Below are 129,780 nucleotides of genomic sequence, written 5' to 3'. Positions count from 1 at the left end.
CACCACCACAAAGTATTAGAGTCTTTTTGTTAGATATATACTAAGCTATTTTCAAGAAAATGAGAATGTAGCCCTTGCTGTCCTGGACTCACCTTGTAGACCAGGCTGGCCTCGAACTTTTAATTTTTATTTTGTTTTTTAAATTGGTTTTTCATGACAGGGTTTCCCTGTTACACAGAGCCCTGGCTGTCCTGGACTCTCTTTGTAGACCAGGCTGGTCTCGAATCACAGAGATCACCCGCCTCTGCCTTCTGAATGTGGGATTAAAGGCGTGTGCCACCACACTCACTTTTTTAGAGTGAAAAGTAGAACTTAATTTATATTTGCAAATGAGTAAAATTTTATACCCAAGACTTGAGGCCACTACTGTGGATGACCTTTGGAGTATCCAGCCAAACACTTTGTACTCCTATTTCCGTACTCCTCAGTAACAGGAACTTTTAGAGCATGCTGGGGGTGGGAGTGCACCCCTTTAACCCTAGCATTTAGTTTGAGGCAACATTGTCTCAGAAAAAGAAAACTTTAGAACATAATAAATTATAAAAGATCAATTCATTTCTCTATAGAGCTTTTTTATTTTTAAGTGTATATTTTAGCTGGTAGTGCACAACACTTAAGGAGGCAGGGCTAGTCAGGCTCTGTAGATCAGCCTGGTCTATAAAAAAGAAATTTCCGGAACTACATAGATAAACCCCATCTTTAAAAATATGTATTTATATATTAAGTGTATGGGTGTTTGCCTGCATGTATGTATGTGTGACACGTGTCTGGAGTGCCTGGGGAGGGCAGAAGTCAGATTCTCTGGAGCTGAGTTGTGACAGTTGTGAGAGCCAGCAGGGGAGTGCTGGGAATCGAATCCTGGCTATCGGTAAGAGCAGCAAGTGCTTTTAACCACTGAGCCCTTCTCCAGCACCCTTTTTATCTTGAGACAGGCTCTAGGTATGTGGCCCTAGCTGGTTTAGAACTCTATTAGACCAAGCTGGCCTTGAACTAGCTAGCAGCAGTCCTGGCTCCTAAACGCTGGCGTCATAGCTCTGTACAGCTGCTCTGACTGAGAAATTGTGGCTGTTAATAGTTGGGGTTAACAGCTGTCATGGTTTTCTGTTGTGTCTTGGTTTTGATTGTGAATGGGTTTCACTATCCCTGGCTGCTTGGAACGCCCTGTGTAAACCAGTGACAGAGATCCACCTGCCTCTGCCTCTTGAGTGTGTGCACCAAACCAGTCAACTTTCCTTGTTTATATAGAGAAAAGAAAGATCTAAAGTCAGTACTGCCTCCAATGTTACCTAAGATATCCTGTATCAACTAATGATGGTGTCTTATTTATTTGTTTATTTATTTATTTATTTTGGGTTTTTGAGACAGGGTTTCTCTGTGTAGCCTTGGCCATCCTGGACTCACTTTGTAGACCAGGCTGGCCTCGAACTCAAAGACAGCGATCTGCCTGCCTCGCCCCCCCCCCCCCCCCGAGTGCTGGGGTTAAAGGCGGACGCCCGGCTATTTATTTATTTTCAAGAAAGCATCTCTAGCTGAACTCAAGAACCTTCTGACTTTGCAGAATGATTCTTGGAACACTTGCTTTGATATTCTAGGGCAGACCTATCACTTGTCTTCATAAAGTCATCAGTTGTTTTAAAGAAATCTGGGTTAATTTTTGGCTGTGCTCTTGAGGGTGATGATTCTTGGTTGAGCAAACCGTGAAGGCTTGCTATATAGTAGGGTAAAAGGAACTTCTAGTGGGCATCTTCCACTAGCCAGAAACTACTAGGTAGTCGGCCTCCGAGCTGACATTTCACTAAAAGCCTACAGTATTGTTCCCATTCTGGGGATTACAGCCCAGGCCTCTACTACCCTGAGCACATGTTGCCACCACTGAGCTACATACCCAACAACCCCAAGTCCACACCTAAGGCCAAGTAGTGTCTTGGTACCTGGTGTGTATATAATATAAATGATTTTTACCTTAGTGATACCAATGAGTTCTTCCCTCATTTTGTAGTGTTTGAAGTAAAAAAAAAAAGAAAGAAAGAAAGAAAAAGTGTGCCTTCTGAAGTGATGAAAGCTTTACAATTATTCCAGGAAACCCAAAAGTGCTACCCTGGCAGTTTTCAGTGGGTTATGCTTGATTGCTATTTGTTGCCCAATTGTAACCAGATTCTGTATGTAATTTCATCAGAACCTCTCTTTGGTCTTTAAACATATTACCCAGACACCTTGTTTATTCATTGAAGGAAAAGCTCTGTCTTGTTTCAACTTTGCATCTGCACCATCACACCACAGAACCTACCTCCATGTTGCTCCGTGGAAATGCTGAGTACAGAAAAGACCTGTATCCAGGCACATGCCTTTAATCCCAGCACTCGGGAGACAGAGGCAGGCGAATCACTGAGTTCGAGACCAGCCTGGTCTACAAAGTGAGTCCAGGACAGCCAAGGCTACACAGAGAAACCTTGTCTCGGAAAATAAATAAAAATTAAAAAGCCCGTGTGTGCTCTGCTCATCGATGGCTTACATAGCTAACAGTTTCTTAACCATGAATTTCCCTATCTAGTGGATAGAAACGCAGGACTCCAAACTATGAAACTAGAACTCTTTACTGATACTGCTAATGCAGTTTTAATAATTCCTACTAGATGTGATGGTGTATGCCTTTAATTCCAGGGACAGAGGCAGGGTGATCTCAGTTTGAGGCCAGTGTTCTCTAAAAATTTTAGCAAGTTCCAGGGCTACACAGAAATTCTGTTTGAGGGGTTGTTAGTAATTAGTAAAACTTTTTAAAAAAGATTTATCTATACAATATTCTGCCGGCATGTATGCCTGCAGGCCAGAAGAGGGCACCAGATCTCATTATAGATGGTTGTGAACCACCATATGGTTTCTGGGAATTGAACTCAGGACCTCTGGAAGAACAGCCACTGCTTTTGATCACCAAGCCATCTCTCCAGTCCCCAGTAAGTAGAAATTGTAATTGGTTGGAACAGTACAGAAATTAAAAGGATAACAAGGGAATACTGATAACTTGATAAATTACATTGATGAAGTGACATAATCCTAGAAAGACAGTTTAACTCAAGAAGCAGGAAGAAATTTGGTGACACACCCTTAATCCCACTATTTAGGAAGTAGAAACAAGAAGATCAAGGGTTAAAAGGTTATCTCAGCTATACAAGTTCAAGGCCAGCTGTCCTAGACTCACTATGTAGACCAGGCAGGCTTCAAACTCAGAGATCCACCTGCCTGTGCCTCTAGAGTACCTGGGTTAAAGGCATGTGCCACCATGCCCAGCACAAACCAAACCAAACCAAAACCTTTTAGTCAGTTTTCTTTCTGTACATTTGCAATAATCAAAAACTGAAATTAAAAAAGTGACTCAGATTTGATAGCCTATGACCATATAGAGGGGAAGGAGGTCCCCCTTGGTCTTAGGCCTAGGGGAGGGCAATAGGGTGAAAGCGGGAGGGAGGGAGGAACGGGAGGATACAAGTGATAGCATAACAATTGAGTTGTAATCTGAATAAATTTTTAAAAATGATTCAGGGGCTGGAGAGATGGCTCTGGTTAAGAGCACTGGATGCTCTTCCAGAGAACCTGGGTTCAATTTCCAGCACCCACATGGCAGCTCACAACTGTAACAGTTCCAGGGGATTTGACACCCTCACACAGACAGACATGAAAGCAAAGCACCAATACACATAAGAGATAAAAAATAATTTAATAGCACTTAGCTTTTCCTGCCATATTGGTGTGTGTGTTCGTCTGTGTAAGCATATGTGCACGTGGATGCCATGGAGAGGCCAGAAGAAAATACCAGATTTGGAGCTGGATTACAGGTAGTTATAAAAACCAGGTATAGGTTTTGGGAACCAAACTCTGGGATTCTGCAAGAACAGTAACCTCTGAGCGGTCCCTCCAGCCAGGAACAGAACTTGTAAAACATGTTTGAAAGGCTGCCTCCTAGGACATCTCTGGAGCTCATAGGTCTTACATTTTAATGTTTATGTCTAAGATAAAATAATTCTGTATCTCTTGGGGAAGAGATGTGTTATTGTAGATAAAGCAAAGGACCACACAGACACTTCCAGCAGCACTCAAAGAGAGCTAGAATGATCTAGAGAGAAGTAATTTGTGTTCACAGAAACTTAAAAAAAAAAGATTTGTTTTAAGGTCCAACATGGCAGCACATGCCATTTATCTCAGTGCTGGGGAGGCAGAGGCAGGTAGATCACTGTGAGTTTGAGGCCAGCCTGGTCTACAAAGTGAGTCCAGGGCAGCCAAGGCTACACAGAGAAACCCTATCTTGAAAAACCAAAACAAAACAAAACAAAAAACTATAAATAAATAAACAAGTACAAACTACCTAATGCAGAGCCGGGCGTGGTGGCGCACGCCTTTAATCCCAGCACTCAGGAGGCAGAGGCAGGCGGATCGCTGTGAGTTCGAGGCCAGCCTGGTCTACAAAGTGAGTCCAGGATTGCCAAGGCTACACAGAGAAACCCTGTCTCGAAAAACCAAAAAAAAAAAAAAAAAAAAAAAAAAACCTAATGCATACTGGATGACAGTATTGTTCAAGTAGCAGTGTGTCCCCATTTCATACCCAAATTCAGTGGAAGCCACTTACGATTTCTTCAGCTGACTTCTTTGTAGATGCTGAAAATCTGATATTTATATAGGCAAAATAGAGCTCAGCACATGCTCACCACACACAAAGGCCCTGGGTTCTGTCTCCAGCACCACAATAAAGTGAAATGAAATTAATATGAATTATAAGGGATTCAGAATAATGTAAGCTTCAAGAGGGAGAAAAGGGGTCTGGCAGTATAGGTCAGTGGAAGGGCAGATGTCTGTCGGCTTTGGTCAAAGAAGCACCTTTCTACAGTGGGCACTGGTAATGAGGCAACTCATATAACCGGTCAGAATACAACAATCAGGAACTGTGGAGTGCTCGAGGGCGCAGCCTCCTCTAGACTTGTATGCCTGTATCGCTCCCTTCGAGGGTTAGCAAATGTTGTGGAAGAGAGGCTAGAAAGAAGTTAAAAGCTGGCGAGTAGAGTGAAGTGCTGTGAAACTGTCTGCCGAGCATGCTGTGGCCACGATACTCCTGGACACACCACAGCAGTTGCTGTTGTTAGCTGCACAAGACGGAGTCCATCAACACCTAGACATGGAGGTGGGCGAGGATTCATGAAGTCCCAACCCTCTCTGACAGAGGGAGAGACATTTTCTTCAGGGATGTAACAACTGGTGGTGCAGCTGTGCTTCTGTAAATAACATCTTACTCAGGCTTCTATAGGCAATCTCAAAGCAAGTGACTGCGAACAGAGTGGGGGCGGGGGGGAAGGGCAGGAAGGAGACTCAACAGAAAGAGGAAGGAGCTCGAGGCCAGCCTGGTCTACAAAGTAAATCCAGGACAGCCAAGGCTACACAGAGAAACCCTGTCTCAAAAAAAATCAAAAATAAAGGAAGGAAGGAAGGAAGGAAGGAAGGAAGGAAGAAAAGAGAAAGGGATCAGCAGGAGTGGCAGGGGACAAAAAGGTAATGGCAGTGAATATAGTGTGTGTGTATGAATGACAATGTCAGTGAAACATAGGTATAATCAATATATGCGAATAAACCGTAAATTCACCCCACCTTCTAGGTTTATACACAAGTTAGGCTCCTACCAGGTGATACAGAAATGTCATTAGTTATCATGACCAAGTCAATATTTCCTGAGAGGAAGGAGAAACTCCTCTATCAGAATAAAAATTTAAAACCTGCTTCCTGGGGCTGGAGAGACGGCGCAAAGGTTAAAAAGCACTGGCTGCCCTTCCAGAGGTCCTGAGTTCAATTTCCAGCAACCACATGATGGCTCACAACCATCTATAATGTGATCTGATGCCTTCTTCTGGCAGCCAGGTACACATGCAGGTAGAACATTTTATACATAATAAATCCAAAAAAAGAAGAAAAAAAAAAAAAACAAAAACAAAAACAAAGAAAGAAAGAAAAGACAACTTGCTGCTTGCCGGGCGGGGTGGCCCATGCTTTTAATGCCAGCACTTGGGAGATAGAGACAGGCAGAGGTCTGGGTTCTTCGCCAGCCTGGTCTTATGTAGTGAGCTAAGTCAGGTATGGCTGCACAGTGAGACTGTCTGAAGCAACATGTGCATACTCAGACATGAACAGAGACAATTTAAAATGGAAGAGGCGCATGGAGGGACACTAGTCCGCAGTTCATCACTCTCCCTGAAACTCAGCTATGCACAGTGGAACTTTTCAGCACGAACAAGTCTCATTACAGCAGCTGCAGCAGAACAGGGGCAAAGAGGAAGACAACACAGAAGTTATGTCCCTGCAAAGACTTCGAATGCCCCCCCTCTAGACTTTATGGAGTTATTATGTATACAGTACTCTGCCTGCATGTGTGGCTGGACACCAGATCTCATTATGGATGGTTGTAAGCCACCATGTGGTTGCTGGGAATTGAACTCAGAGCCTTTGGAAGAGCAGCCAGTGCTCTTAACCTCTGAGCCATCTCTCCAGCCCCCTCACTTTAGACTTTCAACTTGTTAAAAAGTCCTTGAAGCCGGGCGTGGTGGCGCGTGCCTTTAATCCCAGCACTCGGGAGGCAGAGGCAGGCGGATCGCTGTGAGTTCGAGGCCAGCCTGGTCTACAAAGTGAGTCCAGGATGGCCAAGGTTACACAGAGAAACCCTGTCTCGAAAAACCAAAAAAAAAAAAAAAAAAAAAAAAAAAAAAGTCCTTGAACAGGAAAAACAACAATCCCCAGGCTTGCTCTCCTCAGACTCATAAGCCCCGTTGTTTGGAGGCTTTCTAACCATACTGGGCCACCTCTGGGGTTCAGTGCACAGCTGCCCACAGGGAACGGGGACTGGGTAAGACCTTCCTATCTGGATGACGAGGTCTAGATAAGGAATGGTGGTGGCCGGTCCTCCAATGATCACGAGCCACCTCAGCTGTGCCACCTGACAAGCGCCTAAACTGTGTGTAAAAGTGGAAGGTGGAGTTATTTTTATGATAACATTAATCATACATAATATTTCATTAGCATTTATGTATGTATGAAACTGACCCAAGATCCCCAGGGGAGAATTAATTCCCACACTATAATGAAATGTCTCACATCGGTCACAAAGCATTTGTTCAGTCCATTTCTTGGTTTGAAATAATATGCTTGTTTATTAAATAGCTAGAAAGGATTTCTTATCTTTAAAACAACTAGGTGGTGGTGGTGGGAACAGAAAATCCCACATAGATGGCCCTTACTCTTCCAAACAGGGTCTATATGCAGCCCACCCACCTCATGCAGTCCTCAAGCTCCTTATGTAGCCCAGGTTAGCCCAGAACTCAAACTCCTTGAGTCCAACCAAGATGTGTGATTACGGAAACCAGGACTGACTGCCACTGTCTTTTTGTTTGGGGCAAGATGTCGTTGAGCCCAGGCTAGCTCTGAAGCCAGGGATAACTTGAACAGATCCTCTTGCACGCCAGCTCCCCAGTGTTGAGAGCGCCCAACTCCCTTCGTACCCTAACTTCCATACTTCTTAGACCTTTTTTTTTTGTGTGTTGTTTTTTAAATTTTATGTATGAACACCCTATCTACATGCGCACCTACTTGCCAGAAGAAGGAATCAAATCCCAACATAGATGGTCGTGAGTTACCCTGTGGTTGCTGGGCCATTTCTCCAGCCCCACTTCTTGGACCGTTGACAAGATTTGCTTGCTATCCATCTAGGCAGAACTGTAATGCCATATGTCATCAGCAGATGTCGCAGCCCTAATATGTGACAAAGCCAAGCTGCAAAATTAGCCAAAGGGCAGCCATTGAGTACCTGGTGTATACTCGCTAAGTATATGCCAGGGGCTTCGGGTTAACATTCTCACATCACAGGATTAAACTCATCAGTCATATACCGTTCATGGAACAACGACCCAGCTCGTGGAGCAAAGTTATACCAGGAAGCGGTGAGAAAGTGGGGAGGCGAGACCTCCACACAGCCCTGCCAGCAGAGGGCACGGCGTCCCTCCCGCAGAGGGCCCAGCCACAAAGCTGCTGCTGCGCACTGCGGCCAGGACAGGCTCTTCACCACGGGGTGCAATGGTGGAGAGAGGGTAGAGCCACAGCAGGGGCGCACACGGTTGGGGCGGCCACGCCGCCAGCAATCCTGAAGGAACTTCTGGAAGGGAGAAGCCTGGGAAACAACAGAGCGGATGCACGGGTGCGCGATCCTACAGCCAGAGGATAACACCGAACCTCGCCTTCCTGGGCCAACACCGCGCCCAGGTCTGCGCGCGCAGGCTGCACCTGCCCGCGCACTCGGGCCGCCACGTGCTGTGGCCCCGCCCCGCTCCCCACGCGCCCCCGCCCCCCATTCGGCTCCGCTCCGCTCCGCTAGGCAGCGCTGGGCTCCTGGCGGCGGAGGACTAGCGGCGTCTCCCCTCCCTCCGCTCCGCGCCCCCTCCCTCTTGCTCTCCTCGGGCGGGCGGGGCCGCATCCGCGCACCGTGGGCTCGCGCCCCGCCTTTGTCTCCCGCGCCCGCCGCCGCCGGCTCCCAGAGCCGCTTTGTGCGGCGCTGCCGCGGCTCAGCATGGACGTGACGGTGTCGCAGCTCGTCGAGCTGTTCCTGCAGAGCCCGCTGGTGACTTGGGTGAGCGCGCCCTTCCTCCACTCCGTGCGGCGCCGGGGACCCGGAGGCTCCGTGTCGGATGGGCGCCCCGCGGCTTCCCACTCGGGAGCGCGCACCTGTTCCCGGCGGCCGTGGCGGGAGGGTGGGCGGCGGTGGGGTTTTACCCTCCAGAAGCCCAGGGACCCGCGGTGGGGGGCGTCGAGTGGAAACTCGGATCAGCGTGCTGGGCGCGCTGCTTTCCAGTGGATCTGAGACGTGAGAAATTTGTTGAAAAGTCTCCTTTATTTATTTATTTTATTTATTTATTTTTTATTTTCTTCGCACTCTGGGACACAGGAGAAAAGTAGCCAGAAGTTTTCCTCCTGCCCGGCGTCTGTTGCCTGGCGGGGGAAGGGACAGCGGCTCGGGAAGGGTGGGCCTGCTGCCTGGGAAGAGTTCCGAGGTGGTGGGTGACCTCACTGGCCCACCTGTCCGTCCCCCCCCCAACCCCCACTCTGCCCCCTTTCCCGTCCCCCGCCCTCCCCGCTTCAGACGGACGAGCCTTTGCTTCCCCGCAGGTGAAAACTTTCGGCCCATTTGGAACCGGTCACCAGGATAACTTGACTCTGTACATGGACTTAGCAGACGGCATCTTTTTGAACCAAATCATGTTGCAAATGTAAGTTGCCTCTTCAGAGAGGGTATTTTAGGAAACCTAAAAATTGTAGAGTGAAAGCTGGGTGACCTGGGAGGGTTACCCTGCAGGTGGGCCGTTGGACTCTTCCTAACAGCTTATTCAGTGAAGGCAATTTGGAAATTGACTCATTGGCAAACCCAAAGGGACTTGAGGGTAGTCTGAGCATTAACATCAAAAGTCCCCCCCTCTTTTTTTTCTTTTTGGAGGGACACAAAAATGTAAAAGAGGGTCTGATTACAGGAAATGTCGGGTGAGTCTGGAGCATTACAGTGTGGCTAAAGTTTCACTGTGGCTTGGGAACTGAGCTTCTGAGTGGGGCAGATGGCAGTCACTGAACCTCCTTGTGTGAATTGGGTTTAGAAGTCTCCTTTAGAAGGCACACGGGCAGCCATGCTGTGTTTGGACCTCTCAGCCTTAAACAGCGGTTAGTAGATACTACTTGCTGGCTGTGTCTTCTGACCACATCCGTTGCTGATTTCTTCAGAGCCTGGGTTTATCTGACATCTTACCGCCATGTAGGTGTGGGCTCCTACCCCCCCTACATTGTGTGTTTTAACTTAGAAGCTTCAGGGACCGTATCGGAAGTGAGAGGCAGTATGAGTCGCAGGCACTTGGAACAAGATTAAGCACCTTGGTGTGCACTGTGGACCAGCCTTTACGTTTACCCTCTCACCTAGGACTCATGGAGGTGTCAAAGTGACTATTTCATTAGCTAATGAAAAACAGTTCCCATTTGTAGCTGGGGTCTGGTAGGGCATAGCTTCCCAAGTGGATGGCTCCATTTGTTTGCGGAGGACATCGGATTCACAGTGGTGGAACCCCCTCCCCCTTTTTTTTTTCACATTTTGAAAAAATTCTCCCAATTTCAAGTCTTCAGCATTTGACCCGATAAAGAGATAACATCTGCTGTTGGCTTTGGCGGCACTTCTCAAAGGAGTCTAAGGAGAATGAGTTTTTTTCTGGGGCTCCCTCGAGGCAGCCTTGGGCTCTGTCAGACCCCAAGAATGGTTGGATTCCATTGGTATAGGGACCATACAGCCTGTGCCTATAGAGCCTGAGGCTGTTTAATTAAAAAAACACAGCAGTGTCCTCCAGTTATTCACTTAGCTACACCCGGACACAGGGAGAACAAAAGCCCAGGCACCTAGATTCCCTTTCTTCCTTGACCTTTGGAATTCCCGAAGCCTTTACCACTTGCTTGTAAATCAGGGAAGCCTGTTGGACCTTCCTGAGAAATGCCAACTCATCATTTGTTTGCGGTTTGGCCCTGGCCAAGTTCTGTTGAAAGGTCAGCTGCGCCACCCCCCCCCCCCCCCCCCCCCCCCCCGCCGGTACAGATTGTAGCATTATTTTTTCCCTCTGATAAGTAAGTGTGATCATTCTGGAAGAAGGACCTGTGCACTAATCCTGGGGCAGCCACAGAGACAATGAGAGGCTTTCCTGTACCAGGAAAGAGAGGCAGGAGTGGGCACAGGACCTGCCAATCATAATTTTCTGCTTCTAGGGAACCATAACTTGGCACTAGGTAACAGGACTCAGAATGTGTTTGCCTCCGGGAGTGGGTGGGGCTTGACTGCCAAGGGGACTGGCTCCCTGGAGTGTATTTTCCCAAACTCCAGGCTGTGACTTAACATGCACCCATTCTACTCTTTGTAAAAGTAACCTCAATAAAATACAAACAGGAGCTCCTGTAGTTTTCTGGTCTTTACCTGTAGCATCCAGGGTCCTGGGTTCCATACTTGCCACCTCAAAAAGGTAGTTAACTAAAAGATCCTTGGATGATACGTGGTGGTGCACAGCTATAACCTAACACTTGGAAGGTGGAGACTCGTGAGATCAAGGCCAGTCTCGGTTACATAGCAAGTTCAAGGTCTGTCCTGGCTATATGAGACCTCATTGCAAAATACAAAAAAAACAAAAAAAGAACCCTGATCAGTGTTGAGCATCGCAAGTGGTCAGACTAGGCTTGAACCTAAGACCAACCTCCTACTAGCAGTGTGACACTGGGACTGTTGCTAAGAGGCCTCAGTTTTCAATGAAAAGTGGCAAGTTCTGCCCTAAGGGATGGTCCTGCGGAGCGAATGAGATAACGTGCTACCACCTGGGTCAGTGCTAGCTGGGAATGGATGTTGGGGACACAGAGTGCTTGGTTTCTTCAGTCTATTTAAAAATAAAGTGTGTGTGTGTGCGCACGCACGTGTGGACTCGGGGTAGCTTGCAAAAGTTGGTTCTCCTACCACGATGTGGTTCCTGGAGATGGAACTCAGACTTGGTGGCAAAGTGCCTTGACTTGCTCAGCCGCCGTCTCCAGCCCCTTTGCATTGCACTTGCCTCTGTGCTCAGCTCTAAACAACCACATGATTCTCAGCCCTGGCCTTTTCCTGAGTCCAGGTGACTCAGCTGGGCCTTAGTCTCCCTTCTGTCCAGTGGAGCAGTGTTAGCCCTAGGGTCAGGTGAGTGGTCTGTGGATGTTACCTCTCTGTGGCTGGGTGCTTGGAGAAGGCTGCTGTGCTATTTGGAGATGGCAGAGCAGTATGGCTGACTGGGTTGCAGAGGGCTGAGACAAGAGGCCGTTACCTAATACTTCTGAGCATTCTGGGGGTGGGGTGGGCTGGCTGTGGTCATGTGACCGCACCTGGCCATTGTCTACTGCAACCCTAGAAGGCCTGGTAGTAGTAGTAGTCTCTTGGCCCCGCCTCACTGACATCAGGCTCACCTGGAGGCAGGAAAGCCCTAGGGGCGGGCTCAGCTTTCAAGGGAGGCCCAGGGCTAGGATTCTTGAAGGAGAGAGTCCAGGAGGGTTCTGGGCCCAAATGTGAGGAGAAACTGCAGAAAGCCTTGCTGGCTTCAGGCAGCGCTAGCTTGACTTCCTGGTGTGACAAGGGCATAGGATTTTGTAGGGGAGGGGGAGGACTGAGCAAGATGATGCATCTTAGTGTCCGGATGTCACTAGTGTGGTCTGAGGCTGCAGGGCTGGGTCACGTGTGTGGCTGTATGCTCATGGTGGTGTGCATCTGAGAGGAGCCTCAGTAGCCTAAAGGTTCTGCCTACTGACTTCTGCCCTTGCTAGGATGGTGGCGAATTCACCCCAGTTTGTTGCTTATTCAAACTCTTGTGACCCCTTTTCCAGCACTGCTGGGGGGCATTGGGTGGGTAGAAAGCAGATTTGCCTTTCTTCAGCAGTGCTGAAACTCGGTTTATTTTCTAATAAGCGCTCTTTACCCCCGAGAGCCTTAGTTAACTGAGGGATACTAATGATCCCTCTAATTAGTCTAATTAGTCATATAACTATTGTCAGGGTTCTTTTCTAGTGTTCCCTCAATTAGCTGTTTCTCCCAGAACAAATGCAGATACGGTGTATCCCAGGTCCTGGGTGTATGCAGGGCCTTTGCAAGGGAAGGGCTGCCAGTGGTGCCTACTGTTGCTTTGGGTTCCTGGTACTCCTGAAGGGCCCCCCACAATGTAGATGAACTCTGTGGAGGCCCCAGGTCTGGCTCTGTTGGCAAAATGGTTGCCTTGAATTCTCAAAGCCAGTCAGTCCTGGTAGGAAATAGAGGCAGGAGGATTAGAAGTTCAAGGCCATCCTTGGTTATTTAATAAATTTGGGGCAGCCTGGGCTACATAAAGCCATGTCTCAAAGAAAAGAAATCCAGGATTAGAATAACAGTGAAACAGTTGGGCATCCAACTAGTTATTTCAAAGGTTGAGGCAGGTGGATTATAGATTGAAAGCCAGCCTGGCCCACATAATAAGAATCTTATCTGAAGTAAAGGGGCAGGGGTTAAGGATGTAGTGAGTTCTTACAAGCTTGTGTACAGCCAGATTCATGTGTTAAGCGTTGGTCCTGTGAAACGGCTGCTCATCCCTTAATGCCCTCCTTATTTGTCATGCTAGGAAGGCTTCTGGCTAACATGCCTTTACAGTGGAGACACAGAATGCTGCCTCCTTCCCGAGTCACGTCAGTGCTGAAAGAGCCCTAACACGTATAGGTTATGTATATACCGTTTCACCAGACTCCACCATGATGTGGAGTCAGTGAGGAGTGTTGTCACCTGACCTAGCTGTTTGAGGGGCTGTAGAGGGCGACTATATGAAGTCAGGGGCTGTTTGAGCACACGTGGGAAAGGTTCAGATGCTTAGGACACTGTATATGTCAAATATTTACTCAAAGATTGACCGTTACGCAGTCACAAAAGAGCCTTGTGCTTCCAGCGACATTTGAAATGATTCAAGGTGTGTGGGTTTTCTCCTTCTATTTCTCCGTCTCCTGTTAATGTGGCTTTGAACATGCCAGCGCCCTGAGATTAATTCCAGCGGCTCCTCACCAGCCCCGAGGAGGCTCTGCCCGCATCACAGGGCCTCTGACAGATGAAACCGGGATGCAGGGCCTTTGAGTTCCCAGACGTTATCCTCTTGGTGCCTTGGGACCTCGGGAGGAAGGAAGGCCTTTGCTGTGAGAAGCAAAGCTCCCTTTCGCTCTCTCTGCTTGGCAGACATTTCCCACACTGAGGATTTGGGGGGACTGTCCTGCATGTAGATGAGCCAAGCTGTAAATCGTTTGAGCTGACATCTAGTTCCTTTACACAAGTTTTGCCTGGGGTTGGAGAATGAGTGACACTCGGGGGTGGCTTTTTTCGTGGGGTGTGATAGTATACCAGTCATACCCTACACTAGGATGTCAGGGTGTTAAGATACCAAGGCATCCCTGGAGTGTAAGTGATGAGCAACCAAAGTCCAGATGGCAAGGAGACCTGTGCTGAGTGAACCATGATTCTCTTTTTTGTTTGTTTGTTGTTTTGTTTTGTTTTTTGTTTTTTCAAGACAGAGTTTCTTTGTGTAGCCCTGACTGTCCTGGACTCGATTTGTAGACCAGGCTGACCTCGAACTCAACATCAATCCGTCTGCCTCTGCCTCTTGAGTGCTGGGATTGAAGGTGTGCGCCACCACGCCCAGCGTGAACCATGATTCTTAAGGTCACAAAACGTGCCACAGCCCTTGTTCTGTATTTTCATTTCCTTTTTTTTTTAAAAGATCTATTTATTTTTATGTACATGGATATTTTGACTACATGTATGTTTACACATCAGAAAAAGGATATCCCATGAGACTACAGTTGCAGGTGGTTGTGAGCTGCCAGGTAGGTGCTGGGGATGGAACCCAGGACTTCGAGAAGAGCAGCCAGTGCTCTGAGTGGCTGAGCCATCTCTCCAGACCCACCCAAATTTTCTTGGTATTTCACTTAAAAAAAAATTTTATTCCGATATATCCCAACTGTTATCTCCTCACTTGTATCTTCCCATCCCCCAACCCCACTTTTTTTTTTCTTCTCTTTTCTTTCTTTTTTTTCCCCCCCTTGGCTTTTTAATCCCAAAATACAGTTTTGGATAAGTTACTGGTTTTTATATATCTGTTTGTCAGTTTTCACAGCGTAGACACTTGGATGTCCCTTGTGCTCCCAACAGTGGGAAATGGAACGGTATTGAAGGGGCTACATTTGGCAGGGGCCTGGGTGAGGCAGCAGAGACGATGGGCTGGTTACAGTTCTGGTACCACTGTGGGCAGACTTAGGAGTTGAACTAGGGTATCACAGCTTTGTGGTCACCAAGGGAGTAACTTGGCCGGCAAAACTGAACACTGGTCCTCTCCTGGGGAATGAGGCATAGTGAATGCCTGAGGTGTGAATTTAACTTTGTTTCTTATTCTAGAGACCCCAGACCCAGCAATCAGCGTATCCATAAGCATGTCAACAATGACGTGAACTTGCGCATCCAGAACCTGAGTGTCCTGGTAAGAAACATCAAGAGCTACTACCAGGTGAGGCTGCTCTGCTGGGCTAGGGGTTCCTACCACAGGTGTGCAAACAGGTCCCTCAAGTGGGTGGGTGTTCAGGGGTTCCTGCAAGAAGCCAGAGTGACTGGTAGCTGTCTTCTGACCCTCATTGCTTCTGCATTAGCCCTGCTGTGGGGTGTCAGTCGGGGGAGGGGAGGGGCTTGCACTATAGATAGGTGTATTCCAAATGCTATGAGGGCCACAGGGTTCTGCTTCACAGCCTGTTCTCTGTGGGTCACTTGGACACACCCAGGAAGGGGCAAATGGTCCATGCCTCTGGCTCAGTGGCTCTTGTGCAGGAGCCACTCAAGAGCGGAGGGGCCACAGGGGCCAAGAATGGAACTGTGTGCCTCTCAGCCAGCAGGAACCTGGGTTTGATCAGATGTGCATCAGGGTGGCTGACGCTCTGAGAGTGCTCGTGAGCCCTGTGTGGTCATCATTGGTGGGAAATGGGCTGCAGCTGGGGACCTCGGGGCCCCTGGCTTTTGAGTTTTTGCTGAGCAGAAGCCTTCTGCCATAGGATCTTGACATTCCAGGTGAAACCACAGCTACTTTGAACATTGTAGTTCGAGAACCATTGTCTGTGCCAGGGTTTCACTAGACCTGTGGCCAGTCTCTGTGTTTTCAGCCTCTTGGTCTGTAACTGAGCCCTGGTGCTGGAAAGCAGGGGCCTTTGCATATGTGCTGTGGTCTCTGCTGACCTGAGGAGCCTCTGTTAGCGGAGGCTCCCCTCTGCCTCTGATGCTGACATGAGTCAGCTGAGACTACCGGCTGAGGTCTGTGACTTGGGCCTGCGCTGGGCCCAGGTCCTGCCAAGGGCTGTGGGTGTTGCAAGTCATTGGCTTCTCTGCAATCTGGATTTGAAATGGGTTGGGAGAGGGAAGAAGTGAATAATGTCTTGGGTTTTCTGTTGTGATTGTGTCTGTGAGCAGTGCGGTGTACACAGACTGTAAAAGCACACACCTGTACACGTGCACCCCCATGAGTGTGAACACACATACACATGCAAGCGTACCACATATACCCATCATGCATAGAACAGAAAGAATGGGGCTGGGGAGTAGCTCATTTGGTAAAATTCTTGATGAGCCTTGCGTGGTGGCGCATGACTTTAATCCCAGCACTTGGGAGGCAGAGGCAAGGGAATTGCTGTGAGTTCGAGGCCAGCCTGGTCTACAAAGTTAGTCCAGAACAACCAAGGCTACACAGAGAAACCTTGTCTCGAAAAACCAAAACAAGCAAACAAGCAAACAAAAAACTTGATGTGCAAGTGTGAAGACTGAGTTTGATCCCCACATTCCATGCTTTACAAAATCCAGCCATGGTGGTGTGCACTTGTAATCCCAGCAGTGGGGCAGCAGAGATGGGAGGGACCTGAGGATTCACTGGCCAGCCAGCCTAGCCTAATTGGTAAGCCTCAGACCCCAGAGTGCGGCCCCATTTCAACTAACTGGATAGCTACTGAGGAGCAACACTTGAAGGTGACCTTTGGCCCCTATATGCACATGCGCGCGCGCGCACACACACACACACACACACACACACACACGAGTATTCAGAGCATGGTTATGGCTTTGTGAGGTCTGAGCATAGCTTCCAGAGACTGCCAGCCACCCCATCTCTTTAGTTGCAGGAAGAGGCCGGGGGCTCGTGGAGATGCCTGAGAGCCTCAGTAGAGTTGGCTCTAGGCAACAAGGTGGGTTCATTCTCTGGGCCAAGGGGAGCTACGCTTTGGGTCGGGTGCGCTTTGAACAGCAGCATTTCACATAGCGCCTCTTCATGTCAGCTGATCCGAGGCAGTGGTGCTCTCTGTGAGGGGAGGCCTGGGGCCTGCACTGGCTGACAGGTGCCATTTGTAACAAGAAGGTGTTCTGCTGTGTGTGCCAGAGGAAACAGGTGGTGCTAGGCATTCAAGAGACAAGGCCCCTTCCCCTCACTCTGTGGAGTGAGGTAGAGAAGACTTTAGAGGTGATGCCAGCGGAGTGGAATTCTCTCAGTGACTTGAGTTTCCAAGTTTGTGGAGTCACAGGGAAGGTGAGGAGAGGACAGAGTCAGGGTAGAGCCAGACTTGGAGGTTTAAGAGTTCTATCCCAGCCAGGTGGCAGTGGCGTATACCTTTAATCCCAGCACTGAAGGACAGCCAGGGCTACACAGAGAAACCCTGTCTCGAAAAAACAACAACCAAATAAAGGTTCAAGAGTAACATAGTTTACTGGGAAGGCGGCCTGTGTCTCAAAGTTGATGTGAGTTATAGCTGAGCAGGACATGAGTGTGAGAGAACCAAAGTCGGAACTCAGGATCTCGAAAGACAAAGTGGTGTGGCTGGGAGGTGACACCTCCAACAGGACAGGGGCAGGGTGTAACTTCTCCAAGGAGTCAAGAGTTCTCAGAAGTGGTGAGGTTTCTATGGTGCTCCAAGGGTCTTAAAGACCTCACTGCAGCTCTAGGTACGTGAAGACACTTTGTGTGGGTCCAGCCTGCCCAGCACGTCTTCTGCCATTGGTGATTAGCAACTGTGAGGGGCTTGGTCTGGCCTGTATGAAAGGCCTCAACATTCACACTGAGATAGTGTGTGACTGAGAGGTGGTTGCTGCAGAGTTCCAGATGGGAAACTGTCACACAGACGAAGAGCTGGGTGACCCAGAAGGACTTGGAGGTGGGAAAGGGGACCCCGTGTTCTTGTCCTATCCCACTCACTCGCTTAGCTCTTTGAGAGTCTGTCAAGCTCCAGCTAAGCAAAGCCTACTGTGAGCTATGGAGTCACTGTCCTCTGGTCCTGTCAGTCTGGAAAGAGCTAGTGAGATGTGTGTGTGTGAGTGGCTGGCACACTACCTGTGCACAGTGTTTTGCGTATCCTTTCTTGCTGATATATGGGGAACAGAAATTCAATTCTCATGTTAGAAGAATACTAGGTCTGTATAAACAGCTTGAAAAACAAGGACCCTGAAGGCAGGCAACGTGGCTGCCCTCCACCAGGGACAATCGCCCATCATGTATAGGGTTTCCTCCCTGTTGTTGGGTGAATGGGTTTTGTTTTGTGCCATTGTGGGCATGCCGTAAGTATAATTGCACATCCTGCCATTTTCCTCTCTAACATAGCACTATAGCTTGTTTTGTGAAGAGGGTATTCAATGGGCATTTTTCCCGAGGAACCACTGCCCCGCTTCCCTGTTGGAAACTCGCCCAGCGAGTGGGATGAAATGACGTGTATGCCATTCCCAGCCAGGCACAGTGGCACACGCCTGTGATCTCAGGGCTAGCTAGGGAGATGGAAGCAGGGAGAGTAGAGAGCTGGGGGCCAGCTTGGACTGTACAGCACAGGATAGCATAATGAGACTGTCTTACAAAACCAGTCAAGAAGCAACTCTTGCACCTTCCTTGTCTGGGGTGGCCAGGAGGGGTCACCTCAGGAGCTGGGGGAAGGGGTGCTTATTTTTGGAAAATACCTTTAAAAAGTATTTTTACATGTATGGGTGTCTTGCCTCCCATCACATGCATAACTGGTGCCTCAGAGGCCATGAAGTGACATTACAGAGAGTTGTGAGTGGCTGTTTTGGTGCTGGGCCCCAAACTGGGGTCTTCTGCAAGAGCAGCGCGTGCTCTTAATGGCTATGGTAGCTCTGCAGCCCCCAAGCTCCATTTCTTCAAAGTGCAGGCCTCAACCATGCTAGGCAGTGAGCTGAGCTACATTTTCTGCTTTGTGTGACCTTTAACCTCTGTAAGTGGTAGGTGCCAAGCCAGCCAGCTCTTCTTTGGCACTTGCGGTAGATAAGCATGTGACAGCTGCGGTAAATGAGAAGTGTCTTGAGAACGTGAACAGTTTGAAGAATGAAACTTTTTTTTCCCTAAGGTAGTATGTGTGCATGTGTACCATGGTGCTTGTGGGTAGGTCAGAGGTCAACTTGTGAGAGCCAGTTCTCGCCTCCCGCCACGGGGGAAATTGGTCGCAATGGCTGTTACCCATGGGGCCATCTTGCTGGTTGGAATGAAACTCTTGCTCAAAAGTAAGATTAGAATCAGGCAGGTTAGTACATAGCGGTAATCACGGCACTTGGGAGCAAGCATTGGACCATCCTTGGCTACATAGACAGTTCAGGGGCAGCCTGAGCTACATGAGACTTGGTCTTTAAAAAAAAATACAAAAAGAATAGAAGGCAATAGATACTCAGCGTTGTTGGTATCAGCAACATATTCCTCTTGCTCAGCTCTGCACTGTCTGTGTGGCTCGAGAAGTGCAAAGTCCTGTTTCCTTAGCTGGCTGAGGGTAGAGAAATTCAGGCACATGCAGAACTTGCTTCATGAATAACACATTACATTGGCTTTGCAGAGAAATTACCTTCCCCACTGCTGACTTGAAAGACTGAAAAGGATGCCTGCCTTCTTGGTTGGCCAGCTCGCATCTCCAGCTGAGGAAATTAAAGATAATGTTTTTGATCCCGAAAATGTTTCCTTACTCCAGGTTAGGAAATGTAAAAGGAATTTGGTTCACCCACCATTCTCTGCCTGGAGATGCCCAGTGTCACCATTTTGGTACTTGAGTGTGCTCTCTTTGTCTGTGTGGTTCATAATTCCCAGTGTTCGTATGCAACCTGTTTGTGCCCCCCCCCTCTTATGGTGGAGTGAGTGTTCCCTTGCCATCAAGTGTTCATTTGTATGAATATCAGCGTCTGAGTGATTGTTTTATGTTGCTGTGCTGTCATCGGCACTTCTGAACTGTGTAGGGCCACACTGAGCACACATGGCATATATAGATGTTTCAGCAAATAAGTTTTTCATTTCCTCGGGGTAAATTCTTGGCAGGGAGTTGGTGGGTCAAAGGGCATGAATACTTTGGGGGGGTGTTCACTCCTTATTGCTACAAGTGCTCTATTTGTAGGTCTTGTCCTTTTTTCTGGTGAATGGCCTCTTTGTGCCTGCCTTTCACCACTGTGGCTGCCGCCCTGTTTGAAAGATGCAGCCTTCTGTGCCGCTGCGGAGCGCTGGAGATGTCTGTGGCGCTACCCCAAGCCCAGAGCTCTGGGTGTATGTTTGTTTGCTTGCTCACTTTGCAAAAGCTGGCGCCTCTCAAACGCTAGGCAGACACTGCCCCTGAGCTACACCCTGTGCCTGAGATGGTCCCTGCCAGTCTATCTGGGTGGACTCCCTCTCTAGCGTGGAGCCCATTGGAGGCAGTTGGGGATGGTGAGGGAGGGGAGAGATCTTGGGGTCCCCGGCAGCAGGGCCAGGCTCTGTCCCATGTAGTCAGTCGGTGGAGCCCTTTGTTTCCCCGTGGTGGGCTTTGGTGTGAATGCTGGCGATTAGCTTAAAGTTCAAGAGCATCTGGGGAAATGAGTGGTGGAGGACAGCAGTCTGTCTGCATGGGCCCCTCCTTTCCTCTTCCTGCCCCCTGTTCCCCACGGGTGTGTGCAGAGTGATGAAATGTAAGACAGGAAGTCCTGGTGGCCCCGAGGTGGGTGTGGCTGGGTGCCCAGGGTAGGGCGGGGGCGATGATGGTTCTTGGCTTCTCTGCTGTGCTTCTCCTGTGCCTCAAGGCTGTTGTCCATACCTGAGATCCTATGGGAGGGAGATCAGTTCAGCTTTCATTGCAGCTTGTTACAGAACAGGATCCGGTGTCTCCGAATACAGGCCTAGGAAAGATGAGGACCCTGACTGATGGGGTGGAGCTTAGCCTGGGCCTGAGACAGGGTTTCTCTGTGTGGCCTTGCCTGTCCTGGACTCACTCTGTAGACCAGGCTGGCCTCAAACTCACAACAGTCCCAAATGCTGGGATTAAAGGCATGCGCTACCACACCCAGTTTATGTCTTAAGGCAGCCAGACTAGTGAAGGGGTGTCCTGGGAGACACCTGAAAGGTAGACGTGAAGCGGGCTGGACATTGGGGATTTGGGGTGAGAGTGGGTGTGGGTGTGGGGTCCCTGGAGTTGAAGCACTTGGCACCATTTAAACATGACTTCGTCTTGATGGATCTGAGTATCTTAGGTGCTTTTTATTTTACTCAAGATCAAACCCAGGGCTTCATGCTAGGCAGGCACTCTACCACTGAGTTGTGCGCACACGCGCGTGCAATCACACACACACAGAACTTTTAAAAGGAAAAGGATACAGCTTTTTTTCTCTATTTTAGAAAGGAAAAGAACTGAGGTGAAACTCTGGCACCCGTGTGGAGAATGAATGATGGGCAGGCCCTGGCAGGGAGCAGAGGTGGGGACTGGTCATGTGGCCTACCCGGAGACCAGAACAAAAGACAAGGTGATTTTTCGGGACTGGGCAGTAGACCCGCCAGCCAGAGGAGACGCGCAGGTCTCTGGTTGGTGGTCACCTCTGGCCTCTGTGCTTGTGTGTGATGAGGAGCCTAAGTGAGGAGCAGGCCAACTCGGGTTTAGGACATGTCAGGCCTGGGGTCCACACAGCAGCTCTGCTGGGAGTCACAGGATGCTAAGGTGACTCCCAAGGTCACGTGCCTAGTGTAGCCAACCAAGTGGCAATAGCCCAGGTTCAGAGTGCAGGAGGAATAAGCGGGCCTCCCCAGTGTGAAGACACAGCAGAAAGCAAAGGAGAGGAATGGTCGGCAGAGAGCAGAATTCCTAGGGACTGAGGCAGCGCACACGCAGCCTTGTGAACCTCCTCAGCTGTGGGCTGTGGAAAGTAGCTTGCTTCACAACAAAGCTAGGATCCAACCGTAGGGGGATCTGTCCCATACCAGCCTTGGGGACAAGGGGGGGGGGGTAAGGGGGTGGCGAGCTAACTGCTGGAGGCAGCAGCATTCAAAGCCATTTTCTACATTTGACTCCCTGTTCAGGTGTTTTCTCTCCCTGGCCTGGTCCCTGTTTCCTCTTTTGAGCTCTGTTGTTGGCTAGGGGTGGAGGTTATGGGGCTCTGGCCCTGGTGACTTGCCACATTCCCGCACCTCTGGGCATGTGAGGTTACCTGTTGAATTTGATTTCCATCCTCTCCCCCTCCCCCCCATCGTCCCCCTTCTCTTTTCCTCACCTTGTTGTCAGTTCAGCTGTTGTCAAGGCAAATTGTATGCAGGAATGTGGGGACAAGCTCAAAGTGGAATCAAAAGGCTGAGGAAGAGCAGGAGGAAGCTCCGCCTTCTTCCCTTGGGACCAAGGCTTGGCCACCCTCTTTTTCCTTAGGGCTACAACCTCAAGAGTAGGAAGGTGTTGGACCCATTTTACAAATTAAGAAACTGAGACTTATGAAGGAGGATGTTTTTCCTTACTTGTTGGCTGCCTAAAGGAACTTCTTTCTTGAAGCCAAGGGCATTGCTTCCCAGAGTGCCATGAAAGGGCTGCCCTTGTGTCAGCCTGGAGCCCCAGAAGCAGGGACTGCTTTGCTTGGGACACCTCTGAAACCAGCATTTCCAAGGTTGGGCAGAGGGAGCAGCTGGCTGCTCCTCGCCCCCCCCATCCCCCACCCCCCAGCAGCAGGAAGTCAAGATGCAGGGCTAATTGCAGCTGGTGGGAGGGGTGAAAGGTGGGTCTGATGTAATTAGCAGGGTTGGTATTCTGCCAGGGGCATTGGAGGCTTATACAAGTTAGAGTGGCTTGACTGAACATGAGCACATGTGTGTGTTAATATGAATGAGTATGCACATGTCTGTCTACATGCATATGAGTACTGTGTGCAGGTGTAAACATGTGCATGTGCCTGTGCCTCTGTGTGTGTGTGTGTGTGTGTGTGTGTGTGTGTGTGTGTGTGTGTGTACACACCCACGAGTCTGGGCTGTTCCTGTGGGCTCCTCTTGGTCTTCGAGTCCAGATCTTGAATCACTCAGTACCCCTGGACCTGTGTGCTAGCCACTGGCTTTCTGGTCCCAGATGTGGAGAATGCCACCAGCGCTGTGGCTGATCTTGCCTTGGTCTGTACTGTCCACCCTAGTGCTCAGGTGCTCAGGACTGAGTCTCCAAGGTTCAGCCCAGAGACCCAAGCATCTCGTTCCTCTGCCCAGCCTTCCTGTCCAGGATGGCTAATGCACTCTTTCATCACATCAAGGTGTGGTTTTCCACGTGGCTCAGTCTTACCAGGACTTGTGTTTGTGAGTCCCTCCTTTGTGGCGGGTGCCCAGCCAGGAGTCACGGAAGCTGGAGTCATCCCCAATGGCTGGGCAAGAGGTCTGAATTGATGCTGCTCACAGAATTACAGCTAACACCACACACGCTACACCTTCGAACGCCAGGAGCCCCCGAGCCTCTGGTCCACAGTGCTCGTTGGTCAGCGCGTAGCGAGTGGTGCTGGGTGCTCAGGGTTACGTGAGAACCAAGCCAGGCTGGGGTGAATGACAGTTTAGCAACTTGCTTGGTGGTGGTATCCCACACAGGAGCAAGAGGTGGGGAGAGGCAGCAGTGTCTCTTGTAATTGGATGAAGGAAATGGAATTCTCAAAAAGTCAAAGTGAGGAGAGGGGTTCTCCTGTTCCCTTGAGGTGGTTGTCAGCGCCGAGGCTAGCGTATTCGATGTTGCAGCTGCTTTATCAGATGGAGTCTGACAAGAACTTGCCCAGGCAAGCTTGGCTGCTCCTAAAGCTTGCTGCACAGCCAGGCTAATAACAGTTTTTGCTGTTTAACTGTTTCCTTTGGAAAGACAGATTTTTTTTTTTTTTTTTTTTTTCCCTTTTCCTCTGTGACTTTGCCAAGGCGTTCAGACCCTGGCTTTTCCCAGATAATTGTCTTCTGATGTTTCTTGTGATCATAAGAGGAGCCAGGATTATAGAGGCAATGGACAGGCCATGCCCCACCCCAGATTCTGAGCTTATTGATGATAGTTTGGGGTGTAGATATTTCGGGGCGGTAATTAGATGCTGTGGTGGTGCGACTACTGCAGGGACCTAGTGGCTGGAGGGCAAGTTTTCAGATTACAGATGGTTGGCGGCACTATGGATGTTGAGGTGCTCTGAGAGCCAGCAGCCCCCTGGTGTTCTCATGAACTGCGCCTCTCTCTGGCTGGAGAGCACTGGATGGTAGTCTTTCTAGGTACTGGGAGGCTGGGAAAGTGAAGCCAGCAGCTGAGGGACAAGATGAAAAGTGTGAGGGCAGGCAGGAGGGAGAGTTCCATTACGGCATCAGATTGGGCCTTCAACTTGTATTTTGTGTGTAGGCACTCAGCTTGTATTTGGGTGTGACCCCGTACCTAGCATCTTTTAGCCTTTTGTGCTATCGAGAGGCTTAACAAAATGTCCTGAATGTGTAGGCGTCTGTGAGCCACAACTGCCATATCTCCCAGGCCAGGCTGACTTTGAGAAGGGTGGGGTGGGGTGAGGGGCAGGGGGCCGTGCAGGGGGAGGACGTAGGAGTCAGGAGGCACAAGTCCATATGGAAGAGTAAAGTAACCACAGACCTGCAGAAGCCGAGGCTGAGTCCCCTCCTGTCTGAAAAGACGGAGGTTGACATTGCCTGCTGCTGAGGAGGGATGGTGGCAGGAGGGTTAAAAGAAAGGGCGCAGCACCGGGGTCATGCTACATCGAGGACCTGATCAGTGGGTGGCTGGGCTGCTGATAGTCTGAGAGGTGGTTGGCAGGCAGCCTCCTGGCTGCACTTCATCTCTTATGGAGTGGATCAAAGGACCTTGGAGGGCAGTCTGCTCTGACTCATACGGATTAGCAGTGTGCATGCATGTGTGTGCATGTCTTGCCCAGCAGGCCCTTTTCCTCTCTGATCGGCCTATCTTATGCTTTCTGGGTATGCACAGAGTGCCGGCCGAGTGGTTTCCACACTTTAACAATGGAGGAAGCTGCCCAGTTTTGCCCGACACTATCAACGAAACCCCAGAAACAGGCACCAAGTCCTTCTGTGTTAGTTTCTCACTGAACCCGAATGGAAAAGCCTTCCATACGTGTTAATGACATGAGCAATATAAGCGGCCGCTTGATGAAGTAAATAATTCAGAGAAAATAATTTCATTCATGGAACTGGAAGGGCGCCTGGCTCTGGGCCTGCACAGGGGTCCTTGCTCTAGTCTACAAAGAGCCTTAAAAGCTCCTGACCTGTGTTGAATACTTACACAGGGCAGGGGCTTGCATCCTGACTGCCCAGAGGTAACTGACAGCGCTGAGGGGCTGGGGGTCAGAGTCTCACTCTGGGGCCCCTGCTGTTTTCTCTCTGGCCTGTAGGCTTTTCATGTCCTGTTTGCTTTGTTGATGGATATGCCACATGTCATATGTACTAAGAGCCTAGAGCCCTGGGAGGTAAAAATTAGATTGATTGTTTTTAACTTCGTCTAGCCAGCTTGGCTCCCCTGAGCCTTCTAAGATTTACGCTTATGAATGACCTTAAGCTTTTTTTTTTTTTTTCCTTTTTTAAAGTTTTTTTTAGGCCGCCCCTTGCTTCAGGTCAGTGAAGTCTAGAAAGCTGCCCCAGAACTCTTGAGGCCATTTTGGCACTTCGTCTAAGTTGGTCTTATAGCCCGCCTTGATTTGGGAAGATAAAATTCTTTCCATGAATTTTTATGGCTGGAGCTTGTAGAGTTGTGTTTTTCAGATGGAAATGGACCAAGTCATGGATGTGGGTGTCCTGAGTTTGAGGTGTCAGAGGGCAGATGGTTTCTGGTGCTTCTGGCCTTGCTCTCTGTCCCTTATGTGATAGAATGTCCGTACTCTCCTTGGAGCCACCTTGGTGCTGAGGTGTGGGTCACCCAAAGGAGTTAGCGCTGCTCCCACCTGCAGCTTTCTCTCCTCTCCTCCTGCCCTCACTTTGTTTCTTACTTGGGGAGGGAACATTTGCTCAGGTTGCCTCTGGCTTGGGCAGCACCTGAGAAGGCCTCTGGAAATGCTTTCCCTATCTGTCTAACAGGAAGCAGCTAGATTTGCCCGTCCTCCTGGCTCAGTCTCTGTGGAGTTCCCTATTGCCAGGGCAGCCATGGGAGTCCCTGCTGTACTCTGAACCTTTTCCTTTCCTGTCCAGTGTGGATAGATAGCTTCTGGCCTCAGCTCCCTGGGTTTGGCCAGTTCAGAGACAGAGGGGTCCTTTACTGGATCCTGCTGCCCAGCTAGTGTCTGGTGAGCAGGGCTGGTTTTTTTATGGCCACCTCCTGCCCACGTCCCTCCTGCCCACGGCTGCTTCCCTTGGCCTCCTCTGGAAGGCCCACACAGGCTCCTAAGCCAGCTAATGGTTTTTGTTATCACCGTCATCTCACATCCCAGCTCCCACTTGCTGCCTCCGTGTCCCAAGGGCAGGAACTCTGGTGCCAGCTGCCGCCCTCTTTGCTTGCTGTGGCTCTGCTTGGATTTTATGACTGATACTTTCCTAAAAGTTGATGAGCTGCTCCAGCAGCCTTCCCACCCCAGCTCAGGAGCCCAGAGCCAGCTGAGAGGTCTGAAGGCAAGTGGAGGTGGACCGAGGTGGTTCCACTTTTGTCTGTGTTGAAACTCAGAGCCTCATTGTCAGCAGAAGTTCAAGAAGTGGGCTATGGGGGTTTCTCAAGGCAGAGCCACTTGACAGGCCTTTGGATCTCCTTCTAAACTTGCTTGGATGTTTTGTTTTAACTGAAAGTAATTAGGAATGTGACCAGTGAAGCTTCTCCTGCCTCTTTCTGCTGTGACTCACTGAGTTTTCTGCTAGGCTCCATCCTGGGGGCGGAGGTCCAGGTCAGGCCCCCTGTCCTTTGTGTTCATAGTCTTCCCTACTTTCAGAGTTAACGGTTGGTATTTGTGGGGCTGTGGGAGGAAGAGACAATCTGATAATGCCAAGGTTTATAGGTCTTCTAAGTCCCTGGGTCTGTTTGAACTTCTCCTAGGTCCAGTGTCTGGAAGGCAGAGCTGCATCACCAGGTACTAGGTTGGTGGGAACAGCATCCACCGAGAGTGGTCATCGAGTGGCCCAAGGAGGGGGCTGGCACCTTAGGCGGCTCCACAGCTCAGAGTCAGGAGGTGGAGGGTGAAGTTAAGAAGTTAAGTTGAAATCCCGTGCATGTTCAGGCTCAAGAGTCAGAGGCTGTGAGGGGAAATGAGGCGGAGCCAGAGCTTTAAAAAGAGAAGAAAAAGGAATATGCTTTTCTAGAAAATTCAGCGTTGGCCTTGTAGACACTGTCTGGTTTTAGAACTCATTAGTTCTTAAGCATAGAGCCCAGAGGGCTACTGAGTTCTGCGAGATGGAGAGTTAAAGAGATGATGGAGGGCAGGGTGGCCGTGTAGCAGCACAAACACCACTGAACCGCACGCCCCAAACAGCCAAGTGCTGTTTGATGTTAAGTATGTCTTCTTGCAGTTCAGAAACAAAAAGCAAAGAACGCCCGCTTTTCTTTAGAGGGAGGGCCAGGCAGCAAGACAGTTATGCTGTGAGGATGTGAAACTAGCACTAAGTGTTCTGTGCTTCAGGGTCTCATAAGGCATGGCGTACAGGCATTTAGAGAATAGGCAGGTGAGCTTCTGAAGCTTCTAGAGTGTTCTAAGTTGTGACCTGTTGTGTTGGATGCTCGGCCTTGGCGATGGAGAGCTTTGGGTGCTGCAGTGTGGAGTATTGTGTCCCTTCTTGTTCTTTGTTGTTATGATAATGAAAGGCTTGTTTGTTTGTTTTGTTTTCAAGACAGGGTTTCTCTGTGTGTAGTTTTAGCTATTCTGGAACTCTGAAGACCAGGCTGGCCTCAAACTCACAGAGATCCTCCTGCCTCTGCCTCCTGAGGGTTAGGATTAAAGGCGTGTGCTGCTGCCGCTGCCCCCATCACCACCACCAGGCTGACACAAAAGTCTTGTTTTGTTAGAAGCAGGGTTTCTCTATTGTAGCCTTGGTTGACCTGCACCTCCCTATTGTAGACCTAGAAATCAGAAAGACACTCTTGCCTCTGCCTCCCAACACACGTATTCTTGTCTTAAAGATGAGGAAATGGAAGCTTAGGGTAACCAAGGATCCTGGTGGTTGTGAGGTGTAAGATACAACACAGTAACTGGCCGAGCTGGAGGACAATCCTGTGCTCTCCTGCTCTGCAGGAAGTAGACTGGTCCTATTCACTCTCTGGTCTTAAGTCCAGACAGAGTGAAACCAGTGTGTGGCTTCTTGAGTGGCACCTGCCAGGTGACCAGGGTTCATATCAGGAGGGTGTACTGGGTCTTGGTCTTGTCCAGTAATGCTGCTTTGGAGTAGCCAGTTGGTCAGTCCTGCACTGCCGCGTGCCAGTCATTCTGTAGTGCTAACAGCAGGGGCATGGACAAGGCTGTTTATAACCAACAGAATTTTCTTCCCCTCCCTGTTCTGAAGGCTAGCAAGTCTCAAGTCCAAGGGACAGCACCTGATGAGGGCCTTCATTTTGTGCCTTAAGGTGGCAGAAGGAGAGGGGAGGGACAGGAAAGGATCACTTCTAGATAACCAGGGAAACCTGAGATAAAAAGCCTTTATCAGTGTTGAGAGCAGGACCTGGGCCTAATCACTTCCCAGCACTGTTGCCTGGGGGATCAAGTTTTCACACAGTGAACTCCAGAGGACCCTCTTCAAACTAGCTTCAGCGCTCAGTTGCTACAGTCCTAAAATTTTCCTGCCTGAGGCCTGGTTTAAAAAGTGTGAAAGCAGCCCAGCACTCGGGGAGGCAGAGGAAGGCAGATCTCTGTGAGTTCAAGGCCAGGCTGGTCTACAATGCTAGTCTAGGACAGCCAAGGCTACATAGAGAGACCCTGTCTCAAAAACCGAATGATGAATGAATGAATGAATGAGCGAATGAGTGAATGTCGTTGACCATAGGGGCACGGCTTAAGAGAGGATAACTGGCCATGGATGGTTGAATTAGTTAATTTTTGTTGCTGTGATAACACACCATGGGACCAGGGCAACTTAAGGAAGGGGGATTGACTTTTGCTCACAGTTCCACAGGGGTAAGGGCACACCATGATGGGGGGGGGGGCACAGAAGGGGGAAGGCATGGCGGCAGGAGTGAGAGGGAAATCACATCTTCAACCACACGCAGGAAGTGGAGAGCAAACTGGAAGTGAGTCAAAGCTATAAAGCCTCCAAACTCCAGGGAAGTATTTCCTCTAACAAGGCTCTACCCCCTAAGGTAACCTCCTCAAACCATGCCATCATCCAGGGACCAGGTGTTCAAGTACAGGAGCCTGGGACGGACATTTCTCCTTCAAACCACCATCCTGCTTAGGCTGTTCGGCACCCTCTCCCTCCCTCCCTTCTTCCTTTTTTCTCTGTCTTCTGCACTGAGACAATTAATCTTAAATCCCAACAGCTGATGGGTAGTCTTAGGGTAGAAGAAGTTTTGTTAGGATCTTATTTGTCACTGCTGTGAAAATGTGTGTGTGTGTGTGTGTGTGTGTGTGTGTGTGTGTGTGTGTGTGTGTGTGTGTGTGTGTGTGTGTGTGTGTGTGTGTGTGTGTGTGTGTGTGTGTGTGTGTGTGTGTGTGTGTGTGTGTGTGTACTTGTAGCCTGGCAAGCCTGTGCGGGTTGGAGGACAACTCCTTGCGGCTCACGTGACTTCCAGTTGTAAACTGAGGGCCGTCTTGCTGACTCAGTAGAGGACTTTTTTTAGAATTTCACGTTTGAATTACACTAGAATTCACCTGGCAGATGTTGAAATACCCACCCTCCACCCTTAGGGCCAGTCTGTAGCCTCGGATCTGAACCAGGACTCAGGACTCGTTTCTTCTAGAGGAGGAATGAGTGACCTCCTCTGAAGAAGGGTGGGGCTTGGAGGGCCAAGAGGAAGGTGGAGCCAGGTCAGGAGCCTGTGTCCGATGCCTTTTTGTCTTGAGAGAACGGAAGGAGAGTGGGTTGTGTCATGTTTTCTCACTTCCCAGTTGGCCATTAACTGCTGAGCCTGAGGGGCTCTATCAGGCCTTCCTTAACAGGAACAAGTTTGAACCCAGAGCAGGTGTGTGGCCTTGGCTTTACCTGGCCCTAGTACTACTGGGGTCAGGAGCAGTGCTGCTATGTCTTGGGCTGCGCAGACTCGGGAACTTGCATGCTTTATTTTTGGCCTTCTATTTTTATCACCTCAGTCATAATGAAAGGAGAGAAGATGTGTACTTACTGCTCATCGTCCTGCTGCCTCATCACACTGAAGTGATCGCAGCTCTCTGTCTTGCTGTCCCTGGGAAGGGAACCTCTGGCTCCCCTGTGACAGCTGAGGGCTATTAATATCCAGGGAACTCCTTTTGATGGATCCCTGAGGGAGGAGCTAACAGCTTGCTCCCCAAGTGTGCTTCTGAGTCACAGCCCACTGTTGGAACAGATCTGTCTTAATTTGGTGGAAACGGCATGTGTTTGAGTGTTTCAGTCCTTTTTTAGTCATTTTCAGTGTTTCACACAGGCTGACAGCTTGCCATGTGTGTTTCTTGTTTATATATCGGTTTGATCTCCTGCCGTGAACTGTTGAGCTAAGCAGCGGGCGTAGTTACTCACTGCTCTGATCGCTGAGATTGCCGTGTTTCTCGTCCACGTGACACAGGAAGAGTGTGGCTCAGTCAGCATCCAGAGCCTCTTACAGCCAAGCACAATCCACGTTCATCGCCTAAGACATTTCCTAAGCAAATACAGCCTGGTGCCTGTCCAGGCTTCAGAGTACCTGAATTCAGAGGCCCGGGGCGGTGTCCAGGGCCTGAGGGAATGGGGTCCAGCTGCAGCTCCCAGTGCAGCGCAGTCTTCTTTACCTAGGTAAGGGTTGCTTGAACCCACTGAATAAGTTAATAGTTGGGCCAGGGATAGAGGTGTAGTTAGTGACAGAGCACTCACACATTGAAGGCCTGGGCTGGATTCCCAGCAACACACATACAAGCACAGCGAAGAGCAGAGCTCATCCTACACTCTTGTGAGCACGTTGTACAGTGGCTAGAACACATTTGAATACCCCGTTTCTCACCCACCTCCTGCCTGAAAACAGTTGGGATATTCCTGGGGCTTGCCAATTGTCCCTAGTGTTTCTAAGGCTGTAGAAGCTGTTGATTGTTAGAACTTGAAAGGGTAAAACATTTTTCCACTGGTGAAATGAGCTAGTTCAAGATACATTAAAGTATTTAGATGGAGGTTTGTCAGGAGCAGCTCTCAGTGGGTTCAGAAGCCAGGGAAGTTGCTATGCAGGGGGAGACAGAAAAACAGGGAGAGAGAGACACACACACAGTGTACTGGGGGTGGGCAGAGAGAGACACACACAGTGTACTGAGGGGGGCAGAGAGAGAGACACACACAGTGTACTGGGGGTGGGCAGAGAGAGAGACACACACAGTGTACTGAGGGGGGCAAAGAGAGAGACACACACAGTGTACTGGGGGGCAGAAAGAGAGAGAGACACACAGTGTACTGGGGGGGGGCCAGAGAGAGAGAAGAGAACCCAAATGTCTGGGTTATATAGTAAAGAGCCTCTGGGGTAGGGGAGGCCCCCAACCCTGGGCTGGAAAGTTCAGGGTAGAGGACCAGGTATTCCAGCCACACCCTGTATGTAACAGGTAGGGACTGAGGGATGCTGGGAGAACCTGGTTTGAAACTTACCCCAGCTGCATGTCCCGGTCTGAAACCTAACATCAGGTGTGTGAGTTAGTGTTGGGGCGCTTGTCAGTCAGACAGGACAGAAGAAGCCATCAGAATGGTTGCATACATGCAAACATACACACGCGCGCGCGCGCGCACTCACACATACACGCAACTGTAATCCCATCATTCTGTAGGTGGGACACGGGACCAGGAGTTCAAGGTCATCCTTCACAACTTGATGGCCTATCTCAAAATAAATAAATAAATAAATAAATAAAAAGAACAAAAACAGAAGCTTGTGGAAGGGGTTTCGGTTACCCAGTGGGGTAGCTCTAACTTGTAGCTTCTCTGGAGGATGCTTTCTCCAGCAAGAGACCAGCTAGTTAGCTGGCCTAGTGACTAGGGTACCAGCATCGCTTGAGATTTGCATCTTATAGTTCTCAGTAGAGGATTTGACCTGAGTAAGGGCGGAGAACATTAGTCCTTCTAGGCTGCTCCTTGGTCAGCACACAGGACAGCATAGCGGTGCCACAAGGGATTTTGTTCCACACCTTAGACATCTGAAGACAGCAGTGCCTGAGTCCAGACTTCCTATCTCAACGCCAGCCCCTCAGGTTGCTTCCTTCCCTCCTTGTCAGGCATCGGCCTGGACTCTTCCAGAAGCTGCATAAGTCCCTGTGCAAAGTCCCTGGGGCTGCAGTGGTGGCTGCTTATGTGGACATTTAGCCTAAGGAAGGCCAGTGTGGCTTTGCAGCCTGGAGCCTCTACCAAGGCAGACTCTGCAGTGTGCATCTGATTGGAAATGTGGGGATCTAGGAAGAACTTTGGGGTCTCGGCCCTCAGTGCTTTCCTGGGTTCAGTCGTCTGTGATTGTATGGTTCAGACTGTGTTCTGCAGAAGCCACCTGGCCTGAGCTAGGTGCTGAAGCTGCAAGCATCCCCCGGGCCAGCTTGCTGGACTTGCATGGGCTGCACCCTGTCACCAGCTGCCACATCGGAGCATGCGGAGGTATTAAAGTTGGGGCTGGTTGTGGCCCTTCAAACCTGGTGGCTTCAGGTGGGTGACAGACAGGTCTCTGGGAGTCTGTCTTAGTCAGGCATATTGCTGCCTTGGATGCCATCTGGTATAACCAAAGGGACATGGTTCCAAAGTGTCAGGTGTCAGAGGCTGTTGGGTCTTTTCTGTGTAAGGCGTTCTCAAAGCATGCTCTGGATTACACCCCTGCTCTGCCCCCCCCCCCCACCCCATCACCACTCATCCCCTGCTGGCTGCTTCTCCAGAGTCTCCCCTCTGTAGAGCACTTAACCGTGTGCCCAGCCAGCTCCATGGCCAGCGTAGAGGTCCTGACTTCAGAACCAAAGCTGATAGACAGTAACACGACTGGGCCAGGAAAGCTCCAGCAGCAGCTGTGGAGTCAATGCAGTCCATCCGGTTGCACAGTCCACACGGGAGTGAGTCCACACTGGAGTGAGTCCACTCAGCTTTTCGGGCTTGATTCTTGCGTGTTCAAAACCCAGCCGTTCATATTCTCCAGCACCGTGTTAGTGTCGGAGATTGCGAGTTTTCTCTGGCTGGATCCCTGTGCGATAATCATCCTGCATCTCTGCCTCGATTCCCTTATTTACAAAATGAGGCTTAAGGGGCTGGAGAGATGGCTCAGAGGGTAAGAGCACTGACTGCTCTTCCAAAGGTCATGAGTTCAATTCCCAGCATCCACATGTTGGCTCACAACCATCTATAACAAAATCTGTATAACATAATAACTAAACAAAATGAGGCTTAACTGTAGACTGTGCTGTGGTTTAGAATGCTGTCTATCACTCAGTCTTTGTAACAGGCACCACTGTTGCCCTTTTCTGTTGTTGTTTTGTTTTGGCTTTTGTTTTTCGAGATAGGGTTTCTCTGTGTAGCCTTGTTGCTGTCCTGGACTCTCTCTGTAGACCAGGCTGGCCTCAAATGCAAGAGGCCTGCCTCTGCCTCCCGGGAGCCGGGATTAAAGGCGTGCGCGGCACCACCACGCCCAGCTACCACTGCTGCTGTCGGTCTGAGGACGCTCAGAGGTGGCTCAAACGCTGAGTTCTGGCTGCCATGGTTGGCTTTAAGCTCTTGAGATGGGTGTAGACTGGTTCACAGCTGCTGACACCAGAGCCCTGGGGTTGTCCCAGGCATGAAGAGAAAGTATGCTGGCCCATAAACAATTGTGTTGTGGGAAAGTCTGAAATGTGCTAGTAACAAAACAACACACGCATACACTGTGGTGGTTTGAATGATAAATATCACCTATATCTTAGGCAGTTGAATACTTGGTCCGCAGTTGTTGGCACTGTTTGAAGGTTTAGGAGGCGTGTCTTTGCTGGCAGGTTTTGAAAATTTAAAGACTCCAGCCATTTCTAGCTGGCTCTTTCTGTTTCATGTTTGTGGTTCAAGATGTGAGAGCCCTGAGCTTCTTCCTGCCCCAGCTACCAAGCCTCCTGCCTGCTGCTATATCACCCCCTCTCCACGACGGGCTCTGATCCCCCTGCAGCCAAAAACCCGAATAAACCTCCCCTCTGTAAGCTACATTTTAGCATAACAACAGAAAGTAACACACATGAACACCAGCACGCGCACATGAGAGGCAGAGAGACTGGCTTAGAATGGGGGCTTTGGTCCAACTTCTAGCGCCTGACCACAAAACAGGGTGGTGGTTGAGCTCTGTGTATCTCAAAGTTGTATCTCTGTGTGCGTGTGCACATGTTTACACGCGTGCCTGTGGTTGTATATGCTGCCTTATTGGTTCTGATATGGGTTAGCTTTTTAATTGTAGCTTTGTCATGAGAGCAACAGAGAGTAAATGCAGTCATCAAAAAGCCTATTAAAAATCATGAAGCAGATGAATTGGGACTTACTGGCCTCATCTCACAGATTGGAAAATGAGGCCCTGGGGTGTGCAGACACTTGCCCTGGGCCACACTCAGCTAGAGGGCGTGAGCTTGTTTGTTTTGAGACAGCCTCACTGTGTCGCCCTGGAACTCACAAAGATCCATCTTCCTCCGCCTCCTTAGTGCTGGGATTGAAGGCGTGGCCACCTCGGTTGGCCTGAGTGTCCACGTTAAGTTTAGAACGCAGGTCTTTCAGCTCTCTGCCCATCGTTTTCCTCTGCATCGTTTGGTTTCTGAAGTAAAATTCCTTGGTTGAATCTGTTAGAGGTGGCAATGTGTTGTAGGGGTCCTGCTCAGGACAAAGTGAGTTGCCAGTGTGGTGGGAGCAGAGTGTGGAAGGGTATGCTTGCAGCCCTGGCACTTGAGCAGCCGGGAGAGTGAGAATCCCAGGCAGCCTTGTGTATGTGTAAGACCCAGGAAGTAGAGGAGTGTAGCAGCCTCGAGGAGAAAGGGATCAGGGGTCTTACCGTGTGGCCTGGGCTGGCCTGGAATTCTTAGTTGATTTGGTGGACTGTGCCAAGCTGCCACACTATTGGAACTGGTAGTAGTGTGCATCATAGTCTTGATGGCAGTGGAGGGAGGTGGAGGAGGAAAGCCACAGGAGTTTATGCTGGCGTCACTCACGGGTCAAGAGTGAATCTGGGGAGACATGAACCGGCCCACTGGGGCCCTGACTCCGGTTGCTGGCATTCATTGGTGGACTCTTCAGAGAAGTTGCTGACTCATGGAGTGTACATCCCATCTGCACTTCTGATGGTTTAGGTCTTGAAGCCCTGGGGACCCAGACTTAAAAGCAAAACCAGCCTGGGGTGCTGTGTTCAGTGAAAAGGAGGGTTAGCGCTGGTTTTCCATGTTGTGTTGCATTGGGAGTTGCCTAGGGGGTGGGGGAGTTGCATGCATGCGTGTGTGTGTGTGTGTGTGTGTGTGTGCGCGCGCGCGCGCGCGCGCGTGCATGCGGGCTTTAAATAACAAGAAAGGATGGAGTTTGTCTTCTTAGGAAGATAGGAATTGTATTATGCTTTCATACTGAGTGGCTGGAGACTTAAGTGCGACCCCTTACTATGGCTTTGCGGGATGGATTTAGGATGATGTCACTATGTGGCTTCCTCTGGCACACCATGAGGACTCTGCCTAAGGAAAGGAGGGAAGGAGGACTTCAGGAAAGGGATCTAACGTGTGGCTCATCAGCCCCACCATGACATGCCCAGGTCACCAGCCCGCCCTATGTAATAGAACGGCTTGTTTGCGTGTTAGAAGGGGTGATGTGGAGGGATGGGTGAGTCTCCTCCTCTTCCTGAGACTTGCTCTTGAGACTGTCTGCATGGCTAGTCCTCATGGCTTGGATTGTGGCTGTTTTACTTTAGTCTGACTAATATAGAGGCACTAGTCCTGTTGATACCCAGATGTGGCACCTTCGTTCTGCCTGCCCGGGACTTGGTGTGCCATGGTACCAGTGCACCCCGAGGTGCTTGAGAAGGCTGCTCCCTCCCTCCCTCCCTCCCTCCCTCCCTCCCTCCCTCCCTCATGCTGAGTGCAGAATTGGCTTTTGTCAAGGGAACAGAGGGAGGCTGCCTTTCTGCCAGCTTTGTACAGAACACCCCAGTTCTGTAGAAGTTTACACACAAGTGCATTCATTTGTCTCAGTGTGAGAAAAACTGCTTCTTCCTTTTGATGCTATTGTTTTCCCGTGCTGTGCCCTCCACTGGAGAGTCAGGTTCTCTGTCCCAGCATGCAGCTGGCAATAAAATGGTTTAGAGCCTGCAGGAGTGCTCATGTCTTTTCCCAGCACCGCATTTCATCAAGAAGGAAGCTATTCCCAGGGGTGTCCGGTTTCCCACCAGCCATTCACCAAGCCCCACACTATTCTTGAGCCAAGAGAACTGGTTCTGTAAAGTGACAGCTCAGGTCAATCCACTCAGCCAGGAAGATGAGCAGCTAGTAAGTTATGGTCAGCCTTGCAGGAGGCCAAGTGCTCACTCCTGGGCTCCTAGCTGTCTCCCCAACAGTGTCTCGGGGTCCTTTGCACTCCTGCGTTCAAACAGAATGAGTGAGGAGCTCTCCCCTTCCTGGGCTGTAGGGTGGAAGCCTAGATCAAAGGCTACCCCCGGGTAGAAACCAAGCTAGTCATGCCTGGCAGATCAGACCGTGACCCCCTGAGTTCCTAGCTGAACCTCTGACCGAAATAACACCAACCTGGGAGACAATTTGCCCAGAGAGGGTGTGTGGGGCAGGGACTATAGCTGGGGCTGGAGGGATGACTCACTTGTGAGGACCTGTTCCCTACTCCCAAGTCTGTAGGCAGAGAGGCAGAGGCCCCAGAGCTGGAGGGTGCTGAGTAGGGGCCAGCCTGGTCTATGTGGTGAGGTCCGACACTACTGAGGCTGTGGCTCAGGGTAGAGTATTTCCTAGCATGCACAAGGCCCGGGTTCAATCCTCTGTGTCACAGAAGCACATTTTGAAGCCAGGCATAGTGGCTTAGGCTTGTTATCCCAGCGCTCACAAGTCAGAAGCAGGCGTTCCAGACCCCCTCTCAAACAAAAACAGGTTGCAGAGATTGCTCAGTAAGTAAGAGTTCGTCGTGACAGCAAGAGGACCTGAGTTTAAATCCCCAGCAGCCATCTGAAAAGACTGATGGGCACACACATACCTGTAATTTAAGTGCTGGGGGAAAAGGGGGGCAGACGGAAGGATTGTTGGAGCTTACTGTCTGCTAGCCTTGGTCTAGGGTGAATGAGACCTTTTCTCAAGGGAATAAGATGAGGAGTGATAGAACCAGGAAGCATGGCCTTTGCATGCACTTAGGGAATCCTCTGGCCCTGGCATGTACATAGAGGCCAGTAGAGACACACACACACACACACACACACACACACGGCATGTACATAGAGGCCAGTAGACACACACACACACACACACACACACACACACACACACACACACACACACGGCATGTACATAGAGGCCAGTAGACACACACACACACACACACACACACACACACACACACGCGGCATGTACATAGAGGCCAGTAGACACACACACACACACACACACACACACACACACACACGGCATGTACATAGAGGCCAGTAGGAACACATGCGCACGTATGCACATAGAACCTACCCACCCAGCCCCAAGTACACACAGTAAAAAGAGGGCTAAGGATAGGATACTCAGTGGTAAAACATTTGTCTGGGCTGTGTGAAGCTTTGGGTTCAATTCCTGGTATTATAAACAAAAACAAGACCAAATACAAGGTAAAAAGAGATCTAGGGCACGCGTCTTGGTGTGGTGGAGTGCTTACCTGATCAGCATGAAGCCCCAGGTTCCAGTCCTAGGAGGGAGCATGTGAGCTGTGGTGGTCGGGCAGGGGAAGGGGAGCAGGGGAGTCTTCTCTTTCTTGCTCTGGCTGTTCGGTGGAACCCGCCGTGTACCAGGCTCAGCCTAGGGCCCTAAGACATAGCAGAGGGCCCCATGCTCTGGGTGCTCAGAACTCTCAGGAACACAGTGAGCAGCAGCCCCTGAGGGCCTCTGTCTGAAGAGCGCTCAGGCTGCCATTTCTAACTGAGGAGGCCAATGTGGAGTACAGCTCACTTAGGACAGGGCTTGCTGTGTGCCCATGGTCACATACCCTCGTCCCCTGTGTTGTGTGTGTAGCAGTCCCTAGGGACCTTCTAGGCTTGGGAGTGGCTAACAAGGTCACTCGTGTGTGCAGGTTGATTAGCTTTGTCTGGGTTTTAAGTCTTCCACCATGACCTTGGGGGAAAGTGCTCAGCCTCTTGGCTGTGACAGCAGGTGGAGGGGCCTAATACTACTCTTTGGGTGTCACATAGTATCATTTTTTTCTTTTTAAATATATTTTATTAATTTATTCATATTACATCTCAATTGTTATCCCACCCTTGTATCCTCCCATTCCTCCCTCCCCTTACTCCCCTCCCCTATGACTGTGACTGAGGGGACCTCCTCCCCCTGTATATGCTCATAGGGTATCAAGTCTCTCCTTGGTATAGTATCGTTTTATAGATGAAAATATTGAGGCCCAGGGAAAATGTCCAATTGTGGGCCTAGAGTTATCGCCCAGGGTTGCCCACTCATCCGAGTGCTCCTTCTATTGCCTTGACCTTAAGAAATCATTCTAGCTAGAGGGAGGACAGTGGTAAGTGATCGGGGCAAAAGATCAACGGCTGTTGAGAAAGTTGAAGGAGAGGTGGAGGGGGCTTTAGACTTGAGAGGCCAGAGAGCTGGCTCGTGTAAGAGAAGTCTGACTGGTGTAGAAGACAGATTAGCTCTGTCCCCTTGGGTGCCTGAGGTAGAAAGGGCAAAGCTGCTGCCTGGCCCCCTGGTGCTAGGTTTTAAAGCATGCTTCCGTCTGGAGCAGGGAGGGTGTGTCAGGAGCTCCACCCACTCATCCACTTCTGGATTGGCCTCCAAATGCATGCAGAAGTCTTTATTTAGGAAGCACTTAATGAAAAGGTATTTGAAGTGTGTGAAAGTGCTAGCCTGGTGTGGTGGCCCACGCCTATAATCCCAGGATTCTGGTAGGCAAAGGTAGGCGGATTTCTGTGAGTTCGAGACCAGCCTGGTCTACAAAGCAAGTCCAGGGGCTGGAGAAGTGGCTCAGAGGTTAAGGGCACTGACTGCTCCTCCAGAGGTCCTGAGTTCAATTCCCAACAACTACGAGGTGGCTCACACCCTCTTCTGGCCTGCAGGTGTCATAATAAATAAATCTGTAAAAACAAAACAAACAACAACAACAAAACCAAACGAATCCAGGACAGCCAAGGCCACACAGAGAAACCCTGTCTTAAAAAACAAAAACAAACAAACAAACAAAAGTGCTGGTCTTTTTTGGAGCCATCTTGTGATGGAAGGAGATGGATGGATATTCCATTGTGCTTTGAAAGCCTTTGACACTATCCTGGCCCCAGAAGATTCTTGGTTGCTTGCTGGCCTCTGGGTCCATGTGTTGTATATCCAGCACTCTCTGTTCTGGTTGAGATATCAATTGCACCCCACATGTGACACGGATCCGGTGGGGGTCTTATTCTCTGTTACGCATCATGCACGGTAGACAGGAGACTGGAATTCCCACAGGGGAAGCCCCTGCACCCTTCTCTTCCTCTTACCCGGGAGCTTCTTGGAGCCGTGAGTGATGACCCGTACAGGAGCCACAGCACCCAGCAGGCCCAGCTAAGAGTGGATCCCGGCACACGTGGCTCCAACTAGTAGCTCATTTTTTCTTGCCGGAAGAGGAACTAATTTGGTGGGTGGAAGAGTTGCCTAATCTTTCCTGCAAGCAGTGTTACCGCGTCCTCCTTGCGTGGGATTGGCGGGCCATGTACTCACCCTCTGATTGACATTCTTCTGGGCTATGGCTGGCGGTCATAGTCACGGAAGGAAGAAAGCAACCCTGCTGGGGCGTGCAGATCACTGCCCTCCTGAGACTGTAGCTTTCACAACCACAGATGCTGTAAGTGTGCTGGCCAGCTCTTTCTCAGTGTCCCCACCCCTCTACAAAGACGACACATCACAAGTTGTCCTTTGGCCTCTTTTTCTTACTCATAAGTAAATAAATGTAATCTTAGAGGTTTATTTTATTATGTGTGTGTGTGTGTGTGTGTGTGTGTGTGTGCGTGTGCGCGCGCACTCATGTGCATGCTGGTGCCTGTGGAAGCCAGAAGAGGGTGTTGGGTCCCCTGAAGCTGGGGTTACAGGCATTGTGGGCTGCCCTGATGTGGGTCCTGAGAACTGAACTCAGGTCTCCTGCAAAGGTCAGTACATGCTCTTAACCACTAAGCATCTCTCCAGCCTACAAATGTAATTTTAAAAAAAGAAGAAGAAGAAGGAAAGCTTGCAAAATGTGTGTGACATTGTGCTGGGGCCTCTAGAGAGGCCTCTGTTCTGTGGTGTTTGCCCCTCCTTCCTCTCAAGCTTTATATAATTAATGTTTTATTGAAAAGCTGTGGCACATCCAGCACTCCCCCTCATCATTGGTAGGTTTGCAAAGGTAATTCATAGTGCCCTTGTATAAATAGTAATGTGAGCTCTGTTTTTATTGGACAAACAGTAGCCGGAAATGAATGAGGTGGTGTGAGGGTCTGATTCTCCCAGGATCTCACTGCAGCCAAGGTTTCAGGAAAAGGGCCCTTGTGGGTCCTAGCTCACAGCATGCAGGGGCGTGGCCAGGCCCAACAGCTGTCCGCTATTACAGCTCTGGGGTATCTGTGCTCAGTCGCAGCCTCTTCTCACCCTGTTCTCAGCTTTGACTCCTTTCACAGTAACTAACCTCCTGAGCACAGACTGGTGATGTTTTCCAGTAGGCCCACCGCCAGGAAGGCGGAATGCATAAAGGACTCTGATTGGGGGCCAGGCCCTGCTGAGGTAGACCGTGGCTGCCAGCTGTTCAGTTGCATGCTGCCAGCTGTCAAGGAGAGCAGGTGCCAGGCTGCTATGGAAGGGAGGCAAGGTCTTCCTGGTGTCCATTCTTTGTGGACAACATGGGGGCTGACTGAGAGGAGACGTATGAATCAGGTAGACTTAACAATGGAGTGAAAAACACCTGAGATGTAAAACCAGTCAGACCTCATCATGACGGACCCTCAGCCTGCTCCTAAGCCACGCTGGATGGCCGCGACCTGACCCTGCTCAGAGTGGTTTAAGTATCTTATCTGTGTTTCAACACTTGACCCCTGTGTAGGTGTTATCCTTGACACACTGCTCGGACAAGAGTGTCAGGTTGCCTAGGCCCAGCTGCTGCCTTGGGCAGGAGATAACCTGGTGTTTTTTTTACTTGTTGGTGCGAGGCCTGCGTGCCGGGACACAGGGCTTTAGAGTCAGGCTGGCTCCCAGTCAGGACCCAGTTCTTGGACACGTTCGTCTGTAGTGCTGAGTTGTGATGGGTTTGTTCATTTCTGTGAAGGAAGGGGACGTTGCACCCTGACGGACTCCGGTGGCTCCGCGTTCACTGTTCTGTCCCTCCTCCTCTTCCGTTGGGAGTGGGAATTGGCACAGCTGCTTTGGACAGTGTATCTGGTACTGTCTAGGTTTCCACACAACATGCAGCCCACCTGGCTTCCTTCCTAGGCACATACCAGAGAGACACTAGCACGCGGACGTTGGGCGACTCGGACGGGAATGCCCTCTGTACTCGAGTGCACAATAACAAAACCCTGGAAACAGCCCAGCCGCCTGTCAGTGGAAGGACGGTTGGATACACTAAGGCACACATTTGCACAATGGAATATTACCCAGCTGTCTAAACAAATTAAGTGCAGTGGCATGCGATGCTGAATATGAATTCTAGCAACACGTAAATATTAGGTAAAAATAGCACGCTCCCAGACACCACACACAGCACTGTTGCTTTGTTGGAAGGTGAAAGGCAACCAAAATTGAGGTACTCACTAGGAGTATTTACAGACACAATAACAGTATTTACGGTAGCAAGTTCTGAAATCTGGGCGTGGGGAGTCTGCTTAATTGCTGGCTCTGTCAGGGTCCTGGCCTTTGCTTTGGGTGGTAGCTTTGCAGGTGGTTATCGAATTGTGGAATGTGGCAAAGTGAAAATGGCTTGTGTGTGGACCGAGATGAGCACCAGGAGCCAAGGATTACGCTCAGTAATTAACCCCGCTCTGTGCAGGTCAAGCCAACCATCCTGCAGCTGGAGTTGGTTTTAGCTAAGGCAGCCTTGGCCCACATTTGCTGGGGTTTGGGGTGGAGTCTGTGTTTTCATAGTTACCCTCCCCTGCTTCCGTCTAGTCACCACCTGCCCATCCAGTTCAGGTCTCCCTTCTCCAGGAAGCCTGCTGGCTACTGTGACCTCCCCCAGCTTGTGGCTTTCCCTTCCTTAACTGCTTGTTTCCTATCTGTGTCACACAATTAGTGCCTTGTTATGTATGGCCTCCTTGGGTAATCGTTCCCACATGTGTTCATGTGGGTCTCTTACTAGATAGTAATCCCTAGGGGTCAGAGGTCTAGTTTTATCTCTTCTGTGGCGGACAGCTTTCTAGTGCTGGGCCTGCTCGCGCCTTTCTCTGATACAGCAGAGTTCCACATGCCTTTGTGGCCGTTGGGCTGTGTGAAGTACACGGAGCACAGTTACTGTCCCCTTGGGAAGCCTTCCTGAGAGGAGGTGGCCAACTGCCTTCGCTCTCCTTCCTTTTCTTCCCACAGAACAGGGAAATGACCATAGCTCCAGCCTCCAGCCAAAGGGCAGTGAGGTCAAAAGTGCCCAGGGACACAACAGCTTGTGCTGGGGTCCCCTGAGCCTCCGAGTTGCTACATTTCAAGGCTTCGTCGGCCACAGTTGAGCATGATTCTCTGTGATATGTCCTGTAGCCCTCCACTTGTTCCTAGCGTTGCTAGATGCCATGAACTCAAAGGCATCTCCTGTTGATTTCTAGGCTCTGGGATCATTTGCGTTCCATTCTCTGAGAAACCTGGATTCCCAGGCACTCCTCTTGTGATCCAGACATCCCTTGACTTTTTTTTTTCTTTTCTTCTCCCCCCGCCCCCTCCCGCCCGAGACAGGGTTTCTCTGTGTAGCCTTGGCTATCCTGGACTTGCTTTGTAGACCAGGCTGGCCTCAAACTCACAGCGATTCACTTGCCTCTGCCTCCCGAGTGCTAGGATTAAAGGTGTGCGCCCCACCATGCCCGGCTATCCCTTGACTCTTAAACCCTATCTGCCTGCTAGTTGTCTTAGTTGACAAGATAACCTGCTGCATCAGTCAGATAGTTTGCCACCATAGGGCCTGTGTGCTCAAGCACTCATCCACATGAACTGCTGTCTTCCCAGCAGTCCGTGGTGGAGGGGGTGGGGGTGAGGAGGCCTGCCGTAGGGGCGTGCATTCAACTCCACAGCATCTGCACAGGAATGGGTGCTTGCTTGTGACAGTCCATCGCTTTTGAAGGGGACTGACCTACCCTGATTCTGCCATCCGTCAACCCTCATTCCTGTCTTCTTAGAGTAAAGCCAGCAGGTATTGTAGGGATGGAAGGGTGGCCCTTTATCGTGATTTCTGTTTCTCTTTAGTTAATTAATACTGGTGTTTTGTTGTTGTTGTTGTTGTTGTTGTGTATGTTTGTTTGTTTTGAGACAGGATCTCACGGTGTATTTCCTTACTGTTTCTTCTTGGGGAGTGGGGGTGTCTTGGTTGGGTGTAGGGTTGCTGTCTGGGCCAGTCCTATATGAGGCCCAGTAGCAGCCTCACCCTCTGACTCTGTGACTGGACAGCAGCCACAGTTCTGGAATGCTAACCTCAGGGGATGGCCAGGCTCAGCGGTCACACTGCTGGGGAGAAAGCCCTTTCCCATCTCAGCAGGCCTGGGGCTACTGTGAGTGGCCAGCCTGAGACTGAGCCAGCAGGGCTTACCCAGTGGTGGGTGCCTGATCCGGGGGGACACTGCCCGGTCGGTGGAGTGGGCTGTTTTTATTACTTTGTTCTCCGCCTTTTGAGTAGGAGGAAGCTTGGAATGACTGGTACTGGACTTGCAACAGGACTCTCTTTACAAACAGGTCTTTTTTTTTTTTTTTTCCTGTGCCCAGCAGGCAGTGTTCCTTGCTGAGCTCACAGTGAGCTGGTCAGTGCCTGGAGGGCAGGAAAACTGTCTGTTTCATTGACATTCACATCCTGGCCTCTGGTGCCCTGCTGTGAACAGACTGAGGCTCAGCTACACTTGAGTGAATGGCGACTTGAAGGAATCTACACACGAAGCAGCTGAGCGTGCAAAGCAGAAAATAGGGACTGAGGTGGGGAGGCAGGTGGCTTTCAGAAGCCCTGAGTGCTTGGGCTTGGGAGGGTCTGGGAACGTGGGGTGCAACTGCCCCAAAGAAGCCTGGCATGGTTATCTGTCTGCCTTTCTTTAGATCCCCAGATTTGTGTGGTCAGTATAGGCTTGGCTGGCCACTGCAGCCTACAGGGACCTGTCCATCTGCCAAGTCCTCTGAGTCCCCAGGAGGACACATGGGGACTTCAGGCCAGGGGCTCACTGTGTCCTTTTTTCTGTCACCAAGTATATAGTGACCTCAGGGTTGGAAGAGCAAGCTCCACTTGGGGGTTACTGGCCATGCATGCCCCAGGGCTCACAGATTGCACCTTCATACTTTCAGTAGAATGTGCAGCGGGGTGAGCTGGCCTCCCATCCCCGTGCCTCACAGATGCTTATGATGTGACCACTCAGTTGATGGTCCAGCAGGTCTTCTCTTGTCATCTTTGGGCCATAGCTGTAGGAAGGAGTCCACTTGCTGCCATAGCAGGGGTAGCACAGGCTGCCTTCTCCTGCCCAGTAGGTTTGGCAGCAGTGAAGCAAAGGCAGAGTGCTTAAAGGCTAGGCCCTCAGCTGGCTGCCGTGGGACTAGTCTGATTTTCTGAGTTCCTTGAAGGTGTTCTTTGACCTTGGCTGGCTGCCTCACACTCACCTCACCCACAGCTGGACAACTTCCCTGCTTGGGAACAGGAAGGGAGGGAAAGGTTCTTTGTCTTGTAATTGCAGCTGACTCTGCCTGGCTGTGGGGGGCGGGCAAAGGTCTGCTGTCAGGCTGTTCATGCGGAGGGTGCACATGCTACCTGGGGAGTTGTGGTCCCTGAATTAAATTATTTGGCAAATGGCTGTTGGTTCTTGAGTGCTGGGTCCCCGTTGCCACCTTGGGAGCCCACAAGCCAGGAAGGAGACTGCAAAAGCGAGGCTGGTTGAGCCACAAAGCCCGGTGGACACACTCTGAGCATTCATCACCACACGGAGTACATGGAGGAAGTGACAGATACCACACCTGATTCCTGCCTCACTGTCTGGTCAGCTATGGCACATTCTGCTTTTGAATTCACATTCGGCCTTAGAACCGCCCCCCACCCCTTTTTTCTTTTAAAGTAAGATTTAATTTTTTTTTGTTCTGTGTGTATGTGTGTTTTGTTTTTTTTTGTTCTGTGTGTATGTGTGTTTTGTTTTTTTGTTCTGTGTGTATGTGTGTTTTGTTTTTTTTGTTCTGTGTGTATGTGTGTTTGTTTTTTTTGTTCTGTGTGTATGTGTGTTTTGTTTTTTTTGTTCTGTGTGTATGTGTGTTTTGTTTTTTTTGTTCTGTGTGTATGTGTGTTTTGTTTTTTTGTTCTGTGTGTATGTGTATTTTGTTTTTTTTTGTTCTGTGTGTATGTATATTTTGTTTTTTTTGTTCTGTGTGTATGTGTGTTTTGTTTTTTTGTTCTGTGTGTATGTGTGTTTTGTTTTTTTTGTTCTGTGTGTATGTGTGTTTTGTTTTTTTTTGTTCTGTGTGTATGTGTGTTTTATTTTTTTTTGTTCTGTGTGTGTGTGTGTTTTGCCTCCTTACTTGTGTGCTTGCATCACGCATGTGCCTGGTGCCCAAGGAGACCAGAAGAGGATGTTGGTTGGGTTCCTTGGAAGTGGAGTTACAGACAGTTGTGAGCTGCCCTGTGGGAAGCCAGGTCCTCTGCAGGAGCAGCCGAGGCACCTCTCCATCCCCACTCAGCGTCCTCCTTCACTCCAGACAGCACAGCCATCGCGCCCACACGAGCTGAACAGCCAAACATAAAACCCCTTGGAAGCCCTTGCTTGAAATCCTTGCTCACCCAAGTGGTCTTTGCTCCTGGGCATGGGATATCTGACCACGGGAGCCCATGGTAGATGGAGTTGGGCTTCCAGAAGCATCCTCTGTCTCAGCTCCTCCCACTTGATCCTCGCTTTGTCTGGAACTCTTCCAATCTCTGCCTGGCTCACACCCCACATCGCATTTCTGTCGGAAGCCATGATACAGCCGTGATGCAGATGTACCTACTCTCAGTCCCCTCCTTTACCGAAATATCCTCCCAAGGCCTGAGCTGTCAGAAGGCTCTGTGGATACAGTAGGGGTTCCCCCCCCCCCTTTTTAAGGCATTGTCTAACAATATGGTACTGATGGGTGTGGAACTCACTGTGCAGACCTGTGTATTAGCAGGTGGCTAGTGACCAACCTAGTTCTGGTTCCACCTCCCTAATTTAGGACTAAGTGAGATAATGCCATATCTGGTCAGTGATGGGCTCATTGGGCCTTCTGATTTGACTGTTGGAAAATAGTGTCCTTTGCACTGGAGATGGGCAACGCGCGTTGAGGCACTGTGGCTTCTGCTCATACTAGACAGACTTACCTTGTAGCCAGCTCTGATCAGCCAGGGTTGATAGGTGTCTCCTTGGGATTAGCACTTGAGACCTGACCTTGGTTCTTTGTTCAGGCGACACAGGGAGTGGTCACAGCCAGCAGAGGAGCTAGGAAGGCCTGGCTTAGAGGTAGTCATGGTAGGTGGGTGTCACAGGATATAGCAGGTTCTTTCAAGTGATGGGTAACCATGGGGCCAACCCTCACTCAGTCCCCAGTCGGGATGGCACCCCTAAAGCTGATAACATCTGTTGAGATTTCACTTCCTGGCAAGATATTACTCACGAAGCTGGTTTCTTCACCACCACCCCCTCCCTGTTGTCAGCTCCGTCCGGGCTGCTTCCCCCACAGTTCCCTGCTAGAGAGCATATTCTTGGTGATGTCTAGGTAAAGTGTAGACTCCTGCCTCCATGCACAGTGGCCAGTTTGCAGAGCTTTACCCACAGGGTGGGGGAGAGGGAGGGGCTGTTGGGGAGCGGACACACGGTCCTGCTCATGTGTCCACTCTGCTCTCTCTGCAGCCTTTGTCATTCATTCTCCCTGTCACAGACTAAGTCCTGTAGGTGTCACTCCCCGCCTGAGCCCAGACCAGGCCCCTCTGTCCTCAGTGGGTGTTCCCACTAGTTCTGGCCAGTCAAAACTGCCCCTCATGGTCCAGACAGGTGTGTGTGCTTGTTGGTGTACATGCGTGCTTCCTCCTCGGAGAAAGGAGAGAGAAGAAAGTCCCAGCAGGTAGCCCTGCCCAGCTTCCTTTCCAAGTCTGGCCCAGAGGGATGGAGAGGGCTGAGAGAGAGCATTTATGTTTCTGAAGCTTCTGGAATGGAGTTGACACCCTACCCCATCCCTACCCCTACCCCCGTTCCCACCCCCTCTATGCAAAAGTCTGTCTGTCTCAGGGACTCCTCTTTCTGGGGTTATGACCTTGTATCTTCGTTACAGCTGGGCTTTTCTTTGGTTTTTTTGAGACAGGGTTTCTCTGTGTAGCCTTGACTGTCCTGGGCTCGCTTTGTAGACTAAGCTGGCCTCAAACTCACAGCCATCCACCAAGTGCTGGGATAAAAGGTGTGTGCCCCCGGCCCCCCCTCCCGCCCCCTGGCACAGCTGTGCTTTTCTAAGTCAGTGCAGGAAAAAGGGACCATCCGTAGCCCCTAAGTATGTTGAGAATGACACTTAAAACCCAAGGGTACCAGAGTGGCTTTGTGTTCAGCTAGCGTGTGCTGGGGAGCCCAGTTGCATGTTGGGTATGAAGCTTGGTGGCCTGTGGGTTGGGAAGAACACTTGCTTTTCTGGCAGGTGTTCTGAATTTTGCAGAGATGCTCTTAAAACCATACATGGGGCATTCCCTGGTGAGTCACTCTGGAGTGGTGGCTCATTTGGGGCTCTGGAGGGGAATATATCACTTCAGCATTGGGGTTGAGGACAAAGGGTGGGGCACCTCTGCATCCTGGTTGGTAGCTGTTCCTTGTCATCTCACTTCAGGGTCACCTCCCTCTTGGAGCCTGATTTAACCTCCCTTTCTGTTGCTGTAATGATGCATCCAAGGCAATGTAATTTATGAAGAGGTTTATTTAGCCCATGATAGCCCATGATCAGGCAGCTGTTTTGAAGGCCTAATGACAGGGAATGTCACAAAGGCAGGAGATCATGTGATGAGGCAGAAAGCTGGTGACATTTAGGGATCCCCTTGAGAATTACCTAGTTACCTAATCCAGTCCTGTCTCTTAAAGGTCCCACAATCTTCTAAGATTGCTACACTGGGGACTAAACTTTCTTTCATGAACCTTTGAGGATTGCATACCATATCCAGACCTTAGCAGGATGCATCCTCCCAGGATTCCCTGCTCAGCAGCCAGCTGTCCTTGTCAGGATGCTGGGCTTACTGAAGGAACTGCCCCTTCCCAGCTGTGGAGTCTGAGGGCAGGCCACCCATACATTCAGGCTGTCCTCCCTGCCCCCTGCAGGTTTTATGGGTTTTGTTTTGAGCCCACAGTCTCCACAAACAGGTGTACCATGTGACACCCAGAAGGCACCTGGAAAACAGAGAGGCCAGCATTAACTAACATTTTTATAAGGCATATTTTTGGCCTTTCTGCTAGTTTCCTCTGCCTTCTAGATGCTTGCCATGAGGTGAGAGGGTGGGGAGACTGCTAACCCCAAAGTATTGGTGGTTCTTGTCCCAGGGTACTCATGTGACAAGGCCTAAGCTTGTCCTGGTATGTGGAGTTGTAGACTTGGGTACCACCCCCACCCCAGTTTGCATTTAGGCTCTCACAGGTCCTGACAAGATGCATGACGTGGGCTGTTATCTGCAGCTGGAGGTTCCTGGGCACTTGCTGCTGCTCTTGCTCTGTCCTGTACCCCAAGAGTAAGGGAAGCAAAGGTAGTGTGCCAGGTGTGCTGGGACATAGAAATTGGGGAGGTGCAGCTTGCTGGGATGTAGGAAGCTCTGCCCCAGTCACTGAGCTCTGGTTAGTGGAGTGTTCAGGATAGAGGGGGCTTGCTGGGAAGTCGACCTAGAGCCTCCCACATGACTAGAGGTACAGAGAAATGCCTCGTTCTTAAGACAGCGCTGGGCCACCACCTCACTGCACCCCGGGTGGCATGTGTCACGTTTGTCTTAGCCCATCCTGCAGGTTGCACTGTCCCCTGAGCAAGGGCCAGGCTCACTCATTCACAATCCACGCTCCAGGGAGCCTTCTCTTCTCCTTTGCTTTCTCACCTGGTCAAGTCTACCTGGCGGACAGCAGTCAGATCCCTCCTGGTTATAAGACTGGCCTCCTTGTATTGGTCCTAGCTCTCCAGCGCTGTCCTGTGAGCTAACAGTGGAGGTGGTGGTGGGTAGAGGACAGGACAGCCCTGAGTGTAAGAGACAGCGTTCTCATTCTCAGCTGCCCAACTCCTTCCTTCCTTTCCCAGGAGGCTGGTCGTGGTGTGAAGTGGGCCCTCCTTGGACACTTGAGCAAAGGGCCCTGTGGTATGGCACGAGGAGCTAAGGCAGAGTCGAGTGGGACCTGGCTCTACTCTAGGCTTTTTTGGGGGGGGGGGGGCTCTGAAGGAGACCCATAGGCTGTTCTGATTTGAAATACGGATTTTTGGAGCTGGAGAAATGGCTCAGCAGTTAAGAATGGGCACTGCTTTTGCAGACAACCTAAGTCCAGTTCTCAGTACCTACATTGGGTGGCTAACAACTACATGTAACTCCAGCTCCAGCTCCTCCTTCAGCTTCTGCAGACACCTGGGCACACGTACACATAACTAAAAGCAGGACTTTAAAACAAATATAAGTTCTCCATATCTCGATGTTGGCTGGACTCTTCGCGCCTGGGTGAGACCTGTCATCCCTACACTTGTGGTGGCTGATGATATCGCTAGAGAAGCTGGCCCCCAAAGCCCCCGCCTGGCTGCTTGTGACCAGGCATATGTTTTCACCTCACACAGGATTCCCCAGGCACCTTCACCCTGTCCTGCTTGCCTGGCGCTAAGACAGACAGCTGCCCAGAGAGCAGCCAGGAACACCACACAGCCTTAAAGGGGAGGGCAGGCGTTTCTTGAAATGTCCCTCTGGGTCTATCCCCCTTGGGCTCTTCCTGATGGCTGTGTACTTGCTTGCTTGTCAGAGCAGGCAGTTCTGGGCTCCCAATGCAGGAAGATGTGCTGTGTCTCGTGTGTGTGTGTGTGTGTGTGTGTGTGTGTGTGTGTGTGTCTGTCTGTCTGTCTGTCTGTCTGTCTGTCTGTCTGTCTTGTCCTTGTCATCCTGTTGCCACCTCCTTCCATTCTGAAGGAACTGGTGAAAATGTGGCTCAGAAAGGGCGTGGCTTGCCCTTGCTGGGTTTTCTGGGGGCTCCTCGCGGACAATTTTTCTCTTCAGTCAGCTCAGAGGTATTTGTCTATCTTTCTGTCCGCAGAGAACGTGCTGGTGCTTGGTTCGGTTACGTTGGAGGAGGGTTTCTGGTGACTTGGTAACCTCAGACAGGCCTTAAAATTGCCTCATGCTAGAACACAGCTTGGCCTAATTAGGGAAGCCCGTGCTGCCATGCTTGTTCAGATCGGGCTGGTTTCAGGCCCCGGGGACCCTGGATTAATTGAAACGAGGCGGAACAGATGGATTGAGTCTATCAGCAGCCCTCCGTGGCGGCCTCTTCACACGAAAGCACTTCATTACCCGCTGATTGTACCAGAGCTCCTGCCCCAGTCGGCAGGGGCTGCATTAGGACCAGAGGCCCCTGTGCAGATGGGGTTACAAGCTCCTATTCCCCCAGGTCATGCTTTGAGCAGGTGTCATGGATAAATCACTGTTTTATGTTTCTTCACTGCAGTTAAATTAGAAAACTGTGGTCCTGGCGGAAACAGCCCCCCAAAGCTCATGATTTTGGGGTCAAATCCCTGTTGCCCTCCTGGGGGTGGCCATGTAGGAGGCATGCTGGCCTGGCCTGAAGTGGCAGTCTGGAAATGTCATGAGTCAGTAGTGAAGGTATGAAGCAGGTGTCAGCTGCCGGGGGGCGTCCTGGTCTGGGCCACAAGGAGGTTTTGTGGTACCAGGCAAGCTCGCTCAGCCCTGCTCCTCTCTCGCTCCGGTTCCTCCCCTGAAACCCCTGAGCAGCACTACCCAGCAGGTCTCACAGACTGCTGGAAGTTCCTCTCCTGGACACCACATAGGAATGGTGGGAGGAAGATGGCTAGGTGGCTGGTACTTCCAGTAAGAATTGTGAAGTGATAGGTGGGGGGCAGGAGCCATGTTGGAAGGCAGCTTTTAATTTGCACAGTGTTACTCAAGTGTGCTCTGGGGCCCTCTTGGCCAGATCCAGGTGAGAGATTTTTGAGATGTAGCGTGGATGAGAATGAGTGTCATGTCGCTGTGGCACAGTGACCCATGCTATACTTCTCCCACTGCAGGGGCTCTGTGGGGCTCTGTTCATGCCACAGCGGGTGGCGTGGCGCCCTGCAGTTCCTAGAGGAGTTTCCCAGTGGTGTCTGTAGACCAGTGAGGCCTTTCCTGTGGGCTGTCACTGCTGTAGTTTGGGCATTGAGAAGTAACCCCTGTGTTGCTTCGTTTGCTCCTGAGATGACCGCCACCTTTGGGGTTTTACAGCTTACAAAGTGCTGTGTGTTTCAGCCAGCATAGCAGATTCACTTCGGGATGTATCTTTTCCATTTATTTTCACGATTCCATTTATAGGCATTTTCATGGAAAGTTATAAAACATTCTGAACAGTTTTTTTTTTTCCCCTCCCACTTTGAAATAGTTCATCTTTTGCTAACAGCTACAAGCTATGAATCTTAAGGAAATAGTGAGAGATTGTGCCGGATTTGAAAGCATGAGGGATAACTCTGCAAAGGAAAGCAGTTGGGTTTTCAGGGTTTGGTTTTCCCATCAGTATGGGAGAGAGAGAGAAGACACCTACATAAAAGAGGCTTTGTAAGAAAGCCTTTATGCAAATCTTCAGGAATATTTTCTGATTCAATTTTCCCAACTGTCACTATGAGAGGCTTTTTGATGCCTGAGTCGGGAGCTGAGTGACAAGTAAAATGTGCAAGTGCCACAGAAGTGGCAGGTGAAGTATTGGGGTGTGGCGTTGCACATGATCCAGGGCATCGGTGTCTTGCCTAAGGTTTGGGAGCTGAGGGGGCCGTGCAGCTGTTGCTGGCTGAGTGTGGAAGGGCATCTCAGTGGAAAGAGCAGATTGCGCATCCTTCAGTGTAACCCGGGCCTTGATTTGCTGCTCACCTGGAATAGCTAGATGCTCTCAGCCCGGTCCTTTACCTGTCAGGCTCCTAAGCATCCTCCGCACCCCAGGGCATAAGCCTCCTGCCACTGGGAAGGCCTTGACAGCACTCGTGCTGTCTGCCTACTCAGCCACAGCAAGGTCTGCACTGTGTGTCCTGTGACTGTCTGAGCTCAGACTAGACCTGAACCGTGTGCAAGTAGCTCACGCAAAACTGATGTCATTTGGGTTCCTGCCTTTTAGTCTTGACTCAGACTGAGAGTGTGGGTGGGTCAACAGGAGCATTCTTTGTGGTTCTGTTTAGCTTCTGTGGAAAGCTCCTGTTCTGCCGCATAGACCATCCCCATCTCCTTGGCAACTGAGAGCATCACTTTCCTCCTGCTGCCTGTGCAGGGTGCTTAGTTTTGGGAGATCTCCCTTCTTGACTCAAAATTAAGCTGTGGTGCCAATTCTTAACAGCAGCTCTTATTTTTCCTGTTTATTTTTTCATCAGGACAATTTGTCAACCTGTAAAATTGAGTTTCAGGGTGCTGGAGAAATGGCTCAGCAGTGAAGAGCATTGGCTTTCTTCCAGGGCACTCCAAGTTCTTTGTGAGGTCCTTTACACATGGTGGCTCACAGACATCAGTCCCACAGGATCGGACACCTGTTTTGCCCACCACAGGTACCAGGCATCCATGTGATGCGCATATATATACACATGCAGGCAAAACACCCATACACGTTTTAAAAATTAAGTTTCACTCAGGGTGGTGGTGAGCTGTTCTTTTCTTTCTTTCTTTCTTTCTTTCTTTTTTTTTTTTTTATGAAATGATTGTTCTTTTGTTTTTGTTTGTTTGTTTTTGGAGACAAGAGTCTTGGTTGGCCTGGTGCTTTCTTTGTAGACCAGGCTGCCCTCTACCTCCTGGGTGCTGGGATTGAAAGCATGTGCCACCACGCCCAGGCTGGAATTACTGCTCTTGGTCTACCAATCCCACACTAACCTCCTCCGCACGTGCATACAAAAGGAGTTGTATCTTGATGTCCCTCCTCCCTCTGTTTCTTGGAGACAGACTTATTTATAGCCTAGGATGGCCCAATACTTACATGTGAACTCCAAGCTGGCTTTAAGATCAACGTTATCCTCCTGTCCCAGCCTCCCAGATGCTGGGGTTACAGGTGTGCACCACCACACCTAGCTTGCTTTATAGTTTCTTGAGGTCTTACTCTATATCCCATGATGGCCTTGAGTTTGTGGTGATCTTACTATCTGTTTCCTGGCCTGGTGCTGCCCTCATTCTTCCAGGACCTTACCTTTCTCCTACCTGTACAGAGAACAGATGTTCTGTTCAAATGGACAGTGAAGACCGATGGGCCCAGCTGAGACGCCTGTTTGCCTCTGTCAGTGTGTAGCGCTTTGCTGGGACTCCCCACCCACAGGCCCCTATGTCCTGGGAGATTCCTCCTCTAGAGCTTCCACCTGCCCCGTCCCTGGTTTCAGGACCCCTACTTTCCAGCATCTGGGACTCCCCCAACCTAGCCAGCATGTGTTCTTCCTAGCTGAGGGTTAAGGTGCCCTGGGGTTGTTTGGGTTTTTTGTTGGTTGATTGGCAGTGCAGTTCATCTGTGACTCTGTTGTTGGTTCCTGTTTTCCTCTCCTAGAGCCGGAAGTCAAACCCAGGACCTCACATGCGTTCGGCAAGCACTCTGTCACTAGGATACGCCTCTATGCATGTGCTCAGTCTCGGGAACCAATGGGTAATGGTTAGGTTTTTCTTTCACTGAGTCTGTCATGTGCATATTTCAGATGCCTGGTAATGGATGCCCCTTTTGTATGTTTTTTGCCCTCTGAGGGTTATGTTATTTTAAAGGGATAGAATATTAAGGAATCTTTAGAAAATGCTGGGAAAAAACATGTTCTGTTCCTGGTCACTGTAATATAGAGTATTCTGTATTTAGGGCTCTCTTAAGGTTTCCCCCCAGGCTCTCACTGTGTAGCCTAGGTTGGCCTTAGGCTCATGCCAGCATTCTTGCCTCAGCTTTGTAAATAGTGGGACTATAGACCTAGGATCCATGCCTGGTGTGTTCTTAGAATTTCTCCGGTGACTGCTGAAAACCACAGACCTTGAAACTGGCTGCCTTGTGCCTCCTGCCAGCCAGGGAGGGAGGGCGTCGTCTGCACTGTTCATAGTGCAGGCACAGATGCTGCCCTGAGGCCCACCGACTGGGTGATGGAGAGGTGCTTCATGAGAGGGCTTGGCTGTTCTTGGTCTTGAGCAACTGATGAGATCCTTTATTTTGGATTTGCGGCTGAGATCGGCATGGCAGGAAGCGTACCTATTACAGTATTAAGTACTTTTCTGCTTGGCTCTTCCCGGGTCTCAAGCCATCTCTGCGGATGTAAACCCGGCCTCCTCTGACCCATATTTGGGGATTGATTCAAGCAGCTAACTGCCAGTGGGCCATCCCAGGACTGGATTCCATTTATGAAAAGGAAAATCTGGGGATTCCGCAGCATCTGGTGTGAGGCTCTGACAGACCTGCAGTGCAGTGGGGAGGGGACACAGTCTTTAACCCGCCGCCCCCCCCCCCCCATGGCACTGGGTGTTGAAGGGGCTGCTCTCTGGAGCGTCAATCATCTGTCAAACCCAAGGCTTTGTCCAGGCTTGTCTCTCATCCCCACATCAGGATGCAGCTGTGGCATTTTGGGGTGGTTCTTGGGGGACTGTGCTGGGCTGCAATCCAGCATCGGCGAGCCCTGCTGCTTGCAGCCAGCCTGGGTGGGACCAGGTGTCCCAAGCAGACTGTGGCAGCCACTTCACAGTGGCTGTCTGTTCTGAGTGCCAGGCAGAAGGGCCTCTCGTCAGCACCCTGCTCACGTCCCCGCTAGGCTGAGGGCCCGGCATGAAGGGAAACTCCTTTGCTGCTGCGGGAGCTTCAACACATTTTGCTGGGCTTTTGTTGGGGGAGGTCAAAGGTGCAAGGGAACTCTCGGGCCACCAAGTGCCTTGTCACCCTTTGTGGGTGTGCTGTAGCCAGTCATGGCTGTCAGATACGGCTGACACATCAGGGAATACGAATTGCTATTTTAGTTATTTTAGTTGAGTTAAAAGAACAGGTATTCATTTAAGTGCGTTTGGAACGACTAGGGGATTGAAATTGATTTGTTCAGCTGTCAATTTTATGAACTCTCTGTATAATTCAAATTGCAGAGTGACCTAAGTGTAAAGTAAGTATGCTCTATTTCAAAGACCCTTGTTAGGAATGTAAAATGACTCAGTTTTTACCTTGACGTTTTTAAAATGATTACATTTAGACACACTGGGTTAAAAGTATTATGAAAGTGCTTTCACTTTTATTTACCCCTTTAAAGCAGGCTTCTGGAAAATTTGGGATTACTATGTGTCTCAAGTTATGTGTTCCTGGCAGTGCCGACCTTGAGTCTGCTTTTGCGGGGAAAGTGAAGGATTGTCAGTCCTTGTCAGTCCTTTAGCGGAACTGCTTAACAGCCTTGAGCATTTTCCCCATTGACTTGCACTTTAGGAGACGCCTGGTGTTTTAAGAGGAACACTTTTTAAAAGCCTGTTTGTAAAATACTGTTTCTTTATTGTTGTTGTTGTTGTTGTTTGAGACAGCTTTGCTTTGTAGCCCAGGCTGGTCTGGAACTCATGGCAGTCCTCATGCCTTACCCGTGAGGGCTGAAATTATAGACATGCAAGACCATGCCATAAAAACCAATTTTCTGCACTGTATAAATAATACCTTTTTTTTTTTTTTTTTTTTTTTTGAGACAGTTTCTCTATGTAGCCTTGACTATCCTGGACTTGCTTTATAGACCAGGCTGGCCTCAAACTCACAGCGATCCACCTGCCTCTGCCTCCCGAGTGCTGGGAATAAAGGGGTGTGCCACCATGCCCGGCCCTAACAGCACTTTCTAATGATATTTTGTTTAGCGTTACCACATAGCTTCTCAGAGACTTACAGATTGCCTTGAAAAGAGTGTAGAAAGCATTGCTTCCTATATTTATCTCATATGTAGAAGGGTGCTTGAACACTCAGAGACCTGGACTAGGCGCAGGAAAGCCACGGGGACTCGGAACAGATGGTCATTCAGCATGGTTCTCCCAGGGTAGCTCGTGCGTGGGCCCTGGGGAGGGCGCTGTCTAACAGGATGAGCATGCTGGCCCAAGAAGCCCTTTTCCCAGATGTGCTGGGAGAGCTTTCTGTGTTGCCATTTGAATTGTGTTTGAGATGACAGCCTTGGTTGGCAAGGTGACATGTAACAGTCCCCACTGTCAGATGTCTCACCTCATGATTCTGAGACGGTTTTGAGGTGTTCAGCTGTGGGACTGGCCCACTGGGTAGTCTTATTTCCCGAACGCCAGTGGAAAGGCTGCTGAACACAGCCACTGCCTCCCCTTCGTGAAGCAGAGAAATTCGGCTCATGCTGCGACTCAGGAGAAACCTGCTGTGCCACCCACTCCTTTCCTTGTCTTCCATACAACTGGATTTTTCTTTTCGTGTGTGTGTTTGTGTGTGTGTCCATGTCCATACATACACATGGAGCCGGATGTGAGGTTAGTGTTGGGGGTCTTCCTCTATCACCCCCCCCTTTTAAAAGTCAGAATCTCTCCCTGGGTAGCCAGTAATCTCTGGAGATCACATGCTGTTTGCTGCCACTGCTACACGCACAAGCATGCGCGCGTGCGTACCCACACACACATTCATTTCTTCCCTCCGATGTGCTGAGCCCCCTGCGCCCGCGCCCCCTCCCCTCCCATGCCTCACTTCTTCACACAGGTATTGGGGATCCAGACTCAGGCTCACGTGCTTGGACAGTAGACACCCACTGAAACATCTCCCCAGATCAAAATTAAGTTTTCTCTTCCAATTTCTGAGAAGCAATTCTAGGTTGGGAGGAAGACTGGTCCTGCCCAGTCCAGGGCTGGATGTGTCAGTCTAGCATCACTGGCCAAAACAGAACTCCTAAAAGACCTACAGATAGGCTGTGACTGATGGGCGTGTCTCACTGTCCTTCAGAGGACTCTGTATGAGGGTCACAAGACATCTACCCCCAAGGCCACCCTCACTGACTGGGCTGGGTAGCCAGACCATCTTCTAGATGGTCCCTCCCTGTGATAAAATAAAGCCTCCTCCTTCAAGACCTGCTTCTAAGCCTTAGCGCATGCTCAGAGCCTCAGTTCTCAGACTGCAAATGCTCAGTAGCATCTCCATTGTTAACTCACTATTTTGTTTTAGCTGCACCAGCTATATGAGCAAAACCAGTTGAGGATAGCTTTTAAAAAGCCCAATCCCAGCATGTCACTTATCTTCTTCCTCCCAAGTTTCTGCATATGCAGCCGTCATTTTTATTTGATGAACAGGACAGAATGATCACACACTCTGTTGCATGGCTCAGCCTATCATTTGGGGCCTTCATAGTTGCCCTGTAGTGGCTGCACACATCTCCAGTAACTTGATTGGCTGTTATTTGCCTAATGGCTCTTTACTCTTGTCTCCTGTTCCTAACGGTGTCTTTCTCTCTTTGTCTCTGTAGGAAGTTCTCCAGCAGCTGATCGTAATGAATTTGCCCAATGTTTTGATGATTGGCAAAGACCCACTGTCTGGTGAGTGCAAGCGCCCCACCCCCACCTCCTGTAGTGCCTGGGCAATGCCATCAGTTTGGACAGCTGTTAGCCACAGCTCTGGCTGCCAGCTTGGAGCCGGCACAGTGAAACACGTGATGATTTTAGTGAGATTTTAAAGAGTGGTTTATTGTCCTGAGGCTTTAAGCCAAGCATGCATGTCTTCCTTTAGAATGTGAATCCCTCTCTGTCCTCAGATGTCCATGCAGAGACACACAGGGCCTTTGCTTTGCCCCTTCAGAGAAGGCAGGTCTGATTTGGGGAATTGGAATTGTGATGGGTTCTGCAGGCTTTACTTCTCTCTAAACATGACATCAGATTCCACTGTGATGGATGCATGCCTAGACTGGAAAATAAGCACCTTTTGGGGAGCCACCGTCTCTCCTCGGGGATCTTGCAGTGTCTGCATTTGTTCATGAGTATCTATCTCATGTCCTTCATGACTCAGAGCACCCGATGGGCAAGGGTTCAGAGCACCTGGTGGGCGAGGGTTCAGAGCACCTGGTGGGCAAGGGTTCAGAGCACCTGGTGGGCGAGGGTTCAGAGCACCTGGTGGGCGAGGGTTCAGAACACCTGGTGGGCAAGGGTTCAGAATACCTGGTGGGTAAGGGTTCAGAACACCTGGTGGGAGAGAGTTCAGAACACCTAGTGGGTAAGGGTTCAGAGCACCTGGTGGGAGAGAGTTCAGAACACCTAGTGGGTAAGGGTTCAGAACACCTGGTGGGTAACGGTTCAGAGCACCTGGTGGGTAAGGGTTCAGAACACCAGGTGGGCAAGGGTTCAGAGCACCTGGTGGTTGAGGGTTCTAAGCCCTTCTGGTCTCTGACACTCAGTAAGTCTATAAAGTGGCAAAAACTCCTGACACCTTCTAGGTGTCACAGCTTCATCCGTATGTGCAGGTAATTCCCAGGTGACTTGGAATGATGGTGGGTGGCCTCCGTTACACACTACAGCACAGTAAGTGTATACTCCAGCTGTGGGATCAGAGCTTGGTGTGCTGGCTTCTTCTTGTTCATTCGTTGTTTGGAACCCTGGAGTAGGTGAGGTGTTACAACAAACAAGAGACCCACTGCTGCAGGGTGGGCTGAGGCTAAGGGTCCTGATGAGAGTTAGCAGTTTTCACAGAAGGAGCATCACCCTGTGGGCTGCTCCTCGGCCTCACCAGGCTAGGGTCAGCTGTCCTGACTGGGACAGTACTTAAGTTGTGCTTAGACTGGAGGAAAAGTTTACCAGTGACCAGCTAAGGACATGACCCCTAAAAGCAGTTCATTCAGTGGCATGACCTTGGGAGCGTCAGCATAGCTTCCTGGTACAATAGTAGGCAGAACACTGTTTCTGGGTGTTGGCTGGCAACATGTCTACCTTTTTGTTTGTTTGTACTCCAAGAAAGATACATCCTTGGTGCTGGCCCATGAGCGTTCGTCACCAACATGATGTGGTGGCCCTTCCGTGTTTACTAAGTTGCTTGGCGGCTCCTTCCGGTGAGGACCCATCTCATTTCATTTGGTTCTCCTTTGGTTCTCCAACTCCGGCTCTGGCTTCATCTTACGGCCCTCCTAGGGAGCTGGAGAAGCCATGTGCAGTCCATCCAGCCACCTCTGAGAGACTGAGGTGATACTGCGGAGCTGGGGTCACTTCGCTGAGAACTCTGTTGCCTTCCAGGTTGATGCAGGCCTGGTGTTAGCTGGGAGACAGGGGTGATGCCTTCTAAGGCGGCTGTGCCAGCAAGGGTTGCCGTCCTGCCCACTGTGAGGGCAGCAGAGGAGGTGGAGAACAGAACGCTTGCTCCCGTGCCAGCCTTTGAACGCATTTTCAAGTGTGGAAATGGCTGTGCTTCTGGGGTGTGTCCGGTGTCACTCCCATTTATAGGTGAGGAATTTATTTATGCACACACCCTTGTCACTGGGCTGATAAGCAGAGCAGCTGATTGACAACTCACTCAGGCTCTCTGGGGCCTGTCTCCCTGTCTGTGTCACACGCCCTGTCTCCGCAGTTGCCAACAATCAGCCTTTTTGGACCACATAGTTGGTTAGGTCATAGTGCTGAAGAAATTGTCAGTGGAGAGTGGATCACCACACTCTCCTTGCCCTGCCCAGCCACCCTGTCACCTGTGCCTCTCCCTCATCTTTCTGTTGTCCCCAAATCTGGAAGCCTTTTCTCTCTCTTCCTCTCTTCTTCCAGGCCCCTCACCCCTCCCACAGACAGATTGCCCATGTCAGGGAAAACAAGTTCTCACTCCTGTGTGCCACCAAACCAGAGTACCCACAGGAAGTGGAATCTTTTTAAATTACACCTTTTTGTTTGTTTGTTTGTTTGTGAGGGGGCACAGGCATGTGTTGCCATGGCATGCATGTGGATGCCAGAGGACAGCTTGCAGGAGCTGGTTCTCTCCTTCCACTGTCTAGATCCCAGGGACCAAGAAGCTTGGGTCATCAGTCATAGTATAATGAGTGCCATCTTGTCAGCCCCGATTTAAAACCAAAACCCATCGTTATTTGCATATTGTTGAATCCCTCCGGTTTTCAGGGTACAGTTTTCCCATGCCTTTTCCCCACAAGTGTACAGAATTAGGTATCCCTCACCTCAGTCCATCCCGAGGACGTCAGGGGCAGCTGCTTTTTGGTGTTTGTCAGCAGGTGAGGTGAGTGGTCCCTGGGCCCCACTGTGTTGCATAGCCAATGCCTGCCGACTTCAGAGGCTCTGGTTCCAGTTCCTAAGGAGACATGGTGAAATGAACCAGCATCAGATATTAAAGCAGAGAGTGACAGCCACACCTAAGCTCTGCAACCTGGGCAGAGCCGGCTGACATGCCAAACAGTGGCCTCGGCAGGCCACCTTTGGGGCGGGGGTGGGGGTGAGCCTCCCCACAGTGCACGGATGGGTAGGCTTGACAGGGCTCTTGAGGGGTTCTGAGAGTTAGGGAGGATGACAGGAGACATCCGTCAGCAAGAAGAGATGCAGACACAAATCCCAGAGGCAGAGAGACATATTTATGGGATTGTATTTTCCCTTTTAAAATTTTAAAAATAGATGTGTGAAGCATTTAGTGTTTCCTTTTAAACAAAGAACAGAGTTGGCATTTTAAAAGAATTTTGTGGCTGCTCGGAGGTAGAGAGAATTGCGTTTTTCGCTCATTCTGTCTCCTGAATCTAATGAGGGGCACGTTTGAGCCTTTTTTTTTTTTTTTGGGGGCAGATTCCCACACTACACTGTTAATCATTGCATTCTGCTGTTTGAGGTTAATTTTGTGTTGTTGGCACATGTACCACATGGAACAAGGTCTTTCTGATCCCCAAAGAGTGTGGAATCCACTGTGACACACTCCCCTGGCGCCACTGACTGCTCTTCTCTTGCTTGCTACACTTTTCTCTCAGGCACCCACAGGGGCAGCCCCTGTCAGGTCCTTGCTCGCTGCACCTCTTCAGTGAGGCTGTTCTGGCCTCCTTGTCCTTCAGCACCTCTGCCCCACGTGCCCTGCCCTGTTTTCCCTTCTCATCTAGCTCCCTTGAGTGGACAGTCCACCTTATAGCTTAAGTACTGAGATCAGGGCCTAGCATATTTCAGTATGTGCCCGGCGAACACAGGTGCAGCCTGTGTGCTGACGGCCTGCTCCCGTCTTCTCCCTGTCTCTCCACATGCTGTTCTTACAGCTGTTTAACCACAGGCTTGGATACATAAAAAAAGGTCATCCGGGTGCTGTTTAATCCCTGCTTGGTAACAGCTGTGTCTTCCTTAGGCCAGGGGATGGCCCACAGAGAGAGCTACACTCTCCTGTCAGCTGCATATCCATCAAGCCTTTTTAATTGGTTTGCTGGCAAGAGTGTTTTGCAGGGGCGTCGTGAACCAAGGGCTCTCACATCAGCTCTAACGCTAAAACAAGGTAGAGCGGTGTGTGCAACACTTCTGGTTTCTCAGCAGCCAGGCCTGTCACTGTGCCACACGCACAAAAGGGCTGTGTTTGTCTGACAAGAAGCCAGAGTGTTAGCAAATTAATATCTGTGATGCATCATAGAACGGTCTGGAAGAGAGCTTTGTTTTTCCTTCCAAGGCTTGTATCCAAGCGCAGTGCTGGTTTCCAGATTCATGTATTGCTGATCTCATGTGCATCAGCTAGAACGGAAGAGGAGGAGCTATACAAATGTAGAGTCCCTGTTCAGAGACACACAGTATGGAGGTCTCCTACGCAGACACGTTTAAAATTCATACATTATGCGGATGGTTGTGTGTGTGGGTACTTGGCCATAGGTCCCAAGCAGGACTGGCCACCACCACTGTGCTGTTGTTCGTTCTAAAATGCAATTCAGATTTCTGGGGTCTATGGCGTGGTTGTGACCCCGTGTGTACTTTGCGGGGACCTGTCTGTGGATACACCTGGAACTCTTGGGACCAGCTATCAGTATGCTGCCGTTGCTCCCTAGTGTTCCTTACATGGTAGTTGAAGATAGGACACCAGCAGTGGGTGAGGCATTTGGAATAGTCTGTGTGTGTCCTTCCTCCTTGACCACATGCAGGACCCTGCCGTGCCTCTTGCTCTGGTGGAGGAAGCCACAGGCCTGTTCTGACCCTCCCAGGGAGACTGAAATGTCCTGGCGCCTTTTTTCATCCTGGCAGAAGGAGCTCAGCCCACACCTGTCCCCAGCATTTGCCACTGATGCTCACTGTTTTGCATCAAGGGACCCTGGAGCGATAGAGAAGCCCCCAGTGTATATTGGGGTTAGAGAGGTGATGGAGGAAAGTCGATAATGATGGGTATCCCGGCATGCCAGCGTGCGTCTGTGTGCACAGGGGATAATTGATCCTGCCCAAGTAAGTGGGGAGTGGTAGTGTTTGCCCAGGGCTTTGATGACCTCTCGCAGAGAAGGCGAGTTAGTTATGCTTGCTTTCTGTCACAGAGCTAATACGTGGGATGACCGCCTTACACAGGGGAGCGGTCTATTTTTGATCATGGTGTTGGGATGATGCAGCCCATTAATTCAGCTGCTTTAGGGCCTTGAAACATGTTGGAGCAAAGCTGCCCACCTTAGGGAGCAGAGGACGAAATGGTCAGGGCCGTGGCATGCCTCGGTGACCTAAATTTAGACCTCCCGTTAGGTCCCATGCCTTAAATCTCTTAATTGTTCCACTCTGGGACCAGCCCTTCAACACACAGTGCTTTTTGGGGGAGGGGGGACTGCATTCTCCATCCATACTACAGAGGTGGGAGGAGCTCAGGGTTGGAGAGAGGAAGCAACCAGCCCCACTGGGAGGAAGGCTCCAAGGAAGCCATGCCTCCTTACCCTCTAAAGGAACAGCTCTGAAGTTCTGGATCCCACAGAAGGCTCCCTCACGCAGCCCACACAGAGCAACCCTGCACAGCCAAATAGGGGAGCAGGTTAGGGTGTGCTCTGTCCACCCACTGCCTCCTGCCAGGGCTCAGGCTCTGCCTGTCACCATCGGCCTTATTGACACCTAGATCGCTCCCCTCAGAACCTAAAGGGCCCTTTTCTTCCCCGCTGTGAGGAGGGTGGGGCAGTACTGAGGGTCTCCATGGAGCTGCTGAGTTGGTCTCCTGTCCTTTTTCCAGCCTGCCCATGTTTTTATTTCATTTATAACCCTGTTTGTTTATTTATCTACTACAGAGTGTGTGTGTGTGTGTGTGTGTGTGTGTGTGTGTGTGTGTACACAACAGTGTATAGTATATAAGGTACAGATGATGACTTATAGGTGCCTTAGGTTCTCTCTCTCCATCATGTGGGGAGACCGGGGATTAAACTGAGGTTGTTAGGCCTGGTGACGGGCACTTTTGCCAATAAGCATCTTGCTGACCATAAGTCAGTTCTTTGAATGAAGAGGGAGAAAAACGTAAGTGTTAATGGTTAATCATTGTTAACTTGATTAGATTGGGACCCGCCCAGGGAGCAGCTCTGAGTGCTTGTGAGGGCATTTCCAGAGAGAGTTAGGGGCGGCACAATGCTATGGGCTGGAGTCTGGGACTGAATAAAATAAGGAGAAGGAAGCCGGCACTGAGCACTGGCCTTTATCTCTTTCTGCTTCCTGACCGTGGACGCAACACAAGCAGCTGCCTGGCTCGGTCACCACACCTTCCCTGCCATGAGAAGTATATTCTTTCCAACCCTGAGCCAAAATTCACCTTTGGTCAAGTTGCTTTGGCCAGCTATTTTGTCACCACAGTGAGAAAAAATAGCTAATACAGTAAGTTTTTAAAATCCCCACTGGCCAGGCATGGTGGTACACGCCTCTAATCCTGGCACTCAGGAGGCAGAGGCAGGCGGATGTCTGAGATTGAGGCCAGCCTGGTCTACAAAGTAAGTCCAGGACAGCCAGGGCTGTTCCACAGAGAAACCCTGTCTCGAAAAACCAAAAATAAATAAATAAATAAATAAATAAAATCTCCACTCTTGCCAGAATTTGAATCCTTCTGTTACCTCCTGTTTGGCCCTTGAGAACAGTTCAGAAAGTACCTTGGTGCTCTGAGGGACATGTTGTTAGCTCGCTCCTGGCCTCCCTGCTGCTTGCTAGTTCAGAAATGTGTCCCTTTGCCAGGCTGTGGTGCTGGCTTGATGGCCATGTCGTGCCTCCTAGAAACAGAGGCTCCCGGCACGCTTTGGCCAGAGCAGGAGTCCAGGGCCAGCCCTCTAACCATCAGGGCCTGCTTGGAAACCAGGCTTTGTTTAAGTAAACTTCCTGGAGTGGCGGAGCCTGGAGAGAGCCTCAGCCACCGGCACCATGGCCTCTAGCAGTCCTGCTCTCTGTGGCCGCAGCCGACCAAGTCGTAGGAGGAACGTGAAGGAGGAGATGTTGTTTGTCAAAGGTCTCTCTGTCTTTCCCCCTGACGTCTGGGCCTGGGGCTCTCCATCTGGTGTTGGGAGGTGCCCTTCATCTCTCCTTGGCAAACTGTGGATGTTCCTCTCTCTTACTCTTTGCTTGGTGAATTTCCTGTCAAGTTCTGCACCCCCCGGCTGGCAGGGACAGGCTGGGGTGGTAAGGGTGTCCTGAGGGCTCTTGTGGTTTCACATTCTTCTTTAGAACCCGGGGACAGCTGTTTTCTGTCCTTTGTGGTGGTGCTGGGGCACTCAGAGGCATAGGGCAAATCTGATATGAATGTAGAAAGAGATTGAGATGGGGCGGGGCAGCTGGTCTGGGGCACTTGGGGGACCCCCGGCACTGTTTCATACAGATGTGCGGCTCCGTGCCTACCAAAGGATATAGATGCTAATGCTTGTTGGCGGACCAAATGAACAAACGGGGGTTGGGGGGCAGGTTACATGGTTACTTCAATGCTTGGTGGGTGTCATGCGTGATCACGTTCTGGGGGTAAGAAAGGTAACAAACTCCAATGCCCCACCATGCCCCAGAATATGAAGCTGCTTCCTGCCTCTCAAGTGGGGTGTGGACGGTGAAGCAGTTTTCTGCATGATTCCATGGTAGTGCCACAGAAGGCTTATTCTATCTAAGTAATATAAGAAATAATAAATCATGTCTTTGTGGTAGGCCGAACCTCCAGGAAAGCCCCAGAGCTGGGCCTCTTGGTTGAGCCTCTGGGTGTGCATGGGGGACCATTGACACCATGTTCAAACTGCTATTTTCACAAGTGGGACAGCCCTGTAATCACACTTAAGAAATGACTGGTTTTTAAGTACAAAACCAGGGAACGCAGAGTTAGTAGTCCACCCCAGCACGTAAGCTCAGGGGAGAGCGGAACATAGAATTACTAAGAAAGCCATCTGTCTGTGGAGGCCAAAACTGCTATCTTAGCTGGTCTCCTGCGGCAGTTAATGCCAGTCAGTGAGCAAACGTGTGGGAACGCTTGCACTGTGAGTGTGGAGTGCTAGGGAGGAGGTGGGAGCGGGGAGCAGCAGGCTTGGGAGCAGATCTTAGCTCTCTGACTCAGCCTCCTTCTTGTTTGTAAGACGGAGAGGGGGATGCTGTTCTTTCAGGACTGTTGTGGGGTTGTCACAAATGGTAGCCATGGCACGTGATACTGAAGTTCAGTGGAAGTGCCCACTGGTATGGAGGCAGCACTCTTGGGTGCTGACCCTGACCCCTGAAACCCGACTAGTTTGCAGGTCCTCAGCCTGTTGAGTTGAGTTGCTGTGCTGTTCTGGCTCCATAATGCCTTCTGCTTCCTTCTTGCCTCCCCTGAGGCTGAGTATGCAGGAAGGGCGCCTTCAGAATAGGATGCCTCGTTGCCTGGCCTGCTCCTCAGCCATAGATTACAGTGGGAGGGTTCCTTCAAGCTCTGATTCTCAACACAGAAGAGGTGAGCTCTAAGCATTCCAGCGGAATCGAAGAGGAAGCCAGAAGAGACGCAGGGAATACAACTGTCATGCAAGACCAGCTCTGTACGGCGTGCTGATGTCCTCTGTAGACTTCGACCACAGGACTCGGAGGCCGAGCGGGTGCTGGGAGATTCCAGGCTGTGTCTGCATGGACTTCAGGGACAGTGCAGAGTCCTCCTCCTCTAACCTAGCCCAGCTGCGCTGCCACTTTGCATCCCACCCGTTCACACCAGGTGTGGAATCAGACGCTTCCTCCTGCACTGGGTGCTGTGTGCATCTCTCGGCTTCGTGTGTTGGTTGACCAGCTTGTCTGCTGCTTTCCATGCTTACTGCAAAGAGCAGGGTGGCTCTGGCGGGCTGTCAGCAGGCTAGTCGGGTTTTCTTAGCCTCCACTGCTGACTCAGGCTGCCTGGGGTTCCCTGCACAAAACAAGATGGTAGAGTGGGTGTCTGGTGTTCTTCTGCCTCAAGACCTGGGGTTGCTCGTGAGTCATCTGGCCTAGAAAGTGACTTTGTTTCATCCCCAGCACTGTCTCTGAAAACCAGCTTCAGTAAGCTTAACCACAAAACGTTTACAATTTGAGAAACACCGTGCTTTCTTATCCCCTGGATCTTTGCGTATGCTGTCTCCTGTGCCTGGAAGTGTTGCCTGACACTGCAAACTAGAAGTCCTTTTTCTAGGTCACCAGTGAGTGTCTCTGGGTGTGTGAGTGTGTGCACTCACACAATGCCTGTGTGTTAATGTCTGTGCACTACATGTGTGCAGTGCACACAGAGGCCAGAAGAGAGAGTCAGATCCCTTGGAACTGGAATTATAGACAATTAGCTGCCTTGTGGGTGCTGGGAACCAAACTTGGGTCCTGTGGAAAAGCAGTCAGTGTTCATAACCACTGAGACACATCTCCAGCCCACTCAGCTCTTTTAAATGGCTTGCATACTCATCTGTGTCCACAGCTGTCTGCATTCAGAGGACGTGTTGACTGTTATATCTGCAGTACACAGTAGGTGCTTGGCAGGGAGTCAGTTGTCCTCAAGTGCTGACTGAGTTACCCAGCTCGGCTTGTCTGCTGCGGGGACCCAGGAGAGTCTTGTGGTGTGGCCTGAAATTAGTCAAACCTGTAGCTCAGAGGACTTATTCTTTACTAGTGGGATTTGGGAGCAGGGGGAGAAGGCATCCACTTGTCACAAGACACAGGGTGTCGTGGACTCGAGCCTTCTCCTTCTGGGGCCTCGCTTTAAGAAAGAGTTTGCCAGGTGAAAGCATAGACTGCAAGCGTCAGACACCAGGTGGGCCAAGGGTGTGGCACAGGGGGTCAGGATCCTGCTTTTATTCAGTGGGCTATTTCCATTGGTTCTTTTATGAAATTTTTTTCTAAGCTTAATTTTCTGTCCTTTATCCTTTGTTCCTTGTTATAAGGGGTGGGGGGGGGGGGAGTCTTATATTTCAAACTGTGCTCTACATAGATAACATTTCATTTTTTATCTTAAAATTTTTATATGACACTTTGATTTATTTATTGTCTCTATGTGCATGCACATGAATGTGGAGGCGTGAGGTAAACTTGCAGAAACCAGTCCTTTCCTTCAAACTGGCGGGCCCCAGGGATCAAACTTAGGCTGTCAGGCCTGATGTCAGGTGCCTTTCTTACCTGTCTCGCTGACAGGTTTTATCTTATTTGAAACATGAGTTGACCCTGAACTCATGATCCGCCTGCCTCAATCTCCAAGTGCTGGTGCTATTGGTATGTGCCAGCACATCGTGTTCTTTTTTAGCTTTTTTCTTACTTATGATGACTTCTTGGGTGACTAAATGGCTCAGGGTGGCACATGGGTAAGGGCAGGGTGCTGGGGGAACGCCACTTTACTCTTTTGCTGATTTTCTTGTTTAATTTTAATTATTTTTATGCACATGGGCATATTGCTTGCATATATGTCTGTGCTTTGTGTCCATGGATACCAGAAGGTGGCATTGGATCCCCTGGAACTGGAGTTACAGACAGTTGTGATGTGCTGTGTGGGTGTTAGGACTCAGGCCTGGGTCCTGTGGAAGCAGCAGCGCTCTTAGCTGCTGAGCCATCTTTCCAGCCCCTTCGGTGTAGTTCTGAGCCGTCATGCATGTGCGGGTTCTAAACACTGTGCCGTCACAGTACTTGCTTGTAGTCTTGTGGCTAGCATCAGCACTCGTTCGCACTTTGATTTGTTTTTAATTGACAGATAACAATTACAGGCTGACTACACCTCACAACTGTGACATGCTGGCACATTTGTAGTGTGTATTGATCAACCCAGGACCCCCAGGTTACCCATAGCTCCAACACTGATCATCCAAGCCCCCATTACAGGCTCTTCGGCGTGTGTGGTGCAGTACTGTGAGCTGTAACCGCTCTGTGTGCTAGGACACAGAGCTTACTCCTCCCATATGGTAGGGACTGTCCCCTCGAGCCCACCTCGCCTCATTCAGTCCTATCGGATCATCCGAAGGATGCTATAACTCGATCCTTTGGTCCTTGGCTGTGACTAGAGTAACATTTCTCGTTTTCTGCATGAGCTCAGGCCCCAGAAGCGTTTTCTTTCCTTGCCTCAGATCCAGTGATAAGGACAAGTAAGTGTGGACACAGGGACTCTGTATATCTCAGTGTATGGCTAGGAGCCAGTACATTTGTGTCCATCCAAGGCCACCTAAGGTCAAACTGTCTGCCAGTGGCCTGTGAAACTCAAGAGGGTGAAGAGGTAGATGCTGACTGTCGATGCCCCAGAGAGTGTCGTCCTGACTGACTTGAGGCACTGGGATGTGGGAGGTCCCTTTCCTTCTGATTGAAATCAATATGGAAGGCTTGATTCTCCTCAGTGATAAGGGTCTGTGTGTGGGTTAGAGCCTCTGGCCAAGTAGAAGGCCGTAGCATATGGGTCCACATGGCTGGACCTCATCTTCCGGTGTGTCACTGAGAACAAGGAGATGACCTCAGGCTCAAAACCATCTATAATGAGATCTGGTGCCTGATTCTAGCATACAGGAAGAATAACTCTGCCTGTATGTATGAATGAATGAATAGATAAATAAACAAATATCTTTTTTAAAAAAAAATGACAGCAACTTAACAAAAGATGAATTTCTTTTGGCCCAGTACCTGAGAGGGTCGGTCTATCATGGTGGGAAAAGTTGTGCAGTTCATCCTGGTTCTGTCAGGACGTAGAGTGGGGGGATGCTGGCTCTTGGACAGGTTTCTTCCCTTCCGTCTTTTTCCTCAGTCTGGGACCCCAACCCATGGAGTGGCACCATCCGTACAAGCCTTCTTTCCTCAGTTAAGCCTCTCTGGAACTGTCCTCCAGGACACATGCAGGGCTGTCCGCTGTGCGCCCAGTTGGTAGTTGGGGCCGTTGGCACACTGTGACAGGGGATCAGAAGTCTTTCACGACACTGCTGTTACGTTCTTGGCATAAAACAGCGACTTTTCCCGTCGTATGACAGGGCGTGATGAAAAAGGTAATCAACAGTAGCTTGTCCTTTTAACAAGCCTGAATGGAGACCCTGCTCAATACTCAGGCCAGGCGCCTCCATCTTATAAAAGTAGAAACAGATGCTGGAGACAGAGTACGGCTTTCCCTGGTCACTGCACTGTGGAGCATCCAAGTCGAGAGCCAGGTCTCTGCTACTGCTTAGGTGACTGAGACAGGCATTCATCCTCAGGCACACAACTTTAGGTCTGGTTTGGGGCCCATCCTAGTGGCAAAATTAACTGGTGGCCAGATCAAGGGTTGGAAAGTGGAAATCTTCTCATAATTCACAGGGCAAAATGGAAAAGCCTGTGTGCAGGACAGTTTGGCCACATAACAAGTGTAAAAGTGTTTGCCCCCACGTAAACGAGTCAGGCGACAGCCACTGAGGTGCTCTTTGCAGCACCTTAGATTAAAATATTCAAAACTTGAACCCCTGGAAGGCCGTTGGTTGGTGTTTGTGCAAAGTGATTTGGTAACCATCCAAAAAAAAAAAAAAAAATAGTGTAAATCCAGATGTGTATGCATGATTGTAATGTCACAACTCTGGATGCTGAAGAAGGGGATCACAAGGACCAGGCCAGCCAGGGGTACATAGCAAGTCTTTGTCTCTGGAGAAAAAAAAAGCCAAACACGCATGTGTATGTTCTCTGTGGTTTATATTTAGAATGCTCCAGTCCAACACTGGACCTCAGGAGCAAAAGGGGGAGGGGATGTGAGATGTGCAGGCATTGGCAGCGTGAGGCTGACCCCATACTGTCCTGCCTGCTCTGTTTGAGATCTCTCATACCAGGCAGAGCTGTATACAGTTGTCTCATGTTGGACTTTGCTTATAGCGTACACTGAGATTTTTTGCTGATAGGGAGGTCTGTGAATTATCACGGAGAGAGATTTATACGGTATGTGAATGGTAAAGGTTCAAATGGTCTGCACAGAATTCTCATGAGGTAAAAAGTAAACGAACTCCTGGTGTGACGTGCACGTGTAAGCACTACTGGGATTACTATTATTTTCTTTTATCTGATTTTTTCCCCCTCCTTAAAGCAAAACACATATCTCTTGGGACTTTCTTAAGCAGTTGAATTTAATTAAATCTGTTGCTCTTTTGACACAGGGAAGAGCATGGAGGAGATTAAGAAGGTGCTGCTGCTGGTACTGGGTTGTGCCGTTCAGGTAGGGCTGCTGGGTGGTGGAGGGGGTTCTGAGTGGTCAGCCCATCTTTACAGGAGTTTCTAGGAGACAGTGTGGCAGCTGTTTGTAGTGCCAGGCACCTCGAGGTGGAGACCTCTCAGGCCGTGATACCATACTGTGTGCTCCTACAGCAGAGGCGCCTGTGTTTGGAAATAGGCTTTATTGAGCCACTGTCCAGATCCCTTTATTTATTTATTTTTTTCCTGCAATTGTCACTGCGTGCTTTCCAGTTGCAGTGGCAGGGTTGAGGAAACGCATCTAGTTGTGCGTAGTGACACACACCGGTAATCTTGGCGCTTGGGGGCTGAGGCAGAAGTATTGTAATCTGAGGGTAACCTAGACTAGAGGCCTTGTCTCAAAAAGCCAAGGGCTGGTATCAAGCTCAGTACTGGAGCGCTCAGCTGGTATGTGTAAAACCCTGGGTTCTATCACCAGAGCCACTGAGCAGAAACAGCTGCCTTTGGGAGTGTGCCTGCCCTTGCCCTGAGTCAGGTGAGGAGCTTGGGTGAGGCAAGCATTTCTGTATCTCACCTGGGGGGGATCGAAGGTGAGCATCTGAAGCCAGTCTCCTGTAGGTGGCCAGAGGAGCTGTGTGCGGTCTTGGTCTGAGGGTGATACGAGGACCCCAGGCTGGTGTGGGTGTGGTTGTTAGCCATGGTTCATGTACCTGGGTAAATGCTTCCATTAACTGTGTGTAATCCCTTCACAGTGTGAGAGGAAAGAGGAATTCATTGAAAGAATCAAACAGCTGGACATTGAGACGCAGGCTGGCATTGTGGCTCACATCCAGGAGGTAAGCATGGGATGCAGGGGCGGGGGCATGGGAGCCAGGCGGTCGCAAGAGGCAGCGTCCGTAGTGGAAAAGTTTGAGGACTACGTCACCATGAATGATTTTGCTAATTTTAGGTTTCATAACACCACAGACGTATTGATTCTGTTTGGAAAGGTAGCCATAAGCAAGCTAAAATAAAATAGAGGTTAAAAAAAAAAATCACCACTTCAATCAAGTCATCTTCTGCCTGCTTCTTCTTGCCTTATATGGACTCAGACTATTTTTAAGAGCTGTCAAATGGTTTAGGCTCAGAATTTGATTTATAGGCCCTGAAAATGTATTCTGGCAAATATCATCCTGCTCTGAACGGGTCCCCGCGGCTGTCGGTGATACACAAGGACACAAGCTACCACCAAGTGCGATGACAAAGCCAGCAAGTCATGAGAGTACTGCCTCAGGAGGCCTCTACACTGTCACCTCAGCCTAAGGTGGACTGACTGAGAGATAGCATCAGCTGAAAACGTGGCTTCCTTGTGGGGTGGATGTCCACCCAGGACGAACCTTCTCCTTAGCTCTCGGTGCCTCCTTAGGGCTCAGAGCTCGCACTGATTAGACTAGACAAAGGCAGGAACAGATGTGGTGTGAGAGCTGCTCTGCCGTTGGATGAGGCACCAGGCACCGGGGCTTTCCTGATAGGTGCTAGTGACAGAGCTGTGGCTGGGCCGCCTGGCTCCTCCCACAGTGCCTGGGAAACCTTGGGAAGTCGAGAGTTACAAGCCAGGATGTGAAGTAGATGCAGGTGTCATTCATTGCATTTGGAGGCCCAGCAGAGCTGATGGAGGAGAACGTCAGTGTTTAATAAATATTTTTGGCTGTTACTGTGCTTCTTCAGGCAGTACTTTAAGAAGCAGTCTGCCTTTACATTTCCTTGTGGGTCTTGTATTTTGCAAATATGTGTGCCTGGGCACTTCGGTCTTTGAGATTGGTCAGTTCTTTGTCTCTCACTTTCCCTTCTGCACAGACAGCAGGATATTAAAAACGGAAATACAGAACCAAAGAGATTCTGTGTGATCATCAAATTCAGCGGCTGGTGTAGGGCTTCATTGGGTACCTCTTAAAAGCCCACATGCCCAGGATCTGCTATAGAGCCACTTTTAGAATCAAGGGAGGTAGAGAATGGGCCTGTAATTAAAAGCTCAACAGGTGACCGTGTGCCACACTGGCTTGGAGGCCCTGAAGCCAACCACAATGTCCTTGAGAGTCAGGGTCACCCCAGCCCTAGCGTAGATCAGGTTGGGGACCCGGTCCTCAGATCCTGGTTTCAGGGTACCATAGGATAAGCTTTCCCACAGTGGACACCTCTCTTTCCATGGTGTTGCTATGCCCTTTGGAATCTGTGTGCCATACTGTTTCTCTTCTGACAGTGAAGAGGGTGGCGGTGAAGCCAGGCTGCCCTCTGTGGTCTGTGGGAATGAGACTTAGGCCTCAAAATTGCCTTAGACTGTAAATAGCTCCCCCCGAAAAAAACCCAAGATTGCTATGTGCGCACTATTTTGAACTAAGAGGCTTAACATTTTTGTCCTATTTGCATTACATTTTATTTTAAGAAATAAGGTAAGGCCTATTTCTCATCTCCCACGGAGAGGCTACACACACCCTCTGTGTGGTGTAAGTCGGGGCAGCTTACAGCATCTCAGTGAATGCGAGTGTCTTGTCATCCTAGGACAGGAGAAGTGGTTTTTATTCATGGATTCTAACTAAGCCCTTCTGTTAGCTGTGGGAAATTTATCACTGAGGGCTTAATGATACCTGGGGAGAAAGTTGCTGTTTCTAGTATGGAAATGAGGTGTCCCATGGGCTCTGGCCTCTGCCTGGGTCACACACTGCATGGCTGTGGGCAGTCAGGAATACCAGGGCCAAACACAACAGTCTCTGCAATGCTGGGCCATATTCCCACAGGTGACCCACAACCAGGAGAATGTGTTTGACCTGCAGTGGCTGGAATTGCCGGATGTGGCCCCAGAGGAGCTGGAGGCCCTCTCCAGAAACATGGTGTTCCACCTGCGCAGACTCATCGACGAACGTGACGAGTGCACTGAGGTGAGCCTGTGGGGCAGCTGTGGAGGTGAGCCTGTGGGGCAGCTGTGGCTGACAGGATGGGTCCTTCATGTGGCCTCTCTCCTTCAGCTTTTCTCAATGCCTCCTGGCCTGCTGGTCAGGATCTTTGGGGTGGGACATCGGTATGTCCCCTGGGTATAGCCCCTGCAATGAGTGGTCTTTGCAGAGGTGCCTACAGGAAGGCAGAAGCTGACCAGGGTGACTATTGTAAGGGAGGGAAGTTCACACTTAATCGTACTTCCTGGAAACACGTAATATCCTCTCAGTCTCTCTCTTTTTAAAAATTTATTTTATTTTATTTTTTTTTTTTTATGTACATTGGTATTTTACCTGCATGTATGTCTGTGTGAGGATGTCGTATCACCTGGAACGGGAGTCAGAGACAGCTGTGAGCTGCCATGTGGGTGCTGGGAATTGAATCTGGGTCCTCTAGAAGAGCAGTCCATGCTTTTAACCTCTGAGCCATCTCTCCAGCCCCCAGTTCTCAGTCTCCTGACTCTGTGCTTGTTCAACTAGCCTGGGTCTGGACACTTGGCCAGTCCAGGGAGCGCTGGTGAACCCACAAATTCCCATCTTCTCCCTTGTGCAGCTAATCGTGGACCTGACGCAAGAGAGGGACTACCTCCAGGCGCAGCACCCTCCCAGCCCCGGCAAGTTCTCCAGCCCAGACTCCACACCAAGCCCCACCAGCAGCCTATCTAGCGAGGACAAGCAGCACCTGGCCGTGGAGCTGGCCGACACTAAGGCCAGGCTTCGGCGCGTCAGGCAGGAGCTGTGAGTCCTGCCGCTTTTCTCGCCTCTTTGTGGTGTGGCCTGAACTACTCTTCTCGTGTGGTTTGCTTGCACGTGTGCTCTTGTGGGATAGCTCTGCTGACATGCAGCTTGCGGGGGGGCGGGGGGGATGCTCTGAGCTCCTGTGGCTGCAGCCCTCTGCAGGCCTGCACTTGCAGGGAGGGCTTTCTGGTGCTCCGGCTCCAGCCAGTCTATGAAAGTAGGCTGCTGAGCTGTGCAGGCTCAGTGTAGGGCTGGTGGGCCGAGTGCTTTCTCGGCTCTCTTGGTTCTTTCATGAGTTCTTGAAGTTGTGAGTGTTACTTGTCCATCTGGGGAGTTGCTCAGCTCTACCTCTTCATGTCTGGTCTCACAGAGCCATCTGTGGCTTAAACGTAGGGACAGCAGGTGATGATTGGATACAGTTTAAGGGTGTGTGTTAGAAACCTAAGACATTTGAGCTGGGGGATGGCAGTGGGTACAGTGCTTGTAGAGTTTGAAGTCCCAACACTCATGTAATAGCAGATCTGTAACCCTGCTCTGGGGCTTGGAGACAGAAGGACCCCAGGGCTTGTTGACTAGCCAAACTAGCTGAAACAGCAGGTTCCTGCTTCAGTGAGAGACTGTCTCAGGAGAAGTAATGTGCTGTGGACTATCAAACCTCCTCTGGATTTTACATGCCCTTGCACAAGTGAGTGTGTACACACACACACACACACACACACACACACACACACACACACACAGCACATGCACACACACAGCACATGCACACACATGCACAAACACACAGAAGGGATGTCAGGAACATTTTCACAGGTTCCCAGCAGCCTGTGTGCTCCCCTTTCCCCTCTGTGGTCCTAGAAGTAGCAGCTTGTTCCCAGAGCCTGCCAGAGAGCATCCTTGCCCTCACACCCTCTCTCCTGATCACACGTGCAGGGAGGAGAAGACGGAGCAGCTTTCGGACACCAGACACGAAGTGGATCAGCTGGTCCTGGAGCTTCAGAAGGCCAAGCAAGATGTGAGTACGAGGCTGGGGCCTGCGAGTCCAGGGGCTGAGACTGGGGCTCCCCAGTCACTGCTCCCAGGAGGTCAAGAATGTAGCATGGGGCTTGTCCTGAGAGCTCCCTCAGGGTGCCAACCGTGTTCCTTAGTATGGGGAGACCCCACAGGGTGGCATAGACATGGGGCTCCTTGGCCACAACACTGTAGGGATTTGAGTCCCTTTCTTCCTTCTTAAATTCATGCCTCAAGCTGGGTTTCCACCTCCGCCACCCTTACAGAACATTCAGCTTGCCGCCGATGCCCGGTCAGCCCGTGCCTATCGGGATGAACTGGATTCGCTGAGGGAAAAGGCAAACCGTGTGGAGAGGCTGGAGATGGAGCTGGTACGCTGCAAGGAGAAGCTGCATGATGTGGACTTCTACAAAGCTCGCATGGAGGTAACCGTTGACTGAGGTGGCCCTGCAGGCTGGCGAACCCTGCTCCTAGACACAGCCTCTGATGGGTGTGTCCTGAGAGGAACTGCCGAGAGACCCACGCCTCAGCAGCCGCTTCCCACAGCACGCTACCTAGGCTCTTCCTGGGTCTCCCTCTAGCCCTACTCTTATCTCCAAATGTGGCATAGAGACAACTGACAAAGGGCAGTGCTAGCTTTTTTAAGTTTTTCTTTCTCCCACTTCATGTCTGCCTCAGGGTTTCTATTGCTGTGATAAGCTTATCCTTTGATAAGCACCATGTCCAAATGAAACTCTGGGAGGAGAGGGTTTATTTCCCGTTGCAGCTTGTAGTTCCTCATTGGTGGAGATGAGGGCAGGGACTGATGGTGAGGCCCTGGAAGAGTGCTGCTCACGGCCTGGCTCCTTCCTAGCTCGCTCAGCTCATGTGTAGCACCAGCCACCACGAGTCAGCGCCCCCCCCCCCCCCAGTCAATCTCTAGTTAAGAAAATATACTCTAGACTTGCCTTCACGCCATCCTTTTGAGGCCATTTTCTCAATTGAATCCATCTTCCCAAATGGCTCTAGCCTGTGTCAAGGTGACGTGAAACTAGTCAGAACCGCATAATGATGACTTGTGGGTTTGTTTTTGTTCTGTTGTCTTTTTTGGTTTTTCGAGACAGGGTTTCTCTGTGTAGCTTTGCCTGCCCTGGACTCAATTTGTAGGCCAGGCTAGCCTTGAACTCACAGAGATCTGCCTGCCTCTGCCTCTGCTTCTCCTAGTGCTGGGAGTACAGGCATGCGCGCCACTGCGCCCAGCTGAGATACCAATCTTATATAGCAAATGCTTTTACCCACTGAGCTATCTCTCTGTCCCCCTCCTTTTTTTCCCCATAAGAGGTTGGGTTTTACTGTTCTGCCCACACTGGCCTTGAATTCCTGGCCTCCAGCTGTCCTTCCTCAGCCTTCTTAGTGAATACCATCATGCCCAGCTCAAGACTTTACCTTAAATCCTGTGAGGGTTATGGTTAAATCCGGGTGAAGGAATATAAGCTGTCGATGTCCTTACATCTGTAGACCCTCTGTTGGCTGAAGATTTGGGGGATATTGCCCCCTCCCCTCCTCTTTGGATTATGGAAGTGACACTAGTTACCTCAGCCTGCTCAAAATCTGTGAGCTGCCAGAGACCATGGTTTAACATTTGTTCAGGGCACTTATTTGCTCTAAGAAATCCCAGTGTTTGTTCCTGGTGGCCTGGTAGCTTCTGCGGTGACTGAGCTGAGGTCCAGGAGCCTTCCGTTACCTCTGCTGTGGGACTGCCCTCTCCTGCTGGCATACTTGCCCTCCTGTCAGAGCCAGCAGGATGTGGCCAAGCACTGTATCTCAGACATTTCAGCAAGTGCCCTGCTCAGTGACTCACCTTCCTCCCTGCTAAGAACACATTGGGTGCTGGAGAAGGGAGCCCAGGCCTGCCTTTGTCCGTAGCTCGCTGCCTCTGCCCTCACTGGGAGGGGTACGTCTGGCCGGAAGGGCTGCAGGGGGAGAGTGTGCACGAGTCAGGCTCTGGTGCTTCTTCAGATGCCACAGTTGGAGCCACAGACATGGCCTTGTACACTTTTCGCAGACTGCTGCGTCAGCAGCTCCTGAAGTCGGGACCTCAGAAGGCGCCCAGACACGGCCAGAGATACAATACGATGGCTAGGAATACTCACCCTGTGCTCGGTTCCCCAGATCCAGACTCCACATCCATTCCAGCCTTGTCCCAACGTTCTCCCTCCAACATGCAGATAAGCGACTGCACTAGGAGCCATTGCTGCCGCTGATGGTCATGCTGCTGCTGATGTAGGGGTCATGCTCTCTGCAACACGGAATATCTAGACTTTGAGAGGGCTTTGCAGGGAGGCTCCTTTCCCACTTATTTCTCAACACCCAACTGAATTTAGTACAGCAACACTTTTTTATATTAATTTCGTGATAGACTGTCATGAAGTAAACAGTAGTTCTTTAAATTTCACCTTCATTCTGTTAATAGGAAGAAAGAATGTATTTGTCTACGTGAGACCTCGTGGCAGGTGATGGTGTATGCCTGTCCACCAGAAGAGGGCACCAGACCTCAATTATACATGGTTATAAGCCACCATGTGGTTGCTGGGAATTGAACTCAGGACCTCTGGAAGTGCAGATAGTCCTCTTAAACACTGAGCCATCTCTCCAGCCCAAATCAGATTTTTTTTTTTGAAGTGTGATGATAATTTGTTTTTCCAAGGGACTCACCATGAGTTCCTTAAGAATAATTTTTTAGAGCCATGTATGGTGGTGCACACCTGTAACCCAAGCACTCAGGAGGCAGAGGCAGGCAGATCTCTGTGAGTTTGAGGCCAGCGTGGTCTGCAAAGCAAGCCTAGGGCTACACAGAAAAACCCTGTCTCAAAAAAAAAAATTTTTTTTTTTTTAAAAATTAAGTAAATTGAGTTTTGACTAGATCAGGCAAGCATGTAGTGCATTCTGGGTACTCTCACTCCCACCCGTTCTTCCCCACGAGTCCCTTTTTCGTATTCATATTGTTTTTTCTTTATTTTGGGACCACTGGGGTTAACCAAGGCTGCCTGCATGACTGGGTGTGGAAATGGCCATTGGCGCTTGTGGGCTCACCGTCGGGCACACAGCTAAGACACTGCCTTCTCTCTGCCATCCATCAGTAACTTACATTCTTCAGGGGGAAGTAAGAGCTGTTTCTAAGCAATTAAAAACAGTGTCATGGAGAATGTGTTTATCAATTGAGGCTGACTTGTAGGAGTCCTAATATTAGAAAAGATGCAAGTATTAGGTGCTGGCATCTAGAAGTAAAAATGAAACAATAGAGCCGTGGCCAGATGTTTAGACATGTGATGACGCAAATACAGTGAAATGTTAATAACAGAATCTAGCTGGTGTGTGTGGAGGTGTAGATGATTCCAATTTTGGCTTCTTACTACAGTTTATATTTATGATAAAATATTTATGATAGATGGGACATTGTAAGCTGGGTATGGTGACACATACCCACAATCTCCTCACTTGGGAGGTGGAGACAGGAGGATCCGGAGTTCAAAGTCATTCCTGCCTGCACAGTAAGTCTGAGGCAACCTTGAGTTACATGGGGGTAAAAAATCCTATACGGCTGAGTCTGCGATGGTTTACTGAGTAAGAACACGCGCTGCGCATGCGTGAGCACCTGGGCTCAGAAATAAACACATACATTCTTTTTCAAAGGTGAGGGTTAGCGATGGCTCAGCTGGTCAGGTGCTCGCTGGACAAGCAGGAAGCCGCAGTTGAGGTTGCTCCTGCAGTCCCAGCCCTGGGCCTTGCTGGCCAGCTGGTCCAGCCGGCCAGTGGGTGCTTAGAGTACAGTAGAAAAGTGACGCTCTGGGGAAGACACTCAGTGCCAACCTCTGGACCACTTGACACGAGGATTTCCACCACTCCCCCAACGCGCGCGCGCGCGCGCGCGCGCGCGCGCACACACACACACACACACACACACACACACACACACACACACACACACACCCACACACACACCCACCCCCCTTTGAATTCTTGGATTTCCCAGTCCTTAGGGAGCAGGCCTCAAAAGTCTGCATTTCTGTTGATGATGCTTCTGCACTCCCATGCTGTGGACCTTGGCTAGTTTTCAAACAGGATCTCACAGTGTAACCTGGGCTGGATCCTTTTGCCTTTAGCCTGCTGAGGTTAGGATTTAAGAGAGGCACAAGAGGCAAAACAAGTTCCATCAGTTTGAGCCAAATTTGAAGCAAGCTTTATTAAATATTGACCAAGATAGGCTTTGTTCAGGGCCACTCCCTAGGACTCCCAGGTGAGTGGCCTCCAGATAGACTTTGTAGGCACTTATAAGAACAAACCCATAGGCCACCATACTTTCCCATAAGGCTTTGTCAGTTTTCAAGAACTACAACTCCCAGCATTCCAGAAAGTTACCTGGCCCTTGGGTGGGTGGGGCTTAGGTTAATTTCAGGTATTATACTACTATACATTTCTACAGAGGCTCATGGCTGCAAGAAGCAGTTCCACAGGAGAGAATTAGAGGATTCAGTATCCCTCTGCCCATATGGGGATTCCGCCTCACATGGTAGCAGACACAAGATCCTTGGGAACCCCAGTGCCCAGCGAAAGAAAACATTGTGTAGTTTTGTGCTCTGGGGAGAATTCGGAGAGAAGCTTAAGGTTCACTGTTCTTAGGACTGGTCAAGTTGTGATGGGCAGGTGAGGACGCTCACCTGAGCAGGAGTCAGCCACCCAACAGTGCTAGGGTCGGGGTGGGGTGACTGAGACATTTTCTCTGATGACCTGAAAAGCAAGCACACCAGTTCAGATCCCCAGAGGAAGAGTGTGGTGGTGCCAGGTGGGAGGAGATTAAAAGAAAGCTCAGCTCAGGTCCAAGGGCAAGTTGAGTTTCGTTTGTAAAACTTGACCACAAATTGAGTTTGTTTTTAAACTCCCAACAGCTTTCCCGGGGTTCCTGGTCTAGTCCACAGAAGGGTTGAAACCGTATAACAGGAGGCAGTGTGACCACCCGGAGGCAGGAGGAAGCTGGAGTGGGTGCACAGCTGGCCCATGGGTCTTCCTTTGAAAACAGTGGTCCTCCTCTGTCAAGGCTGTAGGGAAGCAGACAGTGGCAAAGCCTGCAAGGCTTTCTCTTTCAATATTCCATGATTAGCTTATTGCTTCTGCCTACAGCAAAAGGCAGGTGTCCAGGTGCTGAGCACATCCTGGGCGTAGTGGCAGTGGTCTTTTCAGTGCTGTGTAGATCAGCAGCTCTCCAGGAAGTGCTGGTTTCAAACTAATCAGCGGACCTGAGACCCAGTAGCACACTGTTCTGCCAAGCGTGGGACAAGTCTTGCCCTGTGTTAAAGCAAGGGGTGTATCCTGCCCTGGCCTCTACCGGGCACAGAGGCATGCCTGCAGCAAGCTTATCCTAGCCAGCCGTTCTCTGCAGGGAACCCCTGAGTGGAGATTAAAGCCCAGGAACAGGTCCTGCAGGGAAGAGGCAGCCAGAGAGATGGGTGGGTCCCTGGGTCCCTGCCCTTAGGAGCTGGTTAACGATCAGTTCCAGCTTGTTTCATACCTAACAACCCCTAGTCGAAGATTACACCCCTAAGATGACAGCAGTAGGGCCCCAGGGTCAGTCCTGCCCTGACTCCAGGCCGACACCCTGTACCCTGAGGCCTTGAGCTTTGAGCTGGCCTCTTTCTTGCTCTTAGGTCTCCATCCCATAGGAGTCTGGGTTAATGTGTCAGGAATCATAGCCTTCCATACCTGCTTGTGTTGACTGTGCAGTCGGGTGCACTCGATGCTTGAGCCCAAGCAGAGGCTCACCTCCCTTTTCTCTCTTAGTCTCACCCCAGCCCACACAGAGCGGGCCCAGGGGCTCACCATCTTTTAAGTCCCCGCCTCTCCAGCTGCCTCCTGCTGGCTGGCTCTGGTTGCTCCTGTGTCTGCATACAGAAGCCCCTCCCTGAGTCTACACTGGCTTGGCTGCTCAGTTCCCTTGTCTGCTCCGAGGGTGCCTTCTCAAGGGGCCCACCAGACACCCCCGCCCACCGCTGGGATGACGCCATGCTCTCTGCCCCCTTGTCTGACACCTCAGTGCCATGGTCCTTCCGACATCCCCACTCCGCACCCGGTACCCCAGGCCTCTGCATCTTTGCACAGGCATTTCCCAGGCTGCCTGCCTCTCCCTGAACTCACTTATTCAGGAGTTGTCAGCTTAGGGCCAGCGCAGGGCCAGCGCAGGGCTGGGTCTGTGAGCTCAGCAGGCCGCGTTGAGACCTCATGCTCCACACTTCTTTTATAAAGCCCTTTCTGGGCAGCATGTCAAATACAATATTACTGTCGTGTATATTTCTGTCTGTTTCCTGACCAGACTGTGAGCCTCGAAAGATAGTGTGTAGATGAAAGAAACCCAGCCCACCATTGGCTTTTATGGGTAAAGTTTTATTGGGCCGTGATGCCCCGTCCTCCACCTTTAGCAGGGTATTGCTCTCTGGTCCTTTACAGAGCAGGTGCACAGTGAGGCCTCAAGTGAGCAGTAGTGACCATAGGGCCCAAACTGTGTTAGCGCTATGTGCACCACAGCATTTAAGGCCCACAGTGACCCCATGAGGTGTAGCAACCTCCTTTCTTCAGACAAGAAAAGGCATCACAGTTGCTAAGCAGGTGGTCTGGAATCGGAATTCTGTGTCTGGCTCTCTCCCGAGCCCTTACCAGCTGCCAGAGAATGAGGGGAGCCTTGACCGTAGGGAGAAGAAAGGGGGATAGAAGGGTGGCACTTATGGGGGTGCCCTATCCTCCCACGGCTCATGCGCAGCTAAGCATGGGATGTACAGCTCCAGGGAGCTTGCTTGCTGAGGAGAACTCAGGTGTTGGGTGGGCAGTCTTCTGTTCTGCCTTGGGACTTCCTCCTGAGGACTGTGATAAGTTCTGTTGAGTTGAACAGGGCATAGAGGACCTTTGGCTTCTGGTCTGGTCCCTGCACTTTTTTCAGTCAGGCCGTGTTGCAGGCACACAGGCCTTCAGAGTCAGGGTAGAGTGTGCCCCGCCTGACTCTCCATGGCAGTACCATGGTACTGATGGGGGGACTGATGAGTGAGGTATGGGGCAGGAAGGAGTGAGAGGCCTGTTGCTATGGGCCCAGTAGCTCCCCTGGGTTTTCTGTTGCAGTGGACGCTAGGAGCCATTGTGTGTTGAGTCCCAAGCTCACTGGGGAGGAAACTGGTTTTTGTTGTTGTTTTGTTTTTTGTTTTTATTCCATATCCCCTCCAGTGTTTGCTGTTTGTTCGTTGGGGGTGGGGGTCAAGAGGCTCTCCTGGAAACCAGTTACTTTTTGTTGCTTGCTCTTTGTTTGTGGGTGTTAGGGACAGAGCCCAGGGCTTCAGGCAGACCAGATAAGCCCTCCACTGCTCAGCGACACCCCTAAGCCCTTGCGAAACGTTTGTCTGTTGACAAGGGAGCTGCTTCATGGGTGAGTGAGTGCTGGATTGGGCTTTGTCCTCACAGGTGTGGAGTGTCCGTGGTTCAGGCATCGTGCCCTGAGAGTGTACCCACATTTCCCTGACACAAGAGTTCCCCAGCCTGAGAGTTGCCCGCAGAAATGGAGCTGGCCCACTAGCGCCCTGCGTCACTCTCTTTCCAGTCACAATGGCAGATCAGAAGTGGCCTCTTGAGCCACTTGGGCAGGTCCTTCAGTCTCACTGATAGTGATAAACGACCCAGCTGTTGAGTGAGCGGCTTGGGCTTGCTAGCAGCCTCCTGGCTGGGCAGATAGATATGCCAGCCTCAGGCAGCTGCCCAGAGCAATGGAGTCAGCCCTCTCAGCCCCGCCATTGGCTGAGGAACCATTGGCCTGCAGGTCTGCAGGAACCTTGAGCATGGCATCTTTCAGGGCTGCTCTCTAGCTTGTGAGGTGGTAGACGTGTGAGGCAGGGTGGACTGTTGTGTATTACCTGACTGAGGCCTGGGCTCCCTCCCCTCCGTAGACTCTCAGCCACCCACCTTCACTCCCTTTGTTAAAGGAAACTCAGGCCAGAGAAGGCCCACATTGTCAGCGGAGTCCACCTTTTCGTGGGGTCCAAGTTTAGGAGCATATGGCTTGCGGCAGACCTCGGGGAAGGGCTGCCTTCCCAAAGTCACTCATTCATTCATTTGCCGTGCTGGGCATCAAATGCAGGAGACCTTGTGCGTGCTAGGCAATCACTCTGCCACTGATCCACACCCCAGAACCTTTAAATATTTTCTTGATTCTTGAGTTTGTCTTTGAAGGGTCCACTTGCCTGGCCTCAAAAGAACAGGTGAGGGTATCAACTGGATTCAGAGCTTCCTGCTGTGTGTGTCATGCCCTGGGCTGGTTGCTGAAAGCGCTTTGTTTGAAAGTCCTGTGGTCCTGACCGTGGCTCTTATCTGATGGCTCTCCTGTTGGCTTTGCTTTTCAGGAGCTGAGAGAAGACAACATCATCTTAATCGAGACCAAGGCCATGTTGGAGGAGCAGCTGACTGCCGCCCGGGCTCGAAGTGATAAAGTCCATGAGCTGGAGAAAGAGAACCTGCAGCTAAAATCTAAACTCCATGACTTGGAACTGGTATGAAGGAAGCGTGTGCTGTGTGCAGAGGTGGTGGGGATGCGAGGGAGGGGCAGGCTCTTCTGCTGTCAGCTTCTGAGTGTGCTGCCCGCCGGCAGCTTTTTGACTGAGAGAAGAACCTGCTCACTTCAGAGGCTCAAGTGGGCACTTGCTGCCCTTGGCACAACTAGGACGGGCTTCTGTATCGCTTCTGCAAAAGTGACCACTCTCCCACAAAGGCGAACGCACCTGTGTCTTCTCCAAGGGTCTTCAGTGGCTCTTGGATGGGTTGGGCACTGCTGTGTCATCCCTGTCACAGCATTTGAGGCTGCAGACATCTTCTTTAGAGCCAGCAAGCTGCCCGAAGAGTGGTCATTGAGACCTTAGGACTTCCTTTGTGACCTAAGCAGACAGGACAAGAGACTGCCGCAGCGGGGGCCTGGGCGGCGTGTTTCTGGGCAGCTCCGTCCGTCTGAGAGGAAGCATGCTGTCCTCCTGCAGCAGACCTGTACTCACGCTTCCCCCTCTCTCTGCACTAGGATCGGGACACAGATAAGAAACGGATTGAGGAGCTGCTGGAAGAAAACATGGTTCTGGAGATCGCACAAAAGCAGAGCATGAACGAGTCTGCCCACCTGGGCTGGGAGCTGGAACAGCTGTCCAAGAATGCGGACTTGTCCGACGGTAGGCAGTGCCCGGTGCCGGGTGCCTGGGACCCAGTCCCTCCTCAGCTGCTGCAGGGCTCCGAGTCTTCTAGCAGCCCATCCATTCTCCTCAAGTAAATGTGATCTCCTCAAGTGCCATTTGGAGCTGTTTCATTACAGGCCTCCCCAGGGGAAACATGAGTGGTCTGGCAGCCCGGATGCTCGGAAGTAAACTACAAATGAAGTGTTGGGATTTCTCGGTTTCCCATGTGGACGCTCAGGAGCTTTCAGATCTCAGCTCTTTGCTGATGACGGAAAACCCTGACACCAGGAGTGTCCCCAGTGGTCACTAATCCTTATTATAAGTGTACCCTGGACATTATCTTCCCTGGTTATTTGCATAATTGGGCAGGATGGATGCAGCCTGGTCTGCCTTCCCTGGTGGAGATGCTAAGTGGCTGCTGTTCTCCAGTCTCAGGCTTCCTGGGGCTAGGGGGGGGGAGTTGGGGGGGGGAGTCCTCTTTCCTGGCACATACTGCCGCCCTCTGCTGGTACCTTGAGATAAGGGTACCCACTATGGGAAGGGTGGGGAACCCCAGTCAGCACTGCAGCAGGAAGCTCTGGCTCCCAACAAACAATAAGCCAATTCCTGTGTTTGAAAATAGCCACATTCACCTTTCCCATGCACCCACTTGCAAATTAGTATTGACTTAGCATTTTTACGGTTGGCTTGTTTTAGGTTTAGAAGATAACTAATAAAAATTCCCTGAGACTACTACCAAGGTCATTTCTGCTAGTGCTCTTACCAGCTCTGAACTTGAAAGCTAACTTGTTTCTGTGGACACTGGGTTGTATCTGCTTTGGTACCTGCATACCAAGTACCAAGCCAAGGTGCCCCAGATCCACACAGGGTAGGAGAGGGCATTGTCTCTCCTGTGAAGTTTCAAGTCTGCCCCCTGGTGGACTAGAGAAGCAGTGCAGGCTCACAGGAGACTTCATGGTGTAGCTTCTCTGACATTTCTAGGATACTAAGTCTCACAGCCAGCTTCTTATTCCTACTCTTCTCACCCATCTTCTGCTATGATCCTTTGGTGCAGGATTTGTGTTGTAAATGTATCAGTTGGGGCTAGGCACCACATGATCATTTGCTCTCTGCATTTCGGTTGGTTGAGGCTTTCCATAATGATCTCTGTCTGTTGCAACGGGCTGTGTCTCCGGTGATGGTGAGTCCTATACCGGATAAGTGCTTAGAGTGTAGTTAGGCATTATGCTGGCTTAGTAAAGTGTGATTGTAGGTTCTCCTTCAAGATCCATCATGGCTAGGTTACTTTCTTTAGCTAACTGAGAGGAGGCCTCGCACGTGTCTCTGATGCCGTGTTGATGCTAGAATTGGACATACTGTGTTGTTGTCACAGCCCCTTCCCCACTGTTGCCATTGTTGCTTCGGGTGTGTAGGACGGTCTGGCCTGTTGGGTCTGGCCTGTTGCTCTGGTAGATGATAACTCTGCAGCAGACACACTCTTGCCCGCGGATCTGAGCACCCACATCACACATCGAGTTTGAACACGCATGGGTGATGAGTATGAGAGGGGACAGAGAAAGTCAGCGGTGCAGTGTGGCAGGGTTCTGAAGAGGGGCTGAGGACAGCCTTGGCTATTTCCTTATGGTGGTTCAGGCCTGTGTGTTCCTCCTGAGAAGCTCTGTGACTTACCTGAGGCGTCGCGCCTGCTTGTTTGGGAAAAAGACCAAGAAGTCTAGCCCTTTTTTCTTTCTTTCTGTTTTTTGTTTGTTTGTTTGTTTGTTTGTTTGTTTTTGGTTTTTGGTTTTTCAAGACAGGGTTTCTCTGTGTAGCCTTGGCTGTCCTGGACTCGCTTTGTAGACCAGGCTGGCCTTGAACTCACAGCGATCTGCCTGCCTCTGCCTCCTAAGTGCCCGGATTAAAGGCATGTGCCACCACACCCAGCTAGAAGTCTAGTTCTTGACTCAAGAGAGAGCTAGGTTGTTTAAAAGCAGAGTAGATGCCTTTTAAAACATTCTGCTTGTATCTTGTCTCACTGAGAAATCTAAAACAGCTTGCATGTACTGTCTGACTTTCCCTGCAACTTAATTGTGAAATCAGAAGGACTCCTCCACACCAAGGTTCTATCCCATGCTACCAGCAATGGGCATGCGCATGTACACAGGCACAGCTTTCCTTCACCCTCGGTGAGCAGCGCCGTCCCTGTTAGCACCTTGATTGGCTCCTACGCTGCAGTCCGGTTTCTCCTTAAACATTACAGTGAGTGGACCCCCAACTCTGTCAGCACTCTTGGGTGCTCCAGCAGCCGTCCCATTGGGATGGAAACAGAAAAGCAAGAGTGAGGGTGCCTAGATCTTGGGACTCGGCTTCTGTCAGAGGGTGGAAGCAGGGGCCCCCCCTGACGGACTCGGCCCCTCAGCCTCCAGGAAATCTTTCGTGTTCGAGCTGAACGAGTGTGCCTCCAGCCGCATCCTGAAACTGGAGAAGGAGAACCAGAGCCTGCAGAGCACCATCCAGGGTCTGCGGGACGCATCGCTGGCGCTAGAGGAGAGCAGCCTCAAATGCGGCGAGCTGGAGAAAGAGAACCAGCAGCTTGGCAAGAAGGTGACCTCCCTGGGCAGGCGCAGGGCACCCGGGGTGCATCACACGGGGGTTCCCGCCTCCGTAGCCCTCCTTAACTAAGTCCACTGCCAGGCTCTGGGGCTGGGGCAACAGTGAGCACTTCCTTGCTGGTAGCTCTCCCATAGGACCTGTGTCTCCTGTCTGCATTCTCCTGACATCCTCCTTCAGCCCATATAAAGCTGGTGCAAAGCAAAAAAAAAAAGGGGGGGGGGAGAAGTATCTACTTGATTTGGTCTCTTAGATTTCTTTGGGTTGTTGTGATGGTGGTTTTGGTTTTGTTTGGAGACAGGGTTTCTCTGTGTAGCCCTGGCTGTCCTGGACTCGTTTTGTAGACCAGGCTGGCCTCAAATTCACAGTGATCCACCTGCCTCTGCCTCCCTGAGTGCTGGAATTACATAAAGTACAGATTCCCCAGGTCCATAGAGCCACAGACTGAGCATGAGCCCAGCAGTGTCCAGAGAGGGTCAGCTGTCTGTGGGACAGAACGTGTTGTGATTGAACATGGTGGATGCTTCTGGTGCTGATCAGTTGTCAGGAACTTGCTCAAGGCCACATAGTCAGAGGGAAGGTAGATTTTTTTACTCTTTGCCCCCCTGAGACCAGCATCAGTGTCTCATGCTGAACATGTGTGATCATAGCAAGAAGAGACAGCCTGGCCTTGAAGCCTCTGCGGAGTAGACCGTAGTGTGGGCATCTCCATGGACCAGGATTGCCAGCCCCACAGATGCTCACACTCTAGGAAGCTTGGGCACTGGTGGGTTCCCCCATCAGAGCCTGGCATTGGCGGGTGGCGATGGGAGGGTAATCGTCTGTCCAGGCAGAACAACGCAGTCTGGGCCTACGGCGGCAGCAGTGGAGTGTGTGGGCAAGTGGAGTGGGCAGAAGGGGCAGGGCTTGACAGAGGTTTACCTGGAGGGCTATGGAATCCGAGCAGCTGGGTGCCGCCAGGGGTGGAAGCTGTGTGGTCCTTGTAGGGGGTCTGGCGCCGGGTGCTTGGGGGCTGTGATCTGACCTCAGGCAGAAGTGGGTGCAGTCAGGAAAGAAGAAGCAAGGCATGGAGTAGATTGGACACACGGCAGCATGGGTGGCGTGGGGCAGACATGGTGGGCTGCTGCCCGGTGACGTCTCTTATCCCAGGGAGGAAGTGCAAGTCATGTCAGGCCAACGGCAGGGAAGGTGTGAGGACTTCGCTGCAAAGCAACACTAGTACCTTTTTTTCACTCAAGGACCTGTATGCATAGCCTGGTCAGAGAAGGGCTTGTCTGTCTGTCTGCCTGCCTGCCTGCCTGCCTGTCTATCTGTCTGTCTGTCTGAGCATAGCTCAGACTGGTCACACAGGCTGGATTTTTACGTCCCCAGATTGAGAAGTTGCAAACACAACTGGAGAGAGAAAAGCAGAGTAACCAGGACCTGGAGACTCTGAGCGAGGAGCTGATCCGAGAGAAGGAGCAGCTGCAGAGTGGCATGGAGGCTCTGAAGGCAGCAGACAAGGCCAGGCAGGTAGGTGCTGCCATCACCTCCTCGCTCGCTCACTTGCTCGCGTTGCCATGAGGGGAGCTGAGAAGACAGTTCTGAGTGCTCCGATTAGAAAAGACTAGAGTTCCTGGCATGATTGGTCTAGTTTCATTCTGTTGCTGTGACACGCACCATGACTGAAAGCAACATAGAGAAAAGAAGGGTTTGTTTCAGCTTACAGATTACAGCCCATCACTGAGGGACGCCAAGGAAGCAGGAACCTGAAGGCAGGCCTGCTTGGTACCCGACACAGCATTCCTTCCATGGAACTCACTTACACTGAGGAAGTTCAGTAGGAACCATGGAGGAGGATGCTTGCTCTCTGACTCGCTTGGGCTCAGGCTTAATTAGCTTTCTTATGTAGGCTTAATTAGCTTTCTTATGTAGCTCAGGACTGTCTGCCTAGGGAATGGTGCTGCCCACAGTGGACTGTGCCCTCTTACTTAGTGCATTTCCCCATAGGCCAGTCTGATAATGGCATCCCTCAGTACAGACTCTGCTCTGGTGGCTCGAGGCTGTGTCAGGCTGACAGTTACAGCTAACTAGGATATGTGTGGGTGGAGGCTGCTAAGCATTCTGCATGCACAGGACAATGGCCTGTTTCTAAAAGCCTGTAGTGATGAGGCTGAGACCTTGGCAAACCTGCAGGGTTCTGCTTGCCTCTAGGCAAAAGGGAGTGGAGGGTAAGGGCAAGGCCGGGTTATCAGGTATCTTAGGGTTTTTAGCCTCTGTTGTAGATGGGTAAGAAGTGGGGAGAGGAGGGTGATACCGGCTCTACTCATGATGAAAAGACAAGTAGGGCCCTGTCCATGGAGCTCACCTCGTAAGGCAGGTACCAGGCAGCGGGCACAGGACAAGGGGGCAGGGCCTCGTTAGAGCGGTTGTGCAAGGTTGCTTGGGGCACTGGCCATGAAGCTGAAAAGACACAGGAAGGGACCAAGACATAGAAAGCAGCAGCCTGTTCAGTGTGTCCTCCAGGAAGAAGCTGGGAAACAGAGGAGCCTACAGAAGGCTATGGAGGCTGACAAGAGTGTCCATTGGGTCCCGCTGACCACGACAGAGTAAAACCAAGGGAGCCACTAATACTTTTAATGAAAGAGAAGTGTCATTTGGGTTTAAGATCAAAGTCACGTACTGAGTGTGTTTTGATGAGCCGTGGGTGGGTTTGGGTGTACTGTAAGGCAGCTCTTGAAGGCTTCTACTTGGCAGCCCCCTTAACGAAGCCGACTCCCTGGCTGGCGCCCCGGTCTGAGGTCATGCCTACTGTGCTTACTCACAGATAAAGGACCTGGAGCAGCAGAAGGGCCACCTCCACCAGGCCGTGTGGTCACTGCGGGACAGGCTGCAGGTCAACAGCGCGCAGGACGCGGAGAAGGAAAACAGAGCTCTCCACCAGGCTGTGACCGAGGCAGGCGGCAAGCTCAGCCAGCTGGAGCTGGAGAAGAAGCAGCTACACAGAGACCTGGAGGAAGCCAAGGAGCGAGGGGAGCGGGCAGAGGCCCTAGAGACGGAGCTGCACCGGCTGGAGATGGAGAACAAGCAGCTGGCCGAGAAGCTGACCTCCCTGAAGACGGCGACTGAGAGAGTGGAGGCGCTGGAGCGCGAGAGCCAGGGTCTGGAGCTGGAGAACCGGGCCCTGAGGAAGTCCCTGGACACCCTGCAGAACGTGTCGGTGCAGCTCGAGGGCCTGCAGAGGGACAACAAGGAGCTGGGTCAGGAGAACCTGGAGATGCGCAAGATGGTGGAAGCCATGCGCTTCACGAGCGCCAAGATGGCGCAGATCGAGACGGAGAACCAGCGGCTGGAACGGGAGAAGGAGGAGCTGCGCGCGAGCGTGGAGCTGCTGAAGACCTTAGGCAAGAAGTCGGAGCGCCTGGAGCTCAGCTACCAGAGCGTGAGTGCTGAGAACCTGCGGCTGCAGCACAGCCTGGAGAGCAGCAGCCACAGGTCTCAGGCCTTGGAGAGGGAGCTGGGTGAGCTGGAGGCCGAGCGCCAGGCCCTGAGACGAGACCTGGACGCTCTGCAGCTCGCCAACAGGCAGCTCGAGGGGGCCGAGAAGGACAGGAAGGCCCTGGAGCAGGAGGTGGCCCAGCTGGAGAAGGACAAGAAGCTTCTGGAGAAGGAGACCAGGCGCCTGTGGCAGCAGGTGGAGCTCAGGGACGCTGCCCTGGATGACAGTGCTGCCAAGCTGTCGGCGGCCGAGAAGGAGAGCCGAGCGCTGGACAAGGAGCTGGCCCGCTGCAGGGATGCGGCCGGCAGGCTCAAGGAGCTGGAGAACGAAAACAGGGACCTCACCAAGCAGGTCACCGTGCACACGAGGACACTGACCGCCCTCAGAGAGGTGAGCGAGCCGCGTGCAGGGGCAGTAGCAAGATGGGCCATGGGCCTGTTTCCAGGGTGGGAGGTTCTAGAATGGAAGGGGATCTTGGTGTACCCTCATGAGGTGTTTCTCTTGAAGCTGAGCGCGCGCGTGTGCACGACACACACACACACACACACACACACACACTCATTTCCTCATATTCTGTGCCACCGTAGGTTGTGTCCCCATCAGCTGACCTTGACTGAATACCACAGGTGGAAGATGCACCTAACACACTTGATCTCCTGCCCATAGGAAGCTTAGAATTCCCAAAAATTAATCACAAAGTAAAAAGAGCCATAAAGACAGCCGTGTGTCAGAGAACTGCTTCATACCAGACTAGAAATGGTCAAGCTGTTCTGCTTTTATTTTTAATTACATTTAATAGGCTTTAGGTTTGGGGTGGTGGTTTTGTTCTATTTATTTGCCGGCGTGTGTGTGTCACAGTGTGCATGTGGAGAATGGAAGACGGCTTCAGAGAGTCTGTTTTCTCTTTGCACCGTTTGAGTTCTAGGGACCGAGCTCAGGTTGTCAGGCTAGTCAGCAAGGGGAGCCACCTTCCCAGCCCCACATTGAAGAGGTTTCAAACCCGTGCTTTCTCTGACCGCAAGATAGTTACGCCTTTAGGTTTACTTCCGTAATTATAGGTACCTGTAAGTTGTTCCCAAAATTCTCCACTGTTTTGTTTTAGGTCTGGGGTCTTTTTCTTCCTCTTTGGTGTTGAGGATTGGACGCCTGATCTAGAGCATGCTCCCTGAGCAGTGTCCTGAGCTTTTCCTGCCTCAGTAATCCTGGACGTCCCTGTCCCTTCACAAACATACCAGACAGTTTTTTTTTTTTTTGGTTTTTCGAGACAGGGTTTCTCTGTGTAGCCTTGGCCATCCTGGACTCACTTTGTAGACCAGGCTGGCCTCGAACTCACAGCGATCCGCCTGCCTCTGCCTCCCGAGTGCTGGGATTAAAGGCATGCGCCACCATGCCCGGCTCATACCAGACAGTTTTTACGGATATGTTCCTGGAAGTGGAGCAATGGGGTCAAAGTGTGTGACCATTTCAGCCTCCTGAGTTTTTTGCTTCCTGGGGTCTCTGCTCTGCCTCCCCGGGTGTCTTTTTGTGGGTTGTTGGGTGTTTGTTTATGCCGTGGCTCTAGTAGACAGTATTAGGGTCTGAATGGTCCAGCCTGCAGGTTTTATCTCATACGTGTTCCAGGCGTCTTTGGCTCACTGATTCAGCTACCTGGCTCCTTCCAGCTTGTGACTAAACCATCCCCTAGTGGATGGCTCCTCAGCATGTAGCAGGCAGACAAGGGAGAGATCAAGGGAGAGACATGGCACTCTGTGGAGCTCAGCCTGAGGCGGCTGCAGGCTGCTCTGTGCCTGATGAGAGAAGGGACGTGATTTCAAGGTGAGCTCAGAGCCATGGCAGTGTTCCAAAAAGACAATTATTGGTGGGGGTGAGCCAGGGAAGGGCTCAAACCCTGCATGCCTCCCACAGTCCATGTCTGTCTAGTGCAGGCAGGGTGCACTGTGATGTATTGACCTGCAGGGATCCCCAGGGCTTGTTACACAGATGCAGTCCCATCTCCACAGTCTGGACAGCCATCCATGCAGCAGTCGGCGGCTGTCCTGGGACTTAGCTCTGCTCTTGCTCTTGCTTTTCTTTTGTTTTGTTTTGTTTTGTTTTTTAAACAGAATCTGGCTCAGTCTAGTCTGAGATTCCCTGTATAGCCCAGGCTAGCCTTGAACTCTTGATCCTCTTGTCTCGGCCTCCTGAGTGCCCACCTCCAAACAGCTTTGACCTAGAGCTTCTCCGTCTTAGCACTACTAGGCTTGGGCAGTGACCGCAGCAGGTTAGGAGGCTGTCAGAAACCGCATGCCAGCTCTTCCCTGCATCATCCAGATCCATGTTACTCTAATCCACAGCCCCTTGCCAAAGCTACTCACCTGGCGTCAGCTGCTAGTGGGGAAATTTGATGGCGGAGGCACTGTTGTGCCTATGGTTTGGTAGGAGGGATGGCTGAGAACGGGAGATACAGCTTCCCTCAGAGAGCTTTGCAGGGATGGAAGCAAAAGGGGGGGGCGAACCTAGAGTCCATCATCCACCTTGTGAAAGGTTAGCCCAAGCCAGGGTATGAAATGAACTCCTTCTGAAAGGTTAGCCCAAGCCAGGGATTAAAATGAACTCCTTCTGAAAGGTTAGCCTAAATCGGGGTATAAAATGAACTCCTTCTGGGCATGGAGACAGGAAGTTTGGTTGGGAGCATGCTCTCTTAGCATGCATGAAGTCCTAGGTTGGAATCCCAGCACAAAATCAGGCATAGTGGTGTACACTTAAAATCCTTATACTTGAAGGTAGAAGCAGGAAGATCAGAAATTCAGGTTCCTCCTCAGCTGCACCAGAAGTTCAAGGCCACCCTGAGTTACCTGAGACCCTACCTCAGAAAACAGAAACAACGGCAAAACTCTCTCTTCTTGTTTTCCCCCCGTTGCCATTGAGTATCTAATTACTTGCTAAATTTATAACTTTTAGAAGTCGACTGTATTAGAGAGCTCATGCTGCTACTAAAAGTCAGCACAGAGAATATTTTTGATGTTTGGGGGGAGAACATTCTGGATCTGTCCTCTGTATGTTGCCATGCCATCTGTTTCCAGCTCCAGGAGGGCTGGGAAAGGGTGTTCATCCCCTTTCTTTTGGTGGAACATTCTAGAGTTGACCACCTAGTCACCTAGCCTGCTTGCTTGAAACAGCTAGATTTGGGAAGAAGTGGCTCCAGCATCATTGAGGCCTAAGCCTCTCTGTCAGGCTCCTGTCCACAGCGGTGTCCCCTGCCTTGCAGGACCTGGTGCAGGAGAAGTTGAAGAGCCAGCAACTGACCAACGAGCTGGACAGCCTGAGCCAGGAGCTGGAGAAGGTCGGCCTCAGCAAGGAGCTGCTGCTGCAGGAGGGCAGCAGTCACGCTGACACGTAAGGACAGTGCCCTGCACTAGCCCTGTGCTCTCCGATGAGCCTGAGCTCCTGGGTCTGGGCCTCGGTTTATTCTTTACTGCTGGGGTCACCGTGTGACTCGACTCCTTGCATCTGTCCTTTGTAGTCCAGGTCTTGTCCCTCAGAGTTTCAGGAAATACGGAAGGAGATTCATTTGTGTGGTCAATACGCTGTGGTGCCACTGGATGATGAATCCAGGGCCTCTGGCATGCTTGGCAGGCTTTCCACTGACCTGCAGCCCAGCCCTAAGAGGAGCTCACTTCTCTTTTTAATTTGATGATTTCGATTTTTCCTACCTATGTTCTCTTTGAACAGCTTGGCTTTTCAAAGAAATCTAAGCATGGTGACCCTTTTCTGAATCTGTAACCAACAAGACTCACATGCCTGTTCTGATGATGGTTGGTGCAGTGGAAAGGCTGTGGGTGTGGCGGCGCACGCCTTTAATCCCAGCACTTGGGAGGCAGAGGCAAGCGAATTGCTGTGAGTTCAAGGCTAGCCCGATCTACAAAGAGTCCGGCACAGCCAAGGATACACAGAGAAACCTTGTCTTTAAAAACTTAAAAAAAACAAAACAAAAAAGGCAGGCTGTGGGCCTACCACACAGCCAACATCGTGACCCTGGACCGACTGCCAAGGTTTCCTGGGATGTAGTCTCCTCGTCTATAATGTCTCTGTGGTAGAAGGCCTCTTTATGGAGTGGTTGTAAAATATAGTCATGGTGTTTTGTGTGATGGCGTTGTGGATATGTCAGCTGAGGAAACACGCGCCACCACCATCTCGCCCCAACTCCCAAGGCCAGTGGGTTTGGCTCCCAGGGTCCCTGGAACACCTTCTGCAAGTGGCACATAAAACCAGCTTAGTGGGAAGAAGGTGTGCTGGCCACAGGGGCTGGGATTAGAGGTGAAGGGGTGTGAAACCTGAACTATTGTGTCTTTATATTCTCAGAAAATGCAAGATTTTGGAAGGCAAAAGTGAGTCAGCACTGAAAACAGCACTGGCCATGAAAGAGGAGAAGATTGTGTTTTTGGAGGCACAGGTGGAAGAGAAAGAGAGCTTGAATCACCAGCTACAGACAGAGCTGCAGTTGGTGAGGACTGGACTGAGGCAGCCAGGGGCACTGTTCCAAGGCAGGTGACAAAGAGCTGTAGATCCCAAGGGCACCAGCTTCAGGGCAGGAGCTGGGCACACCAGAGCCAGATGCATGGCGGGGCACGATGAGAAGAAGCTGTGGCTCAGGGCAGTGCCACACCTCCAAGTCACATGTGAGAACATGAAACAGCCCAGAGCAGCAACTAGAGACCTTCAGGCTCCTAAGGCCCCTTACATGGAACAGGCCCTTATATGAACACGTGTGTCAGCTCTTGGGCACATACAAGTACCTGTTCCCATATATGTAGACAGTACACTACATACACTACATGCATGTAGGCATGCTTCCCTCATTCACACTTTCCCCACGTGTCAATAAGGTACTACACATGCGCACACATGTACGCTCTGAGGGGGTCCCAGCCTACTCACCAGTGGGGCCTCCTGCATGGCACCTTCCTGCCTGAGTCTGCTTTCAACATTGCTTGCAGGTAAAGGAAGAGCGTGAGCAGCTCAGGCAGACCCAGGAGGATGGGACGCAGGCTCAGAAAGTACTGAAGCACCCAGCAGGCAAGGTGGTCACCGGTCACCACGAGGAGGCCTGGGGACCCAGCCACAAAGAGGCCACCATGGAGCTGCTCCGTGTGAAGGACCGGGCCATCGAGCTGGAACGCAGTGTGAGTGGGCTGCCCACCCACGAGGAGACCGTCCCGTTTACAGTTGCTCCCGTAGCATGTTGCCACTGTGATGAGTATGGGATGGCAGAGGCCATGGAGGCTATTGGATCTAATAGGACACTTGCTGAGTTGTCCTGGCTGGTCCTTTTGGTCCCGCCAGAGTTTCTTAATCAAGGGACACACCCAGTCTCCTGGGCTGACCCTCCTGCCTGGGACCTGTCCACCAGCCTTTATCCCCGTAGTGTTGTGTGTTTTCCAGAGCTGCCTCCCAGTACCTCAGCCCAAGCTCTGTCTAAACAATGCTTTATTGATACACAGCCACCCCTTTTATATTTACATGTGGTCTGGGCTGCTCTCCCACTGCAGTGGCAGCCATCACTGTTGGCGTAGAGATGATATGGCCGCCGAACTTGGAAGTATACCGTTGGCCCTTATCAGGAAAAGCTGTCCAGTGCTTGTCCCTCTGGCTCTGTTTGATTCACAGCAGTGACTTTATGATTTCTAGTGCACAGGCAGGCCGAGACAGAACGTTAGAGGCTTCTCTCAAAGTCACGTGCTGATAGGCCTGTAGCCAAGTCCTAACTCCTAACCTGACTGGTGGCATAATAGATTATGATCTGTTAGTCTCCTAAGTCCCACCTGCTGCCCCAAGGTAGGGCCAGTTATTAATGAGGACTTGAGCTCCATGGTCAATGGGGGTGTGGCTTCAGCTCACAGAAAAGTACTTTTGGGGGTATTCCACACCAAAGGAAAGAAAGGGAATCATGAAAGTGGCTTGCGTGTCAGCGTGCCCCATGTCTAGGCTGCAGCCCCTGTAGTGTACTGTCTCTTTTTGAAAGTTCTATTGTCCGTTTTCAAGATGGAAGCGATTAACTTCCTGTGCCCCAGCTGGACCTACCCTTGAGGGCTCTAGTAGAAACCCAGGGCCTGTGCCCAGAAAGCAAACGCTGGCCACACTGGGTGACTGGCGCGTGCCTCTCCTCTAGAACGCAGCACTTCAGGCTGAGAAACAGCTGCTGAAGGAGCAGCTGCAGCACCTGGAGACGCAGAATGTGACCTTCAGCAGCCAGATCCTGACCCTACAGAAGCAGAGCGCCTTCCTGCAGGAGCACACCACCGCGCTGCAGACGCAGACCGCAAAGCTGCAGGTAGCTCAACCTGGGCAGCTCTTCAGTAGGAGCTGCAAGGGCAGGGGTGGGCCACCTGCAGACGGGTGGTTGCCGAGAGGCTTACTGTAGACGGAGTCCTTCCAGGTGGGAGGGAGGCTCATGGGACATTCCTATCGCTGGGCCTAGAGGTGCCTGCCTAAAATCTCATTTCTCTGCTTTCAGCTTATACAAACAAACAAGCGTGTGCATGCCCGTGTGGGAAAATGAAAATTTGCTAATTGTAATTTCTGGGAAAAGTTGGAAAGTTACTTATGGAACAGAGACAATAGACAGGAAACTTATTTGGCAAGGAGGTCTGGTTTGTTTTGTTAAAATAAGAAAATAGGATGTTGGTTTGTTACTTTTTTTTTTTTTTTTTTGTTTTGGAAAAAGCCTCTGGTTTTAATATCAGAGTAGTTCTGCTAGAAACTCAGGGTTTAGATGCAGCCCACTAGTAAAAGTGCTTAGCATGGAGCATGCTCAGTTCCGGCCCTAGCAGCACAAAGATAAATACTTAAAAATAAAAAATCAGTCAGTTTACAGTATTGTCTGAAATTCTATCCTTATAGTTTGTCTGTTGATGTCTAGATTAGGCTTTAAAAATAATCAGTAACGATCGAGGTGGGGTGGCACACACTTGTAATCCCAGCGCTTGGAAAGGCAGGAGCAGGTGAATCTTTGTGAGTTCAAGGCCAGCCTGGTCTACAAAGAGAGTCCAGGACAGCCAAGGCTACACAGAGAAACCCTGTCTCAGTAAAACAAAAACAACAACAACAAATCAGAAATGACATGTAAGGGGCGTACATAGGAGGATGACATGATGTTGGCTCAGGGTGACCACTTTTGCATGGCCAGTTTTTTACCATGTTGGCCCCCTTCCAAAGCCAAGTCCTCACGTTCCGGTAGCATCGCCCATGCCCGGCCTCTGATGCTGTCTGTTGCTGGTGGTTCTTGGCCTGCTCACCACACACCGGCCTCTGCTCTCTGCAGGTGGAGAATTCCACACTGAGCTCCCAGAACGCAGCACTCGGGGCGCAGTACACAATGCTCCAGGGCCAGCAGACGGCCAAGGAGGCTGAACACGAGGGTCTGCAGCAGCAGCAGGAGCAGCTGGCGGCTGCCTATGAAGCCTTGCTTCAGGACCATGAGCACCTGGGTGCCCTGTACGAGCGCCAGTCCGCAGAGTACGAGGCCCTTATCCATCAGCACAGCTGCCTCAAGACGCTGCACCGGAACCTGGAGCTGGAGCACAAGGAGCTCGGGGAGAGGTGGGGCCTGGGGGGCAGAGGAGGTGGAGGCCGGAGCACAGGGAGTCTGGGGATACAGAGGTCAGAGGGGCCTGGAGGTGGGGATGTAGCCTGTGGGGGAGGCCGCTGCTGCACCGAGCCCCTAAGGCTGTCCCAGAGGCCACGGTGCTTTCCTGAGGCCTGCACACACACACACACACACACACACACACACACACACACACACACACACAGAGAGCCACCCCCACATTTCCTCTTGGCTGGCTGCTTCTCATTGTTGGTGCACCTGAGCTTTCCCAAAGGGAAGGAAGTACAACCTTCAGCAATTTCTATTTCAGCTGGGCATTGTGGCAGGGGACACTGGAATGAAGAAGTGCCATGGCCCACCTTGGCTCTGCGTGGCCCAGTGTGGATACTTGGAGACCTGTTCTCCTAGAGTTCTTTCTTCTTCCTCCTTTTTCTTCTCTCCTGACCCACACCCCTGGGAAAATTCTGCCAAGTACTGGGTTGTGCACACTCACACTTAAGGATTGCCTCTTCCAAGCTTAAGTCTAGAATACTTGCTTAAAAAAACAAACCAAAATCCTCTCCCCCCGCCCCCGACTATGTTAAATATTGAGTGCGTATGACAAAGCACAAAGTAACCCTACACCTGTGATATCAGAGGCAGGGAGGGAGGACTCACTATTGTGGGTCCCCAGTTGTCCTCCCATAATTACCCACAATACCTTTCTCCTCCAATCTGCCCTGGCTGGTTTTTTTGTTTTTTTTTTTTTAATTTCAGATATGTTGAAAAACACAAAAATGTATACTTTTAGCCATTGACAGCCTCATGTCCTAGGATGTGTGTCATTAAGTCACCCATTGTTGGCTGAGCTTCTGCCATGCACGGAGGGTTCCAGATCCCTGAGCAGGTGCAGCAAGGATCTAAAGTGCTGTGTGTCAGGACGCTTTCACCTTGTGCTCTGCTGCCCCCCAGTGACAGCTGTGCAGTATACAAGGATTGAGTGAGAAAGCTTGGGGGCAGGGAGATCATCTCACCTACCCACTCCCAATGCCAGGTGGGGGCAGCAGTGTGGGCCTCTGTACAGAGTGAGGCAGGTGTGAGGAGGGGTCCGCTGTTTCCTACAGCAGGATTGAGCTGTTGACTCTGCGGTTTGCTTTAGATCTGCTGGTTCTTAGCCAGTTTGTAACAGGAGTCCCTAAAATAAAGGGTGTGTAGCACAGCTCTCGTTCTCCCAGGCAGCCTACAGCAGGGGCTGGCTGCGACAGGGAGGCCAAGGGACCAGAGGATGGACAATGACTCTGGGCCCCCGTGGGACAGGGGAGTGGTGCTAGATAGCCCCGCCCTGGCAGCACTTGTCTTGCTTCCTGCTGTCCTGCCTCTCACCACTCCACAGAGAAAAGGGTTCAGAGGAATGCCCCTTTTCTGAGAGGGTGTGTACCTGTGTCCTGGAGTGTGAGTTTCTTGTAGAGTTGGGGCCAGCGTCAGGGTAGATAGAGCCTGGCCGTGTCTCCTCCCTCAGGCACGGCGGCTTACAGAAGCGGAAGGCGGAGCTGGAAGAGTTGGAGAAGGCACTGAGCACGGAGCGGGAGGCGCTGCAGCGGGAACAGAGGACCAACGCTGTCGCCACAAGTGAGAACCAGAGGCTGCGAGGAGAGCTGGACAGGTGAGCACCTGGGCTCACCCAGCCTTGGGAGGAGTGCGAGTGACACCCAGAAATGGGCTCAGACCGGTCCTCTCGAACTCTTTGTCTTGTGTTTTCATGAACTGCATCTTTTTTGGCTAGGTAGGGGGCCAAGGGCTATGCTGCCGGGGGCTAGGTGGTCGTGCTCAGCCAGGACAGGGAAGGGTGGCTCTTGTGTTTGGGTAGGCAGTAGTCTCTGGTCCTCCTTACTCCACAGACTCACCTACTCACTGGTGCTTATTTGTTACCAGAATCTCACTTTTTCGTGGACCTGCACAGAGGCCACAAACTATTCGAGTCATTGGGTTCGCCCTGCTGTCTTGTTTCTTTCATCTCTCCCACTGTGAACAAGAATCTTCCCAGGACCTACTATGCGCCAGCCACGTCTTTAGTGTTTAACATTTCAAGTCCTTATCTCGCTGTGTGAAGAAGCCTCAGGCACGGTGCTTAAGTGCAGTTAGTGTCCCCGCGTGCAGGGCAGCCAAGGGCCTAGCAGAGAAAACACCTGTATCATATGAGCTTCGCCTGTGAGTCTGAGTGCTGGTGTGTGTGTGTGTGTGTGTGTGTGTGTGTGTGTGTGTGTGTGTGTGTGTGTGTGTGTGTGAGAGAGAGAGAGAGAGAGAGAGAGAGAGAGAGAGAGAGAGAGAGAGAGAGAGAGAGAGAGACGTAGGACGCCTTTGAGCAGGCAGCCACCTGCAACCGCGTCTGGATCTGTTGGAAACCAGGAGAGCCCGTGTTTTCCTTCCGAACGAGGTTCAGTGTCCACTGATTTCACGTTTGAGGTGATTTAATAGAACTGGACTCCTGGCCAGCACCCCTTCTTGTTTTACAGATGAGGAAGTCAGATGATTCAGAGATCAGGTACCACTGGAGGTTAAACCTTTAGTTAACGAGGGTTGAGCCCAGACCTTCTCTTGTTTCAAAGCCTGACTGGGGCACACTGCTTCCTTCTACATCCTTGAGTAACTATATCTTGGAGTTTAGAACCCAGGTGCCTGTGGTAAACAGCAGGTGTGACAAGTGTGTGTGGAAGCACTGCCCCAGTGGGCACAGACTGTGATACGGAGTACTTGAAAGGGTCCTGCAGTGGACTGGATGCAGCAGCCTTGGAGTCAGGCCATTCCTGTTTCTAGTCTCTATGAGGATGGATACCTGGATGCAACTGTGATGAAGCCTCTCAATTCCTAGACATTGACAGTGAACTTGGTTTTTGTGTTTGTTTCTAAGATTTATTTCTGTGTTTTAACTGTATCTATGTGTGTGTATTTGCACATGAGTGCAGGTACGCATCGAGACCAGGTATGTCAGGCCCTCCTCTAGCTGAAGTTTACAGTTGGTGTGAGCTGCCCTAACCAGGTCCTCTGTAAGAGCACAATGCTCTGCCTGCATGTGCACCTACACAACACAAGAGGGCATCAGATCACATTATAGATGGTTGTGAGCCACCATGTGGTTGCTGGGAATTGAACTCAGAAACTTTAGAAGAACAGACAGTGCTCTTAACCTCTGAGCCATCTCTGCAGCCCCCCAGTATGTGCTCTTAACTACTGAGCCATCTCTCCAGCCTGAGATCCAAGCTGACTTATGAGAGTTAGGATGGCAGTAATTGTAGTCGGTACAGGTAGGTACCTTACCTGCACATCCCATTTTGTCATATATCAGGAGTTAAAAATTCCACAGAGCTGGGCACAGCATTTTTTATTTTATTTTTACAATGACTGACTTTTCATGTATTTTCTTACAAAAATAGAATATAATTAAATATGATTTTACTAACTCTGATTAGCTAGGTCTCTAGTACTGGGCTGAGTGGCTCTTAAGTTCAATTAGAGAGTTGTTGGTTACTGCCAAGGTGTTTGTGCCACTCTTCCACCTGTAGGGTCACTGTGCCGTGCTGATGGTTGATGTGGTTTGTAGGTGTCATGGCTAGGTGGGACTATCGGCTGTCTCTCTGTTTTGTAAGCTTGTAGGCACAGCATTTTAGAGGGGGAAAAAATAATTCTCTAAAAAAAAAAAAAAAAAAGTTTAATAGCACAGCTCTTTTTTCCACTGACAGCAGAATGCCTAAATTGTAATGTCAAAGGCCACTGGCCGTGATGTCCCTTTGTGGCCAGTGTCATAGCCTGCACACATCTTGTTCCCCCTTACCCCAACCCAGACCAGAATAACATCAGGGATGTCCTCCTAGAGTCCTAGAGAACACATTTTGAAAAGCAACAATTGTGCTCGGTGTTCTTCCATGACTCCGTGTGGGCTTGCACAGTCTGCCCCGGTCAGAAGGGGTACAGACCCCGCAGCTGCAGGCCCTTCTGTCTTCGGGATGCTTTTTAGCCCCTGCTCCCCGTGTCCCTCCTGCCCTAGGGTCAGTTTCCTGCACCACCAGCTGAAAGGAGAGTATGAAGAGCTGCACGCCCACACCAAGGAGCTGAAGACCTCCCTGAACAACGCTCGGCTGGAGCTGAACCGCTGGCAGGCACGCTTCGACGAGCTGAAGGAGCAGCACCAAAGCATGGACATCTCCCTGACCAAGCTGGACAACCACTGTGAGGTGAGGCGTGGCTTCAGGCAGGTCTGCGAGGGGCCAGCCACCTTCCTGGGGGGCTTCTCCAAGACTGGAAATGTCCCTGAAGCCAGGGTGGGACGAGATTGCCACCTGTGATGGGGTCATCACAGAAGCCACCTTGCCTGACATTTGCTCCGTGAGGTCAGCAGCGGCTTCCATCAGACCTTCAGGCTATGGTAGCACCATCTTTGGTCCCTCTTCATTTCAGCAGAAAGAGGCATGAATGAAGTGGCCTGGGCGTGAGTGCGGCTGTGTAGCTTGGATCCTGGAGCTGGATGATCCAGCTGTTGGTGGCCCAGAGCTTATCAGAAATAGGCATTGTGGGAAGCAAAGCCCTCCTTTCAATAGAGTCTCAGATAGATATCACAGTACAGAGAGTTTGAGGAGAGCTAGGGGGTCCCTCCTGATCGCTGAGCCATCCACACCCTTAGAAACATGTAGGCAATGGGGAACCTCGGCCTCAGGTTCTGAGATACTTACCTCCTGGTCTTGCAGCCAGATCTGAGCAGTCCATGGAGGATAAGAGGCGTGGCCCCTGTGCCCTATTGGGGAGGGGTGGCACTGTCCAGGGAATCTGTGTCCACTGGGGACTGCCGTTGCAGGAGGCACACTAGAAGTCTTTGTGTGTGTTTATATGTCTGTGTATCTGTGTCCACGTCAATGTGCAGGTGTGTGCGTACGTACTTGTGTGTGTGTGCTGTTACATGCTGAGCCATTTCCTTGAACCTCAAGGAAGTGTTCCTATAAGGGAAAGGAATGGTCTAACCTTTGTCCTTCCATGTCTGCTCCTCACATACATGTAGGTTCTGCATAATAATTAAGACAAAAGGTAGATTGTGATCTTTCGATTAATGGTGAGGTTAATGTTGTAGTGTAAAGTGGGGTGAAGAGGAAGGTGGGAGGAGCTTGCTTCCCTCCTGTGGCTTTCCTGTCTGCCTTCAGAGCCTGGGTCTTGCCACTACACTACAGTACTGTCCTAAAGCAAAGATCTCTGAACTTCAGCCCCCAGGCCAGACCTTCCCTACCACCTGCATCCACACAGCCCGTGAACTAAGAGTGGCTCTTGACAGTTTTAGTGGTTGGGGTAAAGATCAGATGAATGATATTTTGTGGCCAGTGAAAATTATATGAATTTTTTGCGCGTGTGTGTGTGTGTGAAGTTCTGTTGCGACACAGCCACTCTTAGGTTAGCTGTGCTACAGCCTTTGTGCTGCAGGGGCATAAGACTACATGGCTTGGGAGGCCTAAGGTCTTTATAGTCTCTGGCTCCCTTTCACAGTGGAACTTGTTGAAATTTAGCGCTTCGTAGTAACTACCTTTGAAACAGTTTTTTTTTCAATGAGATTAATAAATTTCTCTTTTCCAGTCCTGGGGGTAGCAGTCCTCTACGACTAGCTAGGGCCACATCCTTGGCCCCAGTAGTAAAATTAGTTGTAGTGACATTTTTTACTCAACCCATAGAGCAAGAAGATTACTTCATGTATAATCTCCTATTCGCCCTTTTCATACTGAGCTTTCATCATCTGCTGTATGACTTGTTTTACCCTCAGTCCAAACATCTCGTCTGTGCTCTCCACAGCACAAGCTGCCAGTGGGCTGCTGGGTCAGGTGCTGTGGGTTGATCCTTCCCGGGTCTTCACTAGCGCAGACAGTGGCAGTTCGGGTTTGCGGCATAGCGTCACAGGGTCACATGGTGTCATCTGTGTTTCAGCTGCTCTCCCGTCTCAAGGGGAACCTGGAGGAGGAGAATCATCACCTGCTGAGCCAGATCCAGCTGCTGAGCCAGCAGAACCAGATGCTTCTAGAACAGAACATCGAGAGCAAGGAGCAGTACCACGAGGAACAGAAGCAGTACATGTAAGTGGGCCGTGGACGGTGGTGTGTCCGTACGTGGCCCCTGCACCACCGGCCCCAGCCCCCCACGGTGTGCAGTCTTCACCCGGCCTCCTGAGGTCCTGTCTTCTCCTCCCTCAGTAGGCCCATCACTCCTAGGACAGAACAGCCCTTAGCCATTGGGGTTTGGAGGGTTGGAGGTATAACTGTCCTGTTCTGTGAAATGCTCTAGGTTTCTGAAAGGCATGGCGGTTGGCCTGTGCCTTGTGTGAAGTTCCCTGTTCCTGTGCGTTCTCTCTGTATGCGCGTGCACACATGTAGAGAAGGTGTACGCATGCATATATGTGTACATGTGGAGGTCAGAGGTCAACCCTGAGTGTCGTTTGAGACGAGGTCTCTCATTGGCCTGTAACTTCCTGATTAGACTGGGCTGTCTGGCCAGTGAGCTCCCAGGTCTGCCTGCCTCTCTCCCATTGGGATTACAAAGGCACTCCACTGCGCTTGGCTTTTTACGTGGCTTCTGGGGCTCGGTCTCAGGCCCTCGCATGCTTCCATGGCAGTTACTTTACCAACTGAGCTGTGTCTCCTCTGCCCTCCTTTGCTTTTCCTAAAGCATTACTCAGCACTGGAAGGCCTCTCTCTGGTTCCAGGCTTGAGTTCATTTGCAGCGATACGCATCAGCACCCCTGTAGAAATAGGCAGCGGCCGTGTGTCTCTGGGAAGGAGTTCACACTGGAAGCTGACTGGCGAGTAAGTCCCCCAACTTGTGCAGGTCCCCAGAGCTTGGAACCATGGGGTGACAGGTATGAACTGGAATTAGAGAGGCCCAGAAAGGAGAGTGGAGGGAGTCAGCTTATGCTGCTAAGATGAGAGGGGGCCAGGTTGGGTGGTGGGAGTAGGGTGTGACAGATGATCTAGGTGCTGGGAATGTGGGGGAGAGAGGGGTGCCCACTTACAGACACTGGATCCACTGGGAAGGGTTAGAAGGGATTTGGGTCTAGGCCTGGGCACTTGTCAAAGGCAGTGATCAAGAGGAGGAAGTCTGATCCTGGAACCTACAACCAACGTGTGTCACTCTGTACTGTGCCTGTCTCTCCCCATGACCAGTATCTCGGGCAAGCCCTGTGCTGCTGACCTGAGTATGCTTAAGACAAGACATGTGGCACATGACTTTAATCCCAGCACTTAGGAGGTTGAGGTTGGTAGATGGTCTCCTGTAAGTTTGAGGCCAGCCTGGTCTACATATCAAGTTCCAAGACCGCTAGGGCTACACAAAGAGAGACCCTTTTCAAAACAAAATTAAAAGGCAGGAATTAGGGAAGGACGTGTCCCAGCTCTCTGATGTAGCTGTGCTGCCGCCTCTCTGCCCTACCACGTCTGCTCACCCACCTACTTCAGGATGGTTTCTGTGCAAGCCCGCGTTGTCATTTGGGATCTGTGTGGCAGTTGCTTAAAGCTGACCCCCTGTAATTTATGTAGAGGAATCAACAGCTGAGGCTGGGCAGGTGCTAGCAAGGAAGCGACAGGAGATTATTGGTGTTCTTTGCCTTAGAGTGTGTCTGTGGCAGGCTATGGCTTGGTATACCTCTCTACTTGTTCCAAGTAGTGGGCGCACCATTGTGGCCTTGTCCTAGAGTGCAGCCATCACAGTGGGGTCTTGGGAAAGCCTTTAGCAGGCACAAAGCCCTCTCCACTTCAACAGCGAAGTGACCTGAGCAGTTACTGCTGTGGGCCTCACTTTCCTGTGAGAAAGTTAATGGGGTCTGAGCTAGCTAACCATATGGAAGAAGCACCCCCCCCCAAGAGTCCAGCAAGCATAGCAGACACCCCAGGACACAGTTTGGGGCTGCCAGTAGCTTGCTGTGATATTAGAAGGGTGAGCCGGTTTCCGCCAATTAGAGACAGAATTGCTTCAGCCTCTGAGCTTCTGGCTTTTCAAATGGTCACTATACCCAGCTGCTTTATTCCTGCATGGCCGCTCTGCGGGGCTGGCTGCCCAAGGCCTGCTCAGACTCGTCACGGGCCTCATCCTTTGGCATTTAGCCTGTTGCCTTCTCTGCGTGTCCCCTAGAAGCAGTTTGCCTCACAAGCTGTTACCAGGCCCCAGGGTGCAGCCTCAGTGCTTGGGGGGGTTACTGTGCTTGGTGACACCGTTGTGTTAGGACAGTGTATGCTACCTGGTGTCCTGCATTGTTAGGTCTAACTGGGAAGTCATGGGAGTGTCCAGGCATGAGTTCTCAGGTGGTCCCAGGTTTGTTCTATTGAGCCCACTTAGCTGGATTTTTAAGATCAGATCTCACTTTGTAGCTTTGGCTAGACCTGAACTCATTATGTAGACCAGGCTGACCTCAAACTCAAAGAGATCCACCCGCCTCAGCCTCTTGAGTGCTGGGATTACAGGTATGTGCCACCAGAACCAGGAGAGTCATAGGTGCTCATACATTCCCAAGTCAGGGACCAGTGTGGGGATGAGCACCCTCCGGCCTCAATCCAGATGCTGATTTCTGCCCTAAGTAGGGCGAGTAAGTGCACTCACTCGTTAATTAAAACTGTCCCTTCTGTTTACAGAGACAAGTTAAACGCCTTACGGAGACACAAGGAAAAACTGGAAGAAAAAATTATGGATCAGTACAAGTTCTATGACCCTGCTCCAAAGAAGTGAGTGGATCCAAGACCGGTGGCGTACAGTGACTGATCATAGCTTAGCTGAGAGAGGGCAGCCTGGGAGCGGTAGGAGAGGACTCTGTGCCTCCTACTTACAGATGCCCCTACTGCAGTGGCTCTCAGCCTTCCTAGTCTGTGCCCCTTTAATACAGTTCGTGTTGTGGTGACTCCACCCACCCATAAAATTATTCCATTGCTGCTTCATAACTGTAATTTTGCTATTGTTACGAATCATAACATAAATATCTGAAATATCTGAGATGCAGCTATATGACCCCTTTGGGGTCCCATGTGACCCACAGGTTGAGAACCACCGTCCATGTGGCAAAGAAGTTGCAGCTTCTCTCAGCCCCACCCCGCATACCCCAGCTTGTCCTGTGAGGGGTGTTGAATGCCAGCCAGCCCCGACGGGACATGGGGGTGACTCACCCATGAGCCCTGATAAGAGACAGAAGCTGTGAGTCAGTGCCATTAAAGCTGAGTGGCATGGTTGCCTCATGGGAGTTTTAACACGATGTGGACAGCGCAGCCATGATTTATAAGGGGCAGGGATCTTGAGCAAGACCCCTGGCTGGGCTCCCCAGTTATCAGTCGTGGGGTGCACACACTGGCCTTAGTCCCTCTGTAAACACAGACCCTCTGGGTGTCTTCATTAAGTGGTGTTTTCCCCTGCGAGCAGTGGCCCCAGGTTGTGGGGCTAGCTCAGTGCCTGCAGTAGCCCAGCATCTCTTGTAGTGCTTCCCCTGGTCTGTGGCCTGAGCCTGGAGAGCGCTCCTTACCCACTTTCTCAGCCGCGGAGCTTGATGGAGGCTGCGATAAGAAGTGGAAGTGACAGGCGAACAAGGGCCGGTGCAGCTGTCCCTCCCCTCCCCTCCAGATACGGGCAGCACGCCTTTAGTGCCCTTTAACCCAGTCACCTTCTGTGCCCCCGGTACAGCCTGCGGAATGGCGGGAGCACAGCACAGTCGTTGGTTAACTTGATCAGGTACTATGCCTAAAAATGACATTCACAGGGGGAAAAAAAAGAAAAGAAAAGAAAGAACATGTAGTCAGTACGGCCCCGTTTGTGCACATCATAGATGAGTAAAGGTGCTGTTCAAGTGTTCTTCTGGAAGACCAGTGTGGGTTCTGATACCTCCTGCTTCTGCACAGCCTGCACCCAAGAATTAGGCTCCTCAGTTCAGGGCCTCAGCTGTACAAATAAGATCATGACACCGTGCTCTTTCCTTGAGGGTCCTGGGATGGAGCTTGGTGCCTTGTGAGTGCTAGGCAACGGCCCTGCCACTGAGCCGCACCTCCAACCCAGTGCAGTTGTTTGCCTGTGTGAGCATGGGTTGTGACTTCTAAACACTCTTCTAATTAGGAAGAACCACTGGATTGGAGCCAGAGCCCTAGTCAAACTGATCAAGCCAAAGAAAGAAGGTTCCAGAGAACGATTAAAATCCACTGCAGATAGCCCCCCCTGGCAGCTGGAGCCCTCAGACCCTGCCTCACCATCTGCATGTCAGCCGCTCAGATCACAGGCGGAGAACTCTGACAACCCCCAGTTGGGTTCCAGCTGTGCAGAAGAACGCAGCACCCACAACGGGCCTGTGGGGAAAGGTAGGCGCAACTGCCAGCTGTGGCAGGATGAGGATAGAGGCTCTGAAAGCTCCACTCAGTGATGGAGTGTGCCATGCCTCTGTGGGAATGTGACAGTGTTTGTGTCCATGGGAGTGCGGCTCCTACCTGAGCGTGTCACCAAGCCCCAGGCTGCTATGGCCGTGTGGCCCAGAGCACTTTGTTACTTTTGCATGGGGAACACCATTTGTTAGACGGGCTAGTTGGTTATTTGAGGATCCACTGTTGATGTTTGGTCAGGCACCCTGGGGAGACAACAGCAGCAGATGTGTTTGGGGGCCCCTGAGTTGCATCAAAGATGATGGTTAGCTCTTTTTAATACAGTAATCAGACATGTATTGACCACATTTTTTTCCCCACATGCCCAGTTTCAGAAAGTCCTGAGTGGCTGTTGCCTTTCATTGTTTGAGTGGTACCTTGGTTTATTCTCCACACAATTTGTACTTGAGTCCTATAGCTTTGGGATGTGGGGAGCCTCTTCCCTAAGGGCTGGCATTTGGAATTTGCCAGGGGCTCTGAAGTAAGAGCGGGGAACACTGGTCTTCGGTGCTGTGGTTCATCGGGTGTTACAGGCCACACGAGTTGCACATGATGATGCCTTGGTCTTTATAACACCTCTGAGATGTTTATCATATTCCTGTGCAGTGAAAAAATCTCATCTAAAAGATAATATTGTTGGGGCTGGAGAGATGGCTTAGCAAGTTAAGAGCATTGGCTCCTCTTGCAGAAGATAACGGGTTTGATTCCCAGCACCCACATGACAGCTCACAACCATCTGTAACTCCAGGAATCCGAGGCCCGAGGCCTCCACAGGCACTGCATACATACAGTGTACTTACATACATCCAGGCAAGCAGCCATACACAGCAAATAAAAACAAATATTTTATGTTTAAATTTGGCTTTTCCAAGATGGGGTTTTTCCTTTGTAGCGTTGGCTGTCCTGGAACTCATTCTGTAGATCAGGCCTTGAACTCAGAGATCCACCTGCCTCTGCCTCCCAAGTGCTGGGACTAAAGGTGTGTGTCACTGTGCCTGGCTCCCTTCTTTTTTTAACAAGTCATATTGCTGTGCACACATACAAAAGGAAGAGGCTGGCGAGGTGGGTTGGATATGGCGTAGACATTTTTCTCACCATCACTGCCAGGCCTATACCGGCTGAATATTTTTGAAGCTGGGTTCAAAATTAACATCTGTTATGGTATCAAAATGACCGTTATAGAATCTGAATTACAAGTTGCCTTAAACGTTGTGAAAAGTCCAAGTTTATTTTTTACTATTGGGGGGTGGGGGGGGCGGCGCAGTTTTTATTTATTCTAGACCTTCACCCTGAGCAACTTAAATTTTTATCAAAAGACACCGGAACTTTCTGAATGTATGTCAGGGAGTTCATGCTCTTGGGCTGACACTGAGAGTGAGTAACAGGTGTCCTCTGGGTGTGGGTTATGCCACTGGTGTCTTCTTCAGCTGTGAGGATGCTCACGCCTGTCAGTCACATCTCCGTCCTTGGAGTAGGTGAAAGGTGTGTCAGCCCTGAAGCAACAGCGAACGCGCTTGACATTCGAGACAGGGTCTCTTACTGCAGCTCAGTCTTGTCTGAACTCATTACATAACCCAGACAGGCCGTGAACTCATGGCAATCCTCCTGCCTCAGCTACTTGAGTCCTGGGAGTACAGCTGAGAGTAGCTACACCCAGCTCTTAACTAATTCTAAACATTAGCCTAACATTTCTGGCAACCCCGAGAGGGCATGTTACTTCCGGTTTCAATACTGGCGATTTCTTGACGTTCCTCATCTCAGTCTGTGCTGTTCTTCATGTTGGATGAATTGGCCATGCTCAGTTTAATCAAGAAAACTTTCAGAAGCCGTGTCCTGGTAGCACACTCCTTTAGTCCCAGCACTAGTGAGGCAGAGGCAGGCAGAGCTCTTGGGCTAGAGGCCAGCCTGGTCTACAGAATGAGTTCTAGGACCACCAGGGCTACACGGAGAAACCCTGTCTTGGGTAGGGGGAAGCAAGAAAGAACATTCAGATAAAAGAATGTCCCCCTGGTCCAGACTGCCACAGGGAGCTGAGAGACCTTTGAACTACTTTGCATGTTTCTGTCTCCTCTAATCCCTCACAACCTGTGAGGTGGACATCTTTTTATGTTATATATTTAGTTTTTAGTCTTGTGATGGTAACCCGAGTAGCTCGGGTCCCTGCATATTCCAGTCTGGCTGTGTTCTGTTTACTGCCTCCCTCAGGTGCGGCCACTAACCTAGCACTCAATCTGCAATGTGGGATTTGACCTCTAGGTGGCGGTATAGCAAAAGAAACAGATTCTGGTCTATGCTTTACTCCTAAACCAGCAATCTGTTGGATCAGTTAATTCCGCTGAAAGGTATGTTCAGGAGCCTAGATCAGCCTTCCGGCTTTGTGCTGGCTCCACATTGAAGGCCAAGAAGAGGAGGATGTGGGGGGAGTCTGAAAGGAAATCATTCTTCTGGGTCTTAGGGGGTTGGGGTGTGAAAAAAGACATTTTAGTGTTTTTGAACTCATCTTGCCTCAAGAGGTGGTTTTTGTGGGTGCCTCAGGTAGGCGGTACCCTGACAGCAGGCCAGCGTGTTGTTAGGTGTGTCCAGTGTCCTGGAGTGGGAACAGGAGCTAAGTCGTTGGGGAGCCTGTCATTAAAGTGAATGAGTAAGCGAGCCTGGCTACCTGTTAATAAGCGTTCTTACTCGGTAACCTAACACACTGAAGCCGAACCGCCATCCAGACCAGCGCCTCCCGGGCTAGTGCGCCATTCTCCCGGTGTGCTGCTCTGTGAGTAATGTTGGCACCAGGGTGCCACTACCTCCAATTGAGTCAGAGCATGAACATCTCCGGCCTGGGTGTTGGGCATTGGCTGGACAGGATTTTGCCGTCCTAAGTAGTACATGTTGCTTAACTTAGACTCATGTGTGATTGCTGTTCATTTCATTTGTTTCCCTTTTTTTTTTTCCTTCCTATCATAATGATAACAATGTAGCAGCCCAGCGCAAAAAGAGTCCCTTTTTGAGAAGCAAAAGCAAGGACAAAGACAAGTCCCCATCGGGCCACCCAGCTCTCTCTAAGCGCCTGCGGTTCTGGTCGTCCTCTGACATCCCATCCTCCCCTAACGAGTCTGTCTCTCCCTTGGACATTGGGGATTTCTGATCCCTTCCTTTACCATGTGTCTGCATCATGTGTCCCTCCTTCATTTCTGAAAGTCACCAACCAACCAAAGGACATTAGTCCCTAAAGGCCGCTGGGCCCCTAGTGGACCCCTGTTCCTCATCCCAGTTCCAAAGTAGCCATCGTGGATTCTGATTGCAAAGTAGAAGATGAGTTGCCGTGCTCCCTGGACCATTTCTTCAGCACAGCACAGTGTTAGGGGACCCTCGGGATGTACGTGCACTTACTTGTCCTTGGGCCAGGAGTTCCGTGCTCAGTAAGTGACAAGGCCTCGTGTCCCTCCCCGTCCCGCAAGCTTCTGTCCTGCCCGTGTGCCAAGCGGAAGTGGCCAGTTGTTGCTGTGCTTCCTAAAATACCCACCGGCGAGTGAGCTGCCTTTTTAAAGATTTGTTTCTGAGCAGCCAAAACTTTGTCCCCACTCTTTGTCAGGACACAGAGTTACTGGCATCTGCTCGTGAGCCCCCGCCCAGTTCTGTGTTTTGAAGGACTGGCTGCTCTGTTGAAGCAGTTAGACTCACTGAGCTGAGTTGGCCCATCCAGACGGAAGTATTGTGACTGTTGTGATTCTCTGATGTCCTAGATGGTGAAATCAAAAACGTAGCGGACAGAAAGTCTATGAGCACATAAGTCACACCCAGGGCAGGGAAGATGGTGACCAGAGAGGTCACCTCCATGTCATCTTTCCACCGTTCATGTACCTCAGTTCGGTGATTTGGGCCATGGCCCTGTCTCCTATATGTTTTATATGGTCTCCCTTAAAGTAACTCACTATTTGCAGGTCACTTTATCTTAAAAGGGACGGTTAAGCCGTGCGTGGTGGCACACGCCTTTAATGCCAGCACTCAGGAGGCAGAGGCAAACAGATCGCTGAGAGTTCGAGGCCAGCTTGGTCTACAAAGCGAGTCTAGGATGGCGAAGGCTACACAGAGAAACCCTGTTTCAAAAAAACAAACAAAAAACAAAGGAAAAGTTATATTGCCAGTACTGTGCTGCACATGGAAAACAAGAGTCACCCTAGAAATCAGGTGACCATAACAGACCTGTAACTATGGCATAATAAGGTTGAGTACCGTTGCCACCAACCTCAACTTCTGACCCTATCTTTAAGAACTCCAAGCCATCAAGGCACCAGGTCCCAGAGTCTGTCTGCCTCATATGCTGTTGGAATTGTGCTGGTCTCTGTCTGGTGCTCACGCTAACTGTTCGCTCATCTCCACCCCACTTCCGGACCTTTGTGTCCACCTAACACACAGGAAGGCCTCCTCACTGCTCGTTATGCCAGACTCGTGTCTTGCTTCCTGTCAGGGTTATCCTCCAGAATCCAAATCCCCCCCTTTTGGTTGTTTCGCTTGAAACAACACCGAGAAGAACCCTGAAGTTGGAGGGCTGCGGAGTCCACTTTATGCAGGAGTGACGACCTCTGCCTGCAGCCTGGCCCTTCGCTGTAGGGTGCAGGCATTGCACAGAGGCCTAGCCAGCTGTTAGGCATGCTCCCACATTTTTCTTTTGTTTTGCTTTTGTTTGTTTTGGGGTACTGGGGATCAGACTCGGGGTCTTCCACATGTGATGCAAGCACCCTCCCACCTCTGCTGTGTCCTCAGCCCCCTGTTGTATCCAGAGATCCCAGACTTACTCCTATTTAATTTTCTGTGCATTTGGGTAGGTTGGTTTTTAGTTTTGTTTTGTTTTGTTTTTAAGGGGTGGCACTTTTCAAAAATATTACTTAATTTCAACAGGTATATATGCTTCATAGCAGAAAACTAACACTGCTTAAAAGCATAAGATGCAAGGTAAAAACTGCCTTGTGGAAAGTTGCTTTTGTTTTTGTTCTGTTTTGTTTTGCTTTTCTGAAAACAAACTGCTGTGAATTTGGCAATGGACTTGTTTTGACACAGCATGGTATCCAGTTGCCAGGGTCCTCAGCACCTCAGTCAGTGGTCAGTGTGGAGAAGACACCTGCCAATTCTTGTGTGGGCTGTTGAGACAGGCTTGGGGTTCTGTACAGAGTCACAGAGAGTGTGCCGTATAGATGGCTTTTATTCATCCTCTTGAGTTTGTTTCTTCCCTGCCAGTCCCACTAACGCTGACCGTGTGGCCCACACTGGAGTTTGAGCTAGCCTTGTGGTGCCCTCCTGGTGCCTTCCTACTCTCAGCTGCAGCTGGGAGGCAACCCAGCTTGTGTCTCTGTGGTCTGTGTGCCCTGCTGCAGCTGCTTCCGGCCTCGGTGTGCTTTCCCAGCCTTGCCACAGCCTTACAGCCTCATTTCTCAATGTCTTCTGCCCCAGGCCCCGGGGATCTCAAATCAAAGCGAGGGTCCCCACGAGGAGGCAGTGTTGACCACACAGACACTTCCACTGACCCACCTGTGAAGTCCTGGCCCTTGGAGCCTGGCTCCCAGACTTTTCCAACCTCAGCCAGCATGGCAGCCCCTTCCAGCTCCACTCCTGTCCCCAAGCACCTAGGCCGCACCAAAGGTGAGTATGACCCCTCTAAAGAATAAGCTCTGGGCCTGGGGCCCTCCTAAAGATGTATTAACCGAAGAGAGAAGCTGATGAAGAATTCTGGTGCAAGCGTTGTCTCTGCCTGTCGGCCAAATGGCTTTGGATAAGTAATCTCACCATTGGTGGGCCTAAGTACCAGGAAAACAGCCTCAGAATCCAGCAGCAGCAGCATTCAAGTGTTGGTGGCACCAGAGCTGGGCCAGTACCAGGTAACTCCCTGGAGTCTGGAGGTATATTCTCTAGAAAAGATGAGTGAGAGGGTCACTAACCCAGAAGTCTATTTGACAGAGCCGAGGGCAAATGTTGAAATACATTGAGAACAGCAGCACCATGAAGGATTTGCAGATGCACTGTATCCTAAAACTCCAGTGGCTGTATGTGTTCATACCTCAGGCACAAAACTAATAGTCTCTGAGTCTCATTACATGAAGAAATTCCAAGTCAAAGGGCTTGGTCAGATGTTGTCATATAAATCCACAGAAGCTCAAGGAATCTGTGGACACCCAAGAAGAGCCTGCAGCCCCAAAACAGAGGGGAAAAAGACCAATGCAGAAGTCACTGGCATAAACTGGGGTGTTAGGGAGGATTGATAAGAAAATGCTAAAATTGACTAACAGTGATTAAAAAAAAAAGATACTGTGTTCATGAAACAAGAACAGAATGCAGTGAAAGACGTGATGGCAAGAGGGAAGCATTTGAAAATCTGAAATAGGTAAACAAAAGGAAAGGAATGCCTAAACTGCCATCCCTATAATTGAATAAAGAGAGAAAGAAACAAACAGACAAACACAAGACCAGACCAGCTGAATATGATCGCTTCTGCAAGGCTAGACCTATACACTTGGCCCTGGAAGGCTTAGACATGCGCAGCCTTGATGCCATAAGTGGAACACACGCAACACACATGGGGTTCCTAAACTTAGGAGCCCTCATGGTCTGGACACTTGCTGCCAGTGGGTAGGTAACTGATTTAATTATGGAGACCTTGTCTTTTCAGAGGGAACCGCACATTCAGAGCTCAGATAGAAACTAGCAAGCTTAGAGGGGTCCCTGACTAATGTCTTGTTGGGAGCGGCGAGTGCGACACTTGCTCGCCCTTTCACCTTGGGCAGGTCCCACTTTGTCTCCTTTTTCTCTCTTCCTGTTCCCTGATGGCATTGTGGTCCCTAAAGATTCCACCCCTCTGCCTTCGGCCTGCTGGCCTTTGGGGTTGGAAGGGTTTCCTGGGGCACTAGACCCTCAGCTCCTTTACCTGGTTCCGAGCCAGAGCTCACGTACCCCTTATAACCCTTCACGCACGGACACAAAGTGCGACTTGGAGTTAAATGCAATCAGCCCAGTGTGTTAGCCCACTCCTCTTTGCAGCTAGACAGATGAGAAAGGAGGTATCATTCACCCCCCCACACCCCAGCGGTTGGACCTTGCCATGCTTTGGGGACTAAAGGCACAAGCTGGTCACACAGCCAGGAACCTGGGTTCTCCCTGTGGGTGTGTAAGGCGTTCTAGAACCCCAGCACACTAACTTTATTCTCCCCTTAGGTTGTAATTCAGAGGACAATCTCTGCGAGCTACCCACGGAGCCTGAGGGTCCCCACCACAGGCAGCAGGGTGAGTAGCCAGGTTGCATGTGTTGGGTTTGTGTCAGTAGCACTTTGAGTTTAAGCTAAGCGTGGAAGTTGTGGAAATTTAACATACACAAGAGGCGAGGGTGGAATTTCAGGGGGGAGGGGGATGCTGGAGCCATCTCTGCCTCGCCACACAGCTCTCACTTGGCATCCTCTACAGGTAGGAGACTCACTGGCCTTTAAGAGCCCCAGGTTCTGGAAACTCTGAACATGCCTTGCCCTACAACACCCTCCAGGTGTGCCAGGGAGTCCCGGTGACGAGTGCAAGGAACGTGTTTTAGGAAGGCCTGAGCTTTGTTCTTGCTTGGGTCCTAGGGGGTCCATGGTAACACTGAGTTGTGTGAAATCCCAACAGTGTTAGAAACGCTTTTCGCCTGGTTATGGAAATATTTTAAGTTCCTGCAGAAGAGAAAACAGGCAATATCCTCCCAGGATTCTCAAAACCTTCCCATGTGCCCTTTCTTTCTTGAGCCCAGCTCTCACACAAGCAAGACAAGCGCTGTACCCAGTGAGCTACGACCCCTGTTCCCTTTTTAAAAATGTATTCTTATTTTATGTATATGCACGTTTTCCCTGTGTATATGTCTGTACACCACTTGAATGTCTGGTGCTAGAGGAGGGTGTCGATCCGCTGGAACTGGAGTCCCAGGTAGTTGTAAGCCACTGTGTGGCTGCTGGAAATTGAACCTGGGCCCTGGAAGAGCCTCTTAACTGCTGAGCCATCTCTCTAGCCTCCAGTTCTGTTTTTAAAAAAATAATTCTGGGGGGCTGACGAAATGGTCCAAGTATGTAAGGGCCACGTGCAGGCCTGTCAACCTGGTTTTGATCCCATAACCCATAAGATTGAAGGAGAGAACCAGCTACTGCGTTTGCACTCTGACCTCTATATGCATGCTGGCACATTGTGCGCGCGCACACACACACACACACACACACGCGCGCGCGTGCGGGCAAGTAAATGTTCAAAATGCTTAAAAACAATGAATGTTTTAAAAATAGAAAGTAATAGCTAGTGGGATGGCTCAGTGGGTAAAGGCATTTGCCACCAGGCTTGATGGTCTGAGTTCAATCCCAGAACCCACATGATAAGAGAGAACAAGTTCTGCAAGTTGTCCTCTGACCTCTGTGCGTGCAGGCCTGCAAACGTACGCATCACCCTAAATAAGCAAATGGTTTTGTTTTGTTTTGTTTTGTTTTAATAAACTCTAGACGTGCAGGAAGAAATTCCTTAAAAGGGAAACCGAGGCAGGTTTCCATGGGTTCAGTTTATGTCTGATGTGCTCAGTAGTTGAGGAGCCAGCGTTATCTCCTGCCCACTGTTGAGAGAGAGTGATGGTGTTGACATTAGTTAGTTATGATTCTGTAAGGAAAGACCGACTCTTTAATGAGGCCTCTTGGCCCAAGAGCCCTTCTGTCTTTACCCAGAGTTGGGGGCCCTGTGGTGGGAAGTGAGGTCCTTCCAAGTGTACCCCCTCACTGAGTAGCCAATTTGATGCCTGAGTACAGGGTTCTCCATACGCCTCCCAACTTCTCCAGCTTCTCTGGTTGGCATATGGAATGAAAAGAATTATTTAATGAACACGGGTGAGCGGGCCTCGTGGGTCAGGCCTGAAATCCCAACTTTCAGGCGGCTGAGGATTGTGAGTTCAAGGCTGCCCTAAGCTGCCTAGTCAGGCATTAACTGAAAACAAAAGCAAAAATAAATAGTGCACAGAGGTGCTTGGGCGGTTAGTATTGCAGCTTCCCTTGAGTGCCTGGTACAGAGCAGCTGGCGTGGCGTGTGTCTCCGACTGTCCCTCCACCAAGGGGCTTGGTCCACTACTGCTCCCAAGCCCCAAGTCTTTTCTTGGCTCATCCCTAAACACTGTTTGCCAACAATTGTCTTTTTTTTTTTTTTTGTTTTTTTGAGACAGGGTTTCTCTGTGTAGCCTTGGCCATCCTGGACTCACTTTGTAGACCAGGCTGGCCTCGAACTCACAGCAATCCACCTGCCTCTGCCTCCTGAGTGCTGAGATTAAAGGCATGCGCCACCACGCCCGGCTTGTTGGTGCCTGCTCTGACAGAGCTTACCATGCCTGGTACTTAGGCCCATGTAGATCCCTGAGTTGACGCTCCTTAGGGACAAGCCAGGGGCCTTCTAGTGTTTCTGAAGGCTTTCCTGTTCCTGTTCCACACTTGCAGCTGGCTTCAGAGCTACAGACGTGTTGGAACACTGCCCCTGTCCCTGGTACAGCAGCAGAGGCATTGTGTCACCTGACACCTGTGTGGGCGGCTGTAGACAGACCAGGAGAGGTCTGCGGACCCTAGAAGGGGCAGCCCACCCGTGGCAAGGACTAATGCCATCCTTCTGCGTCTAAAGCAGGGTGGTGACATGCAGACTGGATTCCCCCAGCCCATGTCACCAGGAGCCTTGAGCTCTGGGTTTAGAGCAAATAGGCATATGAGGCAAGTGATGGAGAGGAGCCAAAGAAAAGCAGACAGCAGAGCAGAACGGTCCCTCTGCCCTGACATCCTGGCGTCCCCTCCTGTGCTTACCTGCAGGGGGACGCTCAGGCACATGCCGCTGCGTGTACCCACACGTGCGTGCATCTGCTGCCTTGAACAACACCTCATCCCTGTTTTGGAAAGGACTGTTTGCTTGTGTTTGCCCAGAGGAGCCCTTAGGTACTCTTTGTGGCCCTGTTTTGTTATTGTTTTAAACTAGATACCTAGAACCTGGTGACAGAGACCCGTCGCTGCCAGTGATGGCGAGCCTGCTGAGTGCTGGGTCTCATTCTCTGTTGCTGGAGCCAGTTGCCTCAGAAGATTGCACTCAGCATCCTACAGACCTTCCTGGCTGAGAACACTGGCCTGAACTGGTGTAGAAGCGCTTTGAATGTGTTTTTTTCCTCAGGTTGCATGTTAACCCAGGATGTTACCTGGTCATTGGCCCTTTGTGTTAAACACAGTTGTTTCCCCTCAGTGTCGCGGCCGAACAGCTTGGAGAGCAGTAGGAATACATCCAGCAACAGCTCACCCCTGAGCCTCAAAGGTAAGGCTGCCTGCTTGGAGCACTTGCAGCTCAGCATCTGCGTAGCAGGGCTTGAGACTCATTCTGGTCCTGGGCCACGCACCAAGGTTTCCAGTACAGGCCAGGGAGTTTTGAACAAATTGGAGCTCAGGCCGAGCGTGGTGGCGCACGCCTTTAATCCCAACACTTGGGAGGCAGCGGCAGGAGAATTGTTATGTGAGTTCAGGGCCAGCCTGGTCTACAAAGTGTGTTCAGGACAGCCAAGGCTACACAGAGAAACCCTGTCTCAAAAAAAAAAAAAAAACCAAAAACAAACAAATTAGAGCTCAGATCCTTTTTTCCCCTGCCTGCCCCGAGGACGTGGGTGAGTCACGGATCCTCTAGGTCCGAGCCTCGTGGAATAGGGACATGGACCGACGTGATTCTTTATTGAAGATGAGTTTCGTGCCCCAGGCTGGTCTTCAGTTCACTGCATAGCCAAAACCAGAGTGCTGTTCTGGGTGTGGTGATGGGACTCCAACCCAGACTCTATGCACATTAGCCAAGCGCTCTGCCAACTGAGGTAACATCCCTAGGCCAAATTAAGGGAAATTTTTTCAAATCTTAAGGATTTTGTTTCATGGTCTGTTTTCATGTTTGGCCTGCCTTACCAGTTCCCCTGCATTTGAAGAGGATATAGGCTACCATGTGACCTTACTGCTTGAGACTAAACTTAGCAAGGTTCTTCTCCTTCCTTTTTTTTCTTTTAAGATTTATTATTATATATACAGTGTTCTGTCCACAGCCTAGAAGAGGGCATCAAATCACATTATAGATGGCTGTGAGCCACTATGTGGTTTCTGGGAATTGAACTCAGGACCTTTGGAAGAGCAAGCAGTGCTCTTAACCACTGAGCCATCTCTCTAGCCCCTCCTTCTCCTTAACTTCTACATGATACCCCTGCAGGCGTGTCTCACACGGACTCGCTGCTCAGTCAGCTTCTGTTGTGTGAGTGAGTGAGAGCTAATGGCCCTGTCAGGGTTAGTCATTTCAGCTTCACTGCTCACTTCAGCGGCACCTGTGCTGATACTGGAACACTGCTTAAAAGCATAAGAGACAGCCATGATTCCTGAGCAGGGATGACATGCAAAATGATGGAGCCCGGCGGTGCTCCGTATTTCTGCACTGGGCTTATTGCTCAGTTGTAAACCTTATACCTCAACACAAATGCTTTTCACCCAGAATTTGTCTTTTGTGGCACAAAGAAAATTGTTGTTAGTCCTAGCAGCAGAAAAATAATACACACTCACGCGCACACACACCCACCCACCCACACACACACACTTTAAGAGCGGTGAAATAGGGCTGGGGATCTAGCTCAATTGATAGAGGGTGGGCTTAGCATTCATGAAGCTCTGAATTCAGTCCCCAGTACTTCGTAAACTGGATGTCTGCCTGTAATCCCAGACCTGGGTTGTAAAGGCAGGAGGATCGTAAGTTCAAGGTAACAAGCAAGTTTTAATTCAGCCTGGGCAACATGAGGTGTAGAGTTTGGTTTTAATAATAATAATAATAATAATAATAATAATAATAATAATAATACATATGTACGTACATATATACTAAAACATGGAAAAATATTGCCTGCTGCCTAGAAGATGGGAAATTTTTAAATATATTTTTAAATTTTAGTGAAAAAATTTCTACTTTTATTAGAGCCAAATAAATTAATGGTTGCAGAAGGAATCACAGCTACATAGGAGTGATGCCCAGGGCTTGGGGCACTTTTATTCAATTGGGATGGTTTTAGGTGAGCTGCAGAGAGCAGGAGAGAACTGACATTGACGTGTGCCCCTGTGTTCTGTCCCTGCCCCACCCCGCCCCCCAGGTTCCTCTGACTATCTGCATAGCCGGTGTGAGAGCTTCAGCAGCACAGACCTGGTCCCCAGCAGGGACCCTACTACACTGTCTAGGGATCCCAGCACCCCAGGACGTGGTATTCCCAGCCACCATGAGTACCCTCCACCCCGGAATGGACCTGTCCCCCAGGAGAGTATCCAGAAGAGGGGTGCAGCTCCAGCCCGCACTGGGGTGCGGCCCCGGTCAGCCTCTCCCAGCAGTGAGATGGTCACCTTGGAGGAGTTTTTAGAGGAGAGTAACCGCGGCTCTCCTACCCATGTGAGTGCTCTGATCCTGAGGAGCCAGCGGTACAGGGCGGGGCAGCAGGACTGGCCTGGCTGGGGCAAGATACTGAGTGCCACTAGCCAAAGGGTCACTGTGAGTTGGCCCTCAGGCCCCAGGCAACAGGTGTTGCTTTCCCCTTAGAAGCCAAGCTGGTAGAGCCTGTGGCTAGCACCCACTGGCAGGGTTGGATGTCACATTGGACTTGTAGCAGGGCTCTGAGAGCTGCTTAGCCTGTGTCACCTCCAATAGCCATGGGCAAATGTGGAAGAGTCTTCAAAGGGCCACAGAGTAAATATTTTAGATCCTTGGGCCTGTGGTAGTTTTGTGACAACTGTCTTGCTCTCTGACACTGTAAAGAATGAAAACTTCAGCCATGCCTGACATAGCTGTGCTTAGATGCAGTGACACTTTAATTCCATATGACCTTCACATGCCATGATGTGACTAAGAAGGGTGTGTGTGTGTGTGTGTGTGTTTTGTTTTGCTGGGGATTGAACCTAGGGCTTTGTGCCATTCTTAGCCCTGCCTGTTTAGAAACATAAAAACTTGCTTGGACCCAGGCATGGTAGTCATCCCCTTCCTTATAGCCCCAACACTGGGAAGGCAGAGGCATGCAGGTCCCTGAGGCTCACTGGCCAGCCTGCCTAGGCTAATTGGTAAGCCCCAGGCCAGAAAAAGACCCCGTGTCCAAAACAACCCAAACAAACAAAACCCGAGCTGGCCAGCACTGGAGGAGGTTTTCCTTTGGCCTCCACACAAGCCTCCACATTGCATACGAACAGACACACCATGCATACACGCATTACCCATCACCCACCAAAGAACTGTTTGCTCACACACTCAGAATAGATTGCAAGGGGTTGGGGACATAGATCAGTAGTAGAATTCTTGCCTGGCCTGGGCAAGGCCCTGGGTCCAGTTTCCAGGACAGCACACGCACACACCTACCTTTGAGAGAGTGCCAGAGAAACCCTGTCTCAAGATACTGAAAAAAGAGGGGTGGGGGCTGGAGAGATGGCTCAGAGGTTAAGAGCACTTGGCTGTTCTTCCGAAGGTCCTGAGTTCAATTCCCAACAACCATGTGGCGGCTCAAAACCATCTATAATGAGATCTGGTGCCCTCTTCTGTCGTGCAGGTGGAACATTGTATAAATAATAAATAAATCTTTAAGACAAAACAAAAAGCTAGCTGGACTGCATCTGTGGCCCTAGCATGATGACCTACTTGCTCAGTAGCTTCTCACCCCCAATAGCCACCTGCTGGCAGACCCGCCTCTGTACTCGGTTAGGGTTAGGGTTAGGCGCCTTAGCACAGCTGTGCTGTGCTGTCAGAATTTAGTAATTCTAGTGATTAGAATTCAGGGTTTTTGAGTGAAATATACCATCTCAGCCTTGAGGACTGTTGAGTTAATGCTTCAAGTCTTCCTCTCTTAACCAAGCAGTTAGACTTCATCCTTGTAATAAAGCCTATGACCTCTACCAAGAGAGCACAAAGGCATAGGAAGTAGCAGATACTTGCTCCTGAGTGTTCACTGAGTACCTGGTATCTATCGGGCAGTGGGCACGGTGCCTACTCCCCACACGTGCCTGGCCTCATGGTCAGCACGGCAGAGAAACATGAAACGCTGTCCTTGTCCCCCTGCTCAAATGCTGGCTTTATGCCAGGCACTAGAGGTCCCCAGCTCAGAAGGATAAGGTGCCCTGGGAAGCTGCTGTCTCCTGTTAGGGTTCCTGGGCCCTCCTCTAGATCCATACCACCCAGCAGGCTTGCCCAGAGCACAGGTGTCACTAGGGTTTCTGGCTGGGGCTGAGGCAGTGCTCACAGTATTGACATCATATGAACTGCTGATGCACTGAACCCAGCTGAGAGTCAGGGAGAGCCTGCCTCGGGAGCTCTCCTTGGTCCTGGCCTGGTGTCCACTGTACTCAGTGTCCTTCCCCCCTGCAGGTTCTGAGAAAGGGTCCTCCAGCTCTCTGGCTTCCACCCTCTCCCTCCCTGCCTCTTTTCCCTGTCTCAGGAGAAGTGTATGGGTGGCAGTGCCAGTTCTCCTGTGTGTCTCGTTTCTTTCCTGTTCTCATGAGTGCAGAGGCCTACAGGATGGATACAGCTGATTCAGGCCCACCTTCCCCCCCCTCCCAAAAGCTTTCTCACTCCTGCCCCATACTGCAGGGCATGGAGACAGTCTGAAGCAGCCAGCTGTGGGCTGGGTCTCATTACAGCAGGAAAGTTGGAGGCTCTGGGAAATCACTTCCCTGTCCGTGAGCTTGAGCACTTGGGGGCTGCCTGGGTACTGTCTGGGGTTCTTTGCCAAAGGACCCCTGCACTCCTGGCCCCTCATCACCCCAACTGTTTCTGAGGCATGCCTAGAAGCTCATCAGGGACAGAAAGTTCAGTTCAGAATGCAGAAGACCCTCAGGCCCAGTTTCCACCTCTGTTCTCTCCTCCTCCCAGGACACCCCTAGCTGCCGTGATGACCTGCTTAGTGACTACTTCCGAAAGGCCCATGATGCCCCAGCCATGGGAAGCCAGCCGGGGCCACCGACGAGGAAAGATGGAGCCAAGATGCCCACCAACTTTGTGGCTCCCACCCTCAAGATGTCAGTTGCCACTTCGGAGGGGCAGCAGCTGAAGCCAGGGCACTACGTAAAGCCTAACTTGAGACCATCTGAGGCTGAGGCCCTGCCTGGAGTCCCTTCGAGACAGGTCCAGCCTCCCCAGAGCCTGTCCCTGGGCAGACCCAGGCAAGCCACGATGCCCCCGACTTGTCACGTGCCTGTCAGCCGAAGTGCATCTCTGAGCAGAACCTTCAGCCTGGCTTCAGCTGACCTCCTCCGGGCCAGTGGGCCAGAAGCCTGCAGGCCAGAGTCGCCTCAGAAGCCACGATGTCCTGAGGCTGCAGGAACCAGGGAGACCAGCAGCCATAGCCTACAAGGCTCCCACAGCCTCTCCCGGGAGCGGACGCCACTGGTAGGAAAAGCTGACAGCTCCTCTCCAGGCCCAAGTACCCGAGGCCGGCCACTGGACATAAGGCGCTTCTCCCTGGCCCCACCAAAGGAAGAGAAGTTGGCCCCACTGCAGCAGTCTGCCACAGCCCCGGTGCTCGCCACTGCATGCAGCGTTGGTACCAACCCCCAGATCCAGCACTTCTCTCCCACTGTGGCTCCTGCGGTCAGAACAAAACCTAAAGTGGCACCACACTCAGGGGAGGTAGCCACTGTTGCTCCTGTGAGACCAGGGCTCAGCACCTCTGAGGGAGATGGCCCAGGGCATGGCTGCAGCGAGGGCCTTCTGACCAAAAGCCCTGGTAGGTCTTCTGACTTGGCTCCCCATGTCAACAGGGGCCCTGATGACTTCAGTCGAGGGAGCAGCTCAAAGAGCACACCAGCGTCCCCAGAGCCAGGCGGGGACCCACAGACAGTGTGGTATGAATACGGTTGTGTGTGACTCGTGTCATGGGCCTGCAGCTTGCAAGCTCTAAACTGCTGGTGCGCCTTCTGGATTACACTAGCCTTTTCTCCTGTCTGCCCATGGTGCCGGGAACGGGTGTAGAATGAGAAATGGGGTCCCCACACAGTCACCTTATTGGTTGATGAAAACACTGTGCCAAGCCCTAAGAGAACTGCTCTCCAGGGTCTTTAACTTACCCCTCTGCTGCAGCTTCCGGCTGCTGGTGTCTTGTGGACAGATGTGTTTAGCAGGGGCACTGCTTAGGATTCAGTGGCAAAACAAATGTACCCAGAACCAGACACTACTTGAGTAGGAATACTCACCTGCAACGTGCTGACCTCCCTTAAAGAGTGCGTGTGCGTGCGCCAGTCTCAAAAAGCTAAGCCCTGATATGGGTCTGGAAGCTGCACTCGCGCCTAAAAGCCATTGGTCCTAGGCAAAGCTTAGATTGAGAAAACTGCAAAGCTTTGCAGGTCTTTGGGTAAAGCCTAGAGCAGGGCTGGCTGTAAAACCCATTGCTGACCTGTTCCTGGGGTCCTATCCTGCTCTTGGGGTCCGTCATGTTCGTGAGGTCCCAGCACTTTGCTTCCCAACAGGACCAAGTTTCAGGGTCAGCCGCAGGGTCTCGGCTCCTTGTAGCTCACTCCTGGGCTCTGCTTCCCAGGCTCACTTTACTACAAACACTGGATCTTCCAGGCCTAGGGTGTGTGGCAGAGAGATGCCCTACATGTGTACCAGTGCAGGGCTCTCTGGCAGGCGTGGTCAGTACTCGGAAGGAAAGCCAAAGGCACGCTTGCTCTGTAGTGTGGCTGTTGCATCCAGCCTTCCTTGGCTCAGATGGAATGTTACTGTTTCTGAATAACTTTTTGGGGGTAGAAACCAAATTTCTTTAATATATATGTGCACACATGGATATATATATATGTATACTTTGGGGGGTCTATTTATGTTCCTTTGGAAGTCATTCTTTCAGGGGTCTGGCCTGCTGTTTGTGGATTTGGTCCAGTTCCTGGCGTGTTTCATTTCTCATTGTAATGGTGCTTTTCCTGGGATGGACTACACAACATGTTTTCTGTTTTGATGCAATGCGCTGAAGAAGAACCAGGGGAGACCTCAGAATGTTAACAAGACCCATGGTAAGGGTGTTCGGGCTGTGTGTTTATAGCCATTCGTTCTGGAAGACAAGGACAGGGCCGAAATAAAATGGCAAAGGAACCTGAGTGAGTTGTGGTTTTCTTCAGTGAACATGGTGGCTGCGTGTAGCAGGCTACCTCAGACTAGGGCTTCCAGCTCCCACGCCCTAGGCTCCTCCCCACCCAGCTGTGGGAGTCAGTGCTTGTGGGAGTCATTAGGTATCTGAAGCTGCAGAGCCAGCAAGAGGAATGTAAGGAACAGAACTGTCCTGTAAGCGACAGCAGCCCCATGGGTCACACCATGTTACGTCAGCCTCAGGCGAGTTCCACTTGGGCATGGGACTCTGCCCCTTTTGACTCCCAAGTGCTAGGCCTTGATTTGGACCTTAGGGCCTCATGTTTAAATCAGTGAGGTAAATGGATGGGACGAGAAAAGGTGTATAACCCCCTGCCCTCCCCACCAGGTGACCAAACCTTGTCTGCCTTCCATCTACCTGATGTCTTAGGTTTCCTTCCTCCCTCACCAGACTTCCGGTGCAAGCCACTCTTGCCTCCTGGCCCTGCCCTTCCTTCCTGAGGCTCCGCAATCTGTTAGATCTGGCTGCTTGGTGCCAACTGCTGTGTGGGGTAGTCACTTGGCAGGCTTCACTCGGTGTGGCCTTTGCAGGATTTGACACCTGGCTAGTCATGCCTTGTTGGCAGGCTCCGTCTCACGATTCCATCCCTGCTGGGACAGCCCTCCCACACTCACACTTGTGGGTCTCAGCCATCCAGAGAGCCTGTGGGCTGCCGTGAGTTCCCTCACCCACTCCTCTCCCCTCCACCCACCTCCCCTGTGCTCGGTAGACCTCCCGGAAGCTTCAGGCATGAAGCCGACCTTCCTGCACCCCAACTTCTCAGCTTATCTCCCCAAGCTCTTCATCCATTTCTCAACCATGTGTTGCAGCGTCAAAGAAGCCTGAGTTTCATCTTGACGCTCCTCTCAACTGTGTTCAGAGATCTTACTAGATCTTTGACCTTTGGCTAGCTCTTTGATCCCAGGCCTCATCCTCCAGCCCTGGGGCCCTAGTTCTGTTCTGTCTCTCTCTACTTCACCATCTCTTCAGGCCACTCTAGCTCTGTCTAATACAAACACTGGTGTTAAGGTCACCAATGGCATGAATTCCGAAGGCAGTCTGGTCACTCTGGTACATTCACCCCAGGTGACTTTTCCTTTGAAATACCCCCCTCTCTGGGTTTCTACAGTAGCCACACCCTGCACTCCGCACACCCAGGGCACACCTAGGCTTCTCATCACCCCTCACGCCCTGACAAGCTCCTACACATCCACAATTCTAATTACAGGCTGTCCCCAGGAGGCCCCTACCTCCTTTGGAATTCTAGACCTACGCACACTTGACTGAGATGTCCCTAAGGTGTCTAGAACCTAACTCATCTGCTGAAAGCTGGGCTTCTGTCCCCTGTTTCCACTAAGCCCGGGTGTTTGTATCCTCTTGCCCTCCCCCATGTCCCTTCCCTCAGATGGTTTCAACCCTGAGACCTGGAATCCAGTCCCAAGTAATGATGGTCCTATAGCAAAACTATGGGTCCCAAGCCCCGCCCTCTACTCTGGAAAGTGCCCAAGTGAGAGATGGTTCTTCATGTTCACAAAATGAGGTGAGATATTTGGGACAGGGGGCTCTAGAGAGAGCGTTAGGGACAGAACAAACATTGGGGATCGGGGAGTCATCCTGCTAATATCTGCGTGGAGGATGGATAAATGCGTACATCTAGATCTTAGCAGTGTAAAGGATTGTGATATTTACAAGTAATAAGCTTTTATATTAAAGTCCACGCAGCCAACTGATTGTCACAGAATGCACTCATTCATTTTTGCCATGCTTAATGTATTGGTGTCAACCTGTGCATGACTGGCAGGCGATGGTCATTCCAAAGTGAATGTGTGCCGGCATTTGGTCGGCAAGCTCATGAACGGTGTGAGTGACTGCTAAGCCAGATAGTGCTTTCTGGGTGCTGCATGTTGCTGCGATTCACAAGGTCCAGAATGGCTGTTCTTTATTAAAGTGGAGGTAGGACCACAGTATTCACCCAAGCCATGATTTTCTAATACTGGCATTGTCTTTATGATTTCCTTAAGCCAGAGACTCCAAAACAAGTATTGAACTGGCATAGCAGCACAGACCTTTAATCCCAGCGTTCAAGAGGCTGAGATGAGCAACTCCTAAATTCTGAGCCTCCCTGAACGATGTAGCGAAACCTTGTCTCAAAAAACAAAAACTCGGGCCAGGCGTGGTGGCACACGCCTTTAATCCCAGCACTCGGGTGGCAGAGGCAGGGAGATCGCTGTGAGTTCGAGGCCAGCTTGGTCTACAATATGACTCCAGGACAGCCAAGGATACACAGAAAAATCCTGTCTCAAAAAACAAAACAAAACAAAACCAAAGCAAATAAACCACCCTCCCCCACCCCAAACAGAAGCCAGCTACAAACCCAGCTTTGAATGCAGCATGCCCATTTCTCTGGTGTAAATACTTGGCTGGTGTCAAGCTGCCTGCATGGTATAATTGAACATGAGTCAGGATGGAAGAGATGCAGTAAGCCCCAACACTGTAAAATACGCCCACTATACCAATAAGGCATAGAACTAGTAAATGGCCATAAACCAGAAGAGCAGGGAAGGGAAGTGAGGCTGGCAGTCCTGAGATGGGTGTATGCACCAGCAGCTCTTTCTTTAGTGACTTCCCTGTCTTTCCAGCCTAAGACTGGCCTGGAAGTGGGGGTGGAGGGCCAGAAGAAAGGGGAAAGTGACTCATCTTGTGGTACAGGTGACACTGTGGACCTGGCAGGTCATTCCAAACTCAGCTGCTCTGAAACTCAGCCATGGGGAGCCTGGTCTGAGGACTTGAAGTCCGGATGACCCAGGGCCCATCCCTTCTCCAGGGAACACAGGGGGAAACCAGCTTCGCACTGACAGGAGACAGCCTGAAGTCAGCCAGAGCAGGGGGACATGGCTCTTCACTGTCATCACCTAGTCCCTGCCGAGGGAGGGAAAGGAAGATGGCCGGCCTTAGTCTGGTGACCCACTCCACCTACTAAAGACCACCCCATCCAATGTGTCTTGCTTGACGAAATAAGACACCTGTTCTTCATTCCCCCCCCCCCCCCCCCCCCCCCCCCGCCCAAGTACCTCAAAGGGGCAGGGGAAGGGATTTTGGGTCCCTCCCTCGCCAGCCAGCCGCTGTGACTGCACTCTCCCCAGGCCATTGCGGGGGCGCAGGGGTGGGGAGTAGGCTGGCCAGCGCCACCCAGTGTTGGACGCTCACTCGGTCGGGTCTGTAGGTGCAAGTGGGTACTAAGCCTCCAGCGAGCTCGCACCACGCCCCTTGCCCTGCGTGCAGTCCGCGCCCACCAAAGAAAGGTGAGTGGGTGGGTACAGCCTGGAGATAAGACAGCGGGATGGGGGCGGAGCGGGGCGGGGCGCGCGGTAAGGGCGGGAAGCACGGCCGACCTTCAGCCATGCTGCTCCTTGACCCCTCCCGCAGTGGCGGAAAATTCAAAACCCAGGCCCAGGATAAAGGCCTAGGGGCGGGGACAGAGTGGGTCAGCGATCAGAGAGACACCCTGGCCTAGGCTTCCTGAGTGAGCAGGACTCAGAAGTCCAGACCCGCCCAGGCTAACTGGGACGTGTCCTGACCCTCCTAGTTGCATTGTGTGAGGCAGGAGACCAGGGACCACCAGTGACATGGCAGATGGAGGGCAATGCAAGCCCACCCTGGCCCAGGGAGAAGGAGAGCAAAGGCCACAGGAGGTGTCAGTTTACCCTTCATTTCTTCATTCTCATTCATTCATTCATTCGCGTGGACTGTCCCACTGCTGAGCTGAGCATTAGCCCGAGGTGGCAAGAGCTCATTCCTA

The 129,780-nt window shown here is 50.9% G+C and overlaps 1 protein-coding gene across 1 annotated transcript; it reads left to right on the top strand.

Annotated features, from left to right (window-relative positions):
• The first annotated feature begins 8,491 nt into the window (after positions 1 to 8,491).
• Positions 8,492 to 124,818, top strand: Ccdc88c (coiled-coil domain containing 88C). Its single transcript, XM_051150542.1, has 30 exons — positions 8,492 to 8,647; positions 9,184 to 9,284; positions 15,008 to 15,116; positions 57,857 to 57,926; positions 70,832 to 70,890; positions 71,618 to 71,701; positions 73,640 to 73,780; positions 74,388 to 74,572; positions 75,506 to 75,587; positions 75,850 to 76,008; positions 83,992 to 84,138; positions 84,657 to 84,801; positions 87,200 to 87,384; positions 88,762 to 88,902; positions 90,197 to 91,258; positions 94,116 to 94,243; positions 95,210 to 95,351; positions 95,845 to 96,030; positions 97,017 to 97,178; positions 98,169 to 98,446; positions 99,952 to 100,095; positions 102,475 to 102,661; positions 104,388 to 104,533; positions 107,078 to 107,167; positions 108,537 to 108,775; positions 114,272 to 114,460; positions 116,027 to 116,095; positions 119,075 to 119,143; positions 120,990 to 121,279; positions 123,737 to 124,818. Exons 1-30 carry the CDS (start codon positions 8,588 to 8,590, stop codon positions 124,727 to 124,729), a joined length of 6,042 nt encoding a protein of 2,013 aa, XP_051006499.1. The 5' UTR covers positions 8,492 to 8,587; the 3' UTR covers positions 124,730 to 124,818.
• The last annotated feature ends 4,962 nt before the right edge of the window (positions 124,819 to 129,780 follow it).

This window comes from Acomys russatus, chromosome 1 (genome assembly GCF_903995435.1).
Source record: "Acomys russatus chromosome 1, mAcoRus1.1, whole genome shotgun sequence".
Classification (NCBI taxonomy): domain Eukaryota; kingdom Metazoa; phylum Chordata; class Mammalia; order Rodentia; family Muridae; genus Acomys; species Acomys russatus.
This window is presented reverse-complemented; position numbering and strand designations above follow the sequence as displayed.

Coding starts and splice junctions, on each gene's coding strand:
- Ccdc88c (XM_051150542.1), top strand. CDS start 8,588: ATGGACGTGACGGTGTCGCAGCTCGTCGAGCTGTTCCTGCAGAGCCCG. Junction 8,648..9,183: donor AGAGCCCGCTGGTGACTTGG/GTGAGCGCGCCC, acceptor GCTTCCCCGCAG/GTGAAAACTTTCGGCCCATT. Junction 76,009..83,991: donor TCTACAAAGCTCGCATGGAG/GTAACCGTTGAC, acceptor TTTGCTTTTCAG/GAGCTGAGAGAAGACAACAT.